At 45.3% G+C, this 144,179-nt stretch overlaps 2 protein-coding genes across 4 annotated transcripts in view; both read left to right on the top strand.

Annotated features, from left to right (window-relative positions):
• Positions 1–1,939: 1,939 nt before the first annotated feature.
• Positions 1,940–61,991, top strand: LOC139275724 (OX-2 membrane glycoprotein-like). 2 transcript variants are annotated; one of them, XM_070892907.1, is made up of 5 exons: positions 1,940–2,140; positions 12,330–12,665; positions 14,435–14,734; positions 26,893–27,000; positions 61,743–61,991. In XM_070892907.1, the coding sequence occupies exons 1-5, from the start codon at positions 2,098–2,100 to the stop codon at positions 61,784–61,786; spliced, it is 831 nt and encodes a 276-aa protein (XP_070749008.1). In that variant the 5' UTR covers positions 1,940–2,097; the 3' UTR covers positions 61,787–61,991. The 2 variants fall into 2 exon arrangements, with proteins under 2 accessions (XP_070749008.1, XP_070749009.1); XM_070892908.1 differs by lacking the exon at positions 26,893–27,000.
• A 64,929-nt stretch (positions 61,992–126,920) lies between these two features.
• Positions 126,921–144,179, top strand: part of arl13b (ADP-ribosylation factor-like 13b) — a 129,535-nt gene continuing 112,276 nt past the window's right edge. For both annotated transcript variants that reach the window (XM_070893387.1, XM_070893388.1), the window contains exons 1-2: positions 126,921–127,069; positions 133,470–133,594. In XM_070893387.1, the coding sequence (XP_070749488.1) occupies positions 133,470–133,594 (125 nt within the window). In that variant the 5' untranslated portion in view covers positions 126,921–127,069. The remainder of the gene's footprint in view (positions 127,070–133,469; positions 133,595–144,179) is intronic.

Raw genomic sequence — 144,179 nt, forward strand, 5'->3', positions numbered from 1 at the left:
CAACACTTTGTTTTCTTGGACAGATTTGTGAGCAGTGTGGTGTATGCAGGCACCCTTAGTAATGACTCCATGAGGCAGGGTATGGTGCTTAAACTCTGCAGACTTCAGTCCTTTATTAGCAGCTCCTGAGTGCTGACAACAAGCTCTGAGTTCCCTTTTATACTGGGTTACCTGCCGTGTGCAGGACCCGACATTGGGAGAGGCGCCTGGCGGCTGGTTGACAATAGGGTCCCACCCGCTGTCAAAAGAAACTTTCCTGACCAACCCGCCACTAATCCCTCCCGCTGATCTCCCCCTGAAAATTCCGGCCGATGTGTATTCAAAAGCACAGAAACAGGCAGTTACCTCTGCACCGGTTACAGGAGAATCGTCCATGGAGGCTCCTACTGCTAGAATTGGGCAGACTATTCCTGGCACATGCAGAACTGACTGCAACATCTGGACATAGCGGGCCATTAACATTACAAAACAGTGCCTCAGGAGAATGATCAATTTCTTCCCATCGGACACCACTTAAGAATAATATTTAGGAAAAAACCAGCATAAAAATGAGGCAGTTAGGATTGCTTTGACAAAAAAAGGAGAGAGAAATGTTCAATATCAAGGGAAACATTCTTAATGAGTGATTCTTACACTGGCGCCACTTTGAGCATTTGCTGCAAGTGTTTCATTTCTCCCTCCATCCTTTCCCGGGGCCTGGCTTATTGCTGCTTGTCTTTAGCAAGCATGTGCATTAGGTGCAGGATTATGTCTGTTTTATATTATAATCTAGAATGACTTGGCAAAATAATTGTAGTATAATACAATTGTTCTGCCAATTCATTCCGGATCGTGACATAAGACAGCCACAGAGCAGTCCACACATCACCAATGTTGCTTTCAGAGGTCAATCAAATGTTTTATTTTATTAAATGCTTGATTGGATCACGATATGTGTATTGTAAGCACTGTATGGAAAATAGCCATTAACATGGAATAGTATACATTTCCGTCGATAAAATCGCCTATTAAATATAGATGTCCAAATTGCCATGTGAGTATCAATACTGTGAATGCCGTACATTTCCAATGATTGGGTCTGCTTCTGCAGCTAGTGCTTGGCAATGGATTCTAGGGGGTAGAATCTCTACAGGGGTTCCTCGATCTCCCGCCGCTAACTTTACCAAGATCGGCAGAAATGGCCGTTAACGCTGTTTCTTCGGGGTTTCCTCCGACCTTCCAAGTGGGAGATCGGGAGAACCCCTGAGGAAAACTCTGGTGTAACTAGATAGACAGGAGACCACACGTGTTGCCTCTGTGATATCGCAGTGACACCATTCAGCTTGACCCTACTGCTGCCTCCGGAAAGGACCCACTGGTGTCAAGATTTAGTACAGTCGCCATGTTCACTTCTATTGTTAATGCCCCTCCGAATGATGCTCCATTGACCCCAGGAGCTAACAAGCGGATGCATTCTCGGTGAGCTGCCTTCTCCGCAAACTTGCTCTTCGCTGAGGCCTGTGTAGCTGCAGTACCCGCACTGCATTGGCCAGTATTGAGATTGCCTGCAATCTCCCAGGCCCTCCCCTCCAGTTTTACAAACAGAAGTGTGTGGAGGTATTAAAGGTCAATAAAGTTTTCAGATAATTTTCATGGGCAGCAAAGCAAACATCAGAACTCAAGCCACGACCCCTGTCCCGTTTTGGCCTCTGGCTTCATGTGGCATGAGCTTGTTGGCATGTAAAACTGGGAATGTTCATTTGGCCATGAGAACAGAGCAATGTCCAGAAATGCCTTGTATTTGGGGGGAGGAGCTGGGTCGAAGATGTCGGTAGCGTGCTATGTACAAATGCCCTTAAATATAATTCTTCGTTTGGTTTCAGAATCTAAACTAAAACACATGGCGGCGCTCTTACTCAAATGTAGACTTGGAAGTTTATAAATAAGGTCGCCTTTTCAAATACCGACCAAGGAAGTGCAAGTACTGAGTAAGTGTGTTTAGCTCTCCCCTTTCACCGGATTCCGCTCTTGTCAGCACCGAACCCTCGCCCATTGTTTCATTGAGACCTGGTGATACTGCTTGAAAACTCGTTTCTGAAGTCGTTTGACGATCTGCAGATGAAACTCTTTACCCTCGTACTGCTGGTCGCTGTTATAGACGGTGAGAATCCTTTACTTTAAATGGATACCTTTTCCCGTGGGTTCAACTATATAATGCGTGGTGCACGTATCTTACACTTTATGACGGGGTTCTAGTAGTCGAATGTAAATAAGAAATGATTAGGAACAAGGACAAATATTGAATAAAGCATTGCTCTGGTCACTAATGTACAGCGACATAGCAGATGCTTCCAGACAGAAAGAAGTTTAAGACGTGGCAACCAGATTAATTAAAATGAATGAAATTGTGAACATTGTTGTAATAATAGATTTAAATAGCTACCTTTAAAAAAATGAACTCAGATGAATGCACCAGACATGAGATCTGGTCTTATCTTTAGAGTGGAGTAAAGTGGATCATTTTAACATTACAGTATTGTGCGCTATACCTTCTAACACTTCTACCCTCCATACTGTTTCTCTCCACTGGCAGCTCTTTCTTCAGTTCTCTTAGGTGGCTGGCCGGGTTGGGGGTTGGATGCTTGTGGTATCACCCCGAGAGGAATCCATTTCTGGAATGTGTCACAGAAAGCCATTTATCTCAGTATTACTTGGTCAAGATCGTTCTGTGCATCCAGGGAGAGTGTTCAAGTAGGGGTTTGGTGCTGCTGCAGTGGTAGATAGTATTTATAGAATCATAGAAAATTACAACAGAGAAGGAGGCCATTTGGCCCATCGTGCCCATGCCGGTTGAAAAAGAGCTACCCAGCCTAATTCCACCTTCCAGCACTAGGTCTGTAGGTTATGACTCTTTAAGTCCACATCCAAGTACTTTTTAAAAATGTGATGAGGGTTTCTGTCTGGAGCCATCCTTTCAGGCAGTGAGTTCCAGACTCCCACCATCATCTGGGTGAAGAAATGTTTCCTCATCTCCCCTCTAATCCTTCTACCAACTACTTTATTGATCCCTCTGCCAAGGGAACTAGTGTCCTTCCTATCCATTCTATCTAGGCCCCTCAATTTAAACTAAATAGTGGGGGGAAGGATTCAGGTGAGTGGAAATCTAAAAAGTCAAAGAGAAAGGAGAAGGCAATAGAGGAGGGTAGCGATGGGGGAAGTGATAACCAGAGTGTGACAGGAGGGGACAGAATGTATAAAAATAAGAGTGGGGTCAAAGCAGAGAAAAAAGGTAAAAAGACAAAATTAAAAGGTCTTTATCAGAATGCACGCAGCATTCATAACAAGATAGATGTAAATGGGTATGATCTGATGCCCATTACAGAGACGTGGTTGCAAGGTGACCAAGGCTGGGAACTGGATATTCAGGGGTATTTGACAATTTGGAAGGATAGTCAGAAAGGAAAAGGAGATGGGGTAGATCTGTTAATAAAGGATGAGATCAGTGCAGTAGTGAGAAATGATATTGACTCAGAAGATCAAGATGTAGAATCAGTTTGGGCAGAGATAAGAAACAATAAGGGGAAGAAGTCACTGGTAGGCATAATCTATAAGCCCCCTAATAGTAAGAAAGGTACGGGAATAATCATGGGGGATTTTAATCTTCATGTTGATTGGCCAAATCAAATTAGCCAAGGTAGCCTTGAGGAAGAGTTCATAGAGTGTATCCAGGATGGTTTATTTGAACAGTGCGTTGTGGAACCAATCAGGGAGCAGGCTATCTTAGACCTGGTATGGTATAATGAGACGGGATTAATAAATGATCTCACAGTTAAGGATCCTCTAGGAAAGAGTGATCATAGCATGGTTGAATTTCAAATTCATTTGGAGAGTGAGAAAGTTGGGTCTCAACCCAGTGTTCTAATCTTAAATGAAGGCAATTACAAAGGTATGAAGGCAGAGTTGGCTAAAGTGGACAGGGAAAATAAATTAAAGTGTAAGACGGTTGATGAGCAATGGCAGACATTTAAGGAGATATTTCATAACTCTCAACAAAAATATATTCCAGTGAGAAGGAAAGACTTTAAGAGAAGAGAGAACCATCTGGGGCTAACTAAGGAACTGAAGGATGGTATCAAATTGAAAACAGTGTCATACAATGTTGCCAAGATTAGTGGGAGGCCAGAGGATTGGGAAATGTTTAAAAACCAGCAAAGGAAAACTAAAAAAATAATAACGAGAGAGAAAATGGATTAGCAAGAAATATAAAAACTTCTAAGAACTTGTAAGAGCTTCTACAGGTATATAAAAAGGAAGCGAGTAGCTAAAATAAATGTTGGTCCTTTAGAGGATGAGACTGAGGAATTAATAATGGGGAACAGGGAAATGACAGAGACTTTGAACAAATATTTTGTACCAGTCTTCATGGTAGAGGGCACTAAAAACATCCTAATAATAAATAATCAAGGGGCTATAGGGAGGGGAGAACTTCACTATCACAAAAGAAAAAGTACTTGGTCTTAAGAGAAGTAGCGGCAGGGATTATGAATGCATTGGTTGTAATTTACCAAAATTCCCTGGATTCTGGGGAGTTCCCAGCAGATTGGAAAGCTGCAAATGTAATGCCCCTATTTAAAAAGGAGGCAGACAAAAAGCGGGAAACTATAGACCAGTTAGCCTAACATCTGTGGTTGGGAAAATGTTGGAGTCCATTATTAAAGAAGTAGTAGCAGGACATTTGGAAAAGCAAAATTTGGTCAGGCACAGTCAGCATGGATTTATGAAGTGAAAGTCATGTTTGACAAATTTGTTGCCGTTCTTTGAGGATGTAATGAACAGGATGGATAAAGGGGAACCAGTGGATGTGGTGTATTTGGACATCCAGAAAGCATTTTACAAGGTGCCACATAAAAGGCTACTGCACAAGATAAAAGTTCACAGGGTTGGGGGTAATATATTAGCATGGATAAAGGATTGGCTAACTAACAGAGAACAGAGAGTTGGGATAAATGGTTCATTCTCTGGTTGGCAACCAGTAACTAGTGGGGTGCTGCAGGGATCTGTGCTGGGACCCCAACTATTTACAATCTATATAAACGACTTGGAAGAAGGGACTGAGTGTAACGTAGCCAAGTTTGCTGACGATACGAAGATGGGAGGAAAAACAATGTATGAGGAGGACACAAAAAATCTGCAAAAGGACGTAGACAAGCTAAGTGAGTGGGTAAAAATTTGTCAGATGGAGTATAATGTTGGAAAGTGTGAGGTCATGCACTTTGGCAGAAAAAGTCAAAGAGCAAGTTATTATTTAAATGGAGAAAGATTGCAAAGTGCTGCAGTACAGCGGGACCTGGGGGTACTTGTGCATGAAACACAAAAGGATAGTGTGCAGGTACAGCAAGTGATCAGGAAGGCCAATGGTATCTTGGCCTTTATTTCAAAGGGGATGGAGTATAAAAACAGGGAAGTCTTACTACAGCTATATATGGTATTGGTGAGGCCATACCTGGAATACTGCGTGCAGTTTTGGTTTCCATATTTACGAAAGGATATACTTGCTTTGGAGGCAGTTCAGAGAAGGTTCACTAAGTTGATTCTGGGGATGAGGGGGTTGACTTATGAGGAAAGGTTGAGTAGGTTGGGCCTCTACTCATTGGAATTCAGAAGAATGAGAGGTGATCTTATTGAGACTTATAAGATTATGAGGGGGCTTGACAGGGCGGATGCAGAGAGGATGTTTCCACTGATGGGGGAGACTCAAACTAGAGGGCACAATCTTAGAATAAGGGCTGCCCATTTAATACTGAGAAGAGGAGAAATTTCTTCTCTCAGAGGGTTGTGAATCTGTGGAATTTGCTGCTTCAGAGATCTGTGGAAGCTGGGACATTGAATAAATTTAAGACAGAAATAGACGCTTTCTTAATCGATAAGGGGATAATGGGAAGCGGGCAGGGAAGTGGAGCTGAATCCATGATCAGATCAGCCATCATTTCATTGAATGGCGGAGCAGGCTCGAGAGGCCATATGGCCTGTTCCTGTTCCTATTATGTTCTTATGTTCTTATGTATAATGGGACTAAAGGTGGACAAGTCTCCTGGACCTGGTGGCCTGCATCCTAGGGTCTTAAAAGAAATGGCTACAGAGATTGTGGATGCATTGGTTGCAATCTACCAAAATTCCCTGGATTCTGGAGAGGTCCCAGCGGATTGTAACGCCCCTATTTAAAAAAGGAAGGAGAAAGAAAGCAGGAAACTATAGACCAGTTAGCCTAACATCTGTCATTGGGAAAATACTGGAATTCATTATTAGAGAAGCAGTAGCAGGATATTTGGAAAAGCATAATACAGGCAAGCAGAGTCAGCATGGTTTTATGAAAGGGAAGTCATGTTTTACAAATGTGCTGGAGTTCTTTGAGGATGTAACGAGCAGTGTGGATAAGGGGGAACCAGTGGATGTGATGTATTTGGATTTCCGGAAGGCATTCGATCTGGTGCCACATAAAAGGTTACTGCACCAGATAAGAGCTCACGGGGTTGGGGGTAATATATTAACATGGACAGAGGATTGGCTAGCTAACAGAAAACAGAGAATCAGGATAAATGGGTCATTGTCCAGTTGGCAAACGATAATTAGTGGGGTGCCACAGGGATTGGTGCTGGGGCCTCAACTATTTACAATCTATATTAATAACTTGGATGAAAGGACAAAGTGTAATGTAGCCAAGTTTGCTGATGATACAAAAATGGGTGGGAAAGCAAGTTGTGAGGAGGACACAAAGAATCTGCAAAGGGATATAGACAGGCTAAGTGAATGGGCAAACATTTGGCAGATGCAGTATAATGTGGGAAAGTGTCAGGTTATCCACTTTGGCAGGAAAAATAAAAAAGCAAATTATTATTTAAATGGAGAGAGATTACAAAATGCTGCAGTACTGAGGGACCTGAGAGTCCTTGTGCATGAAACACAAATGTTAGTAAGCAGTTACAGGAAGTAATCAGGAAGGCGAATGGAATTTTGGTCTTTATTGCAAGGCAGATGGAGTGTAAAAACAGGGAAGTCCTGCTACAACCGTACAGCATATTGGTGAGATCACACCTAGAGTACTGCGTACAGTTTTGGTCTCTTTATTTAAGGAGGGATATACTTGTATTGGAAGCAGTTCAGAGAAATTTCACTAAATTGATTCGTGAGATAAAGAGGTTGAATTTTGAAGAAAGGTTGAACAGGTTGGACCTATACTGATTGGAGTTTAGAAGAATGAGAGGTGATCTTGGTGAAACATATAAGATACAGAAAGGACTCGACAAGGTAGATACAGAGAGGATGTTTCCACTCTTGGGGGATTCTAGAACTAGGGGGCGTAGTTTAAGAATAAGGGGTCGCCCACTTAAAATTGAGATGAGGAGGAATTTCTTCTCTCAGAGGGTCGTAAATCTGTGGAATTCTCTGCTCCAGAAAGCTGTGGAGGCTGGGTCATTGAATATAGTTAAAGTGGAGATAGACAGATTTTTGAATGATAAGTGAGTGAAGAATTATGGGGAGTGGGCAGGGAAGTGGAGCTGAGCCCAAGATCAGATCAGCCATGATTTTATTAAATGGCGGAGCAGGTTCGAGGGGAGAAATGGCTTGCTCCTGCTCCTATTTCTTATGTTTCGTATGTTTATACATCTCAATTAAATCTCTCCTCACCGCAAAAGATCACAGAAACTTGATTTGTGTTGGACGTAATTTGCGCTTAAAATTCCGCGATCTTTTGCACGGTTTCGCCGATTTTGGGCGATTGCGCTGAAAAAAACCAGCGCAACCAAACGGAAACTCTATTCGGCGGAGGCTAGTGATTATAGCTGTTCCTGAATGTCTTGGGAAATGGAGAGTTTGACAAAATGAAACTGGAAGGGTACCAATGTGATTGCAATAAGGGTAAATAAGGCAGTATGGGTAGATTTAACCTAGTATGACAAGAGGGAGGGGAAAGCAGAATAGACTATAAATTAAGAAAAGGGATTAAGGATATTAAAGGATAACCTGAATTGTGATTATATGAATGCAAGGAGTAAAATGATTAAATTGGTGAGCTAGAAGTGCTGGTACATAAAGAGGAAATAAAGTGTGACTGAATCTGGTTGAAATTAAATGATAATTGGGGAATTAACATGCATTGTTTTGTGTATTTTAGAAAGGACCAGGAAGGTAACGTAGTACATGGGGTGGCATTTATTGTTAGAGTGAAATTCGTTCAAATGGAATTGATTGCTTAAAGTGGAACTGAGTCTCTATGGTTAAAATTAAAAGACAGGAAAGGGAAAAAGTCTCTCCCATTTGGCTACCAGTGTTCATTCTGCCATGATGTGCAATTACATGCCTGTGAATAACTTCAAATACTAAAAGCAATAATTATGCCTTCAGTATGTATACTACCAAGATAATGACAAAGTGAAGAAATTGTGGGAGAGAATTCCAGACAGAAGGGGTGTAGTGACAGAAAGATCAAAGGGAATGAGGAAAGAGCAGTAATCTAGCATTGGAGGAGTAGAGAGTACATGAAGTGATGCACAACTGGACAGGATTGCTCAGACAGAGTTGGAGCAAGGCCAATTACTGCTGCTTCCTGGCACCACCATGGGGAAGTTATTGGTAGACCTTCAGAAGGAGAAATAACAACTCTGACTTCTCCTGCTGGAGGGAAAGGTCCTTGTAGCACCCTTCTCACTCTCCATTCTAGCCGAGGGCTGCCAACCAGCCAGGATTGACCAGGAGTCTCCAGGACTTAAAGATTTATTCACTTGACACTGCTGAGAGCAACCCAGGAGAAAAAAAAAACATAGGGGCATTAAAAAGTCTTCCTTGAAGACTTTAATTTATTAGTTTTTAAAATATTGGAGATGGGGGAAAAAGGCTATTTGACTGGGCGTGTGGTTGGAGGCAGGCGATCATGTGGTGAAACCTCCAGGAATACGTAGAACCATGTTGGCAACTTTATTCCGGCCCTTGTTATCTTCTTGTGCTGATCTTCCCACCTTCGGGGCACTTCCGCTCTACTAACTGCCCAGCCACCTCTTCTGCTGCAGCATTGCTGAAATTTTGTGGCTGGACAATGCCGGGCTCCCTCTTGGTGGCGAGAATCCTGCAGGAGCCCTCTGCGCATTTGGATTGAACCCCAAACCAGGAAAATGGGTCAGGTTTCCTTTAGTGCTGGAGAGTCGAGTGGAAGTCCTGCTCCACTAGAATACCGCAGCTGGAAGGATAATCCCGGCATCTATGTCCCAACTGGACAGGAAGCCAAAGACTTGGGGGCTGACATTCCCCTGTTGTGAGCCTCCCGTTAGCGCCTCCGGGGGAACACTAACGGGGCGCAAAAGTGTTTTTTCCGGGGTGGGGGGTGGGGGGGCACTATAAGCTCCTGCTAAATTGCACAGGAGTTAGCAGAGGCACGAATGCATTAGCTCCGTGCCCCGCTGGTAGCGCCCCCGGGCTACTGCACTGGCGGTGATGTTATCATCACCGTGCGTGATGACCTATTTTCGCGGCAGCCCCATCCACCCCGCAGTGGAAATTGGCCAGCGATGCCCACGCCAGCCTCACGGGTCGTGAACCAGGCCGGACAACCATCACAGGGCGAAACTTAAAGGGGAGATGCGCTGCGACGTGTGTCACCATTTTTGTTTTACTCCCGTTATTGGTTGGATCTTGTCCACTCCTTTTGCATGGTCCGGGCTGCGATAGTGCAGCCCGGCACTCCATTTTGGTGCCAGGCTGCAGTCATGCCACCCCTTAGCCCTGGTGGCCTAGTGGAGGCCATCAAAGGGCCTGTAGAGCTCGCAGCATCTCTCCCCTTTAACGGAAGGGAAGGGGCATTGAAACTTGTCAGTGGTATGCGGAAACGCTGCCTAGTACTCCGCGATGTGCCCAGGTAGCGCCCCTGATCCTGCCACGAGTGGAGTGCGCGACATTGCGTTCCACTTCCTGTGAAGGGCAGCAACCCGAATTTTGCTTCCGGTGCGGGACTTCTACGCTGGGCACAGAATGTCTAGCCCTGGAGAGGTTACCACCCCCAACTGGGGCGACAGGGAATTTCGACCCCTTCTCCTCTGATCTACCCCGATCTACTTGTACTCAGGGATTGCCCAGTTGAGCTGCCAATTAAGGCTGCTACCTTGAATCAGAAGCCTTCTACATGGTTCATACACAGCCTGTTCAGCTTAGGCTGTGCTCACATGAATGAAACAATTTCCAGCATATTAGTTGTGAATGTCACTGGAATGTCTAAACAACCCCCAAGCTGAAGTAGCAGGTAGGAAGCAGCATTTCTTCAGCTGTTTCATCTGAATCCAATCCACGTTCCAAGAATCAGATTATGTTTGGATTGTGAGCTGAATTTAATATAAGAATATTGGCCTGGAATTTGCAGTCGAGATGGCGGCTAACTGTCATTTAGTCTTTGAAACTGACCGCAAATTTGGGATTTGGCACATGCGCAGGCTCATGCAGCAATCCTGAAGTTGCAATCTGTCATTGACAGCTCCGAAACAGACTGCCCACAGAACCAGAAATCTGTGTAATCACCCAAATCAGGGCAACTAACGAAAACTTGGCTCTTCCGCAGTAAGTATGCTGTTAAATGCCCACTCAAAGTTAGGCCCAAAGGGATTAGGTGTAACTGGGGTGTAATCTTTGTTTTACTCTTTCTAATATTTTTTAAAAGTTATAATTTTAAGAGCTTACTCACTTCCTTGTTCACTGTTTGTGAAAATTCTGCATTTTGATTGGCTGCTCAGACAGCTTGTTTCCATCTCAGTAGCTCGCACAAGGGGTTCCCCACTATACTTCGTTGATTAGAATTGAATGTCGGAAAACCTGAAGTTCTTGATACATGGATCACGAGGTCCTTGTGCGAAGCATACTTCGGGCTCAGCAGCGAACGGCTTCACTTTGCATCTGACCACAAAATCCAGATCATTATCTTAATATAAATTAATTCAAAATCCCTCCTGGGCCAAATATTAAAAATTCTGAAATGTGACATAGTCCTCAGATATTTTTACTTTAAGCAAAAAGACTGACTTGTTCTGAAGTCATTCCCCTCGATAGGTGACTTCTGAATTTCAGAAGGCACAGAGCTTATTCAAAATCTCTGCTCTAGGCCACTTAGAAAAAATATATCTGAATCTCAATCTACTTATTGATTAAACAGCATGCTGAAATTGCACACATTAAAATAATTAAAACCAATAAAATGAACAAAATGCTGGGCTTCACTGGAGCCCAGAGCCCCCAAATTCTGGACCCTGATAGTGCCAAGGCACCATTATCTGGGCAGGCAGGGGAGAAATTTGGATCAGGACACAGTTCTGCCAGGTCTCCACGCTGCATGAAGCAGGCATACAAGCTTGACAGGACCTGGTCCTGGCGGATGTGGGACAATTTTTCTTGTAATGGCTGGTTTCCCCCACAAGAGCAATCAATTTGCATTGGAAAAACAGAAAATTTAAAAGGTACCATGGCAATATCCCTTTTGCCCCCAATTAAATGGACACCCTTGTTGTGCGGAAAATGGTGTGAGCATTTGCCCAAAATACGCAGTCACTGTACCAAAGAATCTGGCTGCTACACTGCTTGACCTCAGAATTTCAGATACGGTCAGCGATACATCTACGGAATAGGGCAGAAGCAGCCACTAACAGGAGGCTGCCCGAGGGTTTGAAGGTTTTGTTGTTAATAAGAACACTGTTGCAACTCACTTGCACTTATGACACAGAGCATTCCAAACACAATTTAATTAGATTTAGAAAGAAAGAAAGTAAGATTTGCATTTATATAGTGCCTTTCATAACCTCAGAATGTCCCAAGGTGTTTTATAGCCAATGAAGTACTTTTGAATGTACTCACTGTTGTAATATAGGAAACACAGCAGCCAATTTGCGCACAGCAAGGTCCCATAAACAGTAATGTGATAATGACCAGATAATCCTGTTGGTTGAGGAATCAATATTGGCCAAGACACTGGGGAAAACTCTCCTGCTCTTCTTCGAATTGTGGTATATTTTACATTCACCTGAGAAGGCAGACGGGTACTCGGTTTAACATCTCATCTGAAATACGACATCTCCGACATTGCAGTGCTTTCTCAGTACTGCACTTGGAGTGTCAGGCTAGAGTTTGTGCTCAAGTCTCTGGAGTGGGACTTGAAACCACAATCTTCTGGCTCCGAGGCGAGAATGTGACCACCGAACATTGGCTTACACAGTAGTCCACTGTCATTTGTAAACCTCCAAATACTTTAGAGTTAAATGCTTTACAGAAAATGTTTGTGGAACAATTGATGTGTTTTATTATATTCTAATTTTATTTTACAGGAAAAGATCTGAATGTGGAGACACAGGAGAATATGAAAGCAGTTTTAGGTGGAAATGTTACCTTCAGCTGTACTACACATTTAAAAGATATTCTACAGGTCACCTGGCAAAAGTTAAATGGTCAATCTGTGGAAAATGTCGCTACATTTAGTGAAAAATTTGGACCTAATGTAATTGGGTCATTTAATGGTAGAGCTGCTTTCAGACAATCAGAGAAGGAAGTGTCCACCATTGCACTGTCTGGAGTGAGGCTTGAAGATGAAGGATGTTATCAATGTCTCTTCAATACATTTCCAACTGGATCAAACATTGGGAAGACCTGTCTCACTGTACATGGTAAGACAGTTACAAATAAGAACATAAGAAAGCTTGAAAGGGAAAAAGGGTGCTCAGCTCATCAAACCATCTCCTTCCAAGGTCCATACATGACTACTTCAATCACGGACTGTCTACTCACCCAAGATCTCTATATTTTCTTTCTAATCCTCATGTGAATTAAACAGATCTATTAATATATCGACAACTCTCAGTCGCTAATCTTAACAGCTATTTGACCCAGTTTCTTTATAATGGTATCAATTGACTCTGAATTAATACCTTCTCTGGGAGTTGGTTCAGCTATCTCAGGTGAAAAATGTAAATGTGCCTGAAACTTGTGAATTCAGTGCTTGCTGTTTGAGCTAAGTAACCTATTTATGCCAATCTTATCTTTACCTTTCATTACTCTAATTCACAAAGGTTTAACTACAATTCAAGTCTTGAAGAGTGCCTTTGTCCATTTGTATTGAATATTACATTTAAATGAATTTCTTAATTCTGGCTTACCTGTAATGATTTATTGATTAGAATTTGAGATTTTTGATATCCCATGAAGGAGGAATATACAGCTGAGCACTACATCAGAGGTTTTCAACAGTTTACTGCTCATCAGTTTAAGTAGACTATGGGTGGAGTGTTGCTCAATTATCTGCAGAGAGCATAGCATAGTATCTTTTTTAAACTCATTTTAATTTTCCAGTAGAAAACTGCTATATATTTCTCTGGGAATCAGCTCTACACATCCATTATCCCATGTGGAAAAATAATCTTGCCCAAAACTTGTGAATTCTGTGCTTACTGTTTGACCTAAATAATCTATTTATGCCTATCTTATCTTACGCCATAATGGACCCTTCAGCACCCATTTTTCACCTATCTAACTTCTAGGCCAGGTAGTCTATTTCAAATTTTTCATGAAGTTTTATAAAGCTGTTCTTTAAAAAATTGTCTAGATATTTTAAATGATTATAAGTTATTTGCTCGGATTTTCTGGGGCCTATGACCACATACGCAGAGAGTACGAGCTTAGAAGTCCCCGCAAGTTCTGGGTTTCCTCACGCGCTGCGCATGCGCGAAAACCCGGAACTTGCGATCTGTCAAGTTTCAACTTGACAGATAGTGCAAATCCAAAGGAAATGGACATTCGCTGGTGCAGGGTTGAGCTATTTGCCCAACTACTACCCAGCAAATGCCTGTGAAACTCTTTTGCCTGGTAAAAGCAGGCAGGTGTAAGGCCTTTTTTTTTTAACCAGCGCAAGTGTTTAAATAAATATTCAAATAACATTTTTTAAATAATTTAAACATTCAAAAACTTTTAAAATTAGTTTAGGTTATTTTTGGCCCCTTAAAAATGTTTACATTTATTTTTCAAAAAATAAAATGTTTGTTTTAAATGTGTCATTAAGTTGTATTTTAATTAATTTAAAAATGTGAAGATTTATTTTTATTTAGGTTGTGTAAAAATGTATTTTTTATGTGATTCCTATTAAGCTTATGGGGATAATGGGAATCTCCCTTTTTGATTGGTTGGGCTAACCCATGTGATCCCAGGGATGCGAACGAACCGCTTGCTCCCCTAGAGATGTGGGCATTTATGCAGGCGTACGCCTGCAGGTGCAGGAGCGTGAGTCCGGGGCCATCAGGTAAGTACGGATTTTACTAGCGCTTCAGAGGCATTCGCCTGCGGGAAGCCTCGGACAGCAATTTCAAGGCCCAATATAATTAATGTAATAGAATTTTGGTTCTGAATAATCAGTACACTTTTTAAATTTCTTTTCCTTTTACAGTAATACCTGATATTCATCTGGACTTGTATTCCATTCATGTTTCTGAGAGTTCTGAAATTTTGGTAGTGACCTTCTCCTCTACGGGAAAGCCGGCACCAAAGATTGCATGTAATGTAACAAGTAACGTGACTGGAGAAGCAACTGAATCAGTAACTGTAAACCCCAATGGAACAGTGACCGTCACCGGTAACTTCACAGTGGTGTCAGCTGAATCTGTCACAGGTACAGAAGTGATTTGTGTGATAAATCATCCAGCAACTAATACAGAAATAGTGAAAACCTTCACATTAAGACAACATGGTAAGTATGATGCCTATGCCCATTGTGTCAAAATTCAGCACCTAGATTACTTAAATATTAATCAAACTACCACAGTTCAAATACCACATGTCTAATAATGATCTATCTATTTTTATTATGTGGAAAGCTTCAGTGCAGCTATTACGATTTATAATGATATCCATGTGGTAAAACAATCTAAAACACATCTATATTTTTAATCATGTCAGAGTGGAGTCTTGTCATAGTACTGAAGCTCAGTTCTCAATGCTTGAAAAAAAGGCTGAAATATGTCCCTTGTTGAATTTTTAAAAGGTTGATCGATTGTGCAGTCTTGAAAAGTTGACCTTCTATGTTTCCGTGTTTATTGGGGTGGGACAGCTGGTGCTTCTGTTAAAGTGATGAAAAATGGTAATTCTTGACAATTGAAGATTTTTCAGAATATTTTGATTGGAGCTGGCATTTAGCTCTACAACAACAGCTACTTGTTTTCGGTGCTATATTTAAAGGTGAATCCTATTCTGGCCATAATATCTAGGACCTCAATCAGATTTAAATAGTTCTTAATTTGTGGATAAAAAGAGAGGCGCTATAATACCATTTAAACAATGTACACATCAAGTGAACTACATTATTAATATCAATAAAAACAGAAATTGCTGGAAATACTCAGCAGATCTGATAGTATCTGTCGAGAGAGAAACAGAGTTTACATTTCAAATCGATGACCTTACATCAGAACTCTATTGTCTGCTGTGCGGGTGAAGTCTTTTGGCCAAAGTAGTGGGTGTGGGGGCGAAGGCGGTGGAAAAAGATCTTAGCATCATGTCGAGCTTGACATTCATTGAATTGGGGGCACAGAAACATAGAAACATAGAAAGTAAGTGCAGGAGTAGGCCATTCGCCCCTTCGAGCCTGCACAAACATTCAATATGATCATGGCTGATCATTTTTACAACTTCAGTACCCCATTTCTGCTTTCTCTCCATACCCCTTGATCCCTTTAGCCGTAAGGGCCACATCTAATTCGCTTTTGAATATATCTAATGAACTGGCCTAAACAACGTTCTGTGGTAGAGAATTCCACAGGTTCACCACTCTCTGAGTGAAAACATTTCTCCTCATCTCGGTCCTAAATGGCTTACCCTTTATCCTTAGACTATGAGCCCTGGTTCAGGACTTCCCCAACATCGGGAACAATCTTCCTGCATCTAACCTGTCCAATCCCGTCAGAATTTTATATGTTTCGATGAGATCCCCTCTCATTTTTCTAAATTCCAGTGAATATGATCCTAGTCGATCCAATCTTTCTTCATATGTCAGTCCTGCCATCCCGGGAATCAGTCTGGTGAACCTTCGTTGCACTCCCTCAATAGCAAGAATGTCCTTCCTCAGATTAGGAGACCAAAACTGTACACAATATTCAAGGTGTGGCCTCACCAAGGCCCTGTACAACTGCAGCAAGACCTCCCTGCTCCTATATTCAAATCCTCTCGCTATGAAGGCCAACATGCCATTTGCCTTCTTCACTGCCTGCTGCCAACTTTCAATGACTGATGTATCATGACACCCAGGTCTCATTGCACTTCCCCTTTTCCTAATCTGTCACCATTCAGATAATATTCTGCCTTCCTGTTTTTGTCACCAAAGTGGATAACCTCACATTTATCTACATTATACTGCATCTGCCATGCATTTGCCCACTCACCTAACTTGTCCAAGTCACCCTGCAGCCTTTTAGCATCCTCCTCACAGCTCACACTACCACCCAGCTTAGTGTCATCTACAAACTTGGAGATATTACATTCAATTCCTTCATCTAAATCATTAATGTATATTGTAAATAGTTGGGGTCCCAGCATTGAACCTTGCGATACCCCACTAGTCACTGCCTGCCATTCTAAAAAGGACCCATTTATTCCTACTCTTTGCTTCCTGTCTGCCAACTAGTTCTCTATCCACATCAATACATTACCCCCAATACCATGTGCTTTAATTTTGCACACAAATCTCTTGTGTGGGACCTTGTCAAAAGCCTTTTGAAAGTCCAAATATACCACATCCACTGGTTCTCCCTTGTCCACTCTACTAGTTACATCCTCAAAAAATTCTAGAAGATTTGTCAAACATGATTTCCCTTTCATAAATCCATGCTGACTTGGACCGATCCCGTCACTGCTTTCCAACTGCGCTGCTATTACATCTTTAATAATTGATTCCAACATTTTCCCAACTACCGATATCAGGCTAACCGGTCTAAAATTCACTGTGTTCTCTATCCCTTCTTTTTTAAAAAGTGGTGTTACATTAGCTACCCTCCAATTTATAGGAACTGATTTAGAGTCTGTAGAATGTTGGAAAATGACCACCAATGCATCCACTATTTCTAGGGCCACTTCCTCAGGTACTCTGGGATGCAGAATATCAGGCCCTGGGGATTTATTGGCCTTCAGTCCCATCAATTTCCCGAACACAATTTCCTGACTAATAGGATTTCCTTTAGTTCCTCCTTCTCACTAGACGCTCAGTCCCCTTGTTTTTCCAGAAGGTTATTTGTGTCTTCCTTGGTGAAGACAGAACCAAAGTATTTGTTCAATTGGTCTGCCATTTCTTTGTTCCCCATTATAAATTCATCTGATTCTGACTGCAAGGGACCTATGTTTGTCTTCACTAATCTTTTTCTCTTCACATACCTATAGAAGCTTTTGCAGTCAGTTTTTATCTTCCCTGCAAGCTTACTCTCATAATCTATTTTCCCCCTCCTAATTAAACTCTTTATCCTCCTCTGCTGAATTCCAAATGTCTCCCAATCCTCAGGTTTGCTGCTTTTTCTGGCCAATTTATTTGCCTCTTCCTTAGATTTAAAACTATCCCTAATTTCCCTTGTTAGCCACGGTTGAGCCATGTTTACTGTTTTATGTTTGCACTTGACAGGGATCTACAACTGTTGAAGTTCATCCATGTGATCTTTAAATGTTTGCCATTGCCTATCCACCATCCACCCTTTAAGTATCATTTGCCAGTCTATCCTAGCCAATTCACATCTCATCCCATCGAAGTTACCTTTCTTTAAGTTCAGGACCCTAGTCTCTGAATTAACTGTGACACTCTCCATCTTAATGAAGAATTCTACCATATTATGGTCACTCTTCCGGAAGGGACCTCGCACAACAAGATTTCTAATTAATCCTCTCTCATTACACAATACTCAGTCTAGGATGGCCAGTTCTCCAGTTGGTTCCTCGACATATTGGTCTAGAAAACCATCCCTTATACACTGCAGGAAATCCTCCTCCACCATATTGCTACCAGTTTGGTTAGCCCAATCTATATGCAGATTAAAGTCACCCATGATAACTGCTGTACCTTTATTGCATGCTTCGCTAATTTCCTGTTTGATGCCATCCCAACCTCACTACTACTGTTTGGTGGTCTGTACATAATTCCCACTAGCATTTTCTGCCCTTTGGTGTTCCGCAGCTCTACCCATACAGATTCCACATCATCCAAGCTAATTCCTTCCTTACTATTGCGTTAATCTCCTCTTTAACCAGCAACGCTACCCCACTTCCTTTTCCTTTCTGTCTATCCTTCCTGAATATTGAATACTCCTGAATGTTGAGTTCCCAGCCTTGGTCACCCTGGAGCCATGTCTCCGTAATCCCAATTCCATCAAATCCCTTAATAGCTATCTACGCAGTTAATCCACCTTATTACGAATGCTCCTTACATTGAGACACAGAGCATTCAAGCTTGTTTTTTTATTAATACTCTTTATCCTTTTAGAATGATGTTGTAATGTGGCCCTTTTTGATTTTTGCCTTGGGTTTCTCTGCCCTCCACTTTTACTTTTCTTCTTTCTATCTTTTGCTTCTGCCCCCATTTTACTTCCCTCTGTCTCCCTGCCTAGGTTCCCATCCCCCTGCCATATTAGTTTAACCCCTCCCCAACAGCACTAGCAAATACTTCCCCGTGGACATTGGTTCCAGTCCTGCCCAGGTGCAGACCATCTGGTTTGTACTGGTCCTACCACCCCCAGAACCGGTTCCAATGTCCCAGGAATTTGAATCTCTCCCTCTTGCACCATTCCTCATGCCACGTATTCATCTTAACTATTCTGCTACTTCTACTCTGACTAGCACGTGGCACTGGTAGCAATCCTGAGATTATTAACTTTGAGGTCCTACTTTTTAATTTAACTCCTAGCTCCTAAATTCAGCTTGTAGGACCTCATCCCTTTTTTTACCTATATCGTTGCTGTTTATATGCACGATGACAACTGGCTGTTCACCCTCCCCCTCCAGAATGCCCTGCAGCCGCTCTGAGACATCCTTGACCCTTGTACCAGGGAGGCAACATACCATCCTGGAGTCTCGATTGCGGCAACAGAAACGCCTATCTATTCCCCTTACAATAGAATCCACTACCACTCTAGCTCTCCCACTCTTTTTCCTGTGCAGCAGAGCCACCCGTGATGCCATGAACTTGGCTGCTGCTGCCTTCCTCTGATGAATCATCTCCCCAACAGTACCTAAAATGGTATATCTGTTTTGGAGGGAGATGACCGCAGGGGACCCCTGCACTACCGTTCTTCCACTGCTCTGCCTGATGGTCACCCATTCCTTATCTGCCTGTATAACATTTACCTGAGGTGTGACCAACTCACTAAACGTGCTTTTCATGACATATTCAGCATTGTGGATGCTCCAGAGTGAATCCATGCACAGCTCCAGTGCCACAATGCGGTCTATCAGGAGCTGCAGCTGGACACACTTCCTGCACACATAGTAGTCAGGGACACTGAAAGTTTCCTTGACTTCCCACATAGCACAGGAGGAGCATGACATGGGTTTGGGCTCTCCTGCCATGACTTAACCCTTAAATTAACTTAATTTGGCAACAATGCCAAAGATTACCTACTGATATGGGGATGAAGCTGAGGCCATTGCCGCGGTCTGATCATTCCGGGTCACAGAGGGCAAGGTCAGACGGGATAGTGAAAACACGACAAAAGGTGAAATTGGAAGGACAGATTGGGTCAGAAGAAAGTGAAGAGGAAGAAGGAGCAGGGGGGTGGTTGGTATCTAAGAGCCATTGAAGCTTGCACTCCTTGACACCTGAAAGGAAAATAAAAAGGCCGGAATTTTCTTTACCTGGTCGGGTACGGGCGGTCGGCTTGTCGGTTCCTGACCCCATTCTTGATTTCATCCTGCTGCAAAAATCAACTTTGCACTAATGGGGCCTATTAAGCCCGCCCTGTGTGTTACTGAATTAAATGGTGCGGGTCTGATGATGTCATCGATGACGCAATTTCAGCCGGGCTATTTAAAAGAGCCATGGTCATGCTGCCGCACTGGTAAACGGAACTGAGGGAAAGGTGCATGGGGGTGGGATGACTGCAGGTTCCCGACCCATTCCAACTTATTTCAAAGTTCCCACCGGACCCGCCTTCGATCATGTCCGCACGGACACCATAAAATTCCAGCCAAAGTGTTTTGTTAAATAGCTGAATGAGGCAAATGCTGAAATGGAACAAAGACAAGGACAGCTCTGAAATAAAGTGAGATGGTGCTGCTGGAGGCCAAGTTCTGATGAAAGGTCATCAACCTGAAACATTAACTATGTTTCTCTCTCCACGGATGCTACCTGACCTGCTGAGTATTTCTAGCATTTTCTGTTTTCAGTTCAGATTTACAACATCTGCAATAATGGCCCTGAAATTCCAATGTCCCGGGTCCGTACAAAGTTTCTATGGACCCAGGAAGGCATCGGAAAAGTTGGTTTTCAGCGCGCAATGCGCATGCGCTGAAAACCGGCTTTTCCGATCTGTCAAGTTTCTGGCTTGACAGATCCTCCGTATCTCGGGAGCGAGGACACTTGCAGGCAAGATTTCCGATATTTACAAATATCTTGCCCTGCAAATGTCCTTCAAAATCTTGCGCCTGAAAAAGCACGCGTATAGCCTGTTTAAAAATACACAGAAACATTTAAAAATAAAATTATAAAAACACATTTTATTGTTAAAAATTATCCCCACTATGGTAAGTTTATTTTAAGGCTTAATTAAAAAAAACTTTTTAAAAAGTCGGGAAAATATATTTTTTTATAACAACTTTAATTTAAATGAATGTTAAATATGTAGTTTATTTTCTATTTTTTATTGCGTTTTGGCTGTTTGGGGGGGGCGGGGTGTTCTCATTCATAATAATAGGAGTTCCGGACTTACAGAACTCCTATTACTATGAATGAGAATCTATACTACACCTGATTGGCTGCTGTCTCCAGCTCTCAGCCTGCGCATGTCCCCACATGCACGCGCTGCATCGCGCAGCCACAAGAGACCTCAGGCTCGTAAGTTCCAATAGGCGCAGCAGCACATCTTTTTTTATCTTTTTCTGTCGTTGCCTACGGGAAGAGCTCGACTGGAATTTAAGGGCCATTGTGTTTTTTCAGTTAGTTAAATGACTGGCAGACACCCAACAATCATATGACAATCACAGATTTTGTTTTTATGGGAAATGTGAAACGAGCCCATAAAGATGAAGCATCCTGTGGTGTCCTTACACCTTACTATACATGACCTGAACCTTTATTCCCAGGATCAAGAAGTGCTGACCCTGCGTGAGACCTCCCTTTATATACCTAGATGACCAGGTGAGGAGTGTCTCTCACAAGTTCACCCCCTGTGGTCAAGGTGTGCATTACTCAGGTGTATACAGTGTACAGTGTTGTTACATAAGGGTTGCAGTTATGTGAAGGTTACAAATATGACATCACCTCCCCTCAACATCTTTGGGTCAAAGATTGAGTCTTTCAGGTGGTCGACGCTCTCTCGTGGAGCGCCGCAGTTGGGGCTCTGGTGGTTGGGCCTTGGCATGCATCTCTGTCACCTGAGGTGATTCTGGCCTGTCCGGGCTGGTCGCAGGGACTGTGCATGCTGGTGAATGTCCTTGTTGCTCATTCACTGGCAGTGGTGTGGATGACATCTCGTGATCTTCCTCAGGTTCCTCAGTGTCCATGCTGAACCTTTTCTTTACTTGTTCCAGAAGTTTGCGGCATATCTGCCCATTGTTAAGTCTGACCACTATGATCCTATTCCCCTCTTTGCCACTTACAGTACCCTCAAGCCATTTGGGTCCCAAAGCATGATTGAGAATGAATACAGGGTCATCGATTTCTATGCATCTCCCTATTGAGTTGCGATCATGGCACTCGATTTTGGACTGGCGCTTGCCCTCAACAATGTCTGACAGGGCTGGATGAATGAGGGACAGCCGCGTTTTAAGCATGCGTTTCATGAGTAGTTCCGCAGGCGGGACTCCCGTGAGCGAATGGGGGCAGGACCTATAGGCCAGCAGGAGGCGCGATAGGCGGTACTGAAGGGAGGGTTCTTGAATCCGGAGCATGCCCTGTTTTATGATTTGAACCGCACGCTCCATCTGGCCATTGGAAGCCGGCTTGAACGGTGCTGTCCTGACGTGTTTGATACCATTACCCGACATAAATTCAAAGCTAGTGAAACACGGGCCGTTGTCGCTAACCAGGATGTCCGGCAAACTGTGGGTTGCAAAGACCGTACGCAGACTCTCCACAGTGGTGGATCTTGTGCACGAATTCAATATGATGCACTCGATCCATTTTGAGTATGCATCGACAACAATTAAGAACATTTTTCCCATGAACGAGCCCGCGTAGTCTACGTGAATATGTGACCATGGCCTGGTGGGCCAGGGCCACGGGCTGAGTGGGGCCTTCCTGGGGGCATTTCCCAGCTGAGCACACGTCGTGTTTGAGTCCAGGTCTGAGTCAATTCCCGGTCACCATACATGTGACCGGGCAATGGCCTTCATTAGCACGATGCCTGGGTGCTCGCTGTGGAGTTCCCTGATGAATGCTTCCCTTCCTTTCTGGGGCATGACTACCCGGCTGCCCCATAGCAGACAGTCGGCATGGATAGAGAACTCATCCATCCGTCTGTGAAACGGCCTCACCTTCTCGGGGCACGCTCCGTGTGCGGGCGCCAAATCCCTGGTCAGGACACATTTCTTTATTAGGGATAGGAGGGGATTTCTGTTGGTCCAGATTTTGATCTGGCGGGCTGTGATGGGGGAGCCTGCGGTGTCGAAAGCCTCAACGGCCATGACCATCTCCGCGCTTTGCTCCGACGCCCCCTCGGTGATCGCCAGTGGGAGCCTGCTGAGCGCGTCAGCGCAATTTACGGTGCCTGGCCGATGCCGTATGGTGTAGTCATACGCAGCCAGCATGAGGGCCCACCGCTGTATGCGAGCTGACACATTGGCATTGACAGCCTTGCTGTCGGACAACAGGGATGTTAACGGTTTGTGGTCCGTTTCTAACTCGAAGCTTCTGCCAAAACGGTACTGGTGCATCCTTTTCACCCTGTAGACATATGCGAGTGCTTCCTTTTCAACCATCCCATATCCCGTTCTGCCTGGGAGAGCAACCTGGAGGAATAAGCCACAGGTTGGATTTGGCCCTCATCATTGCTCTGCTGCAAAACGCACCCAACCCCATAGGATGATGCATCACACGTTAAAACTAGTTCCTTACAGGGTTGTACAAGGTCAACAGCTTGTTAGAACAAAGCAGATTCCGCGCCCGATTGAAAGCCCGTTCTTGACAGTCCCCCCAAAACCATTCACAACCCTTACGCAGGAGCACGTGCAGCGGCTCCAACAATGTGCTTAAGTTCGGCAGAAAGTTCCCGAAGTAGTTCAATAGTCCCAGAAATGACCGCAACTCTGATGTGTTGCCGGGCCTGGGCGCACGACAGATCGCCTCCGTTTTGGATTCGGTAGGCCGGATCCCGTCTGCGACAACCTTCCTGCCCAAAAACTCGACCTCTGGGGCCTAAAACACACACTTGGACTTCTTTAGTCGCAAGCCTACCCGGTCCAGTTGGCGTAGCACCTTCTCCAGGTTGTGGAGGTGTTCCTCGGTGTCTTGACCAGTGATTAGGATGTCATCTTGGAATACGATTGTTCTAGGGATGGATTTAAGCAAGCTTTCCATGTTCCTCTGGAAGATAGCGGCCGCTGAACGAATGCCAAATGGACACCTGTTGTAAACAAATAGCCCCTTGTGCGTAGTGATGGTGGTCAGAAGCTTGGATTCTTCAGCCAGTTCCCGAGTCATGTAGGCTGAAGTGAGGTCCAACTTGGTGAACAGCTTGCTACCTGCCAGCATGGCAAAAAGATTCTCTGCTCTCGGAAGCGGGGATTGGTCCTGTAGTGACACATCCTGACCGAGCCATCCGCTTTAAAGACAGGAACGATGGGGCTTGCCCAGTCACTGAATTCAACAGGTGAAATTATGTCCTCTCTTAGCAGCCTGTCCAACTCACTCTCAATTCTCTCACGCATCACATATGGCACGGCTCTGGCTTTGTGGAGCACTGGTCTGGCGTCCGGGGTGATGCGTATCACTACTTTGGTGCCCTTAAAAGTCCCGACCCCTGGTTGAAAAAGTGGCTCGAATTTCTGTGGGACCGTGAGCATGAACTTCGCTCCACAGATGAAATGGTGTGCACATCCCCCCATTTCCAGTTCATCTCGGCTAACCAGCTCCTCCCCAAGAGCGCGGGACCATTTCCCGGAACAATCCAGAGTGGCAGCCGGTTCTCCGATCCATTGTGTGCGACCACCAAGTTTGCACTGCCTAGTACTGGGATGATCTCTCTGGTGTACGTCCGTAACTCCGTGTCAATGCGTTCCAGTTTGGGCCTGTTAGCTTTGAGTGGCCATAGTTTTTCAAATTGTTGGGCACTCATAAGTGACTGGTTGGCTCCTGTGTCCAGCTCCATGCCATTTACTCAAACTTTCATCATCATGGGTGGCGTTTTGGTATATGAGCTGTGGACGTCTGCCACATGAACCCGCTGGACTTCAGTGTCCATAGCTTTGCCCCAAGCATCACCCTGCCTTGCAGACCCCTCGTCTGGTTCCTCTGCCTCATAAACTAGCCTCGCTACGGGCTTTCTGCATTCTGGCCCGATGTCCACTGAAGTTACAGTTTCTGCAGATAAATTGCTGAAACCTACAGGTTCTCGCAGCATGTCTGCCACCACACCTCCAGCATGAGCTGAGATTGTTGTGAACAAAGGAACTGTTAACAGGCATTTCTATCTGATTGTCTCTTTGATTACTCCTGAGCACTCTGTTGCTGAGTGTCAATGGTCCCATCCCGGGACGCATTGTCACTTGTGATGGCGTGAATTGCCGATCCCCCTGCCATTGTCTCTGTTGCTGGCCCACCCTAGAGCCTGTTGCTGCCTGGGCGGTGTCGAATTGCCCTTGCCTGCCTGCGGGGTTCTGAATCTCGTTTACAATGTTAACTCCCTGGTCCATCGCCACATTGGACGCAGGGCTGCGCGCGTAAATTATCTTGGTCTCCTCTTCCCCTGCCATGAAGGTCTGAGCTATCAATGTTGCCCTTTCCAAAGTCAAGTCCTTGGTCTCAATAAGCTTCCTGAAAACCCCGGCACGACCAATGCCCTCAATAAAGAAATCCCTTAACATCTCCCCCCTGCAGGCATCTGTGAACTTACAGAGGCTGGCCAAACGCCGAAGGTCCGCAACGAAGTCCGATATGCTTTGTCCCTCCCGACGCTGGTGTGTGTAGAACGGTGCCGGGCCATGTGCATATTGCTCGCCGGTTTGAGGTGCTCACCGATCAGAGTGCTGAGCTCTTCAAAAGACTTGTCCGCTGGCTTCTCGGGTGCGAACAGGTCTTTCATCAGCACAGATGTCTTGGATCCACAACTGGTCAGTAGATGCGCCCTTCGCTTGTCAGCCGCTTCCTCTCCCAGCCAGTCCTTCGTGACAAAGCTCTGCTGGAGCCTCTCAATGAAATCGTTCCAGTCCTCACCAACACAGTACCATTACTCTGTGCTACCGGTGGCCATCCTCGTGGGTCGTTGATTCCCGTTTCTCGTCGCCAAATGTGATGTCCTTACACCTTACTATAGAATCATACGAGGCATATATTGCAGACAAAGTTACTACATGACCTGAACCTTTATTCCCAGGACCAAGAAGTGCTGACCCTGTGTGGGACCTCCCTTTATATACCTGGATGACCAGGTGAGGAGTGTCTCCCACAAGTTCACCCCCTGTGGTCAAGGTGTGCATTACTCAGGTGTATACAGTGTACAGTGTTGTTACATAAGGGTTACAGTTATGTGAAGGTTACAAACATGACACATCCCATGTGAGTATGCAGCTGGTTGAGGTGAATTTTTTTGTGTGCCAAGAAATAAGGTAACGGAGGTACTTCAAGCAGCAATCTTCTTGAAGAAGATGAACTGTTTTCTCATCTGGGAGAACATCTCTTAACAGTAGTAATTGCATTGGCCTGATCTACCACCTCTTCTCATGCAGCCCTGACAGATGCTTTTTGAGGAAGGGGATCATTTACACATAAAAATGGCAACTCTCCTTTGCATCACTTCTGTCAGCATAACTTCCAGGGCTCTGTCTGTTAAAAAAGCCACCCCCCCTGGGCACTTGCAAGCTCCAGGCTCATCCTCCAACAAATGTAGCACAAAAATCAAGGTACAAAAATCTCCTTTGCACGAAGTACAGATGGTTCTTTAAGGAGCCGGATTTTTAATCTCCTGCACTGAATTCCCCCATTCCCCCAGAGCCCCCACACTCACAGTACTGGTCTCAATCTGTACTTTATGTAACTGCGTGAACCTCAAAAAATCTCAGGTGCATTTCAGGGTCCACCGTCATTCTGTGTCCCCTAGGCCTAGCAGAAAATTGGCCTTAAAAATACTTTTTTTAATTTGCATAATGAAGGCTCCCTTGTCTTTGCAATCATACAATCGACAGGATCCAAGATTACATCAGGGAGGAGTTCGATCTTGGCTTAAGTTTTGACATTTGCTTTGTCTTCTGATAAACAAAATTATTTGAAAAGTTTAATAATCTTAAGGTATGGAAGTCAGTGAAGTGGAAAAAACGGATTTCCTTTTCAAACAGAAACAGACTTCTGCCATTAGATTTACATTTTTATAAATTTCTGAATAACTCACTCAGAACCAGCACTATCTGATCTAAATTCATAAACAATCCTAAAAACAGAAAGCAACAACACAAGGATTTCATCCAAGTTTTTACAAAAGTTATTAATATTTCCCTTTTGTATTTCTGCAGCACACACATCGCCGAACCATACATGGATTATTTTAGCACTGGTAGCAATTCTCATAATTACATTCATATTCATTTTCTATTGCTACAAAAAGAGGATATATTGGAAGGGTAAGGAAACTTTATTGTTTTACGCAATGGCCCAGAATTTGGGCATCTTACAGTGTGCCCGTTTGTTACATTGTTTTTTTCCCTCATCCTTCACCTTGAACAATGTTTGTGCTGCAAATTGCTGTAAGTGTGTGCTGATAATGGTGCGGCAAGGGCAATGGGACACCTGGGATCTTGGTGAACCATGGGACCAACTCTCTATCTGCTTAACCAATGAGATTCAAGGATAGAGAAAGAACCAGAAATAGGGTGAATTAGAGTCAAACCAAGTCAAAAGAGAAATAAAGAGAGGCAAAGAAAGATTGGATGAAGAGAGAGAGAAAAAAGAGACAAAAAAGGTAAGAACAACATTTAAAACTGTAAAATGTTAAAAACGTCAAGGAACAATTTACAACCTGCAGGAATGAAACTCCACAATTCCATTTGTTTCCTTCTTGGGCTCAGAGAGGTTAGGTGGCATTGCAGGAACATAAATCTCATCATTAAAAGGGTCCTTACATTGTTGAGCATGAGCCCTAACTTTCTGCAGCGAGTTTAATTCATTTTAATAGCACAAATGCAGTAATTTCTTGAAACTTACTGGGAGATTGACAACGAGCTCCCGTTTTCATGAGGCTAATGGCAGAGTGATGCAAATCTTCCTGCAATCTGTGGCGATTCACAACTCAAGGCGAATCTCATCCGTGCCACAAGTTGCTGGATTATTTACACACTAATAAGGACGTGTGCATTAAACTCACTGTTATTTTTCCAGAAAATTCTGAGCCAATGTTTTACAACCTTAAGGTTGTTTGAATGAATTTTGAAATTTGTCTTAAATCTTGGAAAATTATGGTCCCTGATTTTTGCCCCAGGTTGGCAGCAAGGTGAATTGGAAATTGAGTCACTGCTCCAGAAATAAGGCTCATCCTATTTTAGTACACAGATCTCATTTAAATTCCCCCAGAAACCTTCTTGCATGGGAACAGGCAGGAAGTCAGCAGGAGTCATTCGGCTTGTGTTCATCTTGTGGGTTTCTCATGTTCAGGAAGTGGGGAGGAGTCTGTGGCAGAGGTAACCTAAGCTTTCCTTATGTCCAGGGTTTGGTGCCTCTCACAATTGGGTTATAGAGTGGCATGCAGCTGCTGTTGAAGCTATTTCAACACCATTCATGGAGTACGTATGTCACCTATTTTCCCTTCCTATGTGTGGTACTTTACACTTGTACGAGTTAAATTTTATTCACCATATTTTATATATTTTGTTTAACTCGTTTTGTAATTTCTGAGCTGCCTCCTCCGATCAACATTGTTCTCAGTACTTCAGGTGGAGCCCGACTGCAGGAAGAACTTATAAAGGCAGCAATGTTACTGCTGTGCTAATTATAGATCTCAATAATTTCAAAGGGAATTCACTGCATGAACATTCCTGATCAAAGCTGCAGCTGCCTTCTGGTTATTTTGGAAGGAAAATGCACAGTCAAATTGTTTAAACATTTCAGTAAACAGCAAGGAATATATTTAACTACTTCAATCAGAATTGTGTAACTTAGTAAGAATCTGGTTGGGGCGGGAAGTGGTGGAAATTCGCATTGCCCAGAGACCATCTGCCAAGACCATGTAAATGGTGTGATTGGCTGATGGGCCTTCCCGCAGGAGTCCCTGTGATTGGGAGAGGGCTATGCGAGATATTGGCAGGCGAGGCCTAAGGTTAAGTGTAGTGCCCAGAGGGGCACTCCTCCTCCTCCTGGCTTCAAAGGGAAAGTAAAAAAATACATTTTGAATTTACCTTTTTGATCCTCTCCTGGACCCAATCCAGTTCCTCATTGAATGGGCCTGATGGCCTATTACTACTCCTACTTCTTATGTTCTTATGTTCTTATGAGCTGGGTGACACAAGACAGTTCAGAGAGCCAACCTTAGGCATCATTCACTCCTAGACTTATGCTCGGTGGAAATTCCCAGATGGTTCCTTAGAGAGGAGTTAAGGTGAAGGGGTTAAGGATTTGCCTTGTCTTTTGACATATATTGTTATGATGTCGAATCTAATTCCGGGTGGAAAGCAGGTACAAAAAGGTCCAATAACATGGGGCTATATCCCAGGCTCCAAAGATGCCTGAAATACGTCTGACTCCAAATTGGGGTGGATGATTTTTCAGGTATCCCTGGCAGCCACCTAAAACCGTTGTTAGACCCCTTGCATATGTTGATGAGGGGCCTAACATCTGGATATGAGCATAGAGGACACTGCATGTAAGAGCACGAATAGCACATGAAAACAATCAATGGCACTTCGTACTCAGTAAATGCCACATGACTGGTAAAATGAGGTCTTTCCAGATTGTTAGGCTCATAATAAAGTGATATGACTGAGTACGGTATGCAATGAGTAAGTGTGACCTTAGCTCCTTTAATTAAATTCCAGAGTGTTGGTACAGCATGGAAGGCTTGCTTATATACAGTGCTCCCAAGGGATGCTGGGATCCCTTGGGGCTCCAACAAGTAGGCCTTCTGGTGGTGGTATGATACAGGTTGCCAGGGGTTACATACATAACATCACTCCCTCCCAAAGTTAATAGTACACTTATTTACATGGTGAGACGATCTGGGGCATTTTGCTCCCTTGTCGATCGTCTCGGTACAAATACAGGTGTGGGTGAGTTGGTTGGTTCTTCGCTGGGGTGCTGGGCAGCTGGCCTTGCCGGGCTGCTGGGAATGGTGAGTTCAGCTTCATGGTCAACCGTGATGTTGGTTGCCACTTGTGTGTGTGTTGGAGGGTCGAAGTTGGTGGTGTCCTCTTCGGGTTGCTCGTGGCTGTTTGTGAATCGCAATTTGGTTTGGTCCAAATGCTTTTTGCACGTTAGTCCATTGGCCAGTTTGACCTGAAACACCCTACTCCCTTCTTTGGCTATGACAATACCAGCAAGCCATTTGGGACCATGTCCATAGTTGAGTACAAATACAGGGTCAATATCGCGTGACAATTTGTGCGATCATGGAACATGCTTTGTTGAAGCCGCCTGCCCTCAATGTAATCATGGAGATCAGGGTGGACAAGAGAGAACCTTGTTTTGAGCAACCTTTTCATGAGCAATTCGGCTGGGGGAACCCCGGTGAGTGAGTGGGGTCTGGTGCGGTAGCTGAGCAGGACTCAGGTCAGGCAGGTCTGCAGGGAGCATTGCGGCACTGGAGCTGTGCATGGATTCACTCGGGAGCATCCGCAATGCTGAGGATGTCGTGAATAGCACATTTAGTGAGTTGGGCACACCGCAGGTAAAGGTTACTCTGTCAGATAGGGAATGGGTGACCATCAGGCAGAGCCGTGGAAGGAATGTAGTGCAGAACTCCCCTGCAGTCATCCCCCACCTTGGGTGCTGTTGGGGGGGATGACATCAGGGGAGGGCAACAGCAGCCAGGTTCATGGCACCGTGGGTGGCTCTGCTGTACAGGAGGGCAGAAAAAAGAGTGGGTGAGCTATAGTGGTAGGGGATTCTATTGTAAGGGGAATAGATAGAAGTTTCTGTGGCCACAATCGAGACGCCAGGATGGTATGTTGCCTCCCTGGTGCAAGGGTCAAGGATGTATCAGAGTGACTGCAGGACATTTTGGAGGGGGAGGGTGAACAGCCAGTAGTCGTGGTGCATATAGGTACCAACGATATCGGTAAAAAAAGGGGATGAGATCCTACAAGCTGAATTTAGGGAGCTAGGAGTTAAATTAAAAAGCAGGACCTTAAAGGTAGTAATCTCAGGATTACTACCAGTGCCACGTGCTAGTCAGAGTAGAAATAGCAGGATACCTAAGATGAATATTGTCAAGTATGTAACTTCTATGTAACACCACTGCAATACTGTATATACTTAAGCAATGCACATCTTGACCACAGGGGGTGAACTTGTGGGAGACACTCCTTACCTGGTCATCCAGGTATATAAAGGGAGGTCCCACGCAGGGTCATCACTTCTTGGTCCTGTGAATAAAGGTTCAGGTCATAGAGTGACCTTGTCCATAGACTGTGCCTCGTGTGGGTTTTGTGCCGTTGAGTAAGGACATTACATTGGCGATGAGAAACGGGAATCAACGACCCACAAGAATGGCCACCGGTAGCACAGAGGAATGGTACTGTGTTGGTGAGGACTGGGATGATTTCATTGAGAGGCTCCAACAAAGCTTTGTCACGAAAGAATGGCTGGGAGATGCAGCGGCCGACAAGTGAAGGGCCCATCTGCTGACGAGCTGCGGACCTAAGACTTACGCGCTCATGAAGGACCTACTAGTATCCGAAAAGCCGACGGACAAAACCTTTGAAGAGCTCAGCAAACTAATCGGTGAGCACCTCAAACCGGCGAGCAGCATTCACATGGCCCAACACAAATTCGATACCCACTGATGTCGTGAAGGACAGAGCATACCGGACTTCGTTGCGGATCTCCGGCGTTTGGCCAGCATCTGTAAGTTCACAGAAGCCTGCAGGGGGGAGATGTTAAGGGACTTCTTTATTTAGGGCATCGGTCATGCGGAGATTTTCCGAAAGTTAATTGAGACCAAGGACTAGACTTTGGAAGCGGCGGCGTTGATGGCTCAGACTTTCATGCCGGGGGAGGAGGAAACCAAAATAATATACGCGCGCAATTCTGCCTCCAACGCGGCGGGGGATCAGGGAAACAATATCATAAACGCGACTCAGAGCCCCGCAGGCAGGCAAGGGCAGTTCGACACACCCCAAGCAGCAATAGACCCCAGAGCAGGTTTTCAACAGAGACAATGGCAGGCTGAACGGACATTTACGCCATCACAGTGGACAATGCGGTCCGGGATGGGGCCATTGACACACACTAACAGGGTAATGAAGAGCAGTCAAAGGGACAATCAGCAAGGAATGCCGGGTCATAGCTCCTTTGTTCACAACGATGGGAATTTCAGCTCATGCTGGAGGTGTGAGGGCAAACATTCTGCCAGGATTGGCAGGTTTCAACAATTTGTCTGCAGAAATTGCAACCTCAGTGGTCATTTAGCTCGAATGTGCAGGAAGCCTGTAACCAGGCTAATTTACGAGGCGGATGGACCAGAAGAGGGTTCTGTGAGGCAGGATGACTCTTGGGGCAAATCAATGGACGCTGAAGTTCAGCAGGTTCATGTGGCAAACATTCACAGGTCATATACCAAAACGCCACCTATGATGATGAAGGTTTTATTAAATGGCATCCCTGTACGCATGGAGCTGGACACTGGGGCCAGCCAGTCACTCATGAGCGTTCAACAATTCGAAAAGCTATGGCCACTCAAAGCCAGTCGACCCAAACTAGAACGCATTGAGACACAACTACGGACGTATACCAAAGAAATTATTCCAGTACTAGGCAGTGTAATGTTGGCGATCACACACAATGGATCAGTGAACCGGCTGCCGCTCTGGATTGTCCCAGGCAATGGTCCCGCACTGTTGGGGAGGAGCTGGTTAGCTGAGATGAACTGGAAATGGGGGATGTTCAGGCAATATCATCTGTGGAGCGAAGTTCATGCTTACAAGTCCGACAACAATTTGAGTCACTATTCCAACCTGGCGTCGGGACGTTCAAAGGTACCAAATTAGTGATACGCATCACCCCGGACGCCAGACCAGTGCACCACAAAGCCAGAGCGGTGGCGTATGTGATGCGGGAGAAAATTGAGAGCGAATTGGACCGGTTGCTGAGAGAGGGTATCATCTCACCCATTGAATTCAGCGACTGGGCGAGCCCCATCGTTCCTGTCCTAAAAGCGGATGGTTCTGTCAGGATCTGTGGCAACTACAAGGCCACTATCAATCGGGTGTCCCTACAAGACCAATACCCGCTCCCGAGAGCGGAGGGTCTTTTTGCCACGCTGGAAGGCGGCAAGCTGTTTACCAAGTTGGATCTCACTTCAGCCTATATGACCCAAGAACTGGCCGACGAATCTAAACTACTGACCACCATCACCATGCACAAGGGACTGTTCGTTTACAACAGATGCCCGTTTGGCATTTGATCAGCGGCCGCGATTTTTCAAAGAAACATGGAAAGCCTGCTCAAATCCATTCCTGGAACAATCGTATTTCAGGACCACATCCTCATCACGGGTCATGACACCAAGGAACACCTCCACAACCTGGAGGAGGTGTTACGCCGACTGGACCGGGTAGGCCTGCGACTCAAGAAGTCTAAATGTGTATTTTTGGCTCCTGAGGTTGAGTTCCTGGGCAGGAGGGTTGCTGCAAATGGGATTCGGCCCACCAAATCCAAAACAGAAGCGATTCGAGGAGCGCCCAGGCCCGGCAACACATCGGAGTTGCGTTCATTTCTGGGACTCTTGAATTATTTCGGGAACTTTCTGCCAAACTTAAGTACGTTGTTGGAGCTGCTTCACGTGCTCCTGCGTAAGGGTTGTGATTGGTTTTGGGGGAACTTTCAAGAACGGGCTTTCAATCGGGCGCGGAAACAACTTTGTTCAAGTAAGTTATTGATCCTGTACGAACCCTGCAAGAAATTGGTTCTGACATGTGATGCATCGTCCCATGGGATTGGATGCGTGTTGCAGCAGAGTAATGCTGAGGGCCAACTACAACCTGTGGCTTATGCTTCCAGGTCACTCTCTCAAGCAGAAGGGGGATATGGGATGGTTGAGAAGGAGGCACTCGCATGTGTCTATGGGGTAAAAAAAAATGCATCAGTACCTTTTTGGCAGGAGGTTCGAATTAGAAATGGACCACAAGCCATTAACATCCCTGTTGTCAGACAGCAAGGCTGTCAATGCCAACGCGTCAGCTCGCATACAGCGATGGGCTTTCCATCCGGCACTGGCCTGGCACCGAAAATTGTGCTGTCGTGCTCAGCAGGCTTCCACTGGCCACCACTGAGGGGGCAGCGGAGCAAAGTGCTGAGATGGTCAAGGTCGTTGATGCCTTTGACAGCGCAGGTTCTCCCATCACAGCCCACCAGATCAAAATCTGGACAAACAGAGATCGCCTCCTATCTCTGATTAAGAAATGTGTCCTGACTGGGGATTGGGCGCCCGCACACGGAGCATGCCCTGAGGAGGTCAGACTGTTTCACAGGCGGATGGATGAGCTCTCCATCCAAGCTGACTACCTATTATGGGGCAGCTGGGTAGTCATGCCCTAGAGGGGCAGGGAGGCATTCATCAGGGAACTCCACAGCGAGCATCCAGGCATCGTGCTGATGAAGACCATTGCCCGGTCACATGTTTGGTGGCCAGGAATTGATTCAGACCTGGAACACTGTGTTCGCAGGTGCACGACGTGTGCCCAGCTGGGTAATGCCCCCAGGGTGGCCCCGCTTAGTCCATGGCCCTGACCCACCAGGCCATGGTCACATATTCACATAGACTATGCGGGCCCGTTCATGGGAAAAATGTTTCTCATTGTGGTAGATGCGTAGTCGAAATGGATCGAGTGTATAATTTTGAATTCGTGCACGACATCCAGCACTGTGGAGAGTCTACGTGCGGTCTTTGCAATCCACGGCTTGCCAGACATCCTTGTTAGCGATAATGGCCCATATTTCACGAGCTACGAATTCCGGGAGTTCAAGTCAAGCAATGGCATCAACCATGTCAGGACAGCACCGTTCAAGCCAGCCTCCAATGGCCAGGCAGAACGTGCGGTCCAAATCATTAAACAAGGCATGCTCAGGATTCTAGGACCCTCCCTTCAATGCCGCCTATCGCACCTCCTGCTGGTCTATAGGTCCCGACCACACTCGCTCACGGGGGTCCCGCCCGCTGAGCTACTTATGAAACGAATACTCAAAATTCGGTTGTCCCTTATTCACCCAGTCCTGACCGATATAGTTGAGGGCAAGCGCCAGTCCCAAAACGAATACCATGACTTAAATTCAAGGGGGAGATGTATAGAAATAAATGACCGTGTATTTGTCCTCAATCACGCCGCGGGGCCCAAATGGCTTGAGGGCACTGTAATAGACAAAGAGGGGAACAGGGTCATCGTGGTTAAACTCAACACTGGGCAGATATGCCGTAAGCAATTGGACCAAGTAAAAAAAAAGGTTCAGCATGGACACTGAGGAACCCGAGGAAGATCATGAGATGGTGCTCATACCACCACCAGTGAACGAGCAACAAGAATATTCAGCAGCATGCACAGTCCTGGCGGTCAGACTGGACAGGCCGGAATCACCACAGGTGACAGACACTCACGCCAAGGCTCAACAACCAGAGCTCCAACTGTGGCGCTCCACGGGGGAGCGTAGACCACCCGAGAGACTTAACCTATGATCCCAATAAGACTTTGGGGGGATTGCGGTGATGTCATGTATGTAACCTCTATGTAACACCACTGCAATACTGTATATACTTAAGCAATGCACACCTTGACCACAGGGGGTGAATTTGTGGGAGACACTCCTTACCTGATCATCCAGGTATATAAAGGGAGGTCCCAGACAGGGTCATTACTTCTTGGTCCTGTGAATAAAGGTTCAGGTCATAGAGTGACCTTGTCCATAGAATGTGCCTCTTGTGGGTTTTGTGCCATTGAGTAAGGACTTTACAAATACGTGACTTGAGGAGTGATGCAGAAGGGAGGGATTCAAATTCCTGGGACACTGGAACCGGTTCTGGGAGAGGTGGGACTAGTACAAACCAGACGGTCTGCACCTGGGCAGGACCGCAACCAATATCCGAGGGGGAGTGTTTGCTAGTGCTTTTGGGGAGGGGTTAAACTAATATGGCAGGGGGATGGGAACCTATGTAGGGAGACAGAGGAAAGTAAAATGGGAGCAGAAGCAAAAGATAGAAAGAAGAAAAGTAAAAGTGGAGGGCAGAGAAAACCAAGGCAAAAATCAAAAAGGGCTACATTACAACAAAATTCTAAAGGGACAAAGTATGTTAAAAAGACAAGCCTGAAGGGCCTGTGCCTCAATGCAAGAAGATTCATAATAAGGTGGACGAATTAACTCCGCAGGCAGCTATTAACGAATATGATATAATTGGAATTACGATGCCATGGTCCCAGGGTGACCAAGGCTGGGAACTCAACATCCAGGGGTATTCAAAATTCAGGAAGGATAGACAGGAAGGAAAAGGAGGTGGGGTAGCATTGCTGGTTAAAGAGGAAATTAACGCAATAATAAGGAAGCACATTAGCTTGGATGATGTGGAATCTGTATGGGTAGAGCTGCAGAATACCAAAGGCAGAAAACGCTAGTGGGAGTTGTGTACAGGCCACCAAACAGTAGTGGTGAGGTTGGGGACAGCATCAAACAAGAAATTAGGGATGCGTGCAATAAAGGTACAGCAGTTATCATGGGCGACTTTAATCTACATATAGATTGGGCTACCAAACTGGTAGCAATACTGTGGAGGAGGATTTCCTGGAGTGTATTAGGGATGGTTTTCGAGACCAATATGTCGAGGAACCAACTGGAGGACTGGCCATCCTAGACTGGGTGATGTGTAATGAGAAAGGACTAATTAGCAATCTTGTTGTGCGAGGCCCCTTGGGAAAGAGTGACCATAATATGGTAGAATTCTTTATTAAGATGGAGAGTGACACAGTTAATTCAGAGACTAGGGTCCTGAACTTAAGGAAAGGTAACTTCGATGGTATGAGATGTGAATTGGCTAGAATAGACTGGCGAATGATACTTAAAGGGTTGACGGTGGATAGGTAATGGCAAACATTTAAAGATCACATGGATGAACTTCAACAATTGTACATCCCTGTCTGAAGTAAAAATAAAACGATGAAGGTGGCTCAAACCGTGGCTAACAAGGAAAATTAGGGATTGTGTTAAATCCAAGGAAGAGGCATATAAATTGGCCAGAAAAAGCAGCAAACCTGAGGACTGGGAGAAATTAAGAATTCAGCAGAGGAGGACAAAGGGTTCAATTAGGATGGGGAAAATAGAGTATGAGAGGAAACTTGCAGGGAACATAAAAACTGTGTGCAAAAGCTTCTGTAGATATGTGAAGAGAAAAAGATTAGTGAAGAGAAACGTAGGTCCCTTGCAGTTAGAATCAGGTGAATTTATAATGGGGAATGAAGAAATGGCAGACCAATTGAACAAATACTTTGGTTCTGTCTTTACGAAGGAAGACACAAATAACCTTCCAGAAATACTAGGGGACCGAGGGTCTTGCGAGAAGGAGGAACTGAAGGAAATCCTTATTAGCCAGGAAATTGTGTTAGGGAAATTGATGGGATTGAAGGCCGATAAATCCCCAGGGCCTGATAGTCTGCATCCCAGAGTACTTAAGGAAGTGGCCCTAGAAACAGTGTATGCATTGGTGATCATTTTCCAACAGTCGATCGACTCAGGATCAGTTCCTATGAATTGGAGGGTAGCTAATGTAACACCACTTTTTAAAAAAGGAGGGAGAGAGAAAACGGGGAATTATAGACCGGTTAACCTGACATCAGTAGTGGGGAGAATGTTAGAATCAGTTATTAAAGATGAAATAGCAACGCATTTGGAAAGCAGTGACAGGATCGGTCTAAGTTAGCATGGATTTATGAAAGCGAAATCATGCATAACAAATCTTCTAGAATTTTTTGAGGATGTGACCAGTAGAGTGGACAAGGGAGAACCAGTGGATGTGGTGTATTTGGACTTTCAAAAGGCTTTTGACAAGGTCCCACACAAGAGATTTGTGTGCAAAATTAAAGCACATGGTATTGGAGGTAATGTATTTGACGTGGATAGAGAACTGGTTGGCAGACAGGAAGCAGAGAGTTGGGATAAATGGGTCCTTTTCAGAATGGCAGGCAGTGACTAGTGGGGTGCCGCAGGGCCCAGTGCTGGGAACCCAGCTATTTTCAATATACATCAATGATTTAGATGAAGGAATTGAGTGTAATATCTCCAAGTTTGCAGATGACACTAAGCTGGGTGGCAGTGTGAGCTGTGAGGAGGATGCTAAGAGGCTGCGCGTTGCATCGGCAAATGCATGGCAGATGCAATGTAATGTGGATAAATGTGAGATTATCCACTTTGATGGCAAAAACATGAAGGTAGAATATTATCTGAATGGCGGCAGATTAGGAAAAGGGGAGGTGCAATGAGACCTGGGTGTCATGGTACATCAGTCATTGAAAGTTGGCATGCAGGTACAGCAGGCGGTGAAGAAGGCAAATGGCATGTTGGCCTTCATAGCTAGGGGATTTGAGTATAAGAGCAGGGAGGTCTTACTGCAGTTGTACAGGGCCTTGGTGAGGCCTCACCTGGAATATTGTGTTCAGTTTTGGTCTCCTAATCTGAGGAAGGACGTTCTTGCTATTGAGGGAGTGCAGTGAAGGTTCACCAAACTGATTCCCGGGATGGCAGGACTGACTCATGAGGAGAGACTGGATTGACTGGGCCTGTATTCACTGGAGTTTAGAAGAATGAGAGGGGACCTCATAGAAACATATCAAATTCTGACAGGACTGGACAGGTTAGATGCAGGAATGACATTGAGGAAGTCCAGAACCAGGGTCACAGTCTAAGGATAAGGGGTCAGCCATTTAAGACCGAGATGAGGAGAAACTTCTTCACTCAGAGAGTTGGTAACTTGTGGAATTCTGTACCGCAGAGAGTTGTTGATGCCAGTTCGTTACTTATATTCAAGAGGGAGTTAGATATGGCCCTTATGGCTAAAGGGATCAAGGGGTATGGAGAGAAAGCAGGAAAGGGGTAATGAGGTGAAGGATCAGCCATGATCTTATTGAATGGTGGTTAAGGCTCGAAGGGCCGAATGGCCTACTCCTGCACTTATTTTCTATGTTTCTCTGTTTCTTTCGACACACATTTTAAGCTTTGCTTGATGGTTTGGACTGCCCATTCTGCCTGGCCGTTGGATACAGGCTTGAACGGGGCAGATGTGACGTGCTTGATCTCATTGCAGGTCATGAATTCCTTGAAATCATCACTGGTGAAACACGGCCCATTGTCACTGATAAGGACATCCGGCAGGCCGTGTGTGGCAAACATGGCTCGTAGGCTTTCGATGGTGGCAGTGGACGTGCTTACAGACATTATTACACTTTCAGTCCATTTTGAATAAGCATCCACAAAAACCAAGAACATTTTGCCTTGGAATGGACTCGCAAAGTCAACGTGGATTCTGGAACACGGTTTGGAGGGCCATGACCACAAACTTAGTGGTGCCTCTCTGGGTGCATTGCTTAGTTGGAAACATAGAAACATAGAAAATAGGTGCAGGAGTAGGCCATTCGGCCCTTCGAGCCTGCACCACCATTCAATGAGTTCATGGCTGAACATGCAACTTCAGTACCCCATTCCTGCTTTCTCGCCATACCCCTTGATCCCCCTAATAGTAAGGACTACATCTAACTCCTTTTTGAATATATTTACTGAATTGGCCTCAACAACTTTCTGTGGTAGAGAATTCCACAGGTTCACCACTCTCTGGGTGAAGAAGTTTCTCCTCATCTCGGTTCTAAATGGCTTACCCCTTATCCTTAGACTATGACCGCTGGTTCTGGACTTCCCCAACATTGGGAATATGCTTCTTGCATCTAACTTGTCGAAACCCGTCAGTATTTTAAATGTTTCTATGAGATCCCCTCTCATTCTTCTGAACTCCAGTGAATATAAGCCCAGTTGATCCAGTCTTTCTTGATAGGTCAGTCCCGCCATCCCAGGAATCAGTCTGGTGAATCTTCGCTGCACTCCCTCAATAGCAAGAATGTCCTTCCTCAAGTTAGGAGACCAAAACTGTACACAATACTCCAGGTGTGGCCTCACCAAGGCCCTATACAACTGTAGCAACACCTCCCTGCCCCTGTACTCAAATCCCCTCGCTATGAAGGCCAACATGCCATTTGCTTTCTTAACCGCCTGCTGTACCTGCATGCCAACCTTCAATGACTGATGTACCATGACACCCAGGTCTCGTTGCACCTCCCCTTTTTCTAATCTGTCACCATTCAGATGATAGTCTGTCTCTCTGTTTTTACAACCAGTGGATAACCTCACATTTATCCACGTTATACTTCATCTGCCATGCATTTGCCCACTCACCTAACCTAGCCAAGTCAGTCTGCAGCCTCATAGCATCCTCCTCGCAGCTCACACTGCCACCCAACTTAGTGTCATCTGCAAATTTGGAGATACTACATTTAGTCCCCTCGTCTAAATCATTAATGTACAATGTAAACAGCTGGGGCCCCAGCACAGAACCTTGCGGTACCCCACTAGTCACCGCCTGCCATTCTGAAAAGTACTCATTTACTCCTATTTTTTGCTTCCTGTCTGCCAACCTGTTCTCAACCCACGTCAGCACACTACCTCCAATCCCATGTGCTTTAACTTTACACATTAATCTCTTGTGTGGGACCTTGTCGAAAGCCTTCTGAAAGTCCAAATACACCACATCAACTGGTTCCCGCTTGTCCACTCTACTGGAAACACCTCAAAAAATTCCAGAAGATTTGTCAAGCATGATCTCCCTTTCATAAATCCATGCTGACTTGGACCTATCATGTCACCTCTTTCCAAATGCGCTGCTATGACAACCTTAATAATTGATTCCATCATTTTACCCACTACCGATGTCCCATGGAGGACACAGTTTTTTTTACCAGGGACAGTAAAAGATCCTGGCTGGTCCAGGTCCTGATCTGGCGGGCCGTAACGGGTGACTTTTCATTTTCGAATGCATCCATCACCAAGAACAAGTCTGCAGGCTGTGCCATTTCCACCCCGATCGTGGGCAATGGTAGCATTAGCGCAGATCTCTGTGCCTGGTCTGTGGCAGATTCCATAGTTGTATGCAGACAGCGTGAGCGCCCCTCTTTGGATGCAGGCAGAGACATTGGTGTTAATCCCTTTGTTCTCTGAGAATAGCGATATGAGCGGCTTATGGTCAGTTTCTATCTCAAACTTGAGACCAAACAGATACTGAAGCACTTTTTTCACCCCGTAAACACATGCCTGAGCTTCTTTTTCAATCATGCTGTAAGCTCTTTCGGCTTTGGACAAACTCCTGGATGCGTAGTTGACCGGTTGCAATGTTCCCGATTCGTTAGCTTGTTGTAATACACAACCGACCCCATATGACGACGCATCGTAAGCTAGCACCTATCATTTACATAGGTTGTACAGAACAAGCAGTTTGTTGGAACATAACAGACTTCTGGATTTCTCAAAAGCAGCCTCTCGCGATTTCCCCCATACCCAGTCGTCTCCCTTGTGCAGTAGCACATACAAGGGTTCTAGCAAGGTGCTTAACCCGGGCAGGAAATTACCGAAATAGTTGAGGAGTGCCAGGAACGACCGCAGCTCCGTCACATTCTGTGGGCTCGGCGCATTCTTGATGGCCTCTGTCTTGGCGTCGGTGGGTCTGATGCCGTCTGCCGCAATTCTTCTTCCTAAGAACTCGACCTCTGGTGCCAGGAAAACACATTTCGAGTATTTCAACCTGGGCCCCACATGATCTAGCCGATTTAGACCCTCTTCCAGGTTCTGAAAGTTTTCGATGGTGTCCCAACCTGTGACCAGTATGTCGTCCTGGAAGACCATGATGCGTGGAACCGACTTTAGCAGGCTCTCCATGTTCCGTTGGAAAATTGCCGTGGTCGAACGAATCCCAAACAGGCATCTATTGTAGATGAATAGACATTTGTGCGTGTTGATGCAGGTGAGGCCTTTCGAAGATTCCTCCAGTTCCTGCGTCATGTAGGCCGATGTCAAGTCTAACTTGGTGAACATCTTTCCTCCAGCCAGGGTCGCAAATAAGTCACCTGCCTTGGGTAGCCGGTACTGGTCCTGAAGCGAAAAACGGTTAATCGTTACTTTATAATCCCCGCAAATTCTGACCATGCCGTCGCCTTTGAGAACCGGAACAATCGGACTGGCCCACTCGTTGAACTCCACCGGCGCGATGATGCCTTCTTGCTGCAGCCTGTCCAGCTCAATTTCCACTTTCTCTCGCACCATATATGACACCGCCCGTGCCTTGTGGTGGATGGGCCGTGTGCCGGGAACCAAGTAGATTTGCACCTTCGTCCCCGAGAAACTTCCAATGCCTGGCTCAAACAACGACGGGAACCTGCTCAGAACCTGGGCACATGAGGCGTCGGCGATGGACGAAAGCGCTCGGATGTCGTCCCAGTTCCAGCGTATTTTTCCCAGCCAGCTTCTGCCGAACAGTGTGGGGCCATCTCCTGGCACAATCCATAGTGGGAGTTCGTGAACTCCTCCATCATAGGAGACTTTTACTTCTGCGCTGCCAATAACAGGGATCAGCTCTTTGGTGTAAGTTCTTAGCTTGGTGTGAATGGGGCTAAGCTTGGGCCTGTGTGCCTTGTTGCACCACAGCCTGTCGAAGGCCTTTTTACTCATTATAGACTAACTCGCACCCGTGCCCAGTTCCATGGATACTGGAATTCTGTTCAGTTCAACTTTTAACATGATCGGTGGACATTTTGTGGTGAAGGTGTGTACCGCGTACACTTCTGCCTCCTCGGTTCGAGTCTCTAGTTCAGCCTGATCCACCATGGATCGATCTTCCTCTGCAACGTGGTGGTTTGCAGGGTTTGCAGCTCGTCTGCACATTCACTGGAGGTGTCCCATTGTTCCACAGCCTTTGCACGCATAGTATTTGAAGTGGCATTGATGGGCTCGATGATCACCTCCGCAGCGCCAATAAGGTGTTAACTGCCTCGCATTAACGATTGATGGCGGACTCTGGGTCATCTGAGGTCGTGCAGCTGCCGGCGTGTACGTTCTGCCATATGCATTCCTGCCTGAAAACGATGTTACTTTGTACACAGTACTAGCTGAAATCTCTTTATGCTGCAAAATTTGTTTGGTGTTATTGCTGGTGGACATAAATGCCTGGGCTATCGCTATGGCTTTGGTCAGATTTGGTGTTTCAACAGTCAATAGTTTGCGAAGGATAACCTCATGGCCAATGCCAAGCACAAAAAAATCTCTTAGCATTTGCTCAAGGAATCCATCGAATTCGCAATGTTCTGCAAGGTGCCTTAGTTTGGCGACGTAGCTCGCCACTTCCTGGCCTTCAGACCGTTGACACGTGTAGAACCGATACCTTGCCATCAAAACGCTTTCCTTCGGATTTAGGTGCTCCCGGACCAGCGTACACAGTTCTTCATAGCATTTGGTTGTTGGTTTCACCGGAGATAGAAGATTCTTCATGAGGCCATAGGTTGTTGCCCCACAGACGGTAAGGAGGATTGCCCTTCGTTTGGTAGCGTTCTCGTCCCCTTCCAGCTCGTTGGCCACGAAGAATTGGTCGAGTCGCTCCACGAAGGCCTCCCAATCGTCCCCTTCTGAGAATTTCTCCAGGATACATAGAAACATAGAAACATAGAAAATAGGTGCAGGAGTAGGCCATTCGGCCCTTCTAGCCTGCACCGCCATTCAATGAGTTCATGGCTGAACATGCAACTTCAGTACCCCATTCCTGCTTTCTCGCCATACCCCTTGATCCCCCGAGTAGTAAGGACTTCATCGAACTCCTTTTTGAATATATTTAGTGAATTGGCCTCAACAACTTTCTGTGGTCGAGAATTCCACAGGTTCACCACTCTCTGGGTGAAGAAGTTTCTCCTCATCACGGTCCTAAATGGCTTACCCCTTATCCTTAGATTGTGACCCCTGGTTCTGGACTTCCCCAACATTGGGAACATTCTTCCTGCATCTAACCTGTCTGAACCCATCAGAATTTTAAACGTTTCTATGAGGTCCCCTCTCATTCTTCTGAACTCCAGTGAATGCAAGTCCAGTTGATCCAGTCTTTCCTGATAGGTCAGTCCCGCCATCCCGGGAATCAGTCTGGTGAACCTTCGCTGCACTCCCTCAATAGCAAGAATGTCCTTCTTCAAGTTAGGAGACCAAAACTGTACACAATACTCCAGGTGTGGCCTCACCAAGGCCCTGTACAACTGTAGCAACAGCTCCCTGCCCCTGTACTCAAATCCCCTCGCTATGAAGGCCAACATGCCATTTGCTTTCTTAACCGCCTGCTGTACCTGCATGCCAACCTTCAATGACTGATGTACCATGAATACCCAGGTCTCGTTGCACCTCCTGTTTTCCTAACAGTGCTTTACATTTTCATGTGGTTGTTCGTTATCTCGTCGGCAATTGTTACGCTCATAATAAAGTGATATGACTGAGTACTGTATGCATTGAGTAAGTGTGACCTTAGCTCCTTTAATTAAACTCCAGACTGTTGGTACAGCACGGGATCCCTTGGGACACCAACAGATAGGCCTATGGTGGTGCTATGATACAGGTTGCCAGGGGTTACATATATAATACAGATACTACTGTTAAATTTGATATATGCCGATATGTAGCAACTATTATATCAGTGATGTACCATTGAATTCTATAGTGATCTGAGTGACATCTTCTGTTGGTACCTGAAAGAATCCAGTGGTAGGGAAGTTGAGTGTGGTTTTCAATTTCATTGAAAATAACTATAGAATATTTCTGCTTGGCTGCAGGTCTGGTTCCAATGGGCCCATGTTTGCCCCCACGCTTAGAGGTGCGCCGAATTTTTAGAACAAAAACCGCACCTAAAACTACCGAGGAATTCTCCCCACGCCTCAGGACATCTTCGGCCTCGGCGTAGCGCACCACATCCAGTGGGGGGCAGAGCCAGGTCCCGGTGCTTAAAATAGTGGCAGGACCTCTGCACATGCGCACTAGAGTGTGCGCGCATGTGCAGTAGCTCCTCGCCCCCACAATCTCTGCAGGCTGAGTGGGAGGGGCCCAAAGCACGCCGTCCCTAGTCCTGGCCGAATGGGCTCCCTCATCGGCGGCCAGAGTGTGCTCTGCAGGCTGTGTCATCTGATTGTTTTCTTCCCTTCATGTCAAAAGATGATTTGATTCCTTTCAGCCTTCGATTAGGGATTTACAGATTATAAACACTTTTCATGAAAATCAAGATGGAACTTTGGCCTGAGGCACGTGAAGGAACTTGTCGATTTGAGTTACAGGGAGTGTTTGAATTCTTAGCTGAGTGAAGTTCCACCATTCAAAGGAGCCAGCTCCCATTATTTCAGTGAGGTTGCAGACAATGTAGGATTTTATCTGGCACAGGCTCAACAGGCTGTGTGGAAGGGGCCTGAAGCACGCTGCCCCCAGCCCTGGCCGAATGGGCTCCTTGCCGCGACCTGTGAGGGAACAGTGCCTAATGTAAAAGAACAGATTTAGAAGCTGGCAAATGGTGTGATCCTAAGGGATTCCCATGATGTTGCCCAGGTGCGTTTTGTTACTGGGAACAAGATCCTCAGGATACTGAAGTCCAAAGGGCTGGCTCCAGACCTTCCAGAGGATTTGTACCATTTGATCAAGAGGGTACTTCCACTTACCCCACTCCTCTCTCCCCCCCACCCCCTCCTCTCCCCCTCTCCTCTCTCTCCCCTCCTCTCCCCCATCTTTCCCTCCCTCCACTCCCCCCTCCTCCCCCTCCTCACCCCCCCTCCTCCCCCTCCTCCTCCTCTCCCCCCATCTCCCCCTCCTCTCCCCCCTCCTCTCCACCCTCTCTCTCTACCCTCTCTCTCCCTCCTCCTCTCCCCCTCCTCTCTCTCCCCCTCCTCCTCTCTCTTCCCTCTCCTCTTCCCCCTCCTCTCTCTCCCCCCTCTCCCCACTCCTCCCCTCCCCACTCCTCCCCTCCCCCTCTCTCTCACCCCCTCCTCTCTCTCCCCTCCTCTCTCTCTCCTCCTCCTCCTCCTCACCCCTCCTCCTTCTCCTCCTCCTCTCCCCCTCCTCCCCTTCTCCTCCTCCTCCTCCTCCTCCTCCCCCTCCTCCTCCTCCTCTCCTTCCTCTCATCTCCCCCTCTCCTCCCCCCCGCCCTTCACCGATGCCGCATTGAGCCTAGTCTCCCGGTGTGCGTATTACCACCCCTAGCCCTGGCCGAATAGGTTCCCTCATCTGCGGCCCATTGCCTTCCCTTTACATAAAGGTAGGACTTCTATTTTTTATTTGTTATTGATTGATTGCTTATTACTTTGGTCTTGGTGCTTTAGGTGCAGGGTTCCTTCTACTTTTTATTTGTTAATTCATTGCTTATTACTTTTTGTGCTTTGTTTAGTGCTTTGTAAGTCTTGGTGCTAGGTGCAGGTCCTCTCAGCTTCCTTGTATTTTTTATTTGTTATTGAATGCTTATTTTTGTGCTTTGTTTCGTGCTTGGTGCTTTAAATGCACTGCTTTGTTTAGTGCTTATTGCTTTAAATATACTCATGCTTCTTTAATATTGTTGTGAAGGTGTTTAGTGGTTTGCGAAATCCTTTCACTTCCCTCCCCCCCCCCCCCCCCGCCCGCCCGCCCCCATCTCTGGCTACCTGCGCTGATTTCTTAAGTCTCCGCAAGGTTTTTTTGAGCGTACAAAAGTGGATACATACGCTGGCCCAAGTTAGTTTGGAGTAACTTTTCGCTGACTAAACCTGCTTAAATGGCCAAAAAAGGCGTAAGTGGCTGGTAACGCTCCCTTTTGAAAAAAAAACGGAACTAAAAAGAAACTGAACTCACTCACTTAAACTGGAGCAAACTAAATGGGGAGAATTGTGATTTTTAAGAGACTCCAAAAAAAGCTAGTTGCTCCAAAAAAAATAAGAGCAACTTCTGGGAAACTTGGGCCCAATATAAGTTGTACTGACCTGAGGTCATGTCCCAGTTGAGGCAAGATGTACTTTCACACTATTTGTCACTGAAATCTTGGTATGACATGTCAGCAGCATTTACCCTGCATTAGGTAGCCCTGAAAATCTGCCTCTTTTGACCTTGAAACATCCTGGTTATGATTTTCTTCTTTGCTGTTCTTCCTGCTAGAGATTGCCAGACTTGATGGGACAGCCATACTTCAGAATTCACCCAAATCTTCCTTGTTGAGGCAATATCTGCTGTACTACTCACTAGCTCTGATGGTTCCCTTCTGTGCTTTAACAATAGCTTTAAATGGGAAGAATGAACACAATGTTAACATTAAATCATTGCTGAATTAACTTGCATGTTCCACATGAATTACCAAGCAATTAACAGGCAAATACAACCTTAACACCAGGTCTATGAGTTAATATGCATTGGAAATAATTGGTCACACGAGCAAGTTTAGGTATGTGGACAAAAGTCCTCGAAGCAGCAGGAACAAACTTGGAGCCAGTGGATCAGCTCCCATTGTATTTCTCACCCAAGTCTGCCTGAGATATGTTGGCTCGCCAAACTTAAGTGGAAAATCTAGGCTGTGAATGATGCTGCAGCCAGGAAATGAAAGAAGAAAAGTGGGATAGATGGAAATGAGCGTTTTATTCAGCAGAAATTTATTAACTTTTTGTTGTGCTATTTGCAGTTCACAAAAGCAATAGAAGGAAAAATGTATAGAGAGTGAATATCAGATATTTTACTGGTTCACTTTTATACTGTTTCGAATTAGTGACTTGCACTTCTTTGAAAAAAAACCCTACAGAAACCCTGTGAAGGTTAAATGAGCCATTGTCTGTCCCCCCACTGGGGAAACGAGTTGGGTGGATGGTCATATTGGGGGAAATTCAGGAAAAACTCTCAAGCGATTGTGGAAGCAGAGGTTAAAGGGGAATGCCGAGGAACTGTAACCAGTTTTCAACAGTTATATTGTGATTGGAAGAACCAATTAAAGTGTGGTTATTATTGTATAGACTCAGTTTACATGTACCTCAGTATAGACCTGTATTACATAAAGACTCACCATTAACTAACATTGAAAATATGTTAAAGTAAGATTATCCCTTCGCTTGGCTTCCCCAGAATGTGATCCAGCAGTGTGTGGAGGATGTCAAGTGAAAGATTACACAACCATTAAAGGACATGATTGCTGCCAATGAAGTAAAGTATTTGCACATACGCAGTTCCATTGTTTTTTTTGGCTGTTCTCATCAGACATCCCACAAATTGGCGTGAAAGGAGGAGGGTGGGGCAGTGGGGAAATGAGATCACTGCTGCCGAACTGAAGAAAATAAAAAAATAAGTTTGATCGCTGCTGCGGAATTTAGCTTCATTAACATTAACATTTATGTGCAGAATGCTTTTGCCTGGAAAAGGGATCACTGTTGCCAAACTGAAGAAACTAACCATTTAAAGTTGACTCGGTTTTTAACATGCATGCACAGAATTCTTCTACACAGCTTCCAGTCGCTGCCAGTTAGCAGTAGTCACTCGTTGGCAGCAGTCACTCTGTTTTCCATATCCCACTTTCCTGGTAGCTCCCTATAGTGTTTATATTGGTGTGTTTTAAGCAACTATCTAATTGACCTTTAAAATAGTTAAAATGAACTCTGCTAGAACAATGATGTCATATTTTAGTGCCAGTAACCAATTAATCAGTGATGAGTAGAGGAGTGGAGCAGATCCAATTGGGATGTGACTTATTGCTACAACACTAAAAAGTTGCAATTAAAATGACTTACCTAAATTACATCTTATGAGCAACAGCCCATAAGACTTCTTGTAATTCACTCTATCATATTGTCAGGAAATGCCCTGAGGTGAAAAAAGGTTCTGCTTTCTGTAAATAATTTTGAATTTCCATTCAGGGTTTAAACCTTCTGCAAATATGCAAATATACCACATGGAACCACAGCAATAATTGCAGTAAGGCTGGGGGCGAGTTTACAAAATATGAAGCAAAAATACCAAATGACAGATGCAAATAACAATTCCAATAGTATTAATCTTTCTGAAATGAAAAAAAGGGATGTAGTTCTCATGTTACAACCAATGCATGAAGTCTAGTCACTGTTGTTATGTAGATGGATACACAGTGTATACCCAATTAAAATTTGTGTTGATGAGCATGTACTCACTTCTGGGAGCCAGAAACGGTGACATATGCTTGTTAACTGCCCGCCAGGATACTGGAGTCAAAACCATCCTGCACCACCCCAGCAAAGTCCCACTGTTGTTCCTATTGAGTCTGTTGCTGTCACAATGAAGGTAGAAAGGATTCAACCTACCCACAGTATGTAGCCATATCAGCCATGGCTCAGTGGTAGCATTCTTAACTCTGAGTCAGAAGGTTAGAAACATAGAAACATAGAAAATAGGTGCGGGAGTAGGCCATTCAGCCCTTCGAGCCTGCACCACCATTCAATACGATCATGGCTGATCATTCCTCAGTAACCCTTTCCTGCTTTCTCTCCACACCCCTTGAATCTCTTTAGCCATAAGGGCCATATCTAACTCCTTCTTGAACATATCCAATGAACTGGCATCGACAACTCTCTGCGGCAGGGAATTCCACAGGTTAATAACTCTCTGAGTGAAGAAGTTTCTCCTCATCTTCGTCCTAAATGGCCTACCCCTTATCCTAAGACTATGTCCCCTGGTTCTGGACTTCCCCAACAGCGGGAACATTCTTCCCACATCTAACCTGTCCAGTCCTGTGAGAATTTTATACGTTTCTATGAGATCCCCTCTCATCCTTCTAAACTCCAGTGAATACAGGCCCAATTGATCCAGTCTCTCCTCATATGACAGTCCAGCCATCCCTGGAACCAGTCTGGTGAACCTTTGCTGCACTCCCTCAATAGCAAGAACGTCCTCCCTCAGACTAGGAGACCAAAACTGAACACAATATTCCAGGTGAGGCCTCACCAAGGCCCTGTACAACTGCAGTAATACCTCCCTGCCCCTATACTCAAATCCCCTAGCTATGAAGGCCAACATACCATTTGCCTTTTTCACCACCTGCTGTACTTGCATGCCAACTTTCAATGACTGATGAACCATGACACCCAGGTCTCATTGCACAACCTCTTTTCCTAATCTGCCACCATTCAGATAATATTCTGCCTTTGTGTTTTTGCTCCCAAAATGGATAACCTCACATTTATCCACATTATACTGCATCTGCCATGCATTTGCCCACTCACCTAACCTGTCCAAGTCACCCTGCAGCCTCTTAGCATCCTTCTCACAGCTCACACCGCCATCCAGTTTAGTGTCATCTGCAAACTTGGAGATATTACACTTAATTTCTTCATCTAAATCGTTAGTGTGTATTGTAAAGAGCTGGGGTGCCAACACTGAGCCCTGCGGCACTCCACTAGTCACTGCCTGCCATTCTGAAAAGGACCCATTTATCCCGACTCTCTGCTTCCTGTCTGCCAACCAGTTCTCTATCCACGTCAGTATATGACCCCCAATACCATGTGCTTTGATTTTGCACACCAATCTCTTGTGCGGGACCTTGTCAAAAGCCTTTTGAAAGTCCAAATACACCACATCCACTGGTTCTCCCTTGTCCACTCTGCTACTTACATCCTCAAAAAATTCCAGAAGATTCGTCAAGCATGATTTCCCTTTCATAAATCCATGCTGACTTGGACCGATCCTGTTACTGCTTTCCAAATGCGTTGCTATTTCATCCTTAATGATTGATTCCAACATTTTTCCCACTACTGATGTCAAGCTAACCGGTCTATAATTACCCGTTTTCTCTCTCCCTCGTTTTTTAAAAAGTGGTGTTACATTAGCTACCCTCCAGTCCATAGGAACTGATCCAGAGTCGATAGACTATTGGAAAATGATCACCAATGCACCCACCATTTCTAGGGCCATTTCCTTAAGTACTCTGGGATGCAGACTATCAGGCCCCGGGGATTTATCGGCCTTCAATCCCATCAATTTCCCAAACACAATTTCCCGCTTTTTAAGGATATCCTTCAGTTCCTCCTTCTCACTTGACCCACTGTCTCCTAGTACATTCGGAAGGTTATTTGTGTCTTCCTTTGTGAAGTCAGAACCGAAGTATTTGTTCAATTGATCTGCCATTTCCTTGTTCCCCATTATAAATTCACCTGAATCCGACTGCAAGGGACCTACATTTGTCTTCACTAATCTTTTTTCTCTTCACAGATTTAATGAAGCTTTTGCAGTCAGTTTTTATGATCCCTGCAAGCTTCCTCTCGTACTCTATTTTCCCCCTCTTAATTAAATCCTTCGTCCTCCTCTGTTGAATTATAAATTTCTCCCAATCCTCAGGTTTGCTGCTTTTCCTAGCCAATTTATATGCCTCTTCCTTGGTTTTAACACTATCCTTAATTTCCCTTGTTAGCCACAGTTGAGCCACCTTCCCCGTTTTATTTTTTACTCCAGACAGGGATGTACAATTGCTGAAGTTCATCCATGTGATCTTTAAATACTTGCCATTGCTTATCCACCGTCAACCCTTTAAGTATCCTTTGCCAGTCTATTCTAGCCAATTCACGCCTCATACCGTCGAAGTTACCTTTCCTTAAGTTCAGGACCCTAGTTTCCGAATTAACTGTGTCACTCTCCATCTTAATAAAGAATTCTACCATATTATGGTCACTCTTCCCCAAGGGGCCTCACACAACAAGATTGCTAATTAGTCCCTTCTCCTTACACATCACCCAGTCTCGGATGGCTAGCTCTCTAGTTGTTTCATCGACATATTGGTAGAGAAAACCATCCCTAATACACTACAGGAAATCCTCCTCCACCGCATTACTACCAGTTTGATTAGCCCAGTCAATATGTAGATTAAAGTCACCCATGATAACTGCTCTACCTTTATTGCACACATCCCTTATTTCTTGTTTGATGCTGTCCCCAACCTCACTACTACTGTTTGGTGGTCTGTACACAACTCCCACTAGCGTTTTCTGCCCTTTGGTATTCCGCAGCTCCACCCATACCGATTCCACATCATCCAGGCTAATGTCCCTCCTTACTATTGCATTAATTTCCTCTTTAACCAGCAGCACCACCCCGCCTTCTTTTCCTCTCTGTCTATCCTTCCTAAATGTTGAATACCCCTGGATGTTGAGTTCCGAACCTTGGTCACCCTGGAGCCATGTCTCCGTGATGCCAATTACATCATGGTTGTGGTTTTAATTCCCATTCCAGAGCCTTGAGCTCATAATCCAGGCCGACACCCCCAGTGCAGTACTGAGGGAGGTGCTGTTTTTCGGATGAAATGTTAAACCGAGGCCCTGTCTGCCCTCTCTGGTGGACATAGAAGATTCCATAGCACTATTCAAAGAGCAGGGAAGTTCTCCTTGGTGTTCCTGGCCAATATTTATCCCTCAACCAACATTACTAACACTAAAACTGGTCATTATCACATTGTTGTTTGTGGGACCTTGTGCGCAAATTCGATGCCGCATTTTGTACAGTGCATCAGAGACTACACTTCAAAACTACAATAAAGCACTTTGGGACATCCTGAGGTCGTGAAAAGTGCTATATAAATGCAAGTATTTCTTTCCTATTTCTGCTTTTACTGGCGCCAGCAGGGTTCAATGACACTTGACAAGAGGGTTAAGTGGAACTGACACTGCATGCTGCAATGGAATTTGAGTAGGCTGCTGGAAGAGGGAGAGTGAAGAGACTGGGAGCAGTGCTGAGGTGCGAGAAGAACACAATGTTGCGGGGGCATGAGAAGAGAGAGACATAGCGTTAGATGGCTGGGTGATAAACAGAGAGGCAGCCTGGATTATGGGGGAAGGAAAAAGGGTTTATTTATTCTGCCTTGTGTCAGAAGTCTTGCATTAAAGATCCCTTTCAGGTCATATGATGATACATCTGTAAAATCACTGTTCTTCACAACATGCACTCTGATTTATTCACTCGGTTGTTTTCTTCATTGCCAGTACATTTGTAGCAGGTAATTGTTTTGCAGTCTGTTTTTCAACATCTTCTACAAATTAAGGTTCCATTCTTTTCCTCAGGCCTTCAACTCCCATTCTTTCTCTCCCCCCTACTCCCAAGGCTTTGTTCTGGTAACAAGCTATAATCTGACTGCTCTGGCCGGCTGCTGTTGGCGGATGGTTGGCGTCTGGTAGCTGGCTACTGGTTATGGATTGAATGTTTTTGATTGCTGACTGCTGTTTGCTGACCCCTCGTTGTTGGTGATGACTGGGTACTGGTGGTAGGTGGCTGTATTTTTGCCGGCTGCTGGTGGGGGCTGGCTGGCTGGACACAGGATGGTGGACTGACTGCAGGATGGTGGGTTGGTTACCCTTCCTGATCTACTATCAGCTGTTCACAAGATAAAATCACAAAGTCATCAGGGGAGCATATTTTATGTGTGTTAATTGTATAATATGTATTTACATATTGTGACATAATATACACATCATAATGAATTTATGCATACTTATATATAAAAATTGGACTCCAAAACCCTGGAAATTGCACCAAATAAAATTTCTAAAATATTCAGGTGCCCTCAGACCTGCATAGAAAAAAATATTTTCCATGGTATGCAGGAGACTCTTCTAAAAATTGTCATGGTACCACTGAAAGTACAATTTAAGGAAACAGCAGAGTTCCTTATCTTGTGGAAATACACAATGCAGGTGTTTAGAACTGACAACCACTCTCTGAAGACCAATGTGGCCTCAGAATTGCGGACACTTTCCAGTGTATGAATGTGGTTTCTAAGGCACTGAGAAAATATAAAGAGCTGAAAATACTTCAAATCATCCCCATCAGAAGATGGAAGAAGCTGCAAGAATAAAAAAAGAAGCTGGCATAAGTTGCATTAGACAGAATTTATTTGAATGTATGCCAACCACCAGTAAATGTCACTTAGAAACATAGAAACATAGAAACATAGAAAGTAGGTGCAGGAGTAGGCCATTCGGCCCTTCGAGCCTGCACCACCATTCAATATGATCATGGCTGATCATGTAACTTCATTACCCCATTCCTGCTTTCTCTCCATACCCCTTGATCCCTTTAGCCATAAAGGCCACATCTAACTCCCTTTTGAATATATCTAACGAACTGGCCTCAATAACTTTCTGTGGTAGAGAATTCCACAGGTTCACAATTCTCTGAGTGAAGAAGTTTCTCCTCATCTCGGTCCTAAATGGCTTGCCCCTTATCCTTAGACTGTGACCCCTGATTCTGGACTCCCCCAACATCGGGAACATTCTTCCTGCATCTAACCTGTCCAATCCTGTCAGAATGTTATGTTTCTATGAGATTCCCCTCTCATTCTTCTAAATTCCAGTGAGTATAAGCCTAGTCAATCCAATCCTTCTTCATATGTCAGTCTTGCCATCCCGGGAATCAGTCTGGTGAACCTTCGCTGCACTCCCTCAATATCAAGAATGTCCTTCCTCAGATTAGGAGACCAAAACTGCACACAATATTCAAGATGTGGTTTCACCAAGGCCCTGTACAACTGCAGTGAGACCTCCCTGCTCCTATCCTCAAATCCCCTCGCTATGAACTGGCCATTTGCTTTCTTTACTGGCTACTGTACCTGCATGCCTACCTTCAATGACTGATGTACCATGACACCCAGGTCTCATTGCACCTCCCATTTTACTAATCTGTCACCATTCAGATAATAATCTGCCTTCCTGTTTTTGCTACCAGAATGGATAACCTCACACTTATCCACATTATACTGCCATGCATTTGCCCATTCACCTAACCTGTCCAATTCCCCCTGCAGCCTCCTAGCATCCTCCTCACAGCTTGCACTGCCACCCAGCTTAGTGTCATCTGCAAACTTGGAGATATTACATTCAATTCCTTCGTCTAAATCATTTATATATATTGTAAATAGGTGGGGTCTCAGCACTGAACCCTGTGGCACCCCACTAGTCACTGCCTGCCATTCTAAAAAGGACCCATTTATTCCTACTCTTTGCTTCCTGTCTGCCAACCAGTTCTCTATCCACGTCAATACATTACCCCCAATACCATGTGCGTTAATTTTGCACACCAATTTCTTGTGTGGGACCTTGTCAAAAGCCTTTTGAAAGTCCAAATACATCACATCCACTGGTTCTCCCTTATCCACCCTACTAGTTACATCCTCAAAAAACTTAGAAGATTTGTCAAGCATGATTTCCCTTTCATAAATCCATGCTGACTTGGACTGATTCTGTCACTGCTTTTCAAATGTGCTGCTGTTACATCTTTAATAACTGATTCCAGCATTTTTCCCACTACCGATGTCAGGCTAACTGTTCTATAATTCCTTGTTTTCTTTCTCCCTCCTTTTTTAAAAAGTGGTGTTACATTAGCTACCCTCCAATCCATAGGAACTGATCCAGAGTCCATGGAATGTTGGAAAATGACCACCAATACATCTACTATTTCCAGGGCCACTTCCTTAAGTACTCTGGGATGCAAACTATCAGGGGATTTATCGGCCTTCAGTCTCTTCAATTTCCCTAACAGCATTTCCTGACTAATAAGGATTTCCCTCAGTTCCCCCTTCTCGCTAGACCCTCGGTCCCCTAGTATTTTCGGGAGGTTATTCGTGTCTTCCTTAGTGAAGATAGAAACAAAGTATTTGTTCAATTGGCTGCCATTTCCTTGTTCCCCATTATGAATTCCCCTGATTCTGACTGCAAGGGACCTACATTAGTCTTCACTAATCTTTTTCTCTTCACATATCTTTGGAAGCTTTTACAGTCAGTTCTTATGTTCCCTGCAAACTTACTCTCATACTCTATTTTCCCCCTCCTAATTAAACTATTTGTCCTCCTCTGCTGAATTCTAAATTTCTCCCAGTCCTCAGGTTTGCTACTTTTTCTGACCAATTTATATGCCTCTTCCTTGGATATAACACTTTCCCTAATTTCCCTTGTTAGCCATGGTTGAGCCACCTTCCTTTTTTTATTCTTATGCCACACTTAAGGAAGTTAGACCATCCTTCCAGTTTGATGCCACTTGTAAACATTTTGAGGGTAAAATTCAACTTCAGTTGGGGCACAAAGCAGGTGGTGGTGGATCAGTCATCCATCGTACAGCCCACTCGATTTGCCTTTTCATTGAATTAAATGGACAATTGGGTAGGGTATATGGACAATGGGCAGCCGATCCACCACTGCTCGTTTTACACCCCTGTCAAAGTTCAATACTACTGGAGTATGTAATGTCAGTGGGAGAACATCTGTGTTGCATTTATATAGCACCTTTCATGACCTCAGGACATCCCAAAGTGATTTACAGCCAATTAAGTACTTCTTAAATGTAGTCACTGTTGTAATGTAATAAACGTAACAACCAATTTGTGCACATTAAGGTCCCACAAACAGCAATGTAATAATGATCAAATAGTCTATTTTTTAGTGATGTTGGTTGAGGGATAAATATTAGCCAGGGCACCGGGGAGAACTCCCTGCTCTTCTTCAAATAGTGCATGAAATCTTTTACATCCACCCGAGAGGGTAGATGCGGCTTTGGTTTAACGTTCCATCCAAAAGACGGCACCTACGACAGTGCAACAATCATTCAGTGCTGCACTGGAGTCAAATAATAAAGAGATCATGGGGCTGTTTCATGACCTTTTCTCCCTGGGACTGCCTATTCCCCAGGCACAAATTTCAGGGAAATGAGAGGGCAAAGTTTTGCCAGTTCTCTGCCACCATTACATTGCCCCAGAATCTCCAAGACTTCCGCAGAGGGGAAAAGTTTTGGTAATGAGGGAGAGGGCATTCCCAGCTGTTCATTTCAATTGCCACTGCTTATATCCATGGGCCCTGGTATTCAGCAGTGCCCCAGGAAGCTGGCAATTGTACAACAACAACCAGAAGGTCCCAAATTCGATGGGCATTCCTGTTTCTGCTCCTGCTTCCTTGTGTTAAGCTCTGCTAGTGGGTGAACCTACACAGGGAATATGCCTACACCATGTTAATGACCTGGCTGCCCCAAATGTGGGTGTCCATAAGTTTGAACAGGAACAAGGCACGTGGGCATGTTGCACCTGGGCACAGGTCCCCCAGGAAAAACGCGCATTACAGAACTAAGCAAATCCTTTGTAAATAACTTTTAAAGAAAACAGCTTATTTTAATATTTGTTACTATTGTGGAAGGCTAATTAATCTAAAGGGTTTCTTTTTAATTTAAACCTATACTATACGGCACATGTTCCAAAACTGCAGTTTATCTAAGATAATAACAAATGAAAAAGAGAAAATAAAAACAGTGAGAGAACAGACAAAACATCAGGGTTTGATAATCATCAATTCTTGAACATAAAATACAATCTTGAAGCTTTCTCACTCTGAACGTTCATCTCTCGCAAATTATTATAATAACAAAGAAGGGGGCGGAAAGGAAGCAGCAAGTTAAGAATATTCCATATTGAATAGGACAATTGACACAACACCGACACACAGTAATAAATAACTTTTTAAATCACTTTAAATCCCGGCATGAAGATTCATTCGATGAGAGAATCTGGTGAGTAGATATGGTGCCTGATTTGTGGTACTCCCGATTGTAAAATGAATACCTAGAAAATTGGGAGTCCCACTAATTGAGCACTGATCCCCGTGATCGATTCTCCAATCTGCGCCCATGTTGAGTGGGGCTCTTACCCAGGATGGAGCCGCGCAAAGTTCACATATAAGTACAATCTTTCAACCATGTGTCTTTCGTTAATAAATCTAACATCATCTAAAAGAAATAATGCTGAGTGTCAGTAGTTAAAGTTTTTATTTTCAATAACAACATCCTCTGAAACCATATCAGAAAACATATCAGTATATCTACAGCCCTTCATGGATATGCTTCTCCACTATTTTGTATTGCTCCAAAAGCGGTTTTAACGATCCATATAGCTGCTGAGAGGTAGTGGTGATTATCTTATTACTTATAAGACCATTCTTAAAAAAATATCTGATATTTCACCAATTTACAGAATATTTTTGGGCACCAATTTATGAGGTGCTTCTCAAGATCCTTCCAGCACAACGAGAAATGCCACCAGCGATGTCTCCGCAAGATCCTGCAAATCCCCTGGGAGGACAGACGCACTAACGTTAGCGTCCTTGTTCAGTCCAACATCCCCAGCACTGAAGCACTGACCACACTTGATCAGCTCCACTGGGCAGGCCACATTGTTCGCATGCTAGACACGAGACTCCCAAAGCAAATGCTCTACTCAGAACTCGTCCACGGCAAACGAGCCAAAGGCGGGCAGAGGAAACGTTACAAGGACACCCTCAATGCCTCCCTGATAAAGTGCAACATCCCCACTGACACCTGGGAGTCCTTGGCCATAGACCGCCCTAAGTGGAGGAAGTGCATTCGGGAGGGCGCTGAGCTCCTCGAGTATCTTCGCCGAGAGCATGCAGAAATCAAGCGCAGGCCGCGGAAGAAACGTGCGGCAAACCAGGCTCCCTGCCCACTCTTTCCCTCAACGACTATCTGTCCCACCTGTGACAGAGACTGTGGTTATCGTATTGGACTGTAAAGCCACCTAAGAACTCATGTTAAGAGTGGAAGCAAGTCTTCCTCGATTTCGAGACACTGCCGATGATGATGATGATACTTTAGAATTCACATCTCATAGTGATGTTACCAGAGTCTGCTGGTGTAGCTTCCTTTGGAAACAGGAGCCTCTATCAGCAGAATATATGCCAAAGCAAGGTAATGTGACATGTCTCGCAGATGCAGGGGTGCTGGTCCAGGCAGGAGGGCACGGAGCATCTTTAGGTTATCCTGACCTGCCCAGCATTGCTCTACAGGTTCTCCTCTTCCACCAAACATGTCAATTTGGAGGATCTCCATTAGTACTCTTACTGGTCCCAGTAAAGTGAGCTGGGAGCAAAAGAAAAAATAACAACTGGCACAAAGGCTCATGAAAGCCAAGGTGCTAGCAGGAAGGTTTTTTTAAATTACAAAAAGGACCTTTAAAATGCTTAAAACACTTGCCATTGACATTCGTGAGCCGTTTAATGGATGCCCCATCTGAAGGTCCATCATGAAATCGCCACCGTGCCAAGTTTCCTTGGACATGCTGGAGATTTTGGGTCCCATGTCAGCCGCGACTCAGTGGGTAGCACTCTTGCCTCTGAGACAGAAGGTTGTGGGTTCAAGTCCCACTCCAGTTACTTGAGCACAAAAATATAGGCTGACATTTCAATGCAGTAGTGAGGAAGTACTGCACTGTCGGAGGTGGTGTCTTTCGGATGAGACATTAAACTGAGGCCCCATCTGCTCTCTCAGGTGGATGTAAAAGATTCCAAGGCACTATTTTAAAGAAAAGCAGGAGAGTTATCCCCAGTGTCCTGATGATATATTTATCCCTCAGCATAACAAAAACAGATTATCTGGTCATTATCACATTGCTCTTCATGGAAACTTGCTGTGCGCAAATTGGCTGCTGAGTTTCCTATATTACAACAGTGATTACACTTCAAAAAGTACTTCATTGGCTGTAAAGTGCTTTGGAACGTCCGGTGATCGTGTAAGGCGCTATATAACTGAAATGGGACAGTGCTCTTCCTGCCCCCTTTTGGATAGGCTAACGACAGTTCCACATGCTTCAAATGGAAATTTCCTACCCGTATAACAGGGTGGAGCTTTAAACTGGAGAGAATCTGGTGCAATTAATTTCTATTGGATATCTTGGCTTTACTATCCTGTTTGCATCCCAAATAGTGATGGTAGTGGCTCTAAAACTGACCTCACTAATTAGGTCGAAATCATTTTTATTGTTTAGAAGTAGCATTAACATTACAGTAAATAAAACTACTGCAGAAATTGGATTGGTGTTATTGTTGTAAAATATTATAGCCTGGAAATACATAGGACGTAGTCCTGGTCATTGCACTAGCATCTCGCTCGCTGGTGCCCTTTTGCATTATCATGCCAGAGTATGTGTGGTCAGTAGAAAGGCACCTGGTCTGTACGATGCCGGAAGCTCCTGTGTCACTATGATGCAGCTATGTTGTTGGAAACTCTGCTGTCTGCCTGCTAACTGGGGACCAATGCCCCGCCAACCCGCCCCGATTGTGTTTGGCCTCCCCTCCTTTCTCATGGTCCAGGCTGCTTCGTTGGGCTGTAGCCCCCAATTTCATCATAACAGCAGCCCAATAGTGCCCACTTGTGCTCCGCTGAAGGCTGGTATACCTCATCACATAGGGTTCAATGGCCCAGGCTCACAACTCCCAATGTAGGATTCCCACCTCCAGATCCATCCCTCTTACAAGCCTAAGCGTGTAAATCCCAGTGTAGTTCATAAAGCAGCATACCTGAACCGTTCTCTGAATTTCCACCAGTGTTACAATGGGAGTCCATTGGAACATCTGACAGAATATGACCCCTCAATATTTCTCAGCATCACATGCATGAACTAAAAATGTGCTATTTTGTTCAGTCCAGGGAGACATCATTTCCCTGGATTGTTGTAGTCTAAGGGTTAAATTGCTCCAGTTTTGATCTTGTCAGAAGTGAGGAAGGTGACACAAATTAGCTTTGATCTTTTCAGCTTGAATTTTCTTTGGAATTTCCTACTGCACCCCAAATGAGGAAACAGGTCCAGGGATAACTATTTATAGTTATCCCATTGTATTCTGCTAAACTGTTGCTAGATCCTAATCCTAATTTCCGTTGAAAAGCATGCTCAAATGGTGTAAGTTAGTTTGCTTTTTGAAAATATTTATGGTTGCACAGAGGAAGAACTAACCTTACATCCACAAAACACCAAAGAAAGGAAATAACTCACTGGCCAGATCCGTTTTTGACTAGTGATGCATCGCACGCTCAATATAAAAAGATGGTGTATGTGTACACAGTGGCAGATAATGGGTAGTTGCAGAATATTGATCAGCTCACTTACACTCCTATTTTCCTAGGCCCCGAAACACCAATTCAGGCCAGAGAGCACGTGAGTTGTCCACCTGTGGTTAGATTTTGGGGCTGAACCTGAGCCCACCAGGATTCTGCTCCATTTCTTCCACTTAATCATTTTCTAATAGAAGGTGGCATGGCCGGATCTTCCTCCCACATCCCCTACATTAAGGGGGTGTCTCTGGGGGAAGTTCCCAGGCTACCCAGTGAATTTAATATAATCCACCTTTTTAAAGGCCTACAGGGAATTCTTGGCAGCTGATTGCTGGTGTGATCCCTCCTGAGGGCCTTACGAAAATCCTCAACCATTACTAGTGAACGGTAATCAATCCCAGAGGAGATTCATTGCTCCATTGGAAGCCAAAAATGTCACCACAAGGATTTTCATTGGCCCTTGCAGGGCCTCCTCTCTGCTGGAGAAACATGATACTCACCCCAAATGTTTAAGTGATACTAATTGCCGTAATTTATGATGTGGTCTGGCCCTGTCCACTCAAGCAGATATAGGGATTGACCTATTCTTTAACAATTTGAAGCTGTATTACACCCACGTATCTATCATTACATCTATAGCTGTTGAAAGCAGAATAGCCAATTACAGATTATATAATAAGACTCTTTGGGACTCATTTTAGTGTCAAGTGCTACTTACCTGTGCCTAGTTTCGAGCAGAAAGGTGTTCTGGGCAGCAAAGCCAGGCAGAATCAGTTACACACAAATTTCTGGTTGGGTCTAGGGTCTGCATTGGAAGGCTGCAAAGGCTTTTGGAGTTTTTGTGCCTGTATTACAACATACCCTTCTAAATGTCTTCTTTTTAAAATTTTGACACGTAATTTTCCCCTCCCACCAATTGTCATCCTTAACACACATCTGAGTTTACACTTCGTGCTTTGAATCATTATGCAAATGAGCTGTCTGGAGCAGTCAGCCCCTGTACCTGCTGACTGAGAAATGTGAATGCTACCACTAAGCCAAAGGCATGCTTCTAGCTGACTAGTGAGGTCATTAAACTTTTTTCAACACTGCAGGTGGTCCTTAGGGTAATGGATGTCTACCACATAACCACAGCCATATTCTTCCACTTTTTATGTTGCTTCATAAAATTATGATATTTGATCACTGCATTTTGGTCTCATGATTTTCTTCATTTACAATATATAATTTATGGCCTTTCTTTTCATAGGGGTTGAATTTATTTCGAGATTAAATCGTCATGGACAGCAGTAGATCAGCCGACAACTCAGGTGGAATTTCCACCGTGAACTTCTAACTACAAGCAGTTTGACCCCAAACCAGGATTTATAACAAACAGAACCACACATGGCAGCAGACATGCTGCTGCTACATGTAGACGGCGTTCCCTGGCAAGATTGCTTTTTAGTTTGAATTAAACATTACACCATGCTATTTGCATGCAAATGCTTACACCGTTCGTATGAAATTCCTTTTTCCATTATTTTATACCAACAGCAACAACTTGTATTTATATAGCACCTTTAATGTAGTAAAACATCCCAAGGTGCTTCACAGGAGTGCTATAAAACAACATTTGACACCGAGCCACATAAAGAGAAATTAGGGCAGATGACCAAAAACTTGATCAAAGAGGTAGGTTTTAAGGAGCATCTTAAAGGAGGAACGTGGGGCTTACAGGTTTAGGCAAGGAATTCCAGAGCTTAGGGCCCAGGCAACAAAAGTCCCGGCCACCAATGGTGGAGCGATTATAATCAGGGATGCTCAAGGGGGCAGAATTAGAGGAGCGCAGATATATCAGGGGGTTGTGATTGGAGGAGATTACAAAGATAGGGAGGGGCGACGCCATGGAGGGATTTGAAAACAAGGATGAGAATTTTAAATGGAGGGGTTGCTTAACCGGGAGCCAATATAGGTCAGCGAGCATAAGGTTGATGGGTGAACGGGACTTCACCCATTAATTATTAAATAGTTAATAGCTCCATTAAAACAATAGACAAAGAAATGTTATATTAGTATGTTAATACTTTGTGATATTCTCTTTTAAATGTCTTCCTTTTAATTTTGGCACATGTAATTTTCCTCTCTCGCCACTTGTGTCATCCTTAAAACATATCTCAGCTTATACCCTGTATTCTGAATAATTAAGCAATTGAGCTGTCTAGAGCAATCGAACCCTGTACCCTCTGACAGTAGACACTTCAAATCGCTGGAGAAATACCACCAACAATGTCTCCGCAAGATCCTGCAAATCCCCTGGGAGGACAGACGCACCAATGTTAGTGTCCTCAATCAGGCCAACATCCCTAGCATCGGGCACTGACCACACTTGACCAGCTCCATTGGGCGGGCCACATTGTCCGCATGCCGGACACAAAACTCCCAAAGCAAACGCTCTACTTGGAACTCCTACATGGCAAGCGAGCCTCAGGTGGGCAGAGGAAACGTTTCAAGGACACCCTCAAAGCCGCCTTGATAAAATGGAACATCCACACCAATACCTGGGAGTCCCTGACCAATGACCGCCCTAAGTGGAGGAAGAGCATCCGGGAGAGCGCTGAGCACTTCGAGTCTCGTCGCTGAGAGCATGCAGAAAGTAAGCGCAGGCAGCGGAAGGAGTGTGCGGAAAGCCAGACTCCCTACCCACCCTTTCCTTCAACAACTGTCTGTCCCACCTGTGACAGAGACTGTGGTTCCCGAATTGGACTGTTCAGTCACCCAAGAACTCACTTTTGGAGTGGAAGCAAGTCTTCCTCGATTTCAAGGGATTGCCTATAATGATAACTACTGAAATGTAAAATTGATTGAAATAGCATTGTTCCTCGGTTTTCAATGTATTACATTATAAATATTGGAAAGATAGGATTTTATTGTGCACTCGCAAGCTGTGCATGTTTGAATTATATTTGAATTTGCTTTCACAAATATATTGTGGCTTTAATTTCATGTAACTATACTTTATTACTGATTCACATAATGTCAGTTTTCCGTGTGATTGTGTCTTGCCTCCAATTTTATTCAGTAAGCTGAAAGACGAGGCTTTTTATTTGTTCTGTCAGCTGGCCACATGCTACTACATTAAAAAATGACAGTGTAACGCAGGGAAGACACTTAGATACTTCTACTCTGTTGCTAACATTAATCACTTAAAATATTATTCAAGTTGCTTCTAGTTTTTTATTGTTGTTATGACTAATATACAAAAAGAGCGACAACTAATTACACAGCTTTGAGTATTTGATATAAGGGCCAATCTTACAAAACTGCACTTTCAGCCGGGAGAGTCTGTTAGAAAATCGTGGGAACTCCTCACGCCCGTAATTTTCCTAATATGGCAGGTAAGGTTCCCCTTGAGGAACATGCATTCATAATATTAGCCCAATAGTCTAAAGATAACATCAAATCATTTGTAGCCCAGGTAGTTTATATATTTTGGCAATATACATTATAAGCTCCAACTTAGATGCTAAGAAGGTGGCCTTCCACATTGCTCTGCATATGCCATTTTGTAACTCATTGCTGAGCAATGTATAGCAGTGGCTCTATCGTTTCCCCCTCCTCCTGTGAATAGATTTTATTCTACAACCCTGATTTAGTCTTATATTCATTCTCAGGATGTGATCATCGCTCGCAAGGCCAGCATTTATTGCCCATGCCTAGCTGCCTTGAGGTTTGATACAACTGAGTGGCTTGTGAGGCCTCTTTAGAGGGCAGTTAAAATTCAACCACATTGGTGTGGGTCTGGAGTTATATTTATGAATGTAGGCCAGAACAGGTCAAGATGGCAGGTATCATCCCTTAAAAGGCATCAGTGAACCAATTGGGTTTTTACGACATCCTGGTGGCTCCATTTGTCGAACACCACTGGCACCATGGAGACTCAATGAATCAAGCAGTCAATTTGCAGCGCGCTATGTTTTGCAGAGCCAGCATAAGCTATATTTCAATATTATTTTCTACATTAATGTTTCCTGCATTACAACAGTGACTACACTCCAAAAGCACTTTATTGGTTGTAAAGCGCTTTGAGATGTCTGGTGGTCATGAAAGGCACTATATAAATCCAAGTCTTTCTATCATATTCATGGTAATCAGGTTCCATGCCAAATTTCAAAATCTTATGGTGAGCTTCATCCTCGCATTCATTTTGCCCATATAACATCTACACATGATTAATTCACTAGCCTGGGCTGTTGAAGTTCGATTCTTAAAACTGCATTTGTGTTGAAAAAGTTGATTCTGAATTTATGAATGTTATTTGAAGAAACACTGATGTTTAATTGCATATAAACACTTTTTTAATATAAGACTTTTCTCTTGCACTATTGCTTGCTGCTTTAATTGAAGTTATGGCAAACAAAGTACTGAGGATGGAAATTATTTGAAGGGATTCCTATAATCCTTAAGGGCCTAGAACGCCAGCTGCATTCTGTGAAATCTAATTTTGCATAGGGGGCTTTAAACAGATGTTATGTTCCATATTTGAATAGGCAAAGGTCCTGATGCTTGTTTCTGGCATGGGCCTTGGATGAAATGTTTTGCCTATACCAATATGGCAGGCACTCACCAGTAGCTTCTTATGAGTACACACTTCGTGCTCCCCCACATTGGGAGATTTAGGTGCCCCTTTAGCATCTGAAAAATTGGCGGAGTCGACATCAAATTTCTAGGCCACTATATTCTGTGACTATGACTTTTAATAACATAGAAACATAGAAAATAGGCGCAGGAGTAGACCATTCGGCCCTTCGAGCCTGCACCACCATTCAAAATGATCATGGCTGATCATGCACTTCAGTACCCCATTCCTGCTTTCTCTCCATACCCCTTGATCCCTTTAGCCATAAGGGCCACACCTAACTCCCTTTTGAATATATCTAACGAACTGGCCTCAACAACTTTCTGTGGTAGAGAATCCCACATGCTCACAATTCTCTGAGTGAAGAAGTTTCTCCTCATCTCGGTCCTAAATGGCTTGCCCCTTATCCTTAGACTGTGACCCCTGGTTCTGGACTTCCCCAACATCGGGAACATTCATCCTGCATCGAACCTGTCCAATCCTGTCAGAATTTTATATGTTTCTATGAGATCCTCTCTCATTCTTCTAAATTCTATTGAATATAAGCCTAGTCGATCTAGTCTTTCTTCATGTGTCAGTCCTGTCATCCCGGGAATCAGCCTGGTGAACCTTCGCTGCACTCCCTCAATAGCAAGAATGTCCTTCCTCAGATTAGGAGACCAAAACTGCACACAATATTCAAGGTGTGGCCTCACCAAAGCCCCGTACAACTGTAGTAAGACCTCCCTGCTCCTATACTCAAATCCTCTCGCTATGAAGGCCAACATGCCATTTGCCTTCTTCACTGCCTGCTGTACCTGTATGCCAACTTTCAATGACTGGTGTACCATGATACCCAGGTCTTGTTGCACCTCCCCTTTTACTAATCTGTCACCCATTCAGGTAATAATCTGCCTTCCTGTTCTTACCACCAAAGTGGATAACCTCACATTTATCTACATTATGCCGCATCTACCATGTATTTGCCCGCTCACCTAACCTGTTCAAGTCACCCTGCAGCCTTTTAGCATCCTCCTCGCAGCTCACACCGCCACCCAGCTTAGTGTCATCTGCAAACTTGGAGATATTACATTCAATTCCTTCGTCTAAATCATTAATGTATATTGTAAAGAGCTGGGGTACTATCACTGAACCTTGCGGTACCCCACTAGTCACTGCCTGCCATTCTGAAAAGAACCCGTTTATTCCTACTCTTTGCTTTCTGTCTGCCAACCAGTTCTCTATCCACATCAATTCATTACCCCCAATACCATGTGCTTTAATTTTGCACGCTAATCTCTTGTGTGGGACCTTGTCAAAAGCCTTTTGAAAATCCAAATACACCACATCCACTGGCTCCCCCTTGTCCACTCTACTAGTTACATCCTCAAAAAATTCTAGAAGATTGGTCAAGCATGATTTCCCTTTCATAAATCCATGCTGACTTGGACCAATCCTGTCACTGCTTTCCAAATGCGCTGCTATTACATCTTTAATAATTGATTCCAACATTTTCCCCACCACCGATGTCAGGCTGACCGGTCTATAATTCCCTGTTTTCTCTCCCTTCTTTTTTAAAAAGTGGGGTTACATTAGCTAACCTCCAGTCCATAGGAACTGATCCAGAGTCGATAGACTGTTGGAAAATGATCACCAATGCATCCATTATTTCTCGGGCCACTTCCTTAAGTACTCTGGGATGCAGACTATGAGGCCCTGCCGATTTATCGGCCTTCAATCCCATCAATTTTCCTCACACAATTTGCTGACTAATAAGGATTTCCTTTAGTTCCTCCTTCTCGCTAGACCCTCAGTCCCCTAGTATTTCTGGAAGGTTATTTGTGTCTTCCTTAGTGAAGACAGAACCAAAGTATTTATTCAATTGGTCTGCCATTTCTTTGTTCCCCATTATAAATTCGTGCTGTATATGATGCAGTGTATATGGATTTTAGCAAAGCTTTTGACAAGGTCCCACATGGCAGTCTAATCACAAAAGTAAAAGCCCATGGGATCCAAGGCAAAGTGGCAAATTGGATCCAAAATTGGCTCAGAAGCAGCAAGCAAAGGGTAATGGTCAATGGGTGTTTTTGCGACTGGAACGATGTTTCCAGTGGGGTTCCGCAGGACTCAGTACTAGGTCCCTTGCTTTTTGTGATATACATCAATGATCTAGACTTGAATATAGGGGGTATGATTAAGAAGTTTGCAGATGATACTAAAATCAGCTGTGTGGGTGATGATGAAGAAGAAAGCTGTGGACTGCAGGAAGATATCGATCAACTAGTCAGATGGGCTGAACAGTGGCAAATAGAATTTAATCCAGGGAAGTGTGAGGTATTGCATTTTGGGAGGGCTAACAAGGAAGGGAGTACACATTAAATGGTAGGATACTGAGCAGTGTAGAGGAACAAAGGGAACAAAGGGGAAAGAGTGTATGTCCACAGATCCCTGAAAGTAGCAGGCCAGGTAAGATAAGGTGGTTAAGAAGGCATACGGAATGCTTGCCTTTATTAGCCGAGGCATAGAATACAAGAGCATGGGGGTTATGCTTGAACTGTATAAAACACTGGTTAGGCCACAGCTGCAGTACTGCGTGCAGTTCTGGTCACCGCATTACAGGAAGAACGTGATTGCACTGGAGAGGGGAGATTTACGAGGATGTTGCTGGGAGTGAAGAATCTTAGCTATGAGGACAGATTGGATAGACTGCATTTGTTTTTCTTGGAACAGAGGAGGCTGAGGGGAGACCTCATCGAGGTATATAAAATTCTGAGGGGCCTAGATATAGTGGATAGAAAGGGCCTATTTTCCTGAGCAGACAGGTAACAACCAGGGGGCATAAATTTAAAATAATTGGTAGAAGGTTTAGAGGGGATTTGAGGGGGAATTTCTTCATGCAGAGGGTAGTGGGGGTCTGGAACTCACTGTCTGAAAGGGTGATAGAGGCAGAAATCCTCACCACATTTAAAACTTACTTGGATGTGCACTTGACGTGCCGTAACCTGCAGGGCTACGCACCTAGAGCTGGAAAGTGGGATTAGCCCAAATAGCCTCTTGTTGGCCGGTGTGGACATGATGAACCGAAATGGCCTGCTTTCGTGCTGTAAACTTCTATGATTCTGTGAAGGGGAAACATGTTCATCACTTTCCCTGTGGAAAAGAGGCATCAACTCAGCAGAGAACAGAACTTTTCCTGGGCAGAACATTGAGCTTGGCCGCCATCTGCTGGCAGACAGGTGTACTACGCAGAAACTCAAAAGTTGCTGTCCGCGATGCGCCAATCTGCCATTAACTTTGCGAAAATGACATCTCGCTGCCTGCATCACCATTGAAATACACTGAATGGTGTGAAACTGCTGTATTTGTACAGTATATGGGAGTGACTATTTGCAACATATTTTTGATTCGTTTCCTACATTACAACAGTGACTATACTCCAAAAGTACGTTAAAGCGCTTTGTGACATCCAGTGGTCAGGAAAGGCCTTATATAAATCCAAGTCTTTCTCTGCGCATGCATGCCTGTTTGGTACCGCGTATGTGCACTCAATCTGGTCGCGCATGCGCAGTACCCAATGGTGCAACGCTGGCCTGCACTATCATACTTCACTCCACTTGGCTCGGGGCGGAGAAGGTCAGGGAATTGGATTGGTGGCCAAGGGGTTGGGAGGATTGGGGATTGGAGGGGGTCAAGAGAGAGAATCGAAGGGGGAGAGAGAGGAGATCGGAGGGGGAGAGAGAGGAGATTGGAGGGGGACAGAGAGAGGATCGAAGGGGGGAGAGAGAGGATATCAGAGGGGGAGAGAGAGGAGATTGGAAGGGGAGAGAGAGGAGATCGGGGAAGAGGGAGGAGATTGGAGGGGGGAGAGGGAAGATCGGAGGGAGGAAGAGAGGAGATCAGAGGGGGGAGAGAGCAGATTGGAAGGAGGAAGAGAGGAAATTGGAGGAGGAAGAGACAAGATTGGAGGAGAAGAGAGAGATTGGAGGGGGGAGAAGAGAAGAGATTTGAGGGGAGTGGGGGAGAGAGAAGATCAGAGGGGGAAGAGGAGATCGGTAGAGAGAAGATTGGAGGGAGGAAGAGGGGATATTAGATGGGGAAGAGGAGATCGGATGGGGAGAGATGATATCAGAGAGAGTGAGTGGGGATTACAAGGGCAAAGAGAGATGAGAGGAGGGGAAAGAGAGATTGGAGAGGGTGAGAGAGAGAGAGATCAAAGGAGAAAGAGAGAGATCGGAGGGAGGAGAGAGGAGATTAGAGGGAGGGAGAGGAGTTCGGAGGGTGAAGAAGGAAGATCTGAGGGGATGAGAGAGAGATCAGAAGGGGTGAGAGAGAGATCGGAGGGGAGAGAGAGGAGATTGGAGTGAAAGGAAAAATTACAGTCTCCCGGATCAGGCGTACTCCTCAAATGTTCACTCTCAACTGAAAGTTGAGGTAGCCGAGTCCTAAAGACGCTAACTGGGTCTAAAGGTCCGGACTATCTCTCCCTAAAGGAAAGGAACAACCCAAGAATGTTACCGTCCTCAGATAGAACTTTTTAGCAAGTTTTAGCCAGATTGTAATTTCCTGGAGCTTGTAAGGGTCTGGGGAGTCTTTCCTCTGTAATGTACCTCTTCACCAAAAGAGTGTACAGAGACGTGGTTCACGAGTTATTGATACAGAAGACTATGAGAGACAATTCAAAAATAAATAGAGGTTTATTTAAAGAACTGATATGCAATTTACAGTTGGTGAGTCAGTCAATCGCAATGTTAATAGTTCTAAAAAGGGTGAAAAATACAATCTTATTTCTAGTAGAGAATCTTACTTTTAAATCTAAACTTCGTTGCAGTATTACAGTTCTTAAAATTGTTTAAGCAAGATATCCATCAATTAGCAAGGTAGCTGTTATCTTCAATCCCTGAGAAGAGTAGGAGACCACAGAACAAGCGCGGTGCCTTCTGCCTTGCTCTGTAGTCGAGAAATACTTTTGCCCGTTAAAGCGAGTCAAACCTTCTCATTCAAGCCTTCAACATTTTATACTTTTTTTGGTTGTGCTTCATAAGGTCTCTAGTTGATCAAGTTAATTATCAATAATTATTTTCTTGCTGACTCTTGCGTTCCTGGCTTCTGTATCAATACTTAGCCATTGTGAGTTTACCATATATGTTCAAAGGGCAGATGTCATTTGTTTGTGCGTTAGGCACTTTAATGTTTGTTACATGATGTGCCATTTTAACAAGTTATCCAATGACCTCTCCATGGTCCCAAGAATTTAGTCTTGTTTATGCGAGTTACTTGACATTTTGCTAATTCAACTAAACTAACTAGTATGTTTACATGTATTCATTGTTGAGTTTGTCATCTGTAGTCAAGATACCATTTGTTCATGATGAACAATCCAGATTATGCTATTCAAGCTGACTGCCTTTCTCAACAGTTGTCCTGTTTTAAGAAGTTAATAAAGTAACTTATCCAGGGTGAGTCCTTGAAGGCGAGAATTGTTTCATAGTTAGGATTTCTAAATCTGGCTTGTCTTATTTTTAAAGAAGTTATTGTAATAGAGCTCCATCTAGTGGATCACCTGGTGGACTACCGATATAATGCAACCACTGCTGTAAATACAATAAAAGGATCATGTGGCAAGGTCGCATGACAAGTCCCTGTAGAGCCAGCTTGTGTATGTGTGTGTTTGTGATGTTGTAAAGAATATATCACATTGGCCATGAAGCTAGGATAATTGGATTCTCTAGCTGAAATTTTTGTTAGTGGATCATTCAGCCAAACAAGAGAGAGACTTTGAGAGGTTCTTTGTTTGGCAGCACAGCTAAAAATCCAAGGTACATTTCAAGCACACTGTTGACATTGCCAGAGTCCAGATGGTCATGCCTATGGGAATAATAGGGTGCTTGGGTGAATTTCATCATGACCAAGAGACTTTCAGAGCATATGTGGAGAGGCTAAAAATGTTTTTCACTGCAAGTAGTATCGTCGAAGCCTCCGATGATGAAAACCATAGATTTTCTAGAACATAGAAATGTAGCAGGTGGTTTTAGTAAGAAAATGGGCTCCTTGGCTGAAGCAGGCCCCGAGGTGTAAGAAATCCTGAAAAATGTGCTTGCTCCTGTCAAGCCAAAGGACACGCCAACAGCACTACAGTCCTGAGCCCCTGGAAATTACTGAAAGTTATCGTTTTGGAATACAAAATCAATTAACTGACGAGAGTATCAATGAGTATATTGTAACTTTAGAAAAGGTATCCATTCATGTCATTTCCGAAACTTTCAGGACCGAGTATTGCGTGACTTGTTTGTGGGATGAAAAATGAAGCAATCAGAAGAAAGTTGTTGACAACCCCTAACTTACTTTTGATTTAGCTTGTCAGACAGCTATTTCGATGGATATGGCCAACCAATACTCCCAAGAATATGCACCATTTCCAGTCATCAACCAACCGAGGTGAATCGCCTGCAGATTAAAAGTAAAAGGCAGTTGGGCCCCACGGCCTCAGCAACTGGCCAAAGTAACAACACATTGAAGTCGTGGTATCGGTGCCTGGGACTCATCATCATCATGGACTGTCTCTCGAAATCGAGGAAGACTTGCTTGCACTCTAAAAGTGAGTTCTTAGTTGACTGTACAGTCCAATACAGTATTTACAGTCTCTGTCACAGGTGGGACAGACAGTCGTTGAAGAAAAGGGTAGGTAGGGAGTTCGGTTTGCCGTATGCTCCTTCCGTTGTCTGCGCTTGTTTTCTGCATGCTCTCGGTGACGAGGTGCTCAACGCCCTCCGGATGCTCTTCCTCCACTTCGGGCGGTCTTGGGCCAGGGATTCCCAGGTGCTGGTGGGGGATGTTGCACTTAATCAAGGAGGCTTTGAGGGTGTCTTTGAAATGTTTCATCTGCCACCTGGGGCTCGCTTGCCATGTAGGAATTCCGAGTAGAGCATTTGCTTTGGGAGTCTCGTGTCGGGCATGCTGAAGATGTGCCCCACACAACCGAGCTGGTCAAGTGTGGTCAGTGCGTCGATGCTGGGGATGTTGACCTGATCAAGAACACTGACATTGGTGCGTCTATCCTCCCAATGGATTTGTAGGATCTTGCAGAGAAAGCGCTGTGGCTGAAGAGCTCCTCCCAGTCACAATGCGGACTCCGTCCACCAAGGGGTACAATGGACATGATCTTCACCGCGCGACATCTACAAGAGAAATACAGGGAACAGCACCAACCCTTGCACATGGCCTTTTTAACCTCACAAAGGCCTTTAACACTGTCAACCATGAGGGACTATGGAGCGTCCCCCTCCATTTCGCTTACCCCCAAAAGTTTTTCACCACCTGCTCCACGATGACATGCAAGTCATTATCCTGGCCAACGGATTCAACACAGGCCCAATCCACGGCCGGACCAGGGTCAAGCAGGGCTGCGTCATCGCACCAATGCTCTTCTCGATCTTCCTCGCTGCAATGCTCCATCTCACTCTCAGTCTGTGCCTGGGACAACACATTGCTCAAAGCTTTCCATATGTGAAGGCAGAATGTTTCTTCTGCAAGAAAACTGGGCAACTTGCGAAGGCATGCCGACAGAAGAGTAAACTGATGTCCAATGCTATAAGTAGAAATCGCCAGACACTACATAGCACTGAAGAGAAGCAACAGGATGAGGAGGTTCTGGAGATACATGTCATCAGGAGCTCAAGGGTACCTAACAACGATTTGTGAAGTATCGTCATCCAAGTAGATGGTGCAGGAACCAGGATACCCATGGAAATCGACACTGGTGCATCTGTGAGTGTAATACCGGAATCACTATACCTTGACAAGTTGAGTGATTTTCCACTAGAGAAGTCGAATATAGAGCTGCAAGACTACTCAGGAGAGCAAATCCCTGTGGTAGGACATATCACTGTACCACAGAAATCTCTTAGAAATGGCAGGAGACATGCCTGCCTTAATAGGTAGAAATTGGTTGATATCACTGAAGCTGGACTGGAACAAGATTTTTCGTGTAGGAATGAAATTTGCATTGAAAGGTGATGTCATCAAGCAGTATCTGAAGATGTTCTGCAAAACTGGTAGTTTGATCCAAGACTTCAAGGCGAGTGTCAGAGTACAGAAGGATGCTAGACCAGTTTACTGCAAGCCATGTCCCATACCATACGCACTCAAGGACAAAGTTGAGCAAGAACTCAAAAGACTAGAAACTGAGAACGTTATCTCGACGGTAGAAGAAGTGTTCTAGTTGCATACATTAATGAACTGCCAGTCACAGCTGAAGAGATTGGTAGAGCAACCAAGCATGACCCAGTTATGTCAAAGGTGTATGATTACATAGCAAATGGCTTGCCAAACCAGGTATCAGAGAAAGATATTCATCCATACTTCAATCGTAGGAATGAATTATCAGTGGATAAAGATTGTATCATGTGGGATGCAAGAGTAATTATCCCAAATAAATTCAGGTCCAAATTGTTAGGAGATCTTCATGACCAGCACTTTGGAATGTGCTTGATCAAGAGTTTTGCATGCAATTACTTATGGTGGCCTGGTCTAGATAAAGATAGAGTACATTGTTAGTCAGTGTACAACATGTCAATCGGTGAGGAAAAAAACACCACCAGTACTATTACAGCCATGGAAATGGCCTCCCAGGTTGTGGCAAAGATTTCATATAGATTTTGCTGAGCTAGAAGGACAATTGTTCATTGTGATTGATAACCATTCAAAGTGGGTAGAGGTGTTTCCAATGCAGAAAATAACAACAAGTAAAACCCGAGACAATCTGTGAAGATTGTTTTCTTCATATGGCCTCCCAGAAGAAATTGTGTCTGATAAAGGGCCGCAATATTGTTGAGAAAAATTTGCACAGTCCACGAGCAGAAACGGTGTGAAATGTACCAAAGTTCCACCGTACCACCCTGCTTTAAATGGTGCAGCAGAGCGCACAGTACAAATTGTGAAACATTCCTTCATCAAGCAAATGTTGGATCCAAATCCAAAGACTTGGCAGTTGTCGTTGGATCGCAAATAAGCAAATTTTCTGATTACTTATCATAATACTCCTCATACAACTACTGGTAGAACACCAGCAGAGTTCTTTATCAAATGACAACCAAGAACCAGGTTCTCATTGTTAAAGCTAAACTTGGCACAGTCAGTAGAAGCGAAACAATTAAGACAGAAAGAGAATCATGATAGAGGTATATTGTGTTCCTAACACAGCTGAGACTGCATACAGGGAGGTTAAAGTAACAGTGACCTCAGTCTTTATTAAGACACTCCAGAGTGAGGAACAGGCCTTAGGGGCCGGCTTATATACAGTGCTACCAAGGGATGCTGGGATCCCTTGGGACTTCAGGAGATGCGCTCCCTGGTGGCAGAATATGGGAGTGCATGCTTACCTTATGATGATAGATTGAGTAGACTGGGTCTTTACTCGTTGGAGTTCAGAAGGATGAGGGGATCTTATAGAAACATTTAAAATAATGAAAAGGATAGACAAGATAGAGGCAGAGAGGTTGTTTCCACTGGTCGGGGAGACTGGAACTAGGGGGCACAGCCTCAAAATACAGGGGAGCCAATTTAAAACCGAGTTGAGAAGGAATTTCTTCTCCCAGAGGGTTGTGAATCTGTGGAATTCTCTGCCCAAGGAAGCAGTTGAGGCTAGCTCATTGAATGTATTCAAATCACAGATAGATAGATTTTTAACCAATAAGGGAATTAAGGATTACGGGGAGCGGGCGGGTAAGTGGAGCTAAGTCCATGGCCAGATCAGCCATGATCTTGTTGAATGGCGGAGCAGGCTCGAGGGGCTAGATGGCCTACTTCTGTTCCTAATTCTTATGTTCTTATGTTCTTATTCTTTACAGATACAGAACATCACTCCCCCCCCAAAGTCAAAGTGAAAACTATTTACAAGGTGAGGCGGTCGGGAGCCTTTCTTTCCCTGGTGGACCGCGTCGGTACAAATGTCTGTTCTGGTGTGTTGGCTGTGCCCTCGCTGGGCTGGCATGTTGTTGGCCCTGCAGGGCTGCAGTATGAGTCTGGCCTTGCTGGGCTATTGGAGTGATGGGTTCAATTTCCTGGTCCGGGGTGGTGACATTGATCCTTTGGTGTGTGTTGTGGGCTCGAAAAGGTGGTGTTTGCTATGGGTTGTTCAGGGAGTCTGTGAACCGCAGCCTCGTTTAGTCCAGGTGCTTTCTGCAAATTTGTCCATTGTCTAGTTTGACTACAAACACCCTATTCACTTCTTTAGCTATCACCGTGCCCATGATCCACTTGAGAACATGTCCATAGTTTTTAGCACATACACGGGTTCATTCAGATCAATTTCCCGTGACACAGTGGCGTGACCATCGTTTACATTTTGTTGCTGCCGCCTGCTCTCTACCTGATCATGCAGGTTAGGGTAAACTAGCGAGAGTCTGGTTTTAAGTGTCCTTTTCATGAGTAGCTCAGCTGGGGGCACCCCTGTGAGCAAGTGGGGTCTCGTGCGGCAGCTGAACAGCACTCGGGCAGGCGGGTTTGGAGAGAGCCTTCTGTGACTCGTTTAAGGCTCTGTTTGATTGTTTGTACTGCCCGCTCTGCCTGCCCATTGGAGGCTGGTTTAAACGGTTCCGAGGTGACATGTTTGATCCCATTGCGGGTCATGAATTCTTTAAATTCGGCACTGGTGAAACATGGCCCATTGTCACTGACCAGTATGTCAGGCAGACCGTGGATGGCAAACATGGCCCTCAGGCTTTCAATGGTGGCGTTGGCGGTGCTTCCCTACATTAATCCATTTTGAAAAAGCATCCACCACCACCAGAAACATTTTACTGAGAAACGGGCCCGCATAGTCGACATGGATCCTCGACCATGGTCTGGAGAGCCAGGACCACAAACTTAGTGGTGCCTCTCTGGGCGCGTTGCTCAACTGAGCACACACGCTGCATTGCCGTACACAGGACTCTAATTCAGAGTCGATACCAGGCCACCACACATGGGATCTGGCTATCGCTTTCATCATTACTATACCCGGGTGTGTGCTGTGGAGATCCGAGATGAACGTCTCCCTGCCCTTTTTGGTTAGCACTACGCGGTTACCCCACAACAGGCAGTCTGCCTTAATGGACAGCTCGTCCTTTCGCCGCTGGAACGGCTTGATTAGCTCTTGCATTTCAGTGGGGATGCTGGCCCAGCTCCCATGTAGTACACAGTTTTTTACTCGGGACAGCAGAGGATCTTGGCTGGTCCAAGTCCTAATCTGGCGGGCCGTGACAGATGATTTATCATTTTCAAACATTTCCATGATCATCAACAAGTCTGCGGGCAGCGCCATTTCTACCCCCGTGGTAGGCAATGGTAGCCGACTGAGAGCATCCGCACAGTTCTCGGTGCCTGGCCTGTGGCGGATGGTATAGTTATACGCTGATAGCGCGAGTGCCCACCTTTGTATGCGGGTTGAGGCATTAGTATTTATCCCCTTGTTTTCAGCGAACAGGGATATGAAGGGCTTGTGATCGGTTTCCAGCTCAAATTTGAGGCCAAGCAGGTACTAATGCATTTTCTTTACCCTGAACACACACGCTAATGCCTCTTTCTCAATCATGCTGTAGGCCTTCTCGGCCTTAGACAAGCTCCTGGAGGCATAGGTGACAGGTTGCAACTTCCCCGCAACGTTAGCTTGTTGTAATATATACCCGACTCCGTACGATGACACGTCACATGCTAGCACAAGTCTTTTACACGGGTTATACAATACAAGCAGCTTGTTGGAGCATAAAATATTTCTGGCTTTCTCAAAAGCAATTTTTGGTTTTATCCTCATACCCAGTTCTCACCTTTACGCAATAAGACATGTAGGGGCTCTAAGACAATGCTTAACCCCGGTAGGAAGTTACCAAAATAGTTGAGGAGTCCCAGGAACGACCGCAGCTCCATGATGTTCTGTGGCCTGGGCGTGTTCCTGATAGTCTCTGACTTGGCGTCTATGGGCCGAATGCCGTCCGCCGCGATCTTTCTCCCCAAAAACTCCACTTCTGTTGCCATGAAGATGCATTTCGATCTCTTCAGCCGCAGCCCTACGTGATCCAGTCTCTGGAGGACCTCCTCCAGGTTTTGTAGGTGCTCAACGGTGTCCCGACCCGTGACCAATATGTCGTTCTGAAAAACCACCGTGCGTGGTACCGACTTGAGTAGGCTCTCGATGTTTCTCTGGAAGATCGCTGCAGCCGACCGAATTCGAAATGGGCATCTATTGTAGATGAACAGTCCCTTGTGCATGTTGATGCAGGTAAGGCCCTTCGAAGACTCCTCCAGCTCCTGCGTCATGTAGGCCGAAGTCAGGTCGAGCTTGGTGAACGTCTTGCCTCCTGCTAGCGTCGCAAATAGGTCGCCTGCCTTAGGTAGCGGGTATTGGTCCTGTAGCAAGAAACGATTAATAGTTACTTTATAATCGCCGCAAATCCTGACCGTGGGATCACTTTTGAGGACTGGAACAATCGGGCTGGCCCACTCGCTGAATTCCACTGGGGAGATGATGCCCTCGCGTTGCAGCCTGTCCAGCTCGATTTCCACTCTCTCCCTCATCATGTGAGGTAACGCTCGCGCCTTGTGGTGAATGGGTCGTGCCTCTGGGACCAAGTGGATCCGCACCTTCACTCCGGAAAAGTTTCCAATGCCTGGCTCAAAAAGGGAAGGAAATTTGTTAAGAACCTGGGTACATGAGGCCTCATCGACATGTGATAGCGCTTGGATGTCATCCCAGTTCAAGCAGATTTTGCCCAGCCAGCTCCTTCCAAGCAGTGTGGGGCCATCGTCCGGGACAATCCAGAGTGGCAGTTCGAGCACCGTGCCCTCATAGGTGACCTTGACCATGGCGCTGCCCAGGACAGTGATAAGCTCCTTGGTGTACGTTCTCAATTTTGTGTGGATGACGGGCTGGTCTGGGTGCCTTATTTCACCACAGTCTCTCAAACATTTTTTTACTCATGATGGATTGACTAGCACCAGTGTCCAGTTCCATGGCTATGGGTAAGCCATTCAATTTTACATTTAGCATTATAGGTGGACATTTCATCGAAAATGTGTGCACCCTGTGTACTTCAGCATCTGCCTCCTCTCTCTGAGACTCAAAATTGCTTTGATCCACCATGGACTGATCTTCCTCTGCCACGTGGTGGTTAGCAGGTTTTGCAAAGCTTGCAGCTCGTCTGCAAGCTCATTGGAGGTGCCCCATTTTTCCATAGCTCTTGCAAACATACTCTTTGAAGCGGCATAAATAGGCTGAATGGAAGCCTCCACAATGCCAACAAGGTGTGAATTGCCTTACATTCATCCTTTGTTGGGGACTCTGAGTCATCTGGGTCACCTGAGGCCTGCTGGCAGTTGCAGACTCATGGTTTTTGCCCTTTACATTTCTACTCACAAATACAGTTCCAGTTAATTTATGAACATTGCTAGCACTTGTGTGCTGAGAGGTTTGTTTGGTGTTATCACTGGTGGACAAAACGCCTGTGCTATCGCAATGGCCTTACTGAGGGTCGGTGTCTCTACAGTCAAAAGTTTTCGTAGGTTGGTCTCGTGGCCAATGCCCAGTACAAAAAAAGTCTCTGAGCATCTGCTCCAGGTAGCCATCAAACTCACATTGTCCTGCAAGTTGCCTTAGCTCGGCGACGTAGCTCGCCACTTCCTGACCTTCAGATCGCTGGCACGTGTAGAACTGATACCTCGCCATCAGCACGCTCTCCCTCGGGTGAAGATGCTCTCGAACTAGTATACACAGCTCCTCACATGACTTATCTGTGGATTTCACCGGAGCCAGAGATTCTTCATGAGGCTGTAGGTCGGTGCCCCGCAGACCGTGAGGAGGACCGCTCTCCTTTTTGCAGCGCTTCCTTCTCCATCCAGCTCGTTGTCTACAAAGTACTGGTCTAGCCGTTTAACATAGGCTTCCCAGTCCTCACCCTCTGAGAACTTCTCCAGGATGCCCACAGTTTGCTGCATCTTTGCGTTGGATTCATATACTTGGTGCCAGTTATTGTGTTCCTAACCCAGATGAGACTGCACACTGGGAGGTTAAAGTAGCTGTGACCTCAGTCTTTATTAAGACACTCCAGAGTGAGGAACAGGCCTTAAGGGCCGGCTTATATATAGTGCTCCCAAGGGATGCTGGGATCCCTTGGGACTTTAGGGGATGCGCTCCCTGGTGGCAGAACATGGGAGTGCATGCTTTACAGATACAGAACAAGGTAGAGTAAGAGAGAGAATTGTGAATTGAATCAAACGGTTAGAGTGAAGAACCATCTCCATAAATGGTTAAAGTGCTTACCAGGAAGAGTAGTGAAAATATGTGGTCTACGCACATATTTGGTCAAGATGTTTGATCATGGAAAGGTTAGGTTTGTTCACATTGATCATATTGTATAGATGTGGAAGAAGTTGAACGTTGGAATGATTCGATTATTTCTGATGAGTCTGATAGTCTTGTTACAAGTAGAGTACATGTAGCAAATCCTACATCAGATGTTTTATGTATACAACACCTTGTAACCAGCATTCTAACGCCACTAGAGGGTGCATCTGTTCGAGTCCCAAGCGATCCCAGCATTCCTTGGCAGCACTGCATATAAGCAGGCCTCCCATGCTGTTCCAGCACTCTGGAGTCAGAATAAAGAGACTAAGGTCACACTTACTCAAGTCTACAGCACTCAGTCACATTGCTTTATTTGAGACATAACAACTGGCGACGAGTAATAGATAATGAACCATCATGTGAAAATGCAGAGAACTGTTGGTATCCTGGAGAAATTCTCAGAAGGTGATGATTGGGAAGCCTTCATGGAGCGACTTGACCAATACTTCATGGCCAACGAGCTGAAAGGGAATGAGAACACTGCCAAACGGAGGGCGATCCTCCTCACCGTCTGTGGGGCAACCAACTATGGCTTCATGAAGAATCTTTTTGCTTCGATGAAACCAACAACCAAATCATATGAAGAAGTGTGTACGCTGGTCCGGGAGCACCTAAATCCGAAGGAGAGCGTTCTGATGGCAAGGTATCGATTTTATACATGTCAACGGTCTGAAGGCCAGGAAGTGGCGAGCTATATTGCCGAACTAAGGTGCCTTGCAGGACATTGCGAATTCGATGGATTCCTGGAACAAATGCAAAGACTTTTTTGTGCTTGGCATTGGCCATGAGGTTATCCTTCGCAAACTATTGACTGTTGAAACACTGAACCTGAGCAAAGCCATAGCGATAGCCCAGGCATTTATGTCCACCAGCGATAACACCAAACAAATTTCGCAACATAAAGATACATTGGCAAGTACTGTACACAAAGTAACGTCGTTTTCAGGCAGGAATGCATATGGCAGAACGTACACGCCTGCAGCAGCACGACCTCAGATGACTCAGAGTCCGCCATCAAGTGTGAATGCAAGGTAATTAACACCTTGTTAGCGCTGCGGAGTTGATCATCGAGCCCATCAATGCCGCTTCAAACACTATGCATGCAAAGGCTGTGGAACAATGGGACACCTCCAGCGAACAAGCTGCAAACCCTGCAAACCATCATGTTGCAGAGGAAAACCGATCCATGGTGGATCAAACTGAACTAGAGACTTGAACCAAGGAGGCAGAAGTGTACGGGGTACACAGCTTCACCACGAAATGTCCACCGATCATGTTAAAAGTTGAACTGATTGGAATTCCAGTATCCATGGAATTGGACACGGGTGTGAGTCAGTCTATCATGAGCAAAAAGGCCTTCGACAGGTTGTGCTGCAACGAGGCACAATGGCCCAAGCTCAGCCCTATTCATACCAAGCTGAGAACCTACACTAAAGAGCTGATCCCTGTAATTGGCAGTGCAGCAGTAAACGTCTCCTATGATGGAGCGGTGCATGAACTACCACTATGGATTGTACCAGGAGATAGCCCCACACTGTTTGGCAGAAGCTGGCTGGGAAAAATCCGCTGGAACTGGGACGACATCCGAGAACTTTCGTCCGTCAACGACGCCTCATGTGCCCAGGTTTTGAGCAAGTGCCCATCGTTGTTTGAGTCAGGCATCGGAAATTTCTCTGGGGCGAAGGTGCAGATCCACTTGGTTCCCAGTACTTAACCCATCCACCACAAGGCACATTGGTGCCATACATGATGCGAGCAAAGTGGAGATCGAGCTGGACTGGCTGCAACGAGAGGGTATCATAGCGCCGATTGAGTTCAACGAGTGGGCCCGTCCGATTGTTCCGGTTCTCAAGGGCGATGGCATGGTCAGAATTTGTGGGGCTATAAAGTAACGATTAACCGTTTTTCGCTGCAGGACCAGTCGCCACTACCCAAGGCAGACGACCTATTTGCGATGCTGGCAGGAGGGAAGACGTTCACCAAGTTGGACCTGACCTCGGCCAACATGAGGCAGGAGCTGGCAGAATCTTCGAAAGGTCTCACCTGCATCAACAAGCACATAGGTCTGTTCATCTACAATAGATGCCCGTTTGGGATTCGATTGGCCGCAGCCATTTTTCAAAGAAACATGGAGAGTCTTCTAAAGACGGTTCCGCGCACCGTGATTTTCCAGGACGACATATTGATCACAGGTCGGGATACCATCGAACACTTGCAGAACCTGGAAGAGGTTCTAAGTAGGCTAGATCATGTGGGACTCAGGTTGAAACGCTCGAAGTGTGTTTTCCTGGCGCCAGAGGTCGAGTTCTTAGGGAGAAGAATCGCGGTAGACGGCATCAGACCCACCGACGCCAAGACGGAGGCCATCAAGAACGTGCCAAGGCCACAGAACGTGATGGAGCTGCAGTCGTTCCTGGCACTCCTCAATTATTTTGGTAATTTCCTACCCAGGTTAAGCACCTTGCTAGAACCTCTACATGTGTTGTTATGCAAGGGAGATGATTGGGTGTGGGTGAAATCACAAGAGACTGCTTTTGAGAATGCCAGAAAGCTGTTATGTTCCAACAAACTGCTTGTTCTGTATGACCCATGTAAACGTTTAGTGCTAGCTTGCGATGCATCTTCGTATGGGGTCAGGTGTGTGTTACAAGGAAACGAATCGGCAACATTGCAACCGGTCGCCTATGTGTCCAGGAGTTTGTCCAAAGCCGAAAGGGCTTACAGCATGATTGAAAAAGAAGCTCAGGCATGTGTTTACGGGGTGAAAAAAATGCTTCAGTATCTGTTTGGGCTTAAGTTCAAGTTAGAAACTGACCATAAGCCGTTCATATCGCTTTTCTCAGAGAGCAAAGGTATTAATACTAATGCCTCTGCTCACATCCAAAGATGGGCGCTCACACTGTCTGCATATAACTATGTAATTCGCCACAGGCCAGCCAGAGAGAACTGCGCTGATGCTCTTAGTCGGCTACCATTGCCCACCACCGGGGTGGAAATGGCACAGCCAGCAGACTTGCTCTTGGTGATGGATGCATTTGAAAACGAAAAGTCACCCATTATGGCCCGCCAGATCAGGACCTGGACAAGCCAGGATTCTTTACTGTCCCTTGTAAAAAACTGTGTCCTCCATGGGAGTTGGCCAAGCGTCCCAGTGGAGATGCATGAAGAGATCAAGCTGTTCCAGCGACGCAAAGATGAAATGTCCATTCAGGCAGACTGCCATTTTTGGGGTAATCATGGGGTAAGCAAATGGTATGTTGGCCTTCATAGCGAGGGGATTTGAGTACAAGGTCAGGGAGGTGTTACTACAGTTGTACAGGGTCTTGGTGAGGCCACACCCTGGAGTATTGTGTACAGTTTTGGTCTCCTAACTTGAGGAAGGACATTCTTGCTATTGAGGGAGTGCAGCGAAGGTTCACCAGACTGATTCCCGGGATGGCGGGACTGACCTATCAAGAAAGACTGGATCAACTGGGCTTGTATTCACTGGAGTTCAGAAGAATGAGAGGGGACCTCATAGAAACGTTTAAAATTCTGACGGGGTTAGACAGGTTAGATGCAGGAAGAATGTTCCCAATGTTGGGGAAGTCCAGAACCAGGGGTCACAGTCTAAGGATAAGGGGTAAGCCATTTAGGACCGAGATGAGGAGGAATTTCTTCACCCAGAGAGTGGTGAACCTGTGGAATTCTCTACCACAGAAAGTTGTTGAGGCCAATTCACTAAATATATTCAAAAAGGAGTTAGATGAAGTCCTTACTACTAGGGGAATCAAGGGGTATGGTGAGAAAGCAGGAATGGGGTACTGAAGTTGCATGTTCAGCCATGAACTCATTGAATGGCAGTGCAGGCTAGAAGGGCCGAATGGCCTACTCCTGCACCTATTTTTTATGTTTCTATGTCTATGTTTGCCTAAGAAAGGCAGGGAAATGTTCATACGCGACCTACACAGTACTCACCCAGGTATAGTAATGATGAAAGCTATAGCCAGACCCCAAGTGTGGTGGCCCGGCATCGACTCAGATTTGGAGTCTTGCGTGCGCCAATGCAACACTTGCTCTCAACTGAGCAATGCACCCAGGGAGGCAACGCTAAGTTTGTGGTCATGGCCCTCCAAACCGTGGTCTCAGATCACGTTGACTTCGTTGGCCCGTTTCTAGGCAAAATGTTTTTGGTTGTTGTGGATGCTTATTCAAAGTGGATTGAGTCTGTAATAATGTCTGTAAGCACGTCCACTGCACCATCAAAAGCCTATGAGCCATGTTTGCCACGCACGACCTGTCTGATGACCTTGTCAGCGACAATGGGCCGTGCTTCGCCAGCGCTGAATTCAAGGAATTCATGACCTGCAATGGGATCAAGCACGTTCAAGCCCGCATCTAATGGCCAGGCAGAACGGGCAGTCCAAACCATCAAGCAAAGCTTGAAACGCGTGTCGGAAGGCTCCCTGCAGACCCACCTGTTCTGAGTCCTGCTCGGCTACCGCACAAGACCCCACTCGCTCACCGGGTTTCCCCCTGCCGAACTGCTCATGAAAAGGGCACTCAAAACAAGCCTCTCTCTAGTCCACCCTGATCTCCATGATCATGTCGAGGGCAGGCTGCATCAGCAAAGCATGTACCATGATTGCGCAAATTTGTCACGCGATATTGAAGTCAATGACCCTGTATTTGTACTCAACTATGGACATAGTCCCAAATGGCTTGCTGGCACTGTCATAGCCAAAGACGGGAGTAGGGTGTTTGAGGTCAAACTTGCAAATGGACTAACTTGCAGAAAGCATTTGCACCAAACCAAACTGCGATTCACAGACAGCCATGAGCAACTGAAGAGAACACCACCAACTTCGACCGTCCGATACAAACACAAGTGGCAACTGATATCACGGTTGACCATGAAGCTAAACCCATCATCCCGAGCAGCCCAGCAAGGCCAGCTGCGCAGCAGCTCAGCGAAGGTCCAACCAACTCACCTGCACCGGTGTTTGTAACGAGACGATCGACTAGGGAGCGGAAAGCCCTAGATCGTCTCACCCTGTAAATAAGTGTACTATTGACTTTAGCGGGGAGTGATGTTATGTATGCAACACCTTGTAACCAGCATTCTACCGCCACCAGAGGGCGCATCTTTTGGAGTCCCATCATCCCTTGGAAGCACTGCATATAAGCAGGCTTCCCCTGCTGTGCCAGCACTCTGGAGTCAGAATAAAGAGACTGAGATCACACTTACTCAAGTCGACAGTACTCAGTCACATTGCTTTATTTGAGACATAACAAGATGTACTAGAAACAAGTCCAAGAGAATGTCAGAATTTGAGTCAGAGTCAGGCAGACAAACTGAAGTTGTAGAGAATTCAAATGTGCATCAGGGGCATCCCTTGGAGAAAAACTCTCCTCAGGCTCAGTCTCGAATGAGTCTAAGTTCAACACCAAGTTTGGAAAGTTCTGTCCTAGAGCAAAGCTATCCTTTTCGAAACAGAAAGCCAGTGATTAAGTTTGATTTGTAAATATGGCAAAATAAGTCCACGGGACAGACTTTCCACTTTTGTGCAGATCGTCCAAAAAAAAGCATTATTTCCAGCGTTGGTGGTTAATATGAGTTTTGAGATCGCCGGATTATCATCCATTTTCAAAACCCCAACTTTCCACTTTATAAAATGGATGTTACCACGAGCGATGCGAAATGGGCGTTAGCATTAATTTTTTTGACCTTCTGCTGTAAACTGTCGGTGTCCATAGCAATGCCACGGCAACGGTCGTTTCCCACCTTTCAGGAGGTCAGGGGTCATCAATACATGCGAAGAAGAGGAGAGAGAGAGAGAGAGAGGGGGAGCAGAGAGGAACAGAAAGCGTGTGTGGGTGTGTTGTGTGGTTGTTTGGTTATTGTGGGAGGTAGAAGGGAGATTTACCAGCAGCAAAAATAATTGAGTGCATAAATAATGTTGTTCGCATGGAGTTTTTGGGGAAAAAAATAGTTAAAATGGAAGGGACGGAGGAGGCGACACAGCACAACACGCTTTCGCCAGACTGAGGACGCTGGCGAAAGCAGTGAGCTGGGAGAGTAACAATTGGGAGGACAAAAACGAGCTCGGCGATTCTCTGACGAAGCAAATGCCTCCCTACTGCAGGAGGTAGGGTCACGCTGGGGTCAATTGACCCAGGGTGGGCGTGGGAAGCCAACCCCAAAGGTCTACCAGAAGATATGGGCCGACATATCTGAGGTGATCTCGTCAGCGATGAATGAGGCGCGTGAGGGCAACCAATGACGCAAGTGCTGGAACAACCTTATCGGATCCGCCAGAGTATTACATTTATTTACATGTACTTATATGTTTATATAATTTGAATTGTAAGTGTAATGAGTGATTTAAATCAGATGTGATGTCTTGCACTTATACCGGGAATGTTTTACTCAAAGTCTGTGTTGACGGTGTACATCTTTCGGTAAAGAATGATAATTTTCGTAATAATCATGATTACATCTGTCGGTTATGTGTTGTCTCAGTCTCTGTGACAGTACCTAGCAATGATCTCACACAATAATCTCATGCCATGTCGTGCTGGTGTTACCTTTTATAGAAGAAGCTTTCGAAGAATAGGGCCGAGCAGCAGCGACCGGCTGGCGGACCACCAGTCTTCAGCGAGCTGACCGACCTTGAGGAGTGGGTGCTGGCACTAGTGGGGAGCCACCCCCCAGTCGGCCACGCAAGCAGCAGCAGAACCTGATGTGATGCCACCATTGTGTGATGTAAAGTCAATAGATGCCACCCCCCTCATAGCCGAACAATAATATATGATAGATGATTGATAATCGTGTCCTCTAAATAATGCTGGCCTCATGAGAATAATTGCAATGCAGAATGTGTTGATGGTCATGAAATGTGATGTCTGTGATGATTTTGTGGTGGTGCTTTTGTCGTGCATATGCTGTGTGTAGCATTTGAATCACCTTGTGACCCTAGCACCCCCTTCTCCTCCAATAACCTCATTTATATTTGTAGCTCAGCCAGCAGTGCGGCTCCATGCAACACCACCGAGGCAAGAAGCTGCGGATCCGGCACCGGCCTTGCCGGGGGATCGCCAATATGGTGCTGAGGAGCCCCGAATCTCGCCCGTGGAGCTGCAGGGTGCCTTTTCCACTGATGACAGTGCTGACTTTGAGCAGCCTGCATCGACAAGCTCCATCATCTATTCAATCCCGATGACATCTAGTGCTCCTGCGGACATTCCCTCCTCCACCGTGGAGGTAGCGGGCCCAAGCATCTTGCCGCAGGGCATTCGAGATGTCTCCATGGCAGCGCTGACCACGTGGAGGTTGGTTCGACGCAGCAGATCTGCTCCACGATCAGCAGATCTGAGCGGGGTCATGGTACACTTGTCCAAGGGGAGTGTTGAGATAGGTCAGCAGATCCTCCAGACAATGGGGGGGCATATCCCAACAGCTGGCCAGCATGTCCGCCACCATGCCTGAGTACGTGCTGCGGATGGCAGAGGTCCTGGAGGTGATAGCCAGGAACACTGGTGGCAGAGGGCTCCCAGTGGTCCTGGAGCACGGCACTGAACCCCAAGGTGCCGCACCCCCATTGTCAACGATACATGAGAGCCAGGAGGAAGGTCTTGCTTCTGGCTAGGAGGACGTTCCCTCCTCGGGACCATCCTCTCCCGTATCCATCCAACTAGCGGATCTGCCGTCATCGCCCCCAATAAAGCAGCGCCCTGAGGAGCTCCTCGGCAAGGCGGCTTGCAGTCAAGAGGGAAAGGGGAAGGGGTAGAGTTAGGGAGGAGAAGCAGGGGAGGAAAGGAAAGCGAGATGCATGGCTGCAGGAGTTGTATTGGTCACAGTATTTTTATGTTGTGGTTGCTATTTTGTTGGGAGCTTTGGGGAAGGGGAGGGTGGGTACCTTGTTTTTTTGCATTTGTTTTCTATGATTATGAAGTTTTGTTTGAAATGCGAACACTTTTATGAATGATATAAATGTTATCAATTTGTTGTGGGGTGTGGTGTTTTTTACAGTTATAATTATGATTTTATACAAATGTTCTCATTAAATGTTTTTTATTTCACATAACCTTGTTGCGCATTGTCTCAGATAAGACTGCTTCTCCTGTAAATGCGTGGGGTGTAAGTTCTCATCCTCCTCAGTGTGCCACCTCTTTGATTGGGCACACAATGCTCTTGAATATACCTTCTGCCATCTCTAGTCTGCAGCATGTGCGTAGTCATCAAGACAGGCTGAGAAATGACAGGCACATTACAATAACAATCAGTATTATACTTATTGTTCACAAACAATAAATTTACCTCCTAAAATACCTAAAAATAAATTCAAATCATCCACAATATGATAAGATGTTTGTTCAGATGTTCAAATCACCTTAAAAGAACTGCACAGTACATCAAAACTCCCCAGAACTTAAAGCAGCCTTTTATATGAACTGACCTCCAATTTACAACATGGCGTCCATACCGCTGGGTTTAGTTCAGGTGAGACCAACTTTTTCTCGCCGTTTTTTTTCGGCAAGCAATATTTTTGGCGATATGTGGCCGAGGTGCCGAAAGTAACGTTCGGCGATATGAGTGTTAGTTTCGCCCATTCTGTTCTTTACGGCAAAAAAAAGTGGGCAGGCGGTATTATTAATTCTCGCCGTTAACTACTTGTCGAAAGTAACACTGGGCGATAAGTGAGCGATACATATGCGTTAGTTTCCATTTTGTTACTAAATGGGCAATATCTGGGCATTATACCTCATCTCAGCGTTAAAATGGACGTTAAGTGGGCGGTATCGATGCAATATCTTTTGTTGTGTATAATGATGCAAGTTATGTATAATGATTATTTTGTTGTGATTACTTCTTCATTAAGGAGGGAAAAGTGTAATAGAACTCCATCAAGTGGACTACCGATGTAATGCAACCACTGCTGTAAATATAATAAAAGGATAATGTGGCAAGGTCACATGACAAGTTCCTGTAGAGCCAACTTGTGTATGTGTATGTTTGTGATGTCATAAAGAATATATCACAGATATAAGGCAGAATTTTTAAAGAAACTATAAGGTAGTGTCTTATTTTTAAAGAAGTTAAAAGCTAGAATTCCTTCACAGGTGGGGGTAGAGGAGATCGGAGGTGGGGAGAGACGAGATTGCAGGGGGAGAGAGAGGAGTTTGGAGGCGGGAGAGAGAGGAGATTGGAGGGGGAGAGAGGTGATTGGAGGGGGAGAGAGGCGATCGGAGGTGGGTGAGTGGAGATCGGAGGGGGAAAAGTAGAGATTGGAGGAGGAAAAGAGATTAGAGGTGGGAAGAGAGGAGATCGGAGGTGAGGAGAAAGGAGATCAGAGGTGGGAGAAAGAAGGTTGGAGGTGGGGAGAGAGGAGATCGGAGGGGGAAAGAGAGAGGAGATTGGAAGAAGAACAAGGAGATTGGAGGGCGAAGAGAGACTGGAGGAGGGGGAGAGAGATTGGAAAGGGGGAGAGAGAGATCGGAGAAGGGTGGGAGAGAGATCAGAGAGGGGGCAGAGAGAGATCGAAGGGTGAGAGAGAAGATCAGAGGGAGAGAGAGGAGATCGGAAGGGGGGAGAGAGAGAAGATTGGAGGGGGGAGAGAGAGATCGGAGTGGGAAGAGAGAGATCGGAAAGGGGGGAGAGAGAGAAGATCAGAGGGGGTGGAGAGAGATTGGAGGGGGAAAGAGATCAGAGGGGGGAGAGAGAGAAGATCGGAGGGGGCAAGAGAGAGAAATTGGATAGGGAGAGAGGAGATAGGAGGTGGGGAGAGAGGAGATCGGAGGTGGGGAGAGAGAAGTGATTGGAGGGGGGAGAGAGAGAGCGATCGGAGTGGGGAGAGCGAGGCGATTGGATGGTGAGAGAGATCGGAGCGGGTAGGAGAGGAGATCAGGGGGGAAGAGCAGAGATTGGAGATCGGAGAGGAGATCGGGTCCTACTCTTGTCTGCCAAAACTGTTTACTATTCCAGAATCATTCCGGAATGCAAAGATAAACCCTGGCTACTATTCTCTTTTGCTTTTTAAACACCTCTCCCCTCTCTCCATCACACTCACCTCCAACAATAAGTGTGAGGAGCTCATGGACATCTTTGTCTCAAAGATTGAGACGAGCCGATCAGCTGCCTCTGCCACATCACTTCCTTCCCCTAGCCCACCGCTACTCCAAGGTTCCCTCCTACCCTAGCCCTGAACTCGCATCTTTCTCCAGTTTCTCTCTGATCCCCCCTCTTGATCTCTCCATGCTCATCTTGTCCATGAGACCTACTTCTTGCTCCCTTGAACCTATTCCCACTAAACTGCTGACCACCCAACTTCCTTTCCTGGCTCCCATGTTAGCCGACATTGTTAATGGTTCTCTCTCCTCAGGTACTGTCCCCCTCTCCTCAAAAAAACAACCCTTTACCCCATTAAGCTTGCAAGCTACCACTCCATCTCCAACCTCAGCCATGAACTCATTGAATGGCGGTGCAGGCTAGAAGGGCCGAATGGCCAACTCCTGCACCTATTTTCTATGTTTTCTATGTTTCTCCCTTTCCTCTCCAAAGTCCTTGAATATGTTGTCGCCTCCAAAATCTGTGTCCATCTTTCCTGGAACTCCATGTTTGAATCTCTTCAATCTGGTTTCCGTCACTGCCACAGTACCAAAACGGTTCTTGTCAAAGTCACAAATTACATCCTTTGTGACTGTGATAAAGGTAAACTATCCATCGTCATCCTTCTCGACCTGTCTGCAGCCTTTGACATGGTTGACTACTCCATCCTCCTACAATGCCTCGCCACCATCATCCAGTTGGGTGGGGCTAGTGGATACACTCGCCTGGTTCCATTCTTATCTATCTAATCGTAGCCAGAAAATCACCTGCAATAGCTTCTCTTCCCACTCCCACATTGTTTCCTCTGGTATCCCCAATATCAACCTCCTATTTCTCATCCACATGCTGCCCCTTGGCGACATCATCCAAAAACGCGGCATCAATTTCCTCATGTACGCTGATGACACACAGCTCTACCTCACCACCACTTCTCTTGACCCCCTCCACGGTCTTTAAATTGTCAGACTGCTTGTCCACCATCCAGTATTGGATGAACAGAAATGTTCTCGACTTAAATATTGGGAAGACCTTGGCATCGTCTTTGGTCCCCACCACAAACTCCGTTCCCTAGCCACCAACTCCATCCCTCTCCCTACCAACTGTCTGAGGCTGAACCAGACTCTTCACAACCTTGGTGTCATATTTGACCCTGAAATGAGCTTCCGGCCACATATCCGCGGCATAACTAAAACTGCCTATTTCCACCTCTGTAACATTGCCGCCTCCACCCCTGCCTCAACTCATCTGCTGCTGAAACCCTTATCCATGCCTTTGTTACCTCTAGACTTGACTACTCCAACTCACTCCTGGCTGGCCTCCCACATTCTACCCTACTTAAACTTAAGGTCATCCAAAACTCGGCAGCCCGTGTCCTAACTCGCATCAAGTCCCGTTCACCCGTCACCCCTGTGCTCACCATTATGCAATGTCTCGATTTCAAAATTCTCATCCTTGTTTAGAAATCCCTCCATGGCCTCGCCCCTCCCTATCTCTGTAATCTCCTTCAGCCTCACAACCGCTCCTCCGCGCCCCCCCCGCCCCCCGCCGCCCCGAGATATCTGCGCTCCTCAAATTCTGCCCTCTTGAGCATCCCTGATTATAATCACTCCACCTTTAGTGGCCGTGCCTTCAGCTGCCTAGACCCTAAGCTCTGGAACTCACTCCCTAAACCTTTCCACCTCTCTTCTTCTCTTTCTTCCTTTAAGATGCTCCTTAAAACCTACCTCTTTGACCAAGCTTTTGGTCATCTGCCGTCATTTCTTCTTATGTGGCTTGGTGTAAATTTTTTGTCTTATAACACTCCTGTGAAGCACCTTGGGATGTTGTACTACATTAAAGGCTTTATATAAATACAAGTTGTTGTTGTTGAGATGGGAACGAGAGGGCAGATCGAAGGAGGGTGGAGAGGAGATCATAGAGAGAGGAGCTTGAAGAGAAGGTCAGGAGTTGGGGGGAACACAGTGAGAACAGTGTGGAGGGGGAAGAACTTGATCCAGGTCTAAAGGATGGAGGGAGATGAGAGTAAGAACGCGATCCAGATGGGAAGATAGATCACATTTAGACCTGGATCACGTTCTTCCACCCCCCACCCCCTTAATAACTGTACCATGTTCTCCCTCTCCTCCCTCCCACTTCCCCCCACGTTGCAGCGATTCAAGAAGGCAGCTCACCACCACCCTCTCAAGGGCAAATAGGGATGGGCAATAAATAAATGCATTTTTAAAAATGACAGCATGTTCTGTGTTGGTCCTACAACATGCATAACATTACATTTGTGTGTTATTTGCCAGACTCAACTATTCTAATGTTTTTCTGGCCAGCCTCCCATCTTTTACCCTCAATGAAATTGAACTCATCCAAAACTCTGCTGCATGTATCCTAACTCGCAGCAAGTCCTATTCACCCATCACCCCAGTGTTCGCTAAACTGCGCGGCCGTATCTGTTTGGAGTTCCTGCGCAGCCTGTTAAAGGGAAAACGCACCCAAAAAAAATTGGGGGGGAATATTGAAATAAAAACTGAAAATGCTGGAAATACTCAGCAGGTCAGTCAGCATATGTGGAGAGAGAAACAGAATTAATGTTTCAGACCAATGATCTTTTGACAGAACAGTTCTGAGGAAAGGTCATCGACCTGAAATGTTAATTCTCTACAGATGCTGCCTGATCTGCTGAGTATTTCCAGCATTTTCTATTTTTATTTCGGATTTCCAGCACCCGCAGTATTTTGCTTTTGTATTGGGGAACATTGCCCACCAACACCTTGATTTTAAATTTCTCATCCTCATATTAAAATCCTTCCATGGCCTCTCCCCTTCCTATCTGAACTCAGCAGTGTGAGTGCTCCTAATATCACTGTTGAGTTCTGGAGTTGGCTGTCACAATGGATGGATCATATTACACATTGCAAAGTACTTGCAGGCAGGATTTAATTACACATTCCAGACAAACTGCTGGGTGTGTCTTATCCTCCAAAGGGACCAATCAGAAATCTGGTCTTGCCCTCGAAGGAAACCAATCAGAACTTTGGTGTTACAAATAGTTACAACACAGTTAACGACATGATAAGTGTTAATTACTGCCAAACAACCTCTCTGGCACTGAAAATTAACTATTACAAATGTGGAGTTTCATCCCTTCAGGTTATAATTATTGTTGGAGATTTTTAAATTGTTGGGGTAGAGTTTCCGCTATCTGTGCACCCAGATTCAAGCCAAATTGGCCAAACCAGCTCAAAAGAGCAGGGAATTTTAAACGTAAGTGAGTTATATCCAAAACCACAGACTTCAAGGTATTCGCCAATTTTTTTATGCTGATTTAAGATTTAATTCGCCCGGATGAAGCCCTGCCCACAAAACTGGCCATGCCCCCAGGTTGATATTGCGAGTTTCTGTCAATTGCGCTGGTACAGGAAGGCTCTTCAAATTACACTCATTTTCTTAGGTGCACAGACACGTTTAAACATCTTTACCGATCAAAATATGTTTAATTTATCAAGAAACTGACTAGTGTATACCAATGAAACGAATAAATTGTTCAGTACAGTTTTAATAAGTAATTTCAGTGATTTGAAATCAGGTTACTCACAGGTGAAGGAATAGATACTCTGATTAAAGCTGCTTATTTTTTACGATAAACCCATTTTCAGCTGCATTAATAAAACTACACCAGGTTTACACTCCTAAATACAACAATGAATATTTTTTAATGCAAAGAAAAACAAGATTATGTTCTATTGCCGATTGCTCTGGTTCATGGAAGAGTTTACCTTTGTGATTATGCAACTATATTTTAGTGGAAACTGGAACATTTAAATTAACCAGCGCAATTTCGGGTTTATTTTGCGCACAATTTCTCGATTGCCCAACACCGTAAAATTTAAAACCAATTTATTTTTTACTTTTTTTTTCTGTCTCCTTTTTCTCTCTCAGTCCAATCTCTTTCCCTCTTTTAATTTTCTTTTTGTACCTGATTTGGCATTGAATTCACCCACTCTAATTTACATTTCCTTCTCAATCCTCCATAGTTATTAATGCCTATAACCCTTTAATTTGTTTTGAATAGCTTGTGTATTCAAATACCTCACCACTCCATACTGATTCTATTTTTTGAGTCATTGCCAATTATTCTTTCTCATGGTTTACACAATGAGGGGAGAGGAAAGAAGGAGAGGTGGTGGGGGAGGGGGGGGAGGTGCGGGGAAGAGGCAATGGAGAGCTGGTTTTCAGTGGGGATGGGGGATTGCTGGGGTTTGATCTTTTACCTCAGTGAGGTGAGGTAGCTAGGTTTTGATTTTTGATGCCTCAGTGGAGGGCCGATGTTGTGGGGTACAGTTTCTGTGACAGCTGCAGGGTTGCAGCTGACAATGAGAATTTTCTCTCAATAAGGGGATGTTGTGTTCTAGCTCATGGTCTGGGCGTCAATAGGTAGCTTGTCTGCAGGGTCTATGGCAGTGGGGGTGGAGGTGGGGGGGAGGGAGGAGAATTAAAAAGAGAGGTAGACTTATTTCTTTCCAGAATGGGCTATTGCCTGACTGCTTTGCATGGGTAAACACTTTTACAGCCCTTCAGATGAGTGTTACATAATTCTTAAATCATTTTTACCATTTTGCGAGTGATTACTTTTTCTTTTTTTCTTTAATAAAACTTTATTTTCCAGTTTTGTTGAAGTTTTAGATGTTCAGGGGGCTGCAGGTTATTTTCAGCCCATTCCACAATTGGGTTTGTCATTGCTTTTTGATTTTAAAAAATGTGCTCTGTTATTTTTAATGGCAACTTTCAAAACATTTTTGTTTCTTCTTACATTGTCTTTTAAGATGGTCCTATCATGTAACATTGTATCATTTTAGCAGATGGAGTATAATGTTGGTAAGTGTGAGATGATGCAGTTTGGCAGAAAAAAATCAAAGGGCAAGTTATTATTTAAAAGGAGAAAAATTGTAAAGTGCTGCAGTACAGCGGGACCTGGGGGTCCTGGTGCATGAAACACAAAAGATTGGTATGCAGGTACAGCAAGTGATCAAGAAGGCCAATGGAATCTTGGCCTTTATTGCAAAGGGGATGGAGTATAAATGCAGAGAAGTCTTGCTACAATTATATAGGGTATTGGTGAGGCCACATCTGGAATACTGCGTGCAGTTTTGGGTTCCATATTTACGAAAGGATATACTTGATTTGGAGGCAGTTCAGAGAAGGTTCACTAGATTGATTCCGAAGATGAGGGGGTTGACTTATGAGGAAAGGTTGAGTAGGTTGGGCCTCTACTCATTGGAATTCAGAAGAATGAGAGGTGATGTTATTGAAATGTATAAGTTTATGAGAGGGCTTGACAAGAGCATGTTTCCACTGATAGGGGAGACTAGAACTAGGGGGCATAATCTTAGAATAAGGGGCCACCCATTTAAAACTGAGATGAGGAGGAACTTCTTCTCTCAGAGGGTTGTAAATCTGTGGAATTCGCTGCCTCAGAGAGCTGTGGAAGCTGGGACATTGAATAAATTTAAGACAGAGATAGACAGTTTCTTAAATGATAAGGGAATAAGGGATTATGAGGAATGGGCAGGGAAGTGGACCTGAGTCCATGATCAAATCAGCCATGATCATATTAAATGGCAGAGCAGGCTCGAGAGGCCAAATAGCCTACTCCTGCTCCTAGAACATAAGAACATAAGAATTAGGAACAGGAGTAGGCCATCTAGCCCCTCGAGCCTGCTCCGCCATTCAACAAGATCATGGCTGATCTGGCCATGGACTCAGCTCCAATTACCCGCCCGCTCCCCGTAACCATTAATTCCCTTATTGGTTAAAAATCTATCTATCTGTGACTTGAATACATTCAATGAGCTAGCCTCAACTGCTTCCTTGGGCAGAGAATTCCATAGATTCACAACCCTCTGGGAGAAGAAATTCCTTTTCAACTCGGTTTTAAATTGGCTCCCCGGTATTTTGAGGCTGTGCCCCCCTAGTTCTAGTCTCCCCGACCAGTGGAAACAACCTCTCTGCCTCTATCTTGTCTATCCCTTTCATTATTTAAAATGTTTCTATAAGATCACCCCTCATTCTTCTGAACTCCAACGAGTAAAGACCCAGTCTACTCAGTCTATCATCATAAGGTAATCCCCTCATCTCCGGAATCAGCCTAGTGAATCGTCCATGTACCCCCCCAAAGCTAGTATATCCTTCCTTAAGTAAGGTGACCAAAACTGCATGCAGTACTCCAGGTGCGACCTCACCAATACCCTGTACAGTTGCAGCAGGACCTCCCTGCTTTTGTACTCCATCCCTCTCACAATGAAGGCCAACATTCCATTCGCCTTCTTGATTATCTGCTGCACCTGCAAACAAACTTTTTGGGATTCATGCACAAGGTCCAAAAAGAGTTTCATGCACAAGGACCCCCAGATTCCTCTGCACCACAGCATGTTGTAATTTCTCCCCATTCAAATAATATTCCCTTTTACTGTTTTTTTTCCCAAGGTGGATGACCTCACGCTTTCCGACATTATATTCCATCTGCCAAACCTTAGCCCATTCGCTTAACTTATCTAAATCTCTTTGCAGCCTGTCTGTGTCCTCTACACAACCCGCTTTTCCACTAATCTTTGTGTCATCTGCAAATTTTGTTACACTACACTCCGTCCCCTCTTCCAGGTCATCTATGTATATTGTAAACAGTTGTGGTCCCAGCACCGATCCCTGTGGCACACCACTAACCACCGATTTCCAACCCGAAAAGGACCCATTTATCCCGACTCTCTGCTTTCTGTTAGCCAGCCAATTCTCTATCCATGCTAATACATTTCCTCTGACTCCGCGTACCTTTATCTTCTGCAATAACCTTTTGTGTGGCACCTTATCGAATGCCTTTTGGAAATCTAAATACACCACATCCATCGGCACACCTCGATCCACCATGCTTGTTATATCCTCAAAGAATTCCAGTAAATTAGTTAAACATGATTTCCCCTTCATGAATCCATGCTGCGTCTGCTTTGATTGCACTATTCCTATCTAGATGTCCCGCTATTTCTTCCTTGATGATAGTTTCAAGCATTTTCCCCACTACAGATGTTAAACTAACCGGCCTATAGTTACCTGCCTTTTGTCTGCCCCCTTTTTTAAACAGAGGCGTTACATTAGCTGCTTTCCAATCCGCTGGTACCTCCCCAGAGTCCAGAGAATTTTGGTAGATTATAACGAATGCATCTGCTATAACTTCCATCATCTCTTTTAATACCCTGGGATGCATTTCATCAGGACCAGGGGACTTGTCTACCTTGAGTCCCATTAGCCTGTCCAGCACTAACCCCCCCCGAGTGTTAGTGATTGTCTCAAGGTCCTCCCTTCCCACATTCCTGTGACCAGCAATTTTTGGCATGGTTTTTGTGTCTTCCACTGTGAAGACCGAAGCAAAATAATTGTTTAAGATCTCAGCCATTTCCACATTTCCCATTATTAAATCCCCCTTTTCATCTTCTAAGGAACCAACATTTACTTTAGTCACTCTTTTCCATTTTATATATCTGTAAAAGCTTTTACTATCTGTTTTTATGTTTTGCGCAAGTTTACCTTCGTAATCTATCTTTCCTTTCTTTATTGCTTTCTTCGTCATTCTTTGCTGTTGTTTAAAATTTTCCCAATCTTCTAGTTTCCCACTAACCTTGGCCACCTTATACGTATTGGTTTTTAATTTGATACTCTCCTTTATTTCCTTGGTTATCCACGGCTGGTTATCCCTTCTCTTACCGCCCTTCTTTTTCACTGGAATATATTTTTGTTGAGCACTATGAAAGAGCTCCTTAAAAGTCCTCCACTGTTCCTCAATTGTGCCACCGTTTAGTCTGTGTTTCCAGTCTACTTTAGCCAACTCTGCCCTCATCCCACTGTAGTCCCCTTTGTTTAAGCATAGTACGCTCGTTTGAGACACTACTTCCCCACCCTCAATCTGTATTACAAATTCAACCATACTGTGATCACTTATTCCTGTCTCATTACACACGACCAGATCTAAGACAGCTTGCTCCTTTGTAGGTTCTGTAACATACTGTTCTAAGAAACAATCCCGTATGCATTCTATGAATTCCTCCTCCAGACTACCCCGTGCGATTTGATTTGACCAATTGATATGTAGGTTAAAATCCCCCATGATTACTGCTGTTCCTTTTCCACATGCCTCCATTATTCCCTTGATTATTGCCCGTCCCACCGTGAAGTTATTATTTGGGGGCCTATAAACTACGCCCACCAGTGACTTTTTCCCCTTACTATCTCTAATCTCCACCCACAATGATTCAACATTTTGTTCATTAGAGCCAATATCGTCTCTCACAACTGCCCTGATATCATCCTTTATTAACAGAGCTACACCACCTCCTTTCCCTTCTTGTCTATCTTTCCGAATTGTCAGATACCCTTGTATGTTTAATTCCCAGTCTTGGCCACCCTGCAACCACGTTTCTGTAATGGCCACCAAATCATACTCATTTGTAATGATTTGTGCCGTCAACTCATTTACTTTATTTCGAATGCTGCGTGCGTTTTGGTAGAGTGTTTTAATACTACTTTTTCAATCATGATTTTTAGTTTTTACCCCTCCTGCAGCTCCTTTATATTCAGTGGCCCTTTTTGTTTTTTGCCTTGGGTTTCTCTGCCCTCCACTTTTACTCATCTCCTTTCTGTCTTTTGCTTTTGTCTCCTTTTTGTTTCCCTCTGTCTCCCTGCATCGGTTCCCATCCCCCTGCCATATTAGTTTAACTCCTCCCCAACAGCACTAGCAAACACTCCCCCTCGGACATTGGTTCTGGTCCTGCCCAGGTGCAGACCGTCCGGCTTGTACTGGCCCCACCTCCCCCAGAACCGGTTCCAATGCCCCAGGAATTTGAATCCCTCCCTGCTGCACCACTGCTCAAGCCACATATTCATCTGAGCTATCCTGCGATTCCTACTCTGACCAGCACGTGGCACTGGTAGCAATTCCGAGATTACTACTTTTGAGGTCCTACGTTTTAATTTAGCTCCTAGCTCCTTAAATTCATCTCGGTGGACCTCATCCCTTTTTTTACCTATATCATTGGTACCAATGTGCACCACGACAACTGGCTGTTCACCCTCCCTTTTCAGAATGTCCTGCACCTGCTCTGAGACATCCTTGACCCTTGCACCAGGGAGGCAACATACCATCCTGGAGTCTCGGTTGCGGCCGCAGAAACGCCTATCTATTCCCCTTACAATCGAATCCCCTGTCACTATCACTCTCCCACTCTTTTTCCTGCCCTCCTGTGCAGCAGAGCCAGCCACGGTGCCATGAACTTGCTGCTGCTGCCCTCCCCTGATGAGTCATCCCCCTCAACAGTACTCCAAACGGTGTATCTGTTTTGCAGGGGGATGACCGCAGGGGACCCCTGCATTACCTTCCTTGCACTGCTCTTCCTGCTGGTCTTCCATTCCCTAGCTGCCTGTGGACCCTTCACCTGCAGTAAGACCAACTCGCTACACGTGCTACTCACGTCATTCTCAGCATCGTGGATGCTCCAGAGTGAAGCCACCCTCAGCTCCAATTCCGCAACGCGGTCTGTCAGGAGCTGGAGGCTGATACACTTCCCGCACACGTAGTCGTCAGGGACACCGGAAAAGTCCCTGAGTTCCCACATGGTACAGGAGGAGCATATCACGTGACCGAGCTCTCCTGCCATGACTTAACCCTTAGATACACTTAAATTGGCAACAATAATGCTAAAAGTTTACTCACTGTTATAGAAGAGAAAAAAGAAAAACTACTCACCAATCCAGCCAATCACTTACCCCCTTGGCTGTGACGTCACCTTTCTGTTTCTTTCTACTTCTTTTTTGCCTTATCCCTGTAGCTGCACAAGCTCGCCTCACCAACGGACTCACGTTGCTCCCGACTCAGCGACGCACCTCCCGACCTCGTCGCCTTTTATAGGCCTCACCAATGGACTCACGTTGCTCCCGACTCAGTAGTTGGAGCCTCTGCAATATGAGGCAAACTTTGATTGTTAGGGAGAGATATATGAGTCATTTGCACCTAGCACGGGGGGGGCGGGGGGCTAATGGGGCAAAAACGACTTTTCACCCGGGCACGGCACGTTTGATGACTTCTTATGTTCTTATGTAATGTTATGCTCACAGTGCCACCTAAGGGGCCGACTTTGGTGCTTACCGATGGTCTGCCAAGTTCTTGGTGGTATCATTGGCCGTTGTTTATCTCCGTTGGCAGACCGCCGGGATGCAAGGGATCAACTTTGGTCATCTTTTCGGCGGTCTGCCAACGTTGTATGAGCATTGCGCAGCGGGCGGTCTGGCAGAGTCGAGTCGAGCCAGAGAAAGACTTTTCTCGATCAACGCACTGCGCATGCCCGATTTTTTTTCTTGCAGAGTTGTAGTTCACTGTGACTTTAGGGGTCAAAGGTCATGTGGGCATGCGCAGAGAGTGGCAGTGAGGAGAGAAGAAGTAGTGAGGCACTCGAAGGCTGCTGCCTTGATTGGAAATATCATCATAATCATTCAGCAGGCTAATAATAAAACTATAAATCATCAAAACACAAATTAATATCATAATGGAACCCCTGAAGAAAAAGTTTAAGCACAAGAATATTGAGAAGGATGGGAGGTTGAGGGCTCCGGCCTTCGATGACACAGAGCTACCTGCCCTGCTGAAAAACATTTGGAATGAGATCGGGGAGGCTCAACAGGCAAAATGGTATGGAGTGGAGAGCGCTGCCATAAGAGATGGAACGACCTGGTGAGGGTTGCAAGAATAAGTAATGATTTTATTTATGGAGCCCACATGTGCCATATGCCATGTAAATGTCTCTGTTTGTGTGTCTGTGTCTGTGTGTGATGTTGAATGGATTGAAGACACTCACCTTGATTTACTTTCCTCTATGCAGAAGAAGAAATCTGCAATAGCAGCTCATCAGTGGCGCACTGGGGGAGGACCCCCAACGCAAGAATCCCTCAGTGACATAGAAATCCGTGCCCTGTCGCTCATCGGGGATACCAACCGCGCCACCACCCACATTGGAGCTGACCCACCCACCACACAGGATGGTCAGTTCAATACAATCCCAGGTCTGTGTTGTGGGCGTGTAATGTATTGTAACATTGGGCTCTGTAATGTTGGGCTCATGTGATGTACTCCAATGTTAGGGGATGTATTGTCTGTCTGTGATATTTCATGCATTAATGCAACAGTGGTGGACATTTAAGATTTCACGATGTGACTGTACTTCACGTGTAACCCTGACCCCTCCCCTGGTGCCAAGCACTAATGTTCTGTTTTGTATTTCCAAGATCGGAGGATTCAAACCACCCCTCTGCACATAGCGCAGAAGCCCAACCCATTGCCTCCACCTCTGTCATCACCCACCTGCTTTGTGATCTCACCCCTCACAGAGATGATGAAGAAGAAGAGGAAGAGGGACAGCACATCTTCCTTCAGTCAGTCGAAATGCAGATTGATCTGGTGTCAGAGCAGGACAGACCAACGGCACCTGTTGGAGCTGAAACATTGTCCAGCACTGAATCTGTCTTCCTCGGATTCCCAAATTGCTCCGAGGAGTCTGCGGAAACAAGCCATGTGCACCAGCAAGGCACCCCAAGCGTTACAGCGCCTTTATCGCAGCGATGGAGGTTGTTGCAGTAAACATCCAGTGGTGCTGCCAGACAAACACGCGTAAACCAGGACATGGTGCATCTGTCACAGCTCAGCGTGGACTTAGGTCGAGAGCTGCTCGTGGCCATGGCTACCATAGCCGCAAATATTGTGGCGCTTAACCAACGACACTCCGAGGACATGTCACGTCTCATCACCGTGATGGAGTGAAACATCAATTCCGTCGTTGGCGTTGAGCAATCTATTGGACCGGAATATAGTGGTCGGGTCAGTTACGTATTTAACCCTTTGTAACCTGTATTACACCACCACCAGAGGGCCTACCTGTTGGAGTCCCAAGAGATCCCAGCATCTCTTGGGAGCACGGTATATAAGTAGGCCACCCACGAGGTACCTGCACTCTGGAGTCTTATTAAAGGAGCTAATGTCACACTTGCTCATTGCACACAGTACTCAGTTTCATCCTTTATTATGAGTGTACCAGGGTCGATACCAACTGAGGTTGGGGAGCTGCCAGCAGCTCCCAGCCCTGAAGCTGTGCCTTCCACATCAGGAGCTTCTCCTGAGCTCGCATTCATTGCACCTCCAACATCTCGCCCCAAACGACTGCACCGGTGGATGCCGGCTTGGTGCCACGACGGGGAGGTCTGTGGGCAGGGGCACAGGCAAGGGGTGGGGCAGTACAGGGCCGCGGCTGCGGTAGTGGACAGTGATGTTCTCATGTACACTTAATTGTAAAGTTGATGTGGAAAATACTATTGAAAGTTGTAAAAAGTTAAACGTTTATTGAAAATTGTTAAAGTTATTTTAAAGTTGTAACAGTTTTTCAAAAAGTAAATTTTAAAGTTGTAACAGGGTTTCAAAAAGTAAAGTTTTAAAATTGTAACAGTTATTCAAAAAGTAGTTAATACTTTCAAGATTTAAGTTGTAACAGTTTTTCAAATTAACGTTTTACAAAGCTTTAAAATGCTTCCATATTTTTTCTATTTCTACATAAATGTTCCAATTGAATTTAACCACTCTTGTACAGGGTCAAACTTTTTGGTGTAGGGTTAACAGTCAGCGGGGTCCAACACAGTGTCCAGAATAAGTTGAAGCGCAGCTCTCCACATTCAAGCAAAGCGTTCATTTATGAGCTGTTGCGTAACAATCTTGTGCTGGCGTACTCTCCTCGATGCCTATGCTGTGGTGGTGGGGATGCCACGGCTTCATCGCCAAGCTCCTCCTCATCCTCCCACCCTCCCCATATCTTCCCCTTCTTCCTCCTCCGTCCACTGCACTCTCTCCTCAGGTGGTCCCGCAGTCCCCTCTGCCAATTCCTGTCCCCGCATGATGGCTACATTATGCAACATGCAGCACACCACTGTGAACTGAGCAACCTGCTCAGTGTGGTGTTGCAGCCTGCCTCCCGAGTGGTCCAGGCATTGAAAATGTTGCTTCAACACTCCAACTGTTTTTTCGATAACATTATGTGTGGCTATATGGCTCTTGTAGTGTTAATCGGCTTGAATCCAAGGGTTCTGGATGGGGCTCAAGAGCCAGGTGGTGAGGCCGTACCCTTTGTTCCCCAACAATCAGCATTTTCCTTGTGGCTGAGACTTCAACAGGTCGGACAAAGTGCTCTCATGCAAGATATGAGCATCATGAATGCTCCCTGGAAAATCGGCATTTATTGCCATGATGCACCGTAAGTGGTCGCAGACCAGCTGCATATTGAGGGAGTGGAATCACTTACGGTTTTGGTATGCTTCCGCCTCTTGTAACGGTGCTCTCATTGCAATATAGGTACAGCCTATAGCACCCTGAAGCCTTGGGAAGCCGGCGATGCGTGCAAAACCCAACGCCCTCTCACTCTGCCTCCGTGGTCATTGGAAACTTAATAAAATCCCTTCTGCATGCATACAGTGCATCAGTTACCTGACGAATGCTGGTATGCGCAGCGTGCTGGGATATGCAGCATATGTCCGCAGCTGATGACTGAAAGGAGACAGACATAGAAAAGGAAAGTACTGCAGTGACCTTCTCCTCCACAGAGAGTGCAGTAATATTGGTGGTACTGGACTTCAGGTCTGCCTTAATGAGCTGCCAAATCTCATTTAGGACCTATTTTTTAAAGCACAGTCTTCAAACACACTGTTACCCGGTCAGGTCCAAGTATGAGCGCTTTGCACTGAAATTCCTTGCCCGGTAAGGCCTGCTCCTCCTCCTCCTCATTCTCCAACCAACTACATCACCGTGATAATTTTGTTCAATTAACGTTCGTCATCTGCATCCTGTATTAGAAAAGTTGTCAGCAATACAGGCTGAGATAATGCAGGCCCCATTGTAATGGACAGAGATCTCCTTCAATATATTGAAATTAACCAATGGACTCCAAAAGGCCTTCTTTCTTTTAAACTTTTCTCCTCCAAATGCTGCTGCTTCTCTCATGTGTTCCCGATTTTTCACAATGTCGGCCGAATTTTAAATAAACAAAATGACCTACACAAATCCTTCTTTGCCTCCAAAAGCCTTCTTTGATTTAAAATTCACTTTTTCCCTGCTCCAGTGATGTGCTCCAATGCTCCGCCAATGTCGAAATGAACGCACCATGCACTCCGCCTGTCATGCATGTAACTTTCATGTAACAACACTGCATACTGTATACACCTAAGAAATGCACACCTTGACCACAGGGACACTCCTCACCTGGTCATCCAGGTATATAAAGGGAAGTCCCACGCAGGGTCATCACTTCTTGGTCCTGGAATAAAGGTTCGGGTCACAGGGTGACCTTGTCTGCAGAATGTGCCTCGTGTGAATTTATAGTAGTGTGTAAGGACACTACATTTGGCGCCGAGAAATGGAAATCAACGACTCACGAGAATGGCCACCTGTAGCACAGAGGAACGGTACTTTGTTGGTGAGGACTGGGACGATTTCGTTGAGAGGCTCCAGCAGAGCTTTGTCACGAAGGACTGGCTGGGAGATGCAGCGGCTGACAAGCGACGGGCGCATCTACTGACCAGCTGTGAACCTAAGACGTACGTGCTGATGAAAGACCTGCTCACACCCGAGAAGTCGGTGGACAAAACCTTTGAAGAGCTCAGCAAACTGATCGGTGAGCACCTCAAACTGGCGAGCAGTATACACATGGCCCGACACTGATTCTATACACACCGACGTCGGGAAGGACAGAGCATACCGGACTTTGTTGCGGACCTTCAGCGCTTGGCCAGCCTCTGTAAGTTCACAGATGCCTGCAGGGGGGAGATGTTAAGGGATTTCTTCTTTGAGGGCATTGGTCATGCCGGGATTTTCAGAAAGCTAATTGAGACCAAGGACTTGACCTTGAAAGCGGTGGCATTGATGGCTCAGACCTTCATGGCGGGGGAGGAGGAAACCAAGATAATATACACGTGCAACTCTGCTTCCAACGTGGTGATGGATCAGGGAGTTAACATTGTAAACGCGACTCAGAACCCCGCAGGCAGGTAAGGGCAATTCGACACCACCCAGGCAGCAACAGACTCAAGAGTGGGTCCTCAACAGAGACAGTGGCAGGTTGAACGGACATTTACACCATCACGGTGGACAATACATCCCGGGATGGGGCCATTGACACCACTAACAGTGCTCAAGAGTAATCAAAGAGACAATCAGAGAGGAATGCCTGGTAACAGCTCTTTTGTTCACAACAATCTCAGCTCATGCTGGAGGTGCGGGGGCAGACATGCTGCAAAAACCTGTAGGTTTCAACAATTTATCTGTAGAAATTGTAACTTCAGTGGACATTTAGCCAGAATGTGCAGGAAGCCCACAGCGAGGCTAATTTACGAGGCAGATGAACCACAAGAGGGGTCTGCAAGACAGGTTGATGCTTGGGACAAAGCAATGGACGCTGAAGTTCAGCGGGTTCATGTGGCAAACAGCCACAACTCATATACAAAAACGGCACCTATGATGATGAAAGTCCTATTAAACGGCATCCCGGTACGCATGGAGCTGGACACAGGAGCCAGCCAGTCACTTATGAGTGTCCAACAATTCGAGAAACTATGGCCACTCAGAGCTAGCAGACCCAAACTAGAACGCATTGACACGCAATTATGGACGTACACCAAAGAGATCATCCCAGTACTAGGCAGTGCAATGTTGGCGGTCACACATAATGGATCAGAGAACCGGCTGCCAATTTGGATTGTCCCGGGAAATGGTCCCACGCTTTTGGGGAGGAGCTGGCTAGCCGAGATGAACTGGAAATGGGGGGATGTGCACGCCATTTCATCTGTGGAACGAAGTTCATGCTCACAGGACCTACAGAAATTTGAGTCACTATTTCAACTTGGTGTCGGGACTTTCAAAGTAGTGATACGCATCACCCCGGACGCCAGACCAGTGCACCACAAAGCCAGAGCTGTGCCGTATGTGATGCGGGAGAAAATTGAGAGTGAGTTGGACAGGTTGCTAAGAGAGGGCATAATTTTGCTCGTTGAATTCAGCGACTGGGCATGCCCCATCGTCCCTGTCCTAAAACCGGATGGTTCGGTCAGGATCTGTAGCGACTACAAGGCCACTATCAACCGAGTGTCACTACAAGACCAATACCTGCTTCCGAGAGCAGAGGATCTTTTTGCCACACTGGCAGGCGGCAAGCTGTTCACCAAGTTGGACCTCACTTCAGCCTACATGACCCAGGAACTGGCTGAAGAATCCAAGCTACTGACCACCATCACCATGCACAAGGGGCTGTTTGTCTACAACAGGTGTCCGTTTGGCATTTGATCAGCGGCCGATATCTTTCAAAGGAAAGCCTGCTCAAGTCCATCCCTGGAACAATCGTATTTTAGGACGACATCCTTATCATGGGTTGAGACACCGAGGAACACCTCCACAACCTGGAGGACGTGCTACGCCGACTGGACCGGGTAGGCCTGCGACTAAAGAAGTCCAAGTGTGTGTTTTTGGTCCCAGAGGTCGAGTTTTTGGCAGGAGGGTTGCCGCAGACGGGATCCGGCCTACCGAATCCAAAACGGAGGCAATTCGTCGTGCACCCAGGCCCGACAACACATCGGAGTTGTGTTCATTTCTGGGACTCTTGAACTATTTCGGGAACTTTCTGCCGAACCCAAGCACATTGTTGGAGCTGCTACACGTGCTCCTGCATAAGGGTTGCGATTGGTTTTGGGGGGACTGTCAAGAACAGGCTTTCAATTGGACGCGGAACCGGCTTTGTTCTAATAAGTTGTTGACCCTGTACAACCCCTGTAAGAAATTGGTTTTGGCATGTGATGCATCATCCTATGGGGTTGGGTGCGTGTTGCAGCAGAGTAATGATGAGGGCCAACTCCAACCTGTGGTTTATGTCTCCAGGTCGCTCTCCCAAGCAGAAAGGAGATATGGGATGGTTGAAAAAGAAGCACTCGCATGTGTCTACGGGGTGAAAAAGATGCACCAGTATCTTTTTGGCAGAAGGTTCAAGTTAGAAATGGACCACAAGCCGCTAACATCCCTGTTATCAGACAGCAAAGCTGTCAATGCCAATGAGTCAGCTCGCAAATAGCAATGGGCTCTCACACAGGCTGCGTATGACTACACCATACGGCACCGGCCAGGCACCGAAAATTGCGCTGACGCGCTCAGCAGGCTTCCACTGGCCATCACTGAGGGGGCAGCGGAGCAAAGCGCTGAGATGGTCATGGCTGTTGATGCCTTTGACAGCGCAGACTCCCCTATCACAGCCCGCCAGATCCAAATCTGGACCAACAGAGATCCCCTCCTATCCTTGATTAAGAAATGTGTCCTGATGGGGTATTGGGCGCCCACACACGGAGCATGCCCCGAGGAGGTCAGACCATTTCACAGGCGCATGGATGAGCTCTCCATCCAAGCCGACTGCCTACTATGGGGCAGCTGGGTAGTTATGCCCGAGAAGGAAAGGGAAGCATTCATTAGGGAAGTCCACAGCGAGCACCCAGGCATCGTGCTAATGAAGGCCATTGCCCGGTCACATGTATGGTGGCCAGGAATTGACTCAGACCTGGAACACTATGTTTGCAGGTGCACGACGTGTGCCCAGCTGGGCAATGCCCCCAAGGAGGCCCCACTCAGCCCGTGGCCCTGGCCCACCAGGCCATGGTCACGTATTCACAAAGACTACGCGGGGCCGTTCATGGGAAAAATGTTCCTCATTGTTGTTGATGCATACTCGAAATGGATCAAGTGCATCATATTGAATTTGTGCACGACATCCACCACTGTGGAGAGTCTGCGTGCGGTCTTTGCGACCCACGGCTTGCCAGACATCCTGGTTAGCGACAACGGCCCGTGTTTCACTAGCTATGAATTCCGGGAGTTCATGTTGGGTAATGGCATCAAACATGTCAGCACCGTTCAAGCCAGGCGGAATGTGCGGTCCAAATCATAAAACAAGACATGCTCCAGATTCAAGGACCCTCCCTTCAATGCCGCCTATCGCACCTCCTGCTGGCCTATAGGTCCCGACCGCATTTGCTTACGGGAGTCCCGTCCGCAGAACTACTCATAGAAACATAGACATAGAAAATAGGTGCAGGAGCAGGCCATTCAGCCCTTCTAGCCTGCACTGCCATTCAATGAGTTCATGGCTGAACATGAAACTTCAGTACCCCCTTCCTGCTTTCTCGCCATAACCCTTGATCCCCCGAGTAGTAAGGACTTCATCTAACTCCCTTTTGAATATATTTAGTGAATTGGCCTCAACTACTTTCTGTGGTAGAGAATTCCACAGGTTCACCACTCTCTGGGTGAAGAAGCTTCTCCTTATCTCGGTCCTAAATGGCTTACCCCTTATCCTCAGACTGTGACCCCTGGTTCTGGACTTCCCCAACATTGGGAACACTCTTTCTGCATCTAACCTGTCTAAACCCGTCAGAATTTTAAACGTCTCTATGAGGTCCCCTCTCATTCTTCTGAACTCCAGTGAATACAAGCCCAGTTGATCCAATCTTTCTTGATAGGTCAGTCCCGCCATCCCGGGAATCAGTCTGGTGAACCTTCGCTGCACTCCCTCAATAGCAAGAATGTCCTTCCTCAAGTTAGGAGACCAAAACTGTACACAATACTCCAGGTGTGGCCTCACCAAGGCCCTGTACAACTGTAGCAACACCTCCCTGCCCCTGTATTCAAATCCCCTCGCTATGAAGGCCAACATGCCATTTGCTTTCTTAACCGCCTGCTGTACCTGCATGCTAACCTTCAATGACTGATGTACCATGACACCCAGGTCTCGTTGCACCTTCCCTTTTCCTAATCTGTCACCATTCAGATAATAGTCTGTCTCTCTGTTTTTACCACCAAAGTGGATAACCTCACATTTATCCACATTATACTTCATCTGCCATGCATTTGCCCACTCACCTAACCTATCCAAGTCACTCTGCAGCCTAATAGCATCCTCCTCGCAGCTCACACTGCCACCCAACTTAGTATCATCCGCAAATTTGGAGATACTGCATTTAATCCCCTCGTCTAAATCATTAATGTACAATGTAAACAGCTGGGGCCCCAGCACAGAACCTTGCGGCACTCCACTAGTCACTGCCTGCCATTCTGAAAAGTACCCGTTTACTCCTACTCTTTGCTTCCTGTCTGACAACCAGTTCTCAATCCACGTCAGCACACTACCCCCAATCCCATGTGCTTTAACTTTGCACATTAATCTCTTGTGTGGGACCTTGTCGAAAGCCTTCTGAAAGTCCAAATATACCACATCAACTGGTTCTCCTTTGTCCACTTTACTGGAAACATCCTCAAAAAATTCCAGAAGATTTGTCAAGCATGATTTCCCTTTCACAAATCCATGCTGACTTGGACCTATCATGTCACCATTTTCCAGATGCACTGCTATGACATCCTTAATAATTGATTCCATCATTTTACCCACTACTGAGGTCAGGCTGACCGGTCTATAATTCCCTGTTTTCTCTCTCCCTCCTTTTTTAAAAAGTGGGGTTACATTGGCTACCCTCCACTCCATAGGAACTGATCCAGAGTCAATGGAATGTTGGAAAATGACTGTCAATGCATCCGCTATTTCCAAGGCCACCTCCTTAAGTACTCTAGGATGCAGTCCATCAGGCCCTGGGGATTTATCGGCCTTCAATCCCATCAATTTCCCCAACACAATTTCCCGACTAATAAAGATTTCCCTCAGTTCCCCCTCCTTACTAGACCCTCTGACCCCTTTTATATCCGGAAAGTTGTTTGTATCCTCCTTAGTGAATACCGAACCAAAGTACTTGTTCAATTGGTCTGCCATTTCTTTGTTCCCCGTTATGACTTCCCCTGATTCTGACTGCAGGGGACCTACATTTGTCTTCACCAACCTTTTTCTCTTTACATACCTATAGAAACTTTTGCAATCCGCCTTAATGTTCCCTGCAAGTTTCTTCTCGTACTCCATTTTCCCTGCCCTAATCAAACCCTTTGTCCTCCTCTGCTGAGTTCTAAATTTCTCCCAGTCCCCAGGTTCGCTGCTATTTCTGGCCAATTTGTATGCCACTTCCTTGGCTTTAATACTATCCCTGATTTCCCTTGATAGCCACAGTTGAGCCACCTTCCCTTTTTTATTTTTACGCCAGACAGGAATGTACAATTGTTGTAATTCATCCATGCGGTCTCTAAATGTCTGCCATTGCCCATCCACAGTCAACCCCCTAAGTATCATTCGCCAATCTATCCTAGCCAATTCACGCCTCATACCTTCAAAGTTACCCTTCTTTAAGTTCTGGACCATGGTCTCTGAAACGTACACTTAAAACTCGGCTGTCCCTCATTCATCCTGTCCTGTCAGACATTGTTGAGGGCAAGCGACAGTCCCAAAATGAGTGCCATGACCGTAACTCAAAGGGGAGATGTATAGAAATCGATGAACCTGTATTTGTTCTTAATCACGCTTTGGGCCCAAGTGGCTTGAGGGACTGTAATTGGCAAAAAGGAGAATAGGGTCATAGTGGTCAGACTTAACAATGGACAGATATGCTGCAAGCATCTGGACCAAGTAAAAAAGAGGTTCAGCATGGACACTGAGGAACCTGAGGAAAATCATGAGATGCTGCCCACACCACCGCCAGTGAACCGCGAGCAACAAGTACTTTCAGCATCATGCATAGTCCCTGCGTCCAGCCCGGACAAGCCGGAATCACCACAGGTGACAGAGACGCATGCCCAAGCTCAACATCCAGAGCCCCAACTGTGGCGCTCCACGAGAGAGCGTCGACCGCCCGAAAGACCCCATAAAACGTTGGGGGGGAGGTGATGTCATGTGTGTAACCTTCATGTAACTGTAACCTTCATGTAACAACACTGCATACTATATACACCTAAGAAATGCACACCCTGACCACAGGGGGTGATCTTGTGGGAGACACTCCTCACCTGTTCATCCAGGTATATAAAGGGAGGTCCCATGCAGGGTCATCACTTCTTGGTCCTGGAATAAAGGTTCGGGTCACAGGGTGACCTTGTCTGCAGAATGTGCCTCGTGTGAATTTATAGTAGTGTGTAAGGACATTACACCGCCCACTTTCCTACGAATAACAGTCCGTTTTCCAGAACGGTACACTTCAGGGTGCTACGTCGGTGGTGAATCACCAATGTTCCAGTTTTCGATGGTTTGTTGGGTCTTCAGTGTCGGCGGACGGTGTGAATACCGCTTGGCGGTATGTCATTCACCAACGTCGCGCCGTGGCGGTATGTCGGCGGTATGCAGGTGTTTTCCACCAAACTTGCTATTCTCAGCAGTATGCGGGTGTTCTGCAGGTGGTAGTGGGTGGTATGCCCACCAAAGTCGGCCCCTAAAGATGCAATCCCTTGGCATGGTGCTATCACTTGGCATTTTTAAGATCAGTTCCGTTTGATGTATTATGAAATATTTCAGGAAATCTGTTATGGTTAAAGTACTGGGATCGGAAGGATGTATCAGATTTGACTGGGGGAATAACAGGGAGTACTTTTGAGCTCCTGCAAGCAGCAAGGGCTCATAAATAATATGCAACTTCCTTTGTCTGTATTTTCAGCAACCACTGTCTCTGTGGAGTAGACAGTGGGTAGCTTTAATTACAGATAACAAAAATACGTTGGTCTTGTTTTATACTTATAAAGCAATCCAAAATCTCAGCCTAATTTTGAGAAAGAATCACATCCACTTTTTTTGCATGCTCAAATTTTTTACATCATTTCTGCCCAATGCTGGAAGCACTTGCTTTAAAATGGTTAAGCATATTTAAATAAGATGGTAATTATGTATTCATATTATATGATCCATTTTCCATCATTACCATTTTATTAACACAGAATGATAATGGCTGTATAAGAAGAGCATCCAATCCTTCTAGACACTTAAAAAAAGGTGCAAATCATTTATAGGACCCAGCAGGTATTTTAAAAAGGTCCCGGCACATACTTTTAAGATGGATTTTAGACTTTTCTGTTTTCGGGACGAAAACGGAGGCGTGGCGGGCAAGTTACCGGCCAGGAATAGTTTGCGTTTTAGTGTGCAAGTTTAGGCACCTGGGCCCTGCGTCAGGGGCCACAGCGCTAAGGGAAGCATTGTACACTTTTCATGGCGCAAGGATGGGAAACTTGTGAACTAAAGAGCCGGGCCATGTGCGCTCCGCGAGAGGCCTGGAGGGGAGGGGGGGGAAAACCTTAAAAAAAAAACACAAAAACATTCCCAAAACATTGCCCATGCCACCACAACACAAATCGCTAAAAAAATTAAAAGAGCAAACACTTGCACTTACCTTTGTAGTACTTTACCTTCCTCACCGCCGCCAGCTATGCTGGACTGCTCTGATTTCCCAAGTGGTCATTGCCGACGCACTTCCAGGCGGACGGATTAGGCAAAAGTCAAAACTCCTGCCGGTTTCTCAACATGAGGCATCGGAGAATGGCCGGAGAATCACGACGGGGCGCAGTAAACCTCAACGCCACCTTTCACGCCGCTCTGGGGAAAAGCCTGGAGCGCAAATAATCACAAAATTCAGTCCATACAAATTTACTGAAATACTGTGTGTGAAATCCCGGCCTTGCCAGGTCTGTACGGAATACGTACGGATCCGGCGAGGCCTTGCAAAAGCGTTTTTCTGGCGCATAATGGCTTTTCCGATCTATCAAGATTTCGCTTGACAGATCCCCCGCATCCCCGCAGGAAAGACATTCGCGCGGGCGAGATTGGGCTATTTGAAACTTTTACATCTGGTAAAAACAGGCGCAAAGCCTACTTTTACCAGTGTAAGAGTTTTAAAACACATAAAAATTAAATTAAAAACATATTTTGAGAGTAAAAACCCTGTCCACTAAGGTAAGTCTATTTTAAACCCGAAATGAACCCCTCCAAAAAATCACCCAAATTTTTTTTTTCTAAAACATTTAATTGACTTTAATTTCAAGCAATTTTAAATATGTGAGTTTTAAAAAATTTATTATGTTGCATTTGGGTGTTTTAGGGGGTTATTCTCATTGATAGTAATAGGAACTGGGAGATACGGAGTTCCCATTACTAGCAATGAGAATACTGTACCATAACTGGTTGTCCAGGCCCGCGTGACTCCATCTTAGATTTACGTACCTGGAAGACGGGGGTGCACTGCGAAGCGCGGGAACCTTCCAGGGAAAAATGGAATCGCAGGAGGGCGCAGGAGCAGAAGGTAGTTGCGGATCGTATTTCTTGCTTTCAGGCGAACGCCGCGGGAAACCTCCAACCGGGATTTCAAAACCAATAATTTTCATCATTTTAATTTTTTTATCGTTGAGGCCAAATGCATTACGACCTATTTTTGTGCCTTCTGCTGTGGGTTTCCCATTTCTCCTACTCCAATTCTAAAGAGGTTACAATGCATTTCTGAGCGGAGGAGGCAGCAGATAAAAGCAGCGGGAGATCAAGGCAGCGCAGACCTGAGGGGCGGCAGCACCGTAGCAGGCAGTACCTCCGACGATTTCAACAACAACAAAAAACAAGTAGTGACGTCACAGGACAGCAGGTAGGTGATTGTTTGGTGAATATTAACTTTTCTTTCTAACCAAAGACAGTGGTTTAAACTAGGAGTGAGAAACTATAACGTACTGTATTAAATTTATAGCTTAACTAGTTGAAAATAATTAATATAACTGTAAATAATCATTGAATAAAGATGTAATTAATTAAATAAATAAAACAAGGTTCGACTAAGGTATGGCAGAGCAGGTTGTGTGTCTGGACTGCAGTATGTGGAAGTTTGTGGACAGCGAGATTGTCCTGAGTAAACATATCTGCAGGAGATATCTCCACTTAGAATCTCTCCGGCTCAGATTAATTGAGCTGGAGTGCAAGTTGGAGACACATAAGGGAGCGGGAAGAATTTCTGCACAGTTTTATCCAGCATACAGTCACACCCCAGCAGAAAGCACAGGTTCAGGAAAGGGAGGGTGTGACTTTTAGGGAGCGGGGTAGCTGGGATTTAGGAGAGGTTGAGGAGGAAGTCCCGCAGACACTGGTTCTGTCCAACAGGTACGATGTAATCGCTACCTGTGAGGACAAGGAAAAAGACGGAGGACAGACATAATGCAAACCAAGGCACTGTAGCTCAGAAAGCTGTCCAAAGGAGGGTGGGGAAAGAGCAGAATAGAAATGTGGTAGTGATAGGGGACTCTATAATTAGGGGGATAGTGTCCTCTGCAGCCAAGAACGAGAATCCCGAAGAGTGTGCTGCCTACTCGGTGCCAGGGTAAGGGATATCTCATGACGGCTGGAGAGGAACTTACATAGGATTGCATAGGACATATGGCACGGAAACAGACCATTCGGCCCAACCAGTCCATGCCGGCGTTTATGCTCCACTTGAGCCTCCTCCCATCTTTCCTTATCTAAATCTATCAGTATAACCTTCAATTCCGTTCCTCCTCATATGCTTGTCTAGCCTCCCCTTAAATGCATCTATGCTATTCGCTTCAACCACTCCTTGTGAGTACAACATTCTCACCATTCTTTGGCTAAAGAAGTTTCTTCTGAATTCCCTATTGGATTTCTTGGTGACTATCTTATACTGATGACCTCTAGTTATGCTCTTCCCCACAAGTGGAAAGATTCTCTCTGTATCTGCTTGATTAAAATCTTTCATCATTTTTGTTACGTCTTTAATACTCTTATGAATGACTCCACGAGGTCTAGTATTGTACCTGAGCTGTTGTGAACTTAGTCCCATTTATTGTAACTCCAGAGTGAGGCACAAGCATGGTGGGCAGCCTTTTATACTGGGCCCTGCATACCTATGCAGGTGACTCTCAGGTCTCCCACCACAGTGCCCTCTGGTGGCACACCTTATGTGACTACACAGTTAGTATACATGGTCTACATACATGACAATTTAAAAGACCTCCGTTCATCCGTTCCTGATATGTATACCCTCGCATACTCGAGGTGCCCAATTTCATTCCCCAGATCTAGATCCATCACTGCTTCCCTCCACGTTGGGTTGGAAACACACTTATCAAGAAAGTTCTCGCAATTTTCCAATATGTGCCTCTCTACCTCTCTTTCCTCCTTTAAGACGCTCCTTAAAACCTACCACTTTAACCAACCTTTTGGACATCTGCCTTAATTTCTTCTTTTGTGGTTCGATGTCAAATTTATCTGTTTTACATAGAAACATAGAAATATAGAAAGTAGGTGCAGGAGTAGGCCATTCGGACCTTCGAACCTGCACCACCATTCAATATGGTCGTGGCTGATCATGCAACTTAATACCCCATTCCTGCTTTCTCTCCATACCCCTTGATCCCTTTAGCCGTAACTCCCTTTTGCATATATCTAATGAACTGGCCTCAACAACTTTCTGTGGTAGAGAATTCCACAGGTTCACAATTCTCTGAGTGAAGAAGTTTCTCCTCATCTCGGTCCTAAATGTCTTAACCCTTATCCTTAGACTGTGACCCCTGGTTCTGGACATCGGGAACATTCTTCCCGCATCTAATCTGTCTAATCCCATCAGAATTTTATATCTTTCTATGAGACCCCCTCTCATTCTGCTAAATACCAGTGAATATAAGCCTAGTTGATCCAGTCTTTCTTCATATGTCAGTCCTACCATCCTGGGAATCAGTCTGGTGAACCTTCGCTGCACTCCCCCAATATCAAGAATGTCCTTCCTCAGATTAGGAGATCAAAACTGCACACAATACTCAAGGTGTGGTCTCACCAAGGCCCTGTACAACTTCAGTAAGACCTCCCTGCTCCTATACTCAAATCCCCTCGCTATGAAGGCCAGTATGCCATTTGCTTTCTTTACCGCCTGCTGTACCTCCATGCCAACTTTCAATGACTGATGTACCAGGACATCCAGGTCTCGTTGCACCTCCCCTTTTATTAATCTGTCACAATTCAGATAATAATCTGCCTTCCTGTTTTTGCAACCAAAGTGGATAAGCTCACACTTATTCACATTATACTGCATCTGCCATGCATTTGCCCATTCACCTAACCTGTCCAAATCCCCCTGCAGCACGCACTGCCACCCAGCTTAGTGTCATCTGCAAACTTGGAGATATTACATTCAATTCCTCTATCTAAATCATTAATGTATATGGTAGCAGCTGGGGTCCCAGCACTGAACCTTGCGGCACCCCACTAGCCACTGCCTGCCATTCTGAAAAGGACCCGTTTATTCCCAATCTTATTTATTCACACAAAAGGTTACTGCAGAAGATAAAGGTACGCGGAGTCAGAGGAAATGTATTAGCATGGATAGAGAATTGGCTGGCGAACAGAAAGCAGAGAGTCGGGATAAATGGGTCCTTTTCCGGTTGGAAATCAGTGGTTAGTGGTGTGCCACAGGGATCAGTACTGGGACCACAACTGTTTACAATATACATAGATGACCTAGAAGAGGGGACAGAGTGTAGTGCAACAAAATTTGCAGATGACACTAAGATTAGTGGGAAAGCGGGTTGTGTAGAGGACTCAGAGAGGCTGCAAGGAGATTTGGATAGGTTAAGCGAATGGGCTAAGGTTTGGCAGATGGAATACAATGTCAGAAAGTGTGAGGTCATCCACCTTGGGAAAAAAAACAGTAAAAGGGAATATTATTTGAATGGGGAGAAATTACAACATGCTGTGGTGCAGAGGGACCTGGGGTCCTTGTGCATGAAACTCTTTTTGGAGAGTTTTATGCACAAGGACCCATCCCAAAAGGTTAGTTTGCAGGTGCAGCAGGTAATCAGGAAGGCAAATGGAATGTTGGCCTTCATTGCGAAAGGGATGGAGTACAAAAGCAGAGAGATGTTGCTGCAACTGTATAAGGTATTGGTAAGGCCGCACCTGGAGTACTGCGTGCAGTTTTGGTCACCTTACTTAAGGAAGGATATACTAGCTTTGGAAGGGGTACAGAGACAATTCACTAGGCTGATTCGAGAAATGAGGGGGTTACCTTATGATGATAGATTGAGTAGACTGGGTCTTTACTTGTTGGAGTTCAGAAGGATGAGGGGTGATCTTATAGAAACATTTAAAATCATGAAAGGGATAGACAAGATAGAGGCAGAGAGGTTGTTTCCATTGGTGGGGGAGACTAGAACTAGGGGGCACAGCCTCAAAATACGGAGGAGCCAATTTAAAACCGAGTTGAGAAAGAATTTCTTCTCCCAGAGAGTTGTGAATCTGTGGAATTCTTTGCCCAAGGAAGCAGTTGAGGCTGGCTCATTGAATGTTTTCAAGTCAAAGATAGATAGATTTTTAAGCAATAAGGGAATTAAGGGTTACGTGGAGAGGACGGGTAAGTGGAGCTGAGTCCATGACCAGATCAGCCATGATCTTATTGAATGGCGGAGCAGGCTCGAGGGGCTAGATGGCCTACTCCTGTTCCTAATTCTTATGTTCTTATGTTCTAATCTTTGCTTCCTGTCTGCCAACCAGTTCTCTATCCATGTCAATACATTATCCCCAATACCATGTGCCTTAATTTTGCATGCAAATCTCTTGTGTGGGACCTTGTCAAAAGCCTTTTGAAAGTCCAAATACACCACATCCACTGGTTCGCCCTTAGCTACTCTACTGGTTACATCCTCAAAGAACTCTAGAAGATTTGTCAAGCATGATTTCCCTTTCATAAATCCATGCTGAGTTGAACCGATCCTGTCACTGCTTTCCAAATGCACTGCAATTACATCTTTAATAATTGATTCCAGCATTTTCCCCACCACCATGTCAGGCTAACCGGTCTATAATTCCCTGTTTTCTCTCTCCCTTCTTTTTTAAAAAGTGGGGTTACATTATCTCCCCTCCAAACCATTGGAAATGAACCAGAGTCGATAGACTGTTGGAAAATGATCACCAATGCATCTACTATTTCTAGGGCCACTTCCTTAAGTATTCTGGGATGCAGACTATCAGGCCCTGGGGATTTATAGGCCTTCAGTCCTTTCAATTTCCCTAATACCGTTTCCTGACTAATAAGGATTTCCCTCAGTTCCCCCTTCTCGCTAAATCCTTGGTCCCCTAGTATTTTCAGGAGGTTATTCGTGTCTTCCTTAGTGATGACAGAACCGAAGTATTTGTTCAATTGGTCTGCCATTTCCTTGTTCTCCATTATGAATTCCCCTGATTCTGACTGCAAGGGACCTACATTAGTCTTCACTAATCATTTCTCTTCACATATCTATAGAAGCTTTTGCAGTCAATTTTTATGTTCCCTGCAAGTTTACTCTCATACTCTACTTTCCCCCTCCTAATTAAACCCTTAGTCCTCCTCTGCTGAATTCCAAATTTCCCCCAGTCCTCAGGTTTGCTGCTTTTTCTGGCCAATTTATATGCCTCTTCCTTGGATTTAACACGTTCTCTAATTTCCCTTGTTAGCCACAGTTGCGTCACCTTCCCTTTTTTATTCTTACGCCACAGAGGGATGTACAGTTGTTGCAGTTCATCCATGTGATATTTAAATGTCTGCCATTGCCTATCCACCATCAACCCTTTAAGTATCATTCTCCAGTCTATCCGAGCCAATTCACGTCTTATACCATTGAAGTTTCCTTTCTTTAATTTCAGGACCCTAGTCTCTGAATTAACTGTGTCACTCTCCATCTTAATGAAGAATTCTACCATATTATGGTCACTCTTCCCCAAGGGGCCCCACACAACCAGATTGGTAATTAATCCTCTCTCATTAAATAAGACCCAGTCTAGGATGGCCTGCTCTCTAGTTGATTCCTCGACACATTAGTCTAGAGAACCATCCCTTATACACTTCAGGAAATCCTCCTCCACAGTATTGCTACCAGTTTGGTTAGCCCAATCAATATGCAGATTAAAGTCAATCATGATAACTGCTGTACTCTTACTTCACGTGTCCCTAATTTCCTGTTTGATGCCATCTCCAACCTCCCTACTACTGTTTGGTGGTCTGTACACAACTCCCACTAACATTTTCTGCGCTTTGGTGTTTTGCAGCTCTACCCATATCGATTCCACATCATCCAAGCTAATGTCCTACCTTACTATTGCGTTAATCTCCTCTTTATTCAGTAACGCTACCCCACCTCCTTTTCCTTCCTGTCTGTCCTTCCTGAATATTGAATACCCTTGGATGTTGAGTTCCCAGCCTTGGTTACCTTAGAGCCATATCTCTGTAATCCCAATTACATCATATCCGTTCACAGCTATCTGCGCAGTCAATTCATCCACCTTATTATGAATGCTCCTCACATTGAGACTCAGAACCTTCAGGCTTGTTTTTTTAACACTCTTTGTCCTTTTAGAATTATGTTGTAATGTGGCCCATTTTGATTTTTGCCCATGATTTCTCTGCCCTCCACTCTTGCTTTTCCCTTCCTACCTTTTGCTTCTGCCCCCTTTTTACTTCCTTCTGCCTCCCTGCATAGATTCCCATCCCCCTGCCTTTTTAGTTTAAACCCTCCCCAACAGCAGTAGCAAACACTCCACCTAGGACATTGGTTCCGGTCCTGCCCAGGTGCAGACCATCTGGTTTGTACTGGTCCCACCTCCCCCAGAACCGGTTCCAATGTCCTAGGAATTTGAATCCCTCCCGCTTGCACCATTCCTTAAGCCACGTATTCATCTGAGCTAACCTGCAATTCCTACTCTGAGTAGCACGTGGCACTGGTAGCAATCCTGAGATTACTGCCTTTGAGGTCCTACTTTTTAATTTAACTCCTAGCTCCCTAAATTCAGCTTGTAGGACCTCATCCCATTTTTTACCTATATCGTTGGTGCCTATATGTACCACGACAGCTGGCTGTTCACCGTCCCCCTCCAAAATGCTCTGTAGCTGCTCCGAGACCTCCTTGACCCTTGCACCAGCAAGACAACATACCATCCTGGAGTCTCGTTTGCGGCCGCAGAAACGCCTATCCATTCCCCTTACAATAGAATCCCCTATCACTATAGCTCTCCCACTCTTTTTGCTTCCCTCCTGTGCAGCAGAGCCACCCCGGGTGCCATGGACTTGGCTGTTGCTGCCTTCCCCTGATGAGCCATCTCCCCCCAACAGTACCCAAGGTGGTGTATCTGTTTTGGAGGGAGATGACCGCAGGGGACCCCTGCACTACCTTCCTACTCCTGCTCTGCCTGATGGTCACCCATTCCCTTTCTGGCTGTGTAACCTTTACCTGCGGTGTGACCAACACACTAAACATGCTATTCACAACATCCTCAGCATTGCGGATGCTCCAGAGTGAATCCATGCGCAGCTCCAGTGCTGCAATGCAGTCTGTCAGGAGCTGCAGCTGGACACACTTCTTGCACATGCAGTTGTCAGGGACACTGGTAGCGTCCCTGACTTTCCACATAGCACAGGAGGAACATGGCATGGGTCTGGGCTCTCCTGCCATGACTTAAGCCTTAAATTAACCTAATTGATAACAACGCCAAAGGTTTCCTACTGATCAGAAAAGAAACAGAAAAAGATCAAATACTCACCAATCCACCAGCCAATCACTTACCCTCTTGGCTGTGACATCACACTTCGATTTCTTTTTACTTCTTTGTTTACCTTCTGCCCCTGCACCAGCTGGCTTCTCTGACTGCTGCGCCCCCTTTTATGGGCCTTGCTGCTCCTGACCTGCTCCAACTCTCCAGCTCTCGCTCTTTTTAAACTGCCCACTCCTCCGACTCTCCAATCCTCACAGGAAGTGAATTCCTCGCCTACCTCCGGCCCTCCTGCACCTCGGACTCCTGGCCTCCCGAACTCATGGACTTCCGCTCTCGCACTCTCCCGAACTCGGATTCTCACGAACGCTCAGACTCTCCCGAACTCATGGACCTCCCCGTCACGGACTCTCCCGAATTCTTGTAACACTGCTGTGAAACACCTTGAGATGTTTTACTATGTTAAAGGTGCTATATAAATAAAAGTTATTATTATTTTCCCCAATTTATTTCCCTTCTCACATATAGGTCGACTTATCCTACAGTACAGTTTCATAGGCACTAGCAGCCTTCCAGTGCCTCACTCAGTAGCTATTCTTCATTTGTGAGCCTAGACAATCAGAGTGTAATTAATTTATTTGACTGAGGGAAGCATTGTAACCAAGTTTTATCGTCCTCGAAGATCGACACACCTGCACTTTCCAGCAAGATCCACCACTGCGGAGCAGAATCGTAGTCAACTTATCTTCTCATTAATCCAAATATATTTAGGCCATCTTTACCACCCCAACCACTGTCTTGGTTGAGGTCAGTAAAATTAACATTTTACTCTAACTTGGGACCTCCCTGGTTATATGGCTTAGTACCACACTATTTGGGTTTATCCACTGAGCTATCAGAAGATCAAATATGATTTAACATGGTAACATTGTGCATTCAATTTCCTTTATTCTTCAGTATAAACATGGAAACATAGAAAATAGGTGCAGGAGAAGGCCATTCGAGCCTGTACCACCATTCAATATGATTATGGCTGATCATGCATTTCAGTACCCCATTCCTGCTTTCTGTCCATACCCCTTGATCCTTTTAGCCGTGAGGGCCACATGTAACTCCCTTTTGAATATATTTAATGAACTGGCCCCAACCACTTTCTGTGTAGAGAATTCCACATGTCCACAACTCTCTGAGTGAAGACATTTCTCCTCATCTCGGTCCTAAATGGCTTACCCGTTATCCTTAGACTGTGACCCCTGGTTCTGGACTCCCCCAACATCTGGAACATTCTTCCTGCATCTAACCTGTCCAATCGCATCAGAATTTTATGTGTTTCTATGAGATCCCCTCTCATTCTTTTAAATTCCATTGCATACAAGCCTAGTTGATCCAGTCTTTCTTCATCCCGGGAATCAGTCTGGTGAACCTTTTTTGCACTCCCTCAATAGCAAGAATGTCCTTCCTCAGATTAGGAGACCAAAACTGTACACAATATTCAAGATGTGGCCTTACCAATGCCCTGTACAACTGTAGCAAGACCTCCCTGCTCCTGTACTCGAATCCTCTCGCGATGAAGGCCAACATGCCATTTTCTTTCTTTACTGTCTGCTGTACCTGCATGCCAACCTTCAATGACTGATATACCATGATACCCAGGTCACATTGCATCTCCCCCTTTACCAATCTGTCACCATTCAGATAATAATCAGCCCTCCTGTTTTTACCACCAAAGTGGATAACTTCACTTTTATCCACATTATACCGCATCTGCCATGTATTTGTCCACTCACCTAACCTGTCCAAATCACCCTGCAGCCTCTTAGCATCCTCCTCACAGCTCACACTGCCATCCAGCTTAGTGTCATCTGCAAACTTGGAGATAGTACATTCAATTCCTTCGTCGAAATCATTAATGTATGTTGTAAATAGCTGGGGTCCCAGCACTGAATCCTGCGGCACCCCACTGGTCACTGTCTGCCATTCTGAAAAGGACCCGTTTATTACTACTCTCTGCTTCCTGTCTACCAATTAGCTCTCTATCTACGTCAGTACATTACCCCCAATACCATGTGCTTTAATTTTGCACACAAATCTCTTATGTGGGACCTTGTCAAAAGCCTTTTGAAAGTCTAAATACGTCACATCCACTGGCTCCCCCTTGTCCACTCTAGTAGTTACAACCTCAAAAAATTCTAGAAGATTTGTCAAGCATGATTTCCCTTTCATAAATCCATGCTGACTTGGACTGATCCTGTCACTGCTTTCCAAATGTGTTGCTATTACATCTTTAATAATTAATTCCAACATTTTCCCCACCACCGATGTCAGGCTGACCGGTCTATAATTCCCTGTTTTCTCTCTCCCTCCTTTTTTAAAAAGTGGGGTTACATTAGCTACCCTCCAGTCCATAGGAACTGATCTAGAGTCTATAGAATGTTGGAAAATGAACACCAAAGCATCCACTATTTCTAGGGCCACTTCCTTAAGTACACTGGGATGCAGACTATCAGGCCCTAGGGATTTATCGGCCTTCAATCCCATCAATTTCCCTAACACAATATCTATCATTATTGTAAAACTATGGTACAGTTTTGCTATGCTGTAATTAACTACCATATTGAGTCAAATTTACCAATTTCTTCATTATTATCCTTTTTCTCTGTTTTCTTGGAAAGTGAGGGGGTAAATCCAATTGTTGGAACAAGCAACATAAGTAGGAACAGGAAGGAGGTTCTGCTGAAAGAGTATCAGGAGTTAGGCTCTAAGTGAAAAAGCAGGACCTCGAAGGTAATAATCTCTGGATTATTGCCCGAGCCATGTGCAAATTGGTAAAGAAGCAGACAGATCAGGAGAATTAACAAATGGCTAAAGAGCTGGTGTGGGAAATAAGGGTTCGTTTTCATGTGACATTAGCACCAGTTCTGGGAAAGGAAGGAATTGTACCAATGGGACGAGCTCCACCTGAACAAGGTTGGGACCCATGTCCTAGTGGAAAGGATGAATAGCAAGGTGGAAAAGGCTTTAAACTAGTAAGATTTGGGGAAGGATCTACAAGGAACATAACCAGCCTAAATATAAACAGAACAGGAATAGAAAGTTTAGGAAAGAATAAAGTAAGGTAGGACATTGATGGCAAGGGAATAAATAAAGTTATAGAACAGGAATCTAAAAAGATGGTTAAACATAAATTGAGAGGAAATCCTATTAAAAATGATTTAAACTGTCTGTACAGCAATGCACACAGTGTCTGTAATAAAACAGGGGAGCTGGAGGCAATCGTGCATTGAGAGGAACCAGATATAGTAGGGATTACTGAGACATGGCTACAGAAAAATCAGGACTGGGAATTAAACATTACAGGATAAAACATATTTAGAAAAGAGAGGGAAAAGGAGAGATGGAATAGCTGTACTTATTAGGGATAGCATAATGGCAGTAGAAAAAAAGTGCCTCAGCAAGACAAAAATAGAAATCATATCGAGATAAAATATAATAAAGGATCAATCACACAAATAGGAGTAGTCTATAGACCACCTAATAGTGGAAAGGTGGAGGATGAAATATGTAAAAAACATACGGCTAAATTTTCCACGTATTTTGCATGCTTATTGCCCACTTAACGTCCATTTTACCGCTGAAATGATGTATAACGCCCATATATCACCCATTTAGCCACAAAATGGAAACTGACAGGCATTTTTCGGAAACTTATCGCCGAGCGTTACTTTCCCCATGTGCGTAACGCCGGGAAAAAATAATACTGCCCACCCACTTTTTTGGACGGAATCATCAGAATGGGCGAAATCAACGACACTAATATCGCCCAGCGTTACTTTCCGCACGGAATCAACCCCAAGATTCAATAATACCGCCCGCCCACTTTTTTTTGTTGTAAAGATCACATTTGCCGAAACTAATGCCCAGGAGATCGCCCACCGTCACTTTCACCACCTCGCACACATATCGCCTACAATATCGCTCGCCCAAAAAAACGCCCGAAAAAAGTGGAACTGTTCTGAACTAAAGCCAGCAGTGTGGGTGCCATTTTTAAAAGCGCAGGTCGCTTCATTCAAAAGGCTGCTTCAACTTCGGAGGAGTTTGGATTGACTCTGGAGTTCTTCTCAGGTGAAGTGACCATCTCAACAGACATATTTTCAGACTCTGGACTCTAGGTGTATTTTAGTGAGGCAATTATTGCTTCTGATCAATCGCTATTATATTTCATTGCAATGGGGCCAGCCATTTCTCAGCCTGCATCGATTAATACGCAGATGCTGCAGAATGCAAATGGCTCAATGTGTGATGCACATCATTATGTGCCCAATTTAAGACGTGCAAGAATGAGGAGGAGGGCCAGACCATATACACCCCTCACCTCGATGTGTCCGAGCACAGCTGCCTTCAGAGACTGCACTTCCACAAGGTGGTGATCAATGAAATATGTGAGCTCATCAAGCCACATATGCAGCCTGCCATCAGGACATCAGTGTCGGTCGAGTTCAAGGTCACCGCGGCACTGTCTTTCTACGCGTCCGGTTCCTTTTGGACCTCCACGGTCGAGATTTCCCCTCTGTCTCACCATGCCATCCATCGCTGCATTAGACAGGTTACGGAGGCACTGTACACACGTAGGATGAACTTTTTATCAGCTTCCCCATGACCAAGGAGGCTCAGACTGACAGGGCAGGAGCGTTCTACTGTATTGCTAAGTTCCCCGGGGTGCAGGGAGTAATACAATGCGCTAACATTGCCCTGCGGGCACCTTCTCAGGACCCAGAGCTTTTTCGTAACAGAAAAAGATTTAACTCCCTGAAGGTCCAACTAGTTTTCGGCCACAACCAGATCATAATGGTAGTGAATGCCAAATGTCCGGGCAGCTTCGATGAGGCTCACATCCTGCATGACAGCGCTGCCTCTGACATGTTTAAGAGTCAGCCACAAGGACAATGCTGGATGCTTGGTGATAACCGATATGGCCTAGCCACCTGGCTGATGATCCCCTGCGTGACACCCACACTGAGGCTGAGAAGCGATACAATCAGAACCACGTGCAATGTGGTCCAGAAAACAATAACTGTACTTAAGCAGCGCTTCAGATGTCTGGACCACTCAGGAGGGGAGCTACAATACAACCCTGAGCTAGTAGGTAAATTCGTGGTCATGTGCTCTATGCGGAACAACCTGGCTATAAGGAGGGGACAAGAATTGCCAGAAGGGACTGATGCTCCACCTCAGGAGAGAGAGGAAGAGGATGATGAGGGGCTGGATGCTGACCTAGGGCCAGACAATCAGGCTGGTTATGCAACCATGTCCACAACCCCCTCCAGACTGCAGGAAAGGGCCCGTGGTGGCTACATAGCTGCAAGATTCTTACGTGAGGAGCTGATATCTGGACTATTTGCCTCAAAGAATGTTGGCCTGAAAGAAAGATGAATGGCATGGTGAGACAGAGGGGAAATCTCAACCGTGAAGGCCCAAAAGGAACCAGATGCATAGAAAGACAGTGCCGCGGTGACCTTGAACTCGACCGACACTGATGTCCTGATGGCAGGCGCATAGCCTACTTTTATAGGTATGTGTTTAAAAACATACACAAATATAATGAAATTAAATAAACACATTTTATTGTTAAAAACTCTGCCCACTAAGGTAAGTTTATTTTTTAACCCGAATTACAAAACTTTTTTAAAAAATTAGAAAAATATTGTTTTTTTCTAAGGCATTTATTAACTTTAATTTCAATTAATTTTAATTATGAAGTCTGTTTTTTATTTTTTATTAGTGTGTTTGTTTTCTTTCCCCATTAATAGCAATGAGAATTCGTAGCTTCGTAGCTCTGGGAAAGCTGTGGAATACAGTACGTGATTGGCTGATCAGTCACAAGTGACTGCATCTTCTGCGTTGGAACCAGGAGGACGGGAGCGCGCTTTGCAACGCGGGAACAGAAGGCCTCCCCACTGGAATTGTAGGCTCCTCCCGGACCATCAGGTACATTCGTAGAAATTTTTCAGGTCTGCAGGAAGCCTCCAACAGCAATTTCTGGGCCATTATTTCATTTGTTAAATTTTCTTTGTTTTGTACGATCTGGGATTCTGTTAGCCATACCCCTCTAAAAAAGGAAGCGCTTTTGCTAGATTATTTGGGTTGACGAGACTGGGTTAACAGAAAAGGCATATCCCAAATGCTGACTCTTTTAAATGTTGGCACTTAAAAGTCAAGCATGTGCCTCCTTTTTAAAGGGGCACAACCCATAAAACCTGTAAATGAATAAGAAAATGTAAAGGATCCTTTAACAAATTAAATTATAATTGTATTTCTAGTTGTGATAATGCACTCCAGTCCCTCCGGTACCCACCGGTGGCGGAAGGTGGAGTGTACTGGTGGACACTGGGTGCTCCATCTCCAGGGACAGCCAGGCACGAACATAGCTGCGGAAGAGAGGCAGGCAGTCGGGCTGAATGACCCCCTCGACAGCCCACCGCCTGGACCTGTTGATGGCCGCCTTGGCCTGGCCTATCTCGAATGCTGAGCTGGCCATTCGGTAAATACATCAAAAGGATGCACATATCAGAGTCACTGTGGAGCAGCAGCAGTGAAAAAGGTTCGCTGAAACCACACCTTGCCGCCCCCCAAAAGGACACGATCATAATCTAAACCGACGGCAAACACAAGTGGAACATGCTGGAAAGCCTCAGCAAGGCGGCAGCTCTCTGTGGCAAGTGTCCGAGGCGAGGGAGCTCGGGAGCTCGAGCCCCTCAGGTGAAGCCTAGCGCCGAGCCCGAGTTGTCGCGAGCCGGCGAGCAGGCGAGCGAGCGAGACGGATGGCAGTGACGTCACTGGGCGAAAGCGCTGATTGGCGGCGGAAGGTTCTTCCCGTCACCACGGCGACGGTGGGACCAGGTAACTCCCGTTAGCAACAAGCGCCACGACAACGGGGGTTACCCGTATATACACAGAGCACCGCGCCGGGAGCCGGAGCAGCGCAGTGAGGGGAAACAGCAGCCATGGCCGTGCGGTGAGTAACCCCCACCCCTCACCAGCCGAGCTCGGATTCGCATTCATCCTGACTCCCAGCCCCGGACTCTGCCCCACATGGGAAGCAGGCCCGGCTGTGCGGGAGCTGCAGCCTTGTATTAGTGGCCGGAGCCGGCGAGCGGGACATCGTGCCGAGGGTTTCTTTGTGTTTATGTTTGGTATGGTCCATGGTCTTGCCCAAGTAAGAGGCCGGCGTCGCTCGAAGGAAAGACTTGCAGAGGATTGTCGGGGCGGCAGATTATGAACACAAACCTGAAGCCTATTATTTTGGCTGAACATTTTCTTGGCGTCATCTGTTGCAGGATGGATGGGAACCAGTAATTTAAGGTTTCCACGGTAATGTTTGGGGATGAATAAGAAATGCAGCCTCTTCACGGATGCATTCATTTGATGAAATTGTGGCAATTTTTGGAGGGTGTCGGAGTTTGGGGGTCAAGAAAAGCAGTATATCGATTTCATCACCATGCCTGGCTGATCTCCTTTGATCTTGCTTATGGACAAAAGTGTTTTTTTTTTATATGTCTTCAGTGACTGCTTGCTTTCCACCCTTCCTGTCTCCCTCTGACCTGTTTCGTGCAAGTTGCCCAATTATACATTACGACATTGTATTTTGTCAACAAATCTTTGCCTAAACAGTTTGAAGATGGAGCTTCAATAAAATATACAGCACAGAAACAGGCCATTCAGTCTAACTAGTCTGTGCTGGTGTTCACACTCCACACAAGTCTCCTCCCATATCTACCTCGCCTCAGCCTTTCAACATATCTCTTTTTTTCCTCTCATGTACTTGTCTCGTTTCCTTTTGAAAGCATCCGAGCTATTTGCCTCAACCACTTCGCGTGATAGCGACTTCCACTCTGAGTAAAGACATTTCTCCTTATTTCCTTATTGGATTTATTAATAACTTTCTTGTATTAATGGCTCATAGTTTTGGATTCTCCCACAAGTGGAAACATTCTCTCCACATTTAGAAAAGCAAAGTACTGTTGATGCTGGAAACCTGAAATAAAAACAGAAAATGCTGGAAATACTCAGCAGATCAGGCAGCATCCACATCTACCCTGTCCAACCCATTCATAATCTTAAAGATCCACGTTAAAAGCCCCAACATGCTCAAACTTTCCTGATAACTGTAATCTCAGTTCTAGTACCATCCTTTTCTCCAGTGCTTCTATGTCATTTTTATAGGAAGATGACCAGAACTGTGCACAATACTCTGGCATGACCAGGGTCCTGTACAAGTTTAACATTACTTCACTGCTTTTGAATTCTAAACCCCTCGAAATAAATCACAGTGCTTTGTTAGCATTTTTAATTGTTTTGCTGACCTGCTTAATTTACCTTCACTTCTGACAGTTGTAGTAATAAGCAAGAATTTGCTGTAGCAGGACATGTGGTGTCCCCCATTAATTAGACTTTTTTCCTCACCCATCAGCTCAATTTTTGTAAATTGCTGGAAGTGCGAGCTGATAATTGTGTGGCAAGGGCAATGGGGGAACTGGCATCTTAGTAAATTATGGGACCAACAGAGCATTTCCTTAACTATTGAGATTTAAGGATTGAGAAAGAGGGTGAATTAGAATGGATGAATTAGTCAAATCAGGAGCAGAAAGATAAATAAAATAAGCAAAAGAAAGATTGGGAGAAAAATAAGACACAAAAGGAAAAGTATATATTTTAAAAAAACTACCTGTAGGAGAGATTGATTAGCATTGCAGGAATATAAATCTCTGCATTAAAAAGGTATATTGTTAATTACTAGTCCTAGCTTTCTGAGGCTGTGCAAATGCAGCAACTTCATGAAACTCATCGGGAGGTTGAGGGCAAGTTGCCATTTTCACGAGGCTAACGGTGGAGCAGTGCAAATTGTCCAGCAATTTCTGGTGATTTGCAATTCACTGAGCATCTCTTCCTTGCCACTAGTTGCTGGATGATTTACATTAATAACGGTGAATGCCATTAAACTCACTGTTATTTTGGCAGCAAGTTCTGGACCATTGTTTACTGAATATTGTTGACATTTAATTTTTTTAAATTCAATTCCTTAATTCAGATCTCCTGAAAGCTATTAATTTTACTCAAGACTCACTATAATGGGAGAGTGTATTTCTTTACTACAATGTTGGCTAACTGGTGCCTCTGGAGCTTTTTGTGGCTGAAGTGTGGCTCTTTGAATGCTGCTATCCATAGTTTGTTTCTGTGCAATAGCTATGTTTACTTCCCCTGCCATGTACTCAATACTGATGTAAGAGGTGCAGAATAATAAAGGATGCAATCAGCCACAACATAATATGCCTTCCTTTCATTCTGACCCAGTTTATCTCTATACAGTATTTGCTTTTAATTGTATAATATTAACAAGTTTGCTACATAACAGTAGTGACTACATTTCAAAAGTAATTAATTGAATGTGGAGCACACTTTGGGATAGCTTGAGAATGGAATAATTGCTATATAAATACAAGTTCTTTTTCAAAGAAACAATTCTAACGAAGAAACACTAAAGGATTACAAGAAGTTAGATAACTAAACATAGTACCCTGTATAACACAAATTGTATAAATTTGAGCCCAGCTTTGAAAATCCAATCTGGCCAGAAGCTTGAATTGTCCCAAAATTGAATAAGTAACCCTGACAATGAATGCCTAAACAGAAGAGGAATTTAAAAATTGCACAGAGCCAACATCCCCCCTCCCTCCCTGAAGACAAAAATTGGATCCGGAGCCCCTGAGGCAGAAGCTGGATAGTTGGTAACAACCCCGTTCCCACCACCACCATTGAGAGAGATTGCCCCTCGCACGTCTCCCCCGATGGGCAACATTTGCCGACATCCTCCAACCCATGCTGAGGCAAATTCTGCCATGCCCCTTCTCCCTCCCCATCTTTGCTCTTTCACTCCTCTATTCAACTTCCTCCTTCTCTGTTCCCTTCCCCTTCTTCCTTCTCTGTTCCCTTCCCCTTTCCTCCTTCTCCACCCCCATCCCATTTCCTCATTGGGAAATCTAATATATTAAAAATGTTGCATCTAGCGCACACTTCCTTTTTAAGTGTCACACTTATTTATTAATTATAAAACAGCATGTCCTATGACCTGAAGTAAACTATGCCACAGTTCTGATTTATTTTATAAAATTAGTTCTGATTGTTTATCGAAATTGAAATGTACGAAACAACTTGCTCTTGACTTGAAACAAAATGATTTAAAAGAAGTCCTAATGCCAATACAGGTACTTACAAAATGTGAATGGAGAGAAATAATTGTTTACTTCTTTCTGGAGAACAATAAATACTGGTGTGGACTGGCAGTTTAGATTGAAAGAATATAATCGTATGCTCATAATAAAGCAATGATTTGTGTTTATGGGCTAGATTTTCCATTACTGCATGCATGATGCCCACTTAACATCCATTTTAACGCTGAAATGACATGTAACGCCCAGATATCGCCGATTTAGCCACAAAATGGAAACTGACGCCCATTTCTTGGTCACTTATCGGTGAGCATTATTTTCTGCATTTGCGTAACACCGAGAAAAAATAATACCGCCCGCCCACTTTTGGGGGCGGAATCATCAGAATGGGCGATCCCAATGCCCATAATATCACCCAGCGTTACTTTTGGCATGTAATTAACGACGAGATTTAATAATACCGCCCGGCCACTTTTTTTGTCGTAAAGATCACATTTGCCGAAACTAACGCCCAGTATATCGCCCATCCTTACTTTCGGCATCTCGCCCACAATATCGCTCGCCGAAAAAACTGCTGGGAAAAAGTGGAACAAACCGGAACTACTCACAGCGATTATGGATGCCATGTTCTAAATCACATGTTGCATTATTTAAAAGGCTGATCTGCTTCACCTCGGGGGAGTTTGGATGTCTTTGGAGGTGATGTGAACATCTGAACAAACTTGACGTACTGTGGCCAATTGGAACTTATAGGTGTCTTAGTGGGGACATTCATTCTTTGTAAACAATCGGAAAACAGATAGCTATTGGAATGAGGCCTATCCTTTCTCGCCCTCTCTTGATGACCACTTGCATGCTGCAGAAGGTATGCTCGACAGCATTACGTGCCCAATGTAAGACGTGACAGACTGATGAGGAGGACCAGACGTTACCCCCCCCCCCCCCCGGCCCCTGCAAATACAGGGAGAAGCAGTCTTGCCTCAACTTGTCCGACATAACCGGCCTTCGGAGACTGCACTTCCACAAAGAGGTTATCAGTGAGATATGCCAGCTCATCAGGACCGCACTGTCCATCGAGGTCAATGTCACCGCGACACTGTCGTTCTACGCGTCGGATTCTTTTCAGGCCTCAGCTGGTGACATTTGCGGTATGTCTCAGCATGCACACATTGCTGCATTAGACAGATCACTGAAGCCCTGTACGCACGCAGGTTGGACTTTATCAGCTTCCCTATGACCAGGGAGACTCAGACTGAGAGGGCTTTAGGATTCTACCGAATTGCTAACTTTCCCAAGGTGCAGGGAGCAATATACTGTACGCACATCGCGATGCAGGTATCTTTTCAGGATGCAGAGGTTTTCAGGAACCGCAAGGGATTCCACTCCCTGAATGTGCAAGTCATTGTGGACCTCCAGCAAATTAATTTCCGGGCAGCATCCATGATGCTCAGATCCTGCGTGAGAGCACTGTTTAAAAAAGTCAGATACAATCAGCAAGGTCAATGCTGGATGCTTGGTGACAAAGGATATGGCCTCTCCACCTGGCTGATGACCCCCCTGCGTGACACCCACACCGAAGCCGAGAGGCAATATGAGAGCCACAGAGCCACTCGCAATATCATGGAGGAAACCATTGGCATGCTTAAGCAGCGCTTTAGATGCCTGGACCACTCGGGAGGCGAGCTCCAATACCACCCTGAGCAGGTAGCTCAATTCGTGGTGGTGTGCTCCATGCTGCACAACTTGGCTATCGGGAGGGGACAAGAATTGCCAGAACGTTGAGATGGTCCACCTCAGGAGAGAGAGGAAGAGGAGGATGAGGAAGTCGACGTTGACCTCTGGCCACACAATCAGGCTGACACTGAAGCCATGCCCCTGCCCTCCTGTAGACTACAGGAAAGGGCCCGAGGTGGCATCATAGCTGCAAGACTTTACATCAGGAGCTCATAATTGAGTGCTTTGCCTGAAAGAACGTTGGTGGTATTTACAAGGCTGACACACTGCTGGGTGTGCAGGTCATCAATGGTGTGCATCACCTTGGTGACAAAGTTTAAGTTAATTGAAGTTAAGTGTAATTATACCCTTTTTGGTAAGGAATCACCAGTGTGTAACGGTGCAGCTATCTGAGCCAATGCGCAACAAGGTTATGTTAAATAAAACACATTTAAACCAACCGTTTGTCTGAAATCAGAAGCATATCTGTAAAAAGCAGCCCTCTTCACCGCCCCACCCCCACTCCCCAAACCCACTACTCATCCCCACCTGTATCCCTTCCCTTTCCCCTCCTGACTCCAAGCTGCCTGGCCAAGGAGTTCCTCAGGTGCTGCTTCATTTGGGGGGGGGCGGGGCGGGGGGGGGGGGAAGATGACGGCAGAGCCACTGCTTGGACGGATACAGGAGAGGACAGTCCCAAGGTGGGAACGTGCTCGGAGCCAGAAGCATGATGTTGCTCCTGGCTATTGTGTCGTTGGCAATGGGGGTGAGGTACCTTGGGATGCAGTGCAGTGCCGCGCCCCAAGACCACTGGGAGCCCTCTGCCACTAGTGTTCCTGACTAACCCAGGGCTTCCTCCATCCCTTCCATGTTATATCTTCTTTGTTGGACAAAAACTCGGTGCCAACTATGTTCTTGGTACTTAGTAGGCTTATTGCTGCTGGTGAATCTCCCTTGTGCCTCCCACAACAGCCAAACAAGCACACATCACACCCACACACGCTTTCAGTCCCTCTCTCTCTCCTTTTCTGCGCATGTAATGATGACTCCTGAATCGCGGGAAACGACGTTGCCATGCTATTGCTAAGGACGGCAACACCTTATGGCAGGTGGTCAGAAATTTAATGCTAACACCCATTTCAGATCGCTCGTGGTAACGTCCAATTTCAAAAATGGAGACTAGGGGCTTTGAGAGTGGGCGACAAGCCGGCGTTCTGAAAACTCATTTTTACTGCCCATTTTTGGGCGATCTGCGCACGTGTAAAATCTAGCTCGATATCTTTGTACCTGTTTAGCACTAAGTGCCAAGGTCATTGATTTTCTGCATAGAATAAATTTACTGTAAACTAAGGTTCCAGATATGATTCTTTATTTAGATAAATAATTTGATCTCGTTGATTAGATAATTTCAAATTCAGGGCTGTTTTTAAGTTTGAAAATACATTCTTATGAACTCTGGTTGTTCTTTTGTTGCAGATGTTTACCTCAGAGTTGTTGGTATATGTGCAGCTGAAGTTTGATCCTCACAGAATTCTGCAAGGGATGTTTAGTCTCATGGCTAACTGCTGCAGCTGGCTAAAACGTTGGCGAGAACCTGTCAGGTATGATTTAAGCAGTATTGAGTCTCCTGCTGAAAGAAATTCCAGATAATTGGTCTGGCTGCTATTGGTAAAGCACTTGTTAAAATGAGTTGTTCTTCTTGTAAGACAGTACAGGTTTCGGTTGAGTAAAGCCCAATATTTCTGACATAGAAATGTGGCACATCTCATTTGGGTTTGAATTAAATGCTAAAACCTAATTATTGAATTTTTCTATTCTGTACCCTGTATCATCATGATCTCTACCAAGAAATAAGAATGACAGTTAGAGAAATTGTGATTTCAAGTCATGCGGAAATAGTGTGTAAACACTATTCCATAAGTGAGGACTCTGACATCTGGATTTAGGACATAGCAACATAGAAAATAGGTGCAGCAGTAGGCCATTCAACCCTTCGAACCTGCATCACCATTTAATAAGATCATGGCTGATCATTCACCTCAGTACCCCTTTCCTGCTTTCTCACCATACCCCTTGATCCCTTTAGCTGTAAGGGTCATATCGAACTCCCTCTTGAATATATCCAATGAACTGGCTTCAACAACTTTCTGTGGTAGAGAATTCCACATGCTCACAACTGAGTGAAGAAGTTTCTCCTCTTCTTGGTCCTAAATGGCTTACCCCTTATCCTTAGACTGTGTCCCCTGGTTCTGGACTTCCCCAACTTTGGGAACATTCTTCCTGCATCTAACCTGTCCAGTCCTGTTAGAATTTTATATGTTTCTATGAGATCCCCACTCATCCTTCCTTCCAAACTTCAGTGAATACAGGCCCAGTCGATCTAGTCTCTCCTCATATGTCAGTCCTGCCATCCCGGGAATCAGTCTGGTGACCCTTCGCTGCACTCCCTCAATAGCAAGAACGTCCTTCCTCAGATTAGGAGACCAAAACTGAACACACTATTCCAGGTGAGGCCTCACCAAGGCCCTGTACAACTGCAGTAGGACCTCCTTGTTCCTATACTCAAATCCCCTAGCTATGAAGGCCAACATGTCATTTGCCGCCTTCACTGCCTGCTGTACCTGCATGCCAACTTTCAATGACTGATGTACTATGACACCCAGATCTTGTTGCACCTCCCCTTTTCCTAATCTTCCACCATTCAGATCATATTCTGCCTTTGTGTTTTTGCCACCAAAGTGGATAACCTCACATTTATCCACATTATATTGCATCTGCCATGCATTTGCCCACTCACCTAACCTGTCCAAGTCACTCTGCAGTCTCTTAGCATCCTCCTCCTAGCTCACACCACCACCCAGCTTAGTGTCATCTGCATATTTGGAGATATTACACTCTATTCCTTCAACTAAATCACTGATATATATTGTAAATTGCTGGGGTCCCAGCACTGAGCCCTGCGGTACCCCACTAGTCACTGCCTGCCATTCTGAAAAGGACCCGTTTATCCCGACTCTCTGCTTCCTGTCTGTAACCAGTTCTCTATCCACATCAATACATTACCCCCAATACCACATGCTTTAATTTTGCACACTAATCTCTTGTGTGGGACCTTGTCAAAAGCCTTTTGAAAGTCTAAATACACCACATCCACTGGTTCTCTCTTGTTCACTCTATTAGTTACATCCTCAAAGAATTCTAGAACATTTGTCGAGCATGATTTCCCTTTCATAAATCCATGCTGGGACATGGACTGATCCTGTCACTGCTTTCCAAATGCGCTGCTATTTCACCTTTAATAATTGATTCCAACATTTTCTCCACTACTGATGTCAAGCTAACCGGTCAATAATTCCCTGTTTTCGCTCTCCCTCCTTTCTTAAAAAGTGGTGTTACATTAGCTACCCTCCAGTCCATAGGAACTGATCCAGTCGATAGACTGTTGGAAAATGATCACCAATACATCCACTATTTCTAGGGCTACTTCCTTAAGTACTCTGGGATGCAGACTCGGGCCCAGGGAATTTATCGGCCTTCAATCCCATCAATTTCCCTAAAACAATTTCCTGACTAATTTCCCTAACACAATTTCCTGACTAATAAAGACAATTGAATGCAACCTGGAGGCTTAATATGCATGGTTTGTTTCTTTGCTGCAAATTGAATAGGTAATTGTGAAATAAAGATAATTATTTACTTCAGTGATTTATCTTCTGTGTTCTTAAAATAGCACTCTAAATGCTATGTTTAGTGGCACAATAAATACTTCTTCAAAAATTAAAATCTCAAAGACGCACACTGGCATTACAAAGTTTGCATACCCATATTCATTGTCTGTTAAAGGGCTCTATGCCAATTGACAAGTTATTTGGTATTCATACAAGAAATAGATCTGTTAACTTTTAAAATGCTTATTTAACTTGTACACTGAAAAGTAACATAATTGGCACACATACTAATTCAGAGACATGTGATGCATACTCAAATATTTGAAAACAGCTTAGCTTAACAAAGATTAAAAACTATTTGAACAATAGTTTTATGCAATTTATGCACCTAAAATATTATGAACTGATTTGTAGATGACTAGCAAATGTTAGCTTTCAAACTGTTACGAGTGAGCTCTAAGTCTGGAAAACTGCTAAATATGTTGGGGGAAAGGTGAGTGATGATCTAGGATGTATGGCCTACTCCTCCTATTATGTTTTAACCCATTTCATAATTTTGCTCATCATTTTATTATAGGTGGATCCAATGTTAGGGCATATACTAAAAGAAACATTGAAACTACAGTTTATGTTGTAAATTAGAATACAGTAACTTTTTTCTTTTAGTTTTTTTGATTTGCAATGCATGCGTATGGATTAAATCTCATTGTTATCACTGCCAAACAATTTGAAGGATCTAAAATTTCTGTTTGGAATCCTTTATATGAAGTTGTTTATTTTCTAGATTTTTAAACTTATTCAGGGCAGGCAGAATTATTTTGGCAATTTTTTTATGACTTCTAAGCTGTTGATTTAAATACACAGTTGTTATTCAAGATATATTATTGACATAAATTAATGAGCTACACTGGGTCATATATTTCTGAAACTACTTTGACTACCCAAGAGCAGTAATATTTATCAAAGCTGCAATGTTAATGCATTAAAGTTGCTTAAATGTCTGTTTGGTAAAGGCATGAGAGTATGAACTGGACTTTCTTTCTGGTCTTATTGGGCCCAAGTTTCGAGCCGCGCCTAGAACGGCGCAGTCCCGACCTGGACGCCCGTTTTTCGCGCCACAAAGTGCGCCAAAAAAAAAACCCTCCAGATTCTCCACCTCCCTGCAGGTCCTCTGGCCCTCAGCGCAGCAGGAGCCAGGTCCCTGCGCTGAAAGCAGTGCCAGGACCTCTGCACATGCGCGCTACAGTGGGTGCGCATGTGCAGTAGCTCCAGGCGCCCAAAACAAAGCACGCAGCCCCTAGCCCTGGCCGGATGGCCTCACTGGGGCTGTGTGAATAAGGCTCCTCCCACGGCCAGCTCCTGCTTCCTCCCAACCCGACTCGACTCCCGCTTCCTGCCTCCGGACAGGACCCGACACCGACCTGACTCCCGCTCCCCCCCCGGACCCGACCCGACTCCCCCCAGCTCCTGGACCGGACCTGACACCGACCCGACTCCCGCTTCTCCCCCCCCCCCCCGCCTGCCCCCGGACTGGATCCGACCTGACCTCCCTCCCCCCGACCTGACCCGAACTGAACCGACCTCCCTCCCACCACCCCCCTGACCCGCGCCCCCCCCCCCCCCGCCCCCCGATCCGACCCAACGCCACCTATCTAAATCTGGTGCTGGGGACAGGCCCTGCCCGACGTCTCGGGCCCTGCCTGTTCAACCTCTTTCCCCCCCCCGTCTCCTTTCCCCCCCCCGTCTCCTTTCCCCCCCCGTCTCCTTTCCCCCCCCGCCTCGCTGTCAGAAACACAGACACTGACAGACAGAGAATGAGAGACACTGACAGAGACAAACTGGCGGGGGCATCCCAGCACGCTGTTGGAGGGCTCCCGATGCTGCAGTCGGTAAGTAGAAAATGTTTTACTTCTTAATTTTTTTTGATTGATTTATTGGTTGATTTATTGATGTATTTATCATTTATTATTGATGATGGCTCTTTATTTGTAAAACTGAAGTGTTTAATGTTTGTAAACTTCCCTTTAAACCGCCGACCCCCCCCCCCCCCCCCATTCCCTACGCCTGATTTATAACCTACGCCTCATTTTCTAAAGTGTAGACAAGGTTTTTTCGAGCGTACAAAAATCTTCACTTACTGCATTCTAAGTTAGTTCCTCACCCCCAGCCTCTCCGTTTGCTTGCTGCAGCCGCTCTGTGGACCCCGATGCCAGCCAGTTGAATTGCTCCCGTCCCTAGCGATTTCTAAGAGATCTATTGCACCGGGAGGCCACTCGGTCAGGGCTAGGAGCGGGCAGGAGAACAGAGTTCTATCAGTTCTCCTGCCCGCCCCTAGCCCTGGCCGAGTGGCCTCCTGCACCGGCTGGCCCGCTGCCTTGCTGGGCCAAGTTTGAAGATGAATGTAGGGCTTCAATTTTTTATTTCTTATTGAATTCTTATCAATTTTTGTTTGCAAGGTTTGGTGGTTTGAAAGGCTTGGTAGTTTAGGTGCAGGCAGGTCCTCTCCGCTTCCCGCCCCTATTCCCCCAGCCTCCGATGTACCTACCTGCGCCGATTTCTTTAAGTCTCCGCGAGGGTTTTCTGAAGCGGCCACATACGCTGGCCTAAGTAGATTTGGAGTAACTATTAGTTGGCCAAAGTTGCCTAAATGGACAGAACTGACAGAGAAAAAAACTAAACTTAAAAATAAATCGTAACTAACTCAGTTTGATTGGGGAAAATGGGGATGTTTAAGTTACGCCAGAAAAACCAAGTTACTCAAAAAAAAACGAAGCAACTCCCGGCCAAAGTTGAGCCCTATGTTTCTAAATGAAACTGCATGTTAAAAATCAGTAAGGCTTGCCCAGAATAATCTACAGGGCCATTTGTTTAAAAGGCTTTTTAGGGGTTTGGTACTATTGCTGCTTCACTGAATTTAACTTGATTGTGAAACATGATGTGGCAGGCCTTGGAATTTACAGAATGCTGTTGAATTCTGTTAACTTGCTGGAGGCTTTGAACTGTACAAAGCCTCCAGTAAACTAGGCTGAGAGTAACACATTAAAGGATAGAACAGGGCACTTTCTAAATGGTGAAAAGCTGAAAACAGTGGATATCCAAGAGACTTGGGCGTTTAGGTTCATAGATCATTAAAATGTCATGAAGAGGTACGGAAAATAATCAAAAAGGCTAATGGCATGCTGACCTTTATATCGAGAGGACTAGAATACAAGGGGGTAGCAGTTATGCTGTAGCTATACAAAGTCCTGGTTAGACCACACTTGGAGTACTTGGAGTACTGTGAGCAGTTCTGGGCACCACACCTTCGGAAGGATAGATTGGATTTGGAGGGGTTAAAGTGTAGGTTTACCAGAATGATGCCTGTAATTCAAGGGTTAAGTTATGAGGTGAGATTACACACATTAGGGTTATATTTCCTAGAATTTAGAAGGTTAAGGGGTGATCTGATTGAAGTTTGCTAGATATTAAAGGGAACAGATAGGGTAGATAGAGAAATTATTTCCACTGGTTGGGGATTCTAGGGCGGGCCAGGCCTTTCAGGAGTGAAATTAGGAAACACTTCTACAAAGGCTGGTAGAAGTTTGGAACTCTCTTCCACAAATGGCAATTGATGCTCGATCAATTGTTAGCTTTTTGTTAACCAATCTCAGATTTAAAATTATCAAAGGTATTAAGGGGTATAGGCCAAAGGCGGGTATATGGAGTTAAATTGCAGATCAGCCATGATCTCATTGAATGGCGGAACAGGCTCGATGGGCTAAATGGCCTACTCCTGTTCCTATATTCTATAAAGAAGACAAGTTTAACTTTTGGTGCTGTGTAGAACTTTGTGCCATTTGTCTAAACAAAACTAGAAGATCAAAATTTTTGAGTATATGCAATGTGTTTTAACAATTTTCAGAACTTTCACTTTATATATATATATATATATATAATTTTGCTACATTGTTTACCAGTAGCCAACCAAACTCTCTTATTTTACTGGTTCTGCCAGATGTTTGCAGATCCCAGGGAGAACTAATGGAGTTCTGAAAATAGAAGTATAAAGAAAGTTCATTATGCTAGTCTGATTGATGCATCCAAGTTATTGATTCATTTTGTTCAGAAATTAGATGGATATTGGTGGATCTACCATAGAATTGGCACTTGAGGTATCCTAGCCAACATTTTCACTTTCCAAAATATAGAAACATAGAAACATGTATTGTGGCCCAGCATCGAATCAGACTTAGAGTCATGCGTGCGCCAATGCAACACATAGATAGAATAGAAAATAGGTGCAGGAGTAGGCTATTTGGCCCTTCTAGCCTGCACCGCCATTCAATGAGTTCATGGCTGAACATGTAACTTCAGTACCCCATTCCTGCTTTCTCGCCATACCCCTTGATCCCCCTAGTAGTAAGGACTTCATCAAACTCCTTTTTGAATATATTTAGTGAATTGACCTCAACAACTTTCTGTGGTAGAGAATTCCACAGGTTCACCACTCTCTGGGTGAAGAAGTTTCTCCTCATCTCGGTCCTAAATGGCTTACCCCTTATCCTTAGACTGTGACCCCTGGTTCTGGACTTCCCCAACATTGGGAACATTCTTCCTGCATCTAACCTGTCTAAACCCATCAGAATTTTAAACGTTTCTATGAGGTCCCCTCTCATTCTTCTGAACTCCAGTGAATACAATCCCAGTTGATCCAGTCTTTCTTGATAGGTTAGTCCCGCCATCCCAGGAATCAGTCTGGTGAACCGTCGCTGCACTCCCTCAATAGCAAGAATGTCCTTCGTCAGGTTAGGAGACCAAAACTGTATACAATACTCCAGGTGTGGCCTCACCAATGCCCTGTACAACTGTAGCAATACCTCCCTGCCCCTGTACTCAAATCCCCTCGCTATGAAGGCCAACATGCCATTTGCTTTCTTAACCGCCTGCTGTAACTGCATACCAACCTTCAATGACTGATGTACCATGACACCCAGGTCTCGTTGCACCTCCCCTTTTCCTAATCTGTCACCATTCAGACAATAGTCTGTCTCTCTGTTTTTACCACCAAAGTGGATAACCTCACATTTATCCACATTATACTTCATCTGCCATGCATTTGCCCACTCACCTAACCTATCCAAGTCGCTCTGCAGCCTCATAGCATCCTGCTCGCAGCTCACACTGCCACCCAATTTAGTGTCATCCGCAAATTTGGAGATACTACATTTAATCCCCTCGTCTAAATCATTAATGTACAGTGTAAACAGCTGGGGCCCCAGCACAGAACCTTGCAGTACCCCACTAGTCACTGCCTGCCATTCTGAAAAGTCCCCATTTACTCCTACTCTTTGCTTCCTGTCTGACAATCAGTTCTCAATCCATGTCAGCACACTACCCCCAATCCCACGTGCTTTAACTTTGCACATTAATCTCTTGTGTGGGATCTTGTCGAAAGCCTTCTGAAAGTCCAAATATACCACATCAACTGGTTCTCCCTTGTCCACTCCACTGGAAACATCCTCAAAAAATTCCAGAAGATTTTTCAAGCATGATTTCCCTTTCACAAATCCATGCTGACTTGGATCTATCATGTCACCTCTTTCCAAATGCGCTGCTATGACATCCTTAATAATTGATTCCATCATTTTACCCACTACCGATGTCAGGCTGACTGGTCTATAATTCCCTGTTTTCTCTCCCTCCTTTTTTTAAAATGTGGGGTTACATTGGCTACCCTCCACTCGATAGGAACTGATCCAGAGTCAATGGAATGTTGGAAAATGACTGTCAATGCATCCGCTATTTCCAAGGCCACCTCCTTAAGTACTCTGGGATGCAGTCCATCAGGCCCTGGGGATTTATCGGCCTTCAATCCCATCAATTTCCCCAACACAATTTCCCAACTAATAAGGATTTCCCTCAGTTCCTCCTCCTTACTAGACCCTCTGACTCCTTTTATATCCGGAAGGTTGTTTGTGTCCTCCTTAGTGAATACCGAACCAAAGTACTTGTTCAATTGGTCTGCCATTTCTTTGTTCCCCGTTATGACTTCCCCTGATTCTGACTGCAGGGGACCTACGTTTGTCTTTACTAACCTTTTTCTCTTTACATATCTGTAGAAACTTTTGCAATCCGTCTTAATATTCCCTGCAAGCTTCTTCTGGTACTCCATTTTCCCTGCCCTAATCAAACCCTTTGTCCTCCTCTGCTGAATTCTAAATTTCTCCCAGTCCCCGGGTTCGCTGCTATTTCTGGCCAATTTGTATGCCACTTCCTTGGCTTTAATACTATCCCTGATTTCCCTTGATAGCCACGGTTGAGCCACCTTCCCTTTTTTATTTTTACGCCAGACAGGAATGTACAATTGTTGTAGTTCATCCATGCGGTCTCTAAATGTCTGCCATTGCCCATCCACAGTCAACCCCTTAAGCATCATTCGCCAATCAATCCTAGCCAATTCACGCCTCATACCTTCAAAGTTAGCCTTCTTTAAGTTCTGGACCATGGTCTCTGAATTCACTGTTTCATTCTCCATCCTAATGCAGAATTCCACCATATTATGGTCACTCTTCCCCAAGGGGCCTCGCACAATGAGATTGCTAATTAATCCTCTCTCATTGCACAACACCCAGTCTAAGATGGCCTCCCCCCTAGTTGGTTCCTCGACATATTGGTCTAGAAAACCATCCCTTATGCACTCCAGGAAATCCTCCTCCATCGTATTGCTTCCAGTTTGGTTAACCCAGTCTATGTGCATATTAAAGTCACCCATTATAACTGCTGCACCTTTATTGCATGCACCCCTAATTTCCTGTTTGATGCCCTCCCCAACATCACTACTACTGTTTGGAGGTCTATACACAACTCCCACTAACGTTTTTTGCCCTTTGGCGTTCTGCAGCACTACCCATATAGATTCCACATCATCCAAGCTAATGTCCTTCCTAACTATTGCATTAATCTCCTCCTTAACCAGCAATGCTACCCCACCTCCTTTTCCTTTTATTCTATCCTTCCTGAATGTTGAATACCCCTGGATGTTGAGTTCCTAGCCCTGATCATCCTGGAGCCACGTCTCTGTAATCCCAATCACATCATATTTGTTAACATCTATTTGCACAGTTAATTCATCCACCTTATTACGGATACTCCTTGAATTAAGACACAAAGCCTTCAGGCTTGTTTTTTTAACACCCTTTGTCCTTTTAGAATTTTGCTGTACAGTGGCCCTTTTTGTTCTTTGCCTTGGGTTTCTCTGCCCTCCACTTTTCCTCATCTCCTTTCTGTCTTTTGCTTTTGTCTCCTTTTTGTTTCCCTCTGTCTCCCTGCATTGGTTCCCATCCCCCATATGAAGATGGAACTGCATGATCTGCTTTGCAGAAGGGACAATTCTTCTATGTAAATATTATTCAAAGAATCCAAAGAAGAGTAATCAGTTGGATCAGGCTTTAGTTAACAGTTCAGAAGACCAAGGGGTGGGGGCAATTTTAACCTCCAAGAACGAATGGGTTGGGGGCGGTTGAACATTCTTGATCGGGAGTGCACAACCCAGCTCCAACGTGCCCACTTTAAGGGAGGCGCGTTTGGATGCTGACGAGAAACCTACTTGCCGAAGTCGGGGATTTAATTATTGTCGGTAGGCGGTTAGTTATTGGTGCAATCAACGATCTTGGAATCTGTTAATGAGGTCTTTGAAAATTGATGTTAACTGCACTGTGTGCATCGCAGGTTTCCCGGGAATGGGAAACTGACCAAAATGGAGGCGAGTTTGAGCTGCAGTTCAAGTCAGTATTTAAACTTGTCATTGCTCCATTTGAATAAAAGTTCCCTTATTGCAGCTGGTCTCAGTTCCCTCTGGCAAATGTTTGCCAGAGAGTTCATGTGTGGATATGGCAATTTCCAACCTTGGAGGATTTCAAACTGAAAAGATCAGGATGGAAGGCATGTCATTTTCCACATTTATGCTGACGACACCCAGCTCTACCTCACCACCACCTCTCTCAACCCCTCCACTGTCTCTAAATTGTCATACTGCTTGTCCGATATCCATTACTGGATGAGCAGAAATTTCCTCCAACTAAATACTGGGAAGGCCGAAACCATTGTCTTCGGTCCCCACCACAAGCTCTGTTCCCTAGACACCGACACAATCCCTCTCCCTGGAGGCTGGATCATACTGTCTGCTGCCCGTGCGCTAACTCACACCAAATCCCATTCACGCATCATCCCTGTGCTCGCTAACCTACATTGGATCCCAGTTAAACAATGCCTCGACTTTTAAAATTCTCATCCTTTTTATTTTCAAATCCCTCTATGGTTTCGCCCCTCCCTATCTCCGTAATCTCCTCCAGCCCTCTGAGATATCTGCGCTCCTATAATTCTGGTCTCTTGAACACCCCCGATTTTAATTGCTCCACTTTGGCAGTTGTGCCTCTTTCCCTCTCTTCTTTAAGACATTCCTTTTTAAAACCCCTAGACCAAGCTTACTAGAAGAAGACCTGCTTTCTGCTAGACCTGGTGGTTATGCATGAATGCTACG

This window comes from Pristiophorus japonicus, chromosome 11, assembly GCF_044704955.1.
Source record: "Pristiophorus japonicus isolate sPriJap1 chromosome 11, sPriJap1.hap1, whole genome shotgun sequence".
In the NCBI taxonomy this organism is placed as follows: domain Eukaryota; kingdom Metazoa; phylum Chordata; class Chondrichthyes; family Pristiophoridae; genus Pristiophorus; species Pristiophorus japonicus.

Bases quoted from the DNA above. Each gene is read 5' to 3' on its own strand.
- LOC139275724 (XM_070892907.1), top strand. From the start codon at position 2,098: ATGAAACTCTTTACCCTCGTACTGCTGGTCGCTGTTATAGACG. The intron at 2,141-12,329 runs GTGAGAATCCTT...TTTATTTTACAG, and splicing joins GCTGGTCGCTGTTATAGACG to GAAAAGATCTGAATGTGGAG. The intron at 27,001-61,742 runs GTAAGGAAACTT...TTCTTTTCATAG, and splicing joins AAAGAGGATATATTGGAAGG to GGGTTGAATTTATTTCGAGA.